Consider the following 144,179-nt stretch of genomic DNA (forward strand, 5'->3'; position numbering starts at 1 on the left):
GCAGCCCCAGCTCGAAGTGTGGACATGCCCTTTGAAGTGTATGTTACATCCTTTTCCCCATCTACTAATTGTAAGGTCTTCGGGGCAGGGTCCAGTCTTTATGCAGGTTTTGTTAAGTGCCTTGCACATTTTATGTGCTGTATAAATAACAACATATCAAAAGCCCTTATGAATTGCTGATTAAGAAGAGTAGGAGTCTGCATTCCAAATGGAAATGTTAAAGCCGGTTTCACAAAAAAAGTTGTCTCTTTTTCAGTCCAAGTTTTCAACATCTCCAACAAGTCTGTTTCAATGAGCTTGACTTGGGCCTCACTTTCAGTGGATTGATGGAATTACTCTTGAGTTACTCCAATGTCCATTAAAGCAGAATCTAGCCTTATGACTCTGCAAAAGAAATAGATAATTAGTCAAAAAAAATTTACTCAATGTATTGAACAATATTGTTCAATATTTGCAGCACTTGGAGCCTGACATCTACATATTGAGAGCCTGATTCTCATCTGGAGTCTAATACTGTAGCTCCTTTCTCTGGCTGCAGAGGAGCTATGCTAATTTATACCAGCTGTGTGATCCGAGATTCCCAGATGTGTTCTCCACTAGATACGCATGGCAATATGTGTCCTAAGTGAACAGGTACTGCTGGCTTGCCCTCTCACCTCTGGTGGTGGCCCTTCCCAATCAGGGTCAAGGCACACACTGGGAGGACTATATGGGGAAACATGCACTGCTGCTGTCATTACTGTATCTGTTGTGTGGATAAAGAGGGAAATCTATTTTCTGTTAACCCAGCACTAAAGTCAGTCAGAAGAAAACAGGACCATTTAACACACTATTCCATTTTGTGTGTAGTGGGACAAAGCAAATAAAGAGTTAAAGTGTGAATGCTTTTAAATAACTCATTTCACTGGCATAACTTTTTTCCTTGCTGCTGGCTAAAGGGAAATGTGACTCCATCCACAGAAAGAGGGACAGGTCTGCCAGTAGAAAGTGTTTACTTTCAACTTCTATTTGTTTTGCTGCCACACAAGAAAGAGATACACTATTTCTGAGAGACACTGTACATTTCTCTTTTCCCATCAACTGAAAGTGCTACACTGACAAAGCAGGAAACTAAAGGGCTCTGTTTATCCATAGGGCAAGGAGAGAATGAGCAGCAGCAGCACAGCAAGCTTCTCTCCACCAACCATCTCTAAGGCTGAGTGGCCGTTTAGGACAATACCATGTACCTAGGCCAAAATTCTCAAGCCCGTGAGTCACCTACATCTATACTTAGGCACTGAAAGGAGTCACCAGACAGTGACGGGAACTGAGCGTCTACAGATACCAACTTTGGAATCATGTCACTTATTTAAATGCCTACCCACAGGATTTAGCCTAGCTAACACTAGGTTCCCACAACTAGTGGCAAACAGCCTTCTCGGAATTTTAAATCCAAATTCCAATTAGCAAAATTCATGCTCCGGCTAACAAACAAGGTGTGCTGATCTGGAAGCAGGTCTCAATACAGGTGGCAGAAGATCAGTGACAGACAATTTGCTCTGTGGCTGGGACACCTGGCTAGAGCCCCTTACCACTTAGCAGAGAGTTGTTGGCTGATTTTTAAGAAGCCCATCTTAAGGCAGTTGGAGGACTCTATAAAAAAAAACAAACAGTCCTTCCTAGATCTGCCTGCTCACACAGCAGTGGGCAGAAAGTGTGTGTGTTCACATGCTCATATTATTCCTCCCTCGCTTTCTCCTGAATTAATGTTGGGTTGAGGTTGAACGTGGAAAGTTTTAAATAGTATTAGAGAATTCAATATTTAAGTGCCATAGAAGCTTTATGGGTAAAAGACACAGTGTAGTGTTATTGTTGTTAACATGCTGTGATATGAGATACTGCAGTACTTTCCTGTATACTCTGACCTCCACTGCCAAGCCGTTCGGGAACATAGATTAATAGATTTTTAAAGCAGAAAGGACCAGAAGTCTGACGTCCTGCATTATACAAATCAAAGAACCTCTTTCAATAATTTCTGCCATTATATAGCATAGCTTTTAATATCCCAAGACTCTAAATTCACTTGGCCCCTTTTCTTAAATCGTCTACAGTTCTGGGATAGAAGGCCCTGTAAAATACAAATGCAGATACAGGCGTTTTACAACATGCTTGCCATGAAAGCAAACGTTTTAAGCCTTTGAGGAAGCACAAATAGGTTAGGATTATAATTCATTGTAATACCATGGCAAGGTGCAATTTCAAAGGGAAAGGGCCTTTATTTTGTAGTCAATAAAAAATTTAAAGGGACAAAAACCCAATTTTAGCACTGCTGCTTTGTAATCAATAAAATGTAGAATTTTTTATCTTATTAGAAGAGCTTGTCAGTTGCATTCAACCATTGTCAACAGCCTATTTGATCCATCAGTGAAACAAGTCATTACAAAGAACACAGCGATGCTGCTGCAGCTATTCGCTGTGTTTTTAATGAGGAATGAAATTACTTCTATTCCATTTCAAGGTTTAACAGAACTTTTGTTGTGCTTACTCACTGGCTCACAATAGAAGGCTGGGATTTAAAATAATTGCATGAGTCTAAATCATTCTATTAATTAATTTCTTTTTTATGAATTATTATTTTATTGTATCTGTTCCTGTTATTTAAATATAGGCACCCTGGTGTGTTAGATGCAAAGGGATGCAGCCAAACATCTGGCTTGTGCAAGCCACAAGGTAATACATGGCTGCTCCATGGTAAGGTAACCAAGGGAACCAATGAGGATTTTGGAAGCTGCTCAGGGAAGGAAGGCAGAGAAGATAGTCCATGAATTTCCTGCCTCCCATAATTTTGTAACTGTTCTCATGATCCTGTTTCCTCTCCACAACCCAGGGTGTGAAGCCTGAAGGAGTACTGCTGCCTAGTTACTAGCTTGCATGAACCTTAAGGCACAGCCCAACTCTGCCACTAACTCCGAATTGGGGTTGGAAGATAAACAGAAGAGCGGGACCTTCTTTGAAGGACTCCCTTCTAAACCAATATCAAAGCTAATGTTCGTTTGGGGGGAAGGAGAAAGAATCCTTGGGCCACATGACTCCTACTGTTGTGACCCTAACTAAACTCCAATAGAGCTGCCAGCCAAAAAGAGCCTGTTTAGCGCTCCAGTCCCATTAAACCCCTTCCCTGACTTGCTCACTCTTCCCCCAACTTTCCACGGTAAAATATCAGGGGGCTCAGCCTGATTGTCAGAAGTAGTGAGTGGGGTGGGCAGGTCTGTCACTCCACTCCTCAGGAGAAGGCAGTGGGAGCCGCCACAGAAAACTGGAACTAGCATTATTTGGTTGTTACCCATGGACACCTCCCCCTAGGAGCTGGATTTGGGAGTATCCTCTATGACCTTTGGAACAGCTTCAGAGGCTATTTTGAGCTGGCCGGGACCCAGAATTGTCAACAATCTGAGTAGCCACTTGCAGTCCTGCTGTGAACTGATTATCACATCTAACAAAATAATTTGCTGGAACAAATAACACTTCAGGCTCTGTTGTTTCAGGTGAAACTTAGTCCTAGTACGTATAAATTTATAATAACAGCAGCAGCATGATGAGTTTCCCAACAGCCAGGTTTAATTCAAATACATATTTCAGACCCTTGAGGGGACACTCTCATCTTTGTGCACTGGGATTTGGGGATTTACACACATAATTCCCATTAACGCTAATAGGACTTACGGTATGCACACAAATCCCCATGCATCAAGAGGACAATATATCCCTGAGGATAATAAATACATTTTTAATTCTGGGTTCTTGCAGATTCGTATTGCTAGTACATAACCCAGACATAAGAATTGTTTCTTTGTAGAAAACATACACATACTCTGACCTTCCCACAGCATAGCCACACACACACTTATGCTATGTAAATGTAAGAAGGATATAATTTCTCTCAACTAGCAGTGCAAGTTCAAGACAGTTGCTGCTTGTAGTTTAAACTTATACAGTGTTCATTTTTTTTCAAGGATGAAATATTCTTTGTTTGCAAATACACCTTCTTTTCCATCTACCAGCCCTCTGACCCTGTAGAGCTTTTATCAAAGGATGACATTTGAGAAGAGAGCTATACAGCTTGTACCCTGACACAGTGTTTTAGTGCCACCTGCTGGAGAGTGCTTAGAAAGCTAACTAATCTGAAGAAATGGCACTAAAATCATCTCTCTGTCAGCCTAGGTGTAACAAAGACCCCAAATGAGTGGCAAAATATAAAGTAGCTGAGGAATTGCTTAGATATCATGGTGATGAGCTCAGTCTAAACGCCTAGGTAGAGAGATAGACGGATAAGATGGGAGCAAGAAATTACATGGGGAATTTTTTTTTTTTTTTGGGTAGCTACAAGATTCAACGTATCAACTGGTACAGTAATGAAGTGATAGATCCACAGAGTAGAGTAAATTTGGGCTTAATATGAGTGGCATTTTTCATAACATAGGTGTTAAACAGGTAAAACTCTGACATCTACCATTAGATTCCCTTCCTCCTCTTCCCCATCCACCACCCCCAACTATTTCTCAGCATTTGCTGAGAGTGACTTCCTGGCATGAATCCCTGAAGCAGCTTTGTGCTGTAAGGTCATTGGGAACATGAGGGTTCGCTGGCAGGGTATTGGGCTCTTAATCTTCGCAGAATTCACTGCTTGAGAGATTGGGGAAGGCACTGCTGAAGATAATGGGGGGTAAGTGTCCTTAGAGAGAGATTGGAGAGAGTTGGGAGCCTCACCCTACCTCACTCTGGCCCCAATTTAATGAAGCACGTGAGCAAGTCTCACTGACCTCAATGGAATTTAAGATAGTACTTTAAATTAAACACGTGTTGCTCAGTCAGGGCCTCTAGAATTCAGTGGAGAAGTTTATTATGTTGCCTTACATTGCATTTATTCCTATTGCGCTTGTGGTCCATCGTGTTGGAGATTGAGCCTTCGGCATAAATCCCCACAAAAATCAGCTTTATAGTAAAGTGGTTTCTGGAGAACCCCGTGAGAACATGTCCAAATGGAATCTTTCCAAGGGCTTGATTCCCCTCTTACCAACAGAATTGTATTCAGGACTGATACTGGTGAAGTCAATGGATTTACACTGGTGTAAAGCTAGCTTGAGGGAAGAGTCAGGCCCAGGCTTTGTTCTTTATGCTTTCAACACTCATCAGTAAGAGTTAGACTGAGTCTTTGCTTGATGCCCTGAATATGAGATGGCATATTAATGCATCACCCTAAGAGGAGCCCCAGGAAGGAACTGTGATTCCAGAAAAGAAGTAATTAGTGTCACCTTTTACCCTGGTGCTCCACTGGCTAGTCCATTGTGGGGGCAAAGTCAAGGTTCTACACCTCTCTGCTTAGTTGGTCACATGACGTGGGGGAATAGAGGCCACACAGATTCCCTCCTCACACACCCCACACATACACTCTGCTTAGAGATGACATCCTGGGAGGCTGTGCAGGGGAAGGAGATCTGACTTACCTTGTTTCCCTGCACTGCTGCATTAACGTCATCCTCAGCCAAGAACTGCAATTCTTACTGTACCTATGAATTACCAAAGTGGACTTGTAATTGGCTGTTTAATGATGGTGTATCTAAGGAGGGCTGACTTGAACTCATCTAGCAAGGCAAGAAAAAATATTATTGGAACAAGCTCTGCTTAACCTAAAAGCCCTCTAGTCATTTAAATCCCACCTGAGGACCCACCTGTCTCATAAAGAACTACAAGAAAGAGTGTTCCGAATAACACCAGAAATGAGCTTGGTCTACTATGTATTGTGGCTGCAGAAAAGAGGATTTTAAACATTGAATTTAATGGAGTTCCAACTATTTACAGAAGCCGAGGATCTGGCCCTTTGTGTATTTCCTCATCTTCAAAGGGAAGAATGTTTGCTAATGAAGAGCTGCTATGTGCTGTGAGACACTAAAGGATCTGCTGGATCCTTCCATTCCTATGAACTTTATAATTGGAGGCTCTCTGCAGACAACACATTCCTTCCCAGGAGAGTGTTATATGTCATGCTGGGGACTGAGACGCTGCTTTGGCTGGAGGGCCAGATCCAAAGTCAAGGGGAATTTTTCGGTTGGCTTTGTATCAGGCTCTTAGAAAGCAAGTTGATTTCTACCTTGTTATTACCCAGGTGATCTGTACATCACTGTGTAAATAAAGTTAGAGGTTCTCTAACTGTAAGGAACTTTCTGTGCCTTGAGCTTCCCTACCTGCTTCTCCAAAGGAATTGCACCAACAAGGGCCTCCTCCATCAGAGCAAGCTGCTCGCAGGCCCCTTTTTAAAAGGAGGCCAGGGAAGGTAACACATCCGCAATCTATAGATAAAGAGAATAATCCAGCCTGAATGTTGTAGACGGCTCATTTCAGTGGGTCAGAATCTATGTATGGAGGCAGCTCTGTGTGTGTCTATCTAACACTCCTGTGTGGGCACTGGGCAGCCTTGTGCTGGGTGAGGTGCTGTGTCAGGAGGTTCACACTGTCATCTCTCCAGCAAGCACCTTTGAAAAATAATAATCCCCCTGTTCTGGTTTCTCTGTTTATTTCTTGCTCCCCTCTTGTGGGTTTTCTGTATTTTTACTTCTGTTTTGTTTTCTCTCCTCTCTATCTGCTGCTGTTTTGTCTCCTCTCCATCCACAGCACTCATTCTCATGCTCTCTCACTCTGTGTCAGTTTCACTGGCTCAGCTGCTCAGTGGCTCTTCCAAGCAACTGTTCTGCCCAGGAAGGGGTACTAGCAGAACAAGATACCATTTTTTGTACAGGGGCTAGGACACAGGGACACTGGCTCATCCCACACAACACTGAGAATATTTTGAATGAAAACTATTGTGTTGACATTCCAATATTCCCCTGCAGTTTCAGTATTGCCAACTCTTATGATATTTTATTTGGTGTTCTGCTTAAAGGTGCTGGAATCAAGTGAATGCAGGAGAACCTCAGTTTTCATTGTAAAAATGTAAACTTCTAGCCCTTGTGGTTTTCAAGTGCCCACTTAAAGGCTCAAAGACCAGAAGACAAAAAGAAGTCAAAGTGTGTTATTTAAAATCTTCTTATTTTTAAGCCAATCCTGTGGTTTTGTGGGGACTGAGACATGATTTTTGAAGGCTTGAGGTTGGCAGACCTGCAGTTTTGAAGTTGTGAGTGCAACAGTGAGAAGCAGAAAGTGAAACCTGACCTGCCTAGTTTCGTTGTCCAAACTGAGGATGCATCAAAGACAGGTAAGGATTTAAATTAATCATGATTTTCATATTGGCAATGATTTTTCAGCATGATTCAGAATCAAACACTTGCTTTTAACACACACAAAAGAAAAGACCATTGAAAAGATATGGACAAACCAACAACTGCCTATGAGAAATCAAACATTCTGTCTGGGGATGAAGTCTGTATCTGTGAATGCTGTCGGGTCATCATGAAATAAAAAAAGCTTTATTGCTGACCTCTGTTGAAAGCAAACTTTCAGCAGACCACTTTGACCTGTCTCCTGTCTACCTGTCAAAATAATTGTTTGCTCTTTCGCTGTGCCTAGAACAATTGCAGGGTAAGGGTTTATTTACTCTTTTGAGTCATATTCAAATCATTTACTTTTATAACTGTGCTTAGCTGTTCCAGGAGAATAAGGGCTGAAGATATAAACAGCGACCACAAACAAAGACAGCTAAAGAGAATGTACATTTTGAAACAACACAGGACTTAACTATTTTAGTGCATCAGGTCACGTAGCAATCTGCCATTAAAACTGAAGCACTCTATAATACCTACTACAGCATAAGGTATATTCTTTTTTGGTACACATAGTGAACTCCCATTAATGTTAATGGGATCCACACAGAAACTGAGGTGAAAATACGTCCTTATCCACTGTTTTTCATACAATCATGTAAGTCAGTGCTAGAAAAGACTTATTATCCCATCGCCCTGCTCCAGTCTATGCAGCTACTTAATGTGATTTTGTTTCTGTGTACAGGCACCTTAAACATTTAGGTCTATGTTGTCTGCTGGAGGCAGCTGCCATTTTGTGTTCAGTTCCAATGTCATCTGTTACAAAGGTGACATATGCACCCACAGTGAGATTTGAAATTGCTGAGAGCCAGGTGGCTAAAAAAAACCATCATCTTTGAAAACCACCGTGCTCTCCTGTGAAGACTTTTCTTGGTTCTATCTTGTTCTGTTGTTTCCCTTCAAACTAAAATAAGCAATTTAAACTGGAAATATATGGTTGCCCTAAAAGTATAAAATAGAATCTAACAGTGTTACCCCCAATATACTTAATAGTGTTTGGGCACACTTTAGTACAGATATGGGCACAGTTAGAGAGTACACTTCCCTAGAGGTGCATTGTAATTTCCATTGGATTTAATCATGTTCACTTGTGATTCAGAAGTCAGATAATCCAAAACAGAATTTAGCCACAGAAATCTCCTTCTTGAAACAAAAATCTTTAGCTTTTCTTTTTCGATTGCCTTTGTGGCATTTCCATGCCAGGAATGTGTAGACAAAGGGAACTTTTTGCAACCCATATACGTGGAATGTGAGGTGGCAAGGGTTCCTTTCCAGCCAAGTACACATGCCCGGTGGCATTTCAGTCCTTCAAAGTAAATCAAACATTTGTGCATATCTTACCATTTGATCTATTCACAGTGCAAGTATATGAAAAAAATGCTACATGTGTATAATCCACTTAAAATACAGTTGAAACAGATTTCACCAAAATCGCATGCTCTCAAATGATTTTGCAATCCATTAGCAACTGCTACAGAACTTTGCTGCAAGGGTGCCTCAGAAAGGAGGAGGTCATGCCACAGTATGAAAGACCAGTGTGCCATTGAGACCACAGAGACCTGATGTTAATCAGTGTGCAGTTGTGAAAACAAAAATAATGGTCCTGTCCTCAGAGGAAATGGTCAGTCCTAGCAACTGACCGGCTAGGGTGTGGAAGTTCACCTCGCTGCTGCCCATATGCAAAACAGTCCATTTTGTGGACTCTAGGACAACAAAGTACTGCGAGCGAAAGGGGTCAGCATGGAAAATGTGTATAATATGTGCTGTAGAATATCTTTCAGAAGAGGCACTGGACTGGGACTTGAGCAATCTGACTTCAGTTCCCAGCTCTACCATGGACTTCCTATGTTAATCTAGGCAAGTCACTTAATTCCTATGCAGCTCTGTTTCCCAGCTCCCTTTCCCCTGATCTGTATCTGTCTTGTCCACTTCAACTGTATGTTCTTGGAGGCAGGGACTATATCTAACTACATGTTTGTACAGTGCCTAAGATAGAGGAGGGGGGAGCTGATCTCCATTGTGGTTTTTGGACACACAAGAATTTAATCAAAATGTGATTGAAATATAAGAGCAGAGTACAGAATGCATCTGAATGTCCTTTAATCATCATGATAGGGAAAAAGGTCCTAAGGACACATACTCTAGACAGTCGTCCTGAGCTGAACTGGTTTTGTTCTTATTGTACAAATTCTCTATTAATTATTGTAATAGAAATCAACAAAAGATAATTTAAGCAGAAAGAGAAAAAAACTAAATGTAAAATCATAATATACATTATGAATAGAGGCTACAAGTGCTATGAATAGAAAAGCAAAAACAGTACCATGCTCTGTAGCATTAGGAGCTAAGATGGTCAAGAAATTTGGATTTAGTTTTTGAGGCTGTCTACCCCTTACCCTGGGTACCCATCCCATTGACTGATATTATTATCATGCTCCCTTCTGGCAATCTCGTACCTCTTTATCCATGCGCCCTGCAGTTCTGCCACTGCTTTTATTTTGTCCTTTGTTTATAACTGCTCTGTCTTCAAGCTCTTCTTCTCTCAAGATCATTTATAAAAGGAGTCATCTCGATTTTATATTTTCAGATATATGGCTTGCTACCTTACAAAACATGTTTTTGATAGATTGTATCTCCTCCCTCCCCAGTGAGATCAAATGCTTAATAGAGGCCACAGCAGCTTTTGTTAAAACTAGCTTCACTTATTTGCCTTTTCATACTTTTTGTCTGGCAGCCAAAGTTACCTTTTGTTTGTCAAGCCCTATTATAGATGCTCCGGTCATCAAAAATGTTATTTGTAATGAAAGGCATACAAAAGATTATTTTTTCTAAATCACAATATTTTCCCCACTGTAGCTAACCATTCAAGCATCCATACCAAAGGCAATCATGAAACTGAGCTGGGAGAAATATCTGTTGAACAGACTTGTTATGTACATAGGAAAGCCTAGAGTCCCTCAATGTGTGTGTGTGCGCTTGTGTATCTATCTATCAATCTATCTATCATGCACCATGCCATGCACTAAATGAGTGTAATTACTCTAGTGTAAAACTTGTGTAAATCAGATGAGAATCATGCCCCAGTTTTTGCAAGTGGTCTCAATCTAGCCTCTTGGGCTGTGATTCTGCAAACATTTAAGTTAACTTGGCTCCCGTGAGCACTTCCATTGAAGTTAAAGGGGACGAAAGTGGATGAAGTCATGTACATACTTCAGATCAAGATCAAGCCCTAAATTTACACCTTCCAATTTGAGTATACAATTTTTGTCTGCATTATAATATTGCATTCGTTTTTGTTTTTCCAATCAGGCATATTTGTACTATTGATGTTTGTTTACCCAGTTTTGTGTGTGTGCAGTTAAATGTCATTTCTTGAGGCAAATGCAGGGTTTTGCTCAAGTACAGAAATGGAGTGTGCAAATTTGCAGGTGCAACTTTATGGTCTGGTTTGAAAATTTAAACCCCTTAACTGCTCTTTAGCTTTCTAATCCAGTGGTTTTCAAATTTTCCTGGCAACAGGGAAAAGGCATAGTTATGGTGATTTGCTGACACCTGGTCATGACCCCCCACTCAGAGCCAGCACTAGGCATAAGCAGACTAAGCAATTGCTTAGGTCCCCAAGCAGCTCAAGGGGGCCCCGTATTCGCTTTTTTAGTATGTGTTGTTTGAGGAGGGGTCCCCCAAAATATTCCTACTTAGAGTCCCCAGTGGACTAACAGCCTCCCTGCCCACACTTTGAAAACCCATATTCCTTTTTCTTTCTAGTTGATTTACAAATCACATAAACAGCAGGATGATGGGAAACTTTGTAATGGTTAATTCATTGTTGCACAACCCCAACTCTCACAAGTAAAGAGAACAAAAGAGAACATAGCGTAAGTCACAGTTCACATGTTTATGCTACAGACCATGAAGACCATTGATTGATGTGGCATGAGTTTACTCTCCAGGACACAGCTGAGGTTATTGGTGGGACAGGGAGAAGAAGATTATGTTGCAGCTATTGGCATCATTCATAAATTGTTAATACAGAAGAATGAAATAATTCACTCCTTAGACAAGGCAATCAGTTCCTCTTTAAAAACAGACAAGCATTCCCGCGAAAGAGTGAAAGAAGGTTTAAACTATGAGAATTGCTTTCAGATTAGACACCAATTAGCCCTGTTTTATATTTCGAAAATATCATTAATCACGCTAGACAGTGTTTGGCAACTGTTAACTAACAAAAAAATTCAGCTTCCACGTATAGATAACTTTTATTAATGAATAAGAAGCTGGAAAAGTTGCTCTTAATAGCTCAGCCCTTTTACTAGATACTTTTGCAAAAATGTATTGTTTAGACTTCTTAAGAACGTTCTGACATGAGTTGAGAGACTTACTAGAAAGCATTATTCTGTCTGTGTGTACATACACAGTCACGTGCAAAATGAATCTTTATGTTCCTCCTCCAGAAAATATAGGTGTAATAGTTTGCTCATTTGAATTTCAAGTCTTTTGTGTAAATTATAGCAGACACCAATCCCCAGTGAAAACTGCTGCAATAGACCTCGGTTAGTCATTTTGGAGTTCCTCAAGGTTAAGACCAACTTTAACCATGCTCCCATATTCCACCAAGCTATCAAGTATACACTAAGGACCACCTTTAGTATTCACTTCCTTACTCCCTTTTCAGTACAGATCATAGGCACTCACTCTTTCAATATACTATCTTATTAGCTGCAAAACAAATCACATGTAACAGCTTCAAAAAAACAAACTCTTCACTAATGACCAGACACTAGTGTACTTCACATCTTCATTTGTAAACAGAGGACAGAAAAAATCTCATCATCCCACTGTAACCTGTCTCCACATCACATAATTCCTCAAGGGCAGTCAAGTGACAGGGAAAGAATATTGAATATAGTCCATAGATTGGAGGCAGTACTCTCCAAAGAGAGGCATAGATTGTCCTGTATCTTCTCCAGCCAACACACTGAATAAAAAAAAAAACCACATGACTCAAAGGGCCAAACTGTTTTTCCATTGAAATCAATGGTAAAACCCACATGGCATTTGATGGACCAGGAGCTGGTCCTTGCAGCCTTCATTGGTAGATCTTTCAACACTTGTGAAAAGCCAAGTTGCAAAGGAATGTGCATTTTTCCCCAGCAAATCACAGAATATCAGGATTGGAAGGGACCTCAGGAGGTCATCTAGTCCAACCCCCCTGCTCAAAGCAGGGCCAATCCCCAGACAGATTTTTGCCTCAGATCCCTCAAGGATTGAACTCACAACCCTGGGTTTAGCAGGCCAATGCTCAAACCACTGAGCTATCCCTCCCTTGCTATATCACAGATATGTATCAAAATTCATGTAGCAAGTGATTAAACTTTCTGCTGCATGATTGGGGGAAGCCAGAGATATTGGAACAGATTTAAGATTGGTGTAGGAACTTCAGCTTTCATTGGAGTTTAATGTTTGGGATTTTTTTATATAGCTACAAATATATATAATTACTGAAACTGTTACCATATAACTGATAGTATTTTATGTGAACTGTATTTTGAACCTTAACTCTTTTGTGCTGTGTCTCCTGAGCTCTCTGTTCTGACTAGAGCTGTAAGAGCACACAATGAAAATAGTTTGGTATAAGTTTTGACTTTTTGACACTGGGCAAAAGTTATGTAGAATGTGGTGTGATGCAGGAACAGGAGCAAAGTGATAGCAACCAAGAGATGTAGGTAATGGAGAGGAGCTTTGTTTTCACTCAATGATACCACCTTCCAGAGGTGCCACTAGGGAAAGAAGTAGGAGATGAGGGACAGTGGGAATGAGCTAGTGAGCAGTGGAGGAGACGGACTGTAAAAGGGAAGGAAATGAGGAAGGAGAGCAGGAATGTAACAAAAGACATGGAGAGTGTGGACAAGGAATAAAGGAGGAGGAAGAGAAGACAATGAGACAAGAAGAAGAATTAAAAAGAAAGGAGACTGGAGAAGGACAACAGAGAAAGAAAGAATGAAAGAGGAGGAACTGATTAATAATTGGAGGAGGTGTAGTGAACAGAGCAATGAAAGTGAGAAAAAAGTATTGGGGGGAAATGGAGAGGGGAAAGGAATGGATGGAGAAAGGGAATGGGAAATGGGAATGGGAAAAAGGCCAGAAGAAAGTGCGAAAGTCTAATAAAAGGGAGAAAGAGAAAAAACTACATGAGAGAAGGAAAGTGGCAGATGGTTGGAGAAAAGGGAATAAAATAGGGGGAAAGGGAAATAAAAAGCAAGGAAAAACAGCTTTAAAAATTGGAAAATATATTGGATATATTCAAGTTCCGTATTGTAAATGCATCATGGGGATACTATCTGACACGACATCTGTGCAGCTTTAGTAAATATATTTGTGTAAATTAGTTGTGGCCCTTGGGCTTATGAGAACTGTGACTCTCAGTGCTGCAAAGGTTGTATACCACTGCACTAGAGAAATCCCTGCTGGAAGAATAAAGTGGAAGTTTGCTCAAAATCTATTTTGTGCCATCTTGACAGAGTTTGTAATGCTGGGTGCACTAGCCAAATCCTTTTGTGTTTGATGACATAAGCCTTTCTGCTTAACTGCAGCTCATCGAAGGAATCTGTTGAAGACACAGCCAGCTCTCAGCAATGCCAATGTAATATTATCATCATTATGAGTACTTTGGTGACCCCAACTGGGATTGGAGCCCTATGGTCTAAATACTGTACGTTCACATAGTGAGAGAAAACCCCTACCCCAAAGATCCTACAAGCTAAATAAGCAAGACCCCTTGTCACAGACAGTGAACTGAGGTACAGACTGATGGAGTGACTTGCCCAGAATCAAACTGGAAGTCCGTGACAGAGTTGGGAATTTCAACTGGTTCTTCTCAGGCCCTGGCGTGTACCTTGACTACAAGACCATCCTTCCCCTTCCTGCAGTAGAGTTGTCAAAAGGAATCCAGAAATATTTCCTCGTATCCCTTTATCTTAGCACACATCCAATGAGTAATATTGAACCCAAACATCTAACTATATTTCCAATTTATATATGGGCTCTGGTTACTAAATTCATGCTTTTATGCCACTAAGCAGCTTACATGTACTGGACAGCAAGGCCCACTTTCCTTGAAACAAAGCCATTGAAATAAGGTCCAGTAGTCAGCATAGATCTCTTTAAATTGTACTGAGAGCACAGCAGTAGCTAACTCCAAAAGCATTTGGCTTCCCTTCTCTTTGCATCTGCATCCATAAAATTAGTGTGCATCATACATTATGATTGCTGACAGTTATTTCCTAGCACCTCAGTGTTTTGTATGAAGCTTTGCTATTGGGGTTTTTTGTAATCACTCAGAAAAGGTGCTACCTGGACTTTCAGTTGCCCTTAATATGAATATTAAAATGATCTTAAATTGTAACTCAGTATGTTAAATTTATGCTCAGAGGCACCATTCTACCTTGTATGCTTCAGTCTGGCCACATGTCAACAGAATGAACAGTACTTTTTCCCCAGCAATGCATCTGTGCAACAGTGCTGTAAAATCTAGTTCTTACACATCTCATTTTCTCCTACAGCTTTCCTGAGTCTTACTGAAGTCATCCATCAACAGTTCAGTTCTTCTCAGATCAAGGGAATATATAACATTTGAAGTTGTCATTTTGATTGGCAGTAGGGATACCGTTAGGTGTTAAATAGTCTGAAATAAAGTAGGTCACATACATTTGCAGAATTTAGTTTGCTGAATACCTATGGAAATTTACATAGTGCATGTTGTGAATTTCTTTTGAGAAGACTGTTCTCACATTTAGCTTTACAATGAAGCGACAGATGGGAATACTCTTCTCTTCTCTTCTGACAAATGCACCATTCTTACTTTCTTTGTTTGTTTCTTTGTTTCTTTCTTTCAGGAGGAATATATGGCTGATGTATCCTACTTTTTCTGTGATGTTTAGGCGCGAAATGGGAAGTGAATATGAATGGAAGCAAGAGAATTGATGGGCCTGGATATAATCAGGGAAACAGAGGTGGACATTGGAGGCTCGCTTTGCCTATAGAAAAACTTATCACAGAGCAAGCGTCTTTAATTTATGTAAATTGTATTCAGATATAGTCCAATACTACCAGCAACAGTATTGCTGCATTCCCATCTACATCTAGCTAGCTAATCTCTCTCTCTACATGGTAATATGACTCTCATCACCATGGTATCTGATTTATGGGGCCAAATTAATTCCTTGCTTAACTCCATCTCTGTAACTCCAATTTGTTGAGTTAGATATGGAGCTAAGTGAATATGTAGCCAAACTGAAAAATCAGACAAAATTTTCATTTTGGGTCCACCCAAAATAGTAATTTTTGTTTGTTTGTTTGTTTCTCATCAAAATAGCACTGAAATTTTATGTCAGGTCAAATGAAATATTTAGTTCAACCAAAAACTATTTTTTCCAGGTTTTTTTGTTTCATTCTTAGGTGTTTTTGAATCTATTTGAAATAAATCTTGATAAATTGCAAAACAAAACATCATTTTGAAAAGAGAAATTGACATACTGAAATGGTTCTTTTGCTATTTCTATATACATAGAGGCCTAAACGGTATTTTCCAGTGAATAAACCTTGTGTCCAAAAATTTTGCCCGGCTCTAGTTAGGTGCAGAAATCAATGGGTAAAAATCTCTGGGCTGTGTTATTCTGGAGGGCCGACTGGATGGTGAAAACAGTTCCTTCTGACCTATGAATCTTTAGGCACTCTGTTGAAATAAAATAGTAGAAAAATATTTAAATATCTTTAATTAATTTCATTTGGTTGTAATGGCAGCTACACAATGACCAGTAACAGCCTAAAGCATTCTCTTCTAAAATACATTTTTGTGTTGCAGACACTGCCTCTTTCACTCATTGTACTGAGGTCCCTTATTGCCCAGTATTGTACTAACTCTGTCTGGTCTACTGTAATGCGTTAACGCCCCCTTGCCCATTGTACTAGGTTAGCACCTCCTTGGCTATAATAAGTATGAAAAAAATTGAAGGTTTAACTCATCAAATGGAACTTTTCAGTGACTTATTAAAAGAACCCCTGCGGGATTACAGAACACAGGTTTGCTGTCATCTAGCTAAAAGACTCCTTCATTTTTATGTGTGTAAAGACAATTTCTCCTCTTGAAACTGTTTGATTCTTCCCTGAATGAAATCAAGTGTTTTGAAACTTTTTCAGGCGCCCCAAAGGCTCGCTTCTGTACTACGGACTGTAAAGGGCTGTGAAGCTCTCACGTAACCATCACATAGATGCTTTTCAATGTGCTCATAGAAATGAGCGTTCATTACTTACCGCAAGCTTTTATAAAAGCTGAATAAAATTGGGGAAAGAGGAAACTGTGAACTGTGTCCTTCTTGATCATGAACAGTTGTGGGAAGAGGTTGTATAGAAAGCTGTCCCCAAGATTGCATGGTCTGTAATGAGGTTAGTATAAACTGTTGCTGAAGACTTCTTGCCTAATGACACAAGAAAGCTAAAGAAACGTGGGATGAAATAGCTCCCCTGTTAACCTGCCGTATACATATATACTTTAGTGCTGTTACCTCTTGTACTTTGAAAGCACATAGCAATTTTAATTTGCAAGATGTGAGCCACTTGCTGTATATAGAGAGCATTCTGTGTTTTTTTTTCCTGTATAGGCTCTTTGGAGACCTATCTTCGCACCACAGGATATAAATTATTCCCAGTGAAGCTACTTGTATCCTGCACCAAGTGAATCAGATCCTTGGACTATTTTCTAATGTACACGTGCTGTTCTCTCACACTGTCTCATGCGCTCAATCTCTCACTGTATAGTGCTGAACTGTAGCTGCTTTCTGATTTTTAGAATCTATTCTGGACCTGAGAGTTTCGGAGGTGAAAAGTGTAGCAAGTTTCCAGTGACCTGCTCATATGTTTTATTCAGATGCCAATAAAATAAGTGGAAATACGTGAAAAACAGTCAAATTCTTGTATTCAAATAATTTTAATTTGTTAAACTTAAATTCCAAGACTGGAACTGTAAACAAATTCACATGGAAGTTTGGAGCAGTCTTTCCCCAGTTGTTGACAGGGCATGTGGAGGAGTCAAGAAGGGGACACCAGCCCAAAGAGGATGGGGAAGGAGTAAAACCCCATTTGCCCTGGTCAGCGGAATGGTCTGAGTACCCCAGGAAGAGACAGTGACACTATCCTAAAGGATAGTACAGACTGTGCTCCTCCTACCCGTCCAGGAGCTCAGGGATGGATTAATCTCGCCGCATATTTATCTGGACCGAGTAGATCCACCCATTCCTTATGTAAGTGCTTATCTGGTACAATCTAGCCAACCATGCAATAATGGAAACTACTAGAAGGATCTGGAAGGTCATGGAACAGCCTATTTAAGAGACAAGGGAAACATTTTTGGGGACATTTTCTTTTGGTGCTTTATTCAGATGCCAATAAAATAAGTGGAAATACGTGAAAAAGAAAAGCAGCATTTGACTTTGTGCTTTCACCTCTTCCAGGTTACTTCACTTTTGACCAAAAGCCCAGTACAGTCACCAAAGCCAAATAAACCGAACTAGAAAAGGAAACAAGTGTGAGGACCAGAGACAACCCCTGACCTGTCACCCCACGAGGCTATAGTGGATGCTCATTTGGATTATCAGGTCCTGCTCACTCCTTCCCTTGATGTGCTTTTCTTTTCCCTCTTGACTGTTCCCTTGTTGCAATCTGTCTAACTAAATCCAAACCTACATAAAACTGGACAGAACCTCCTGAGTGATTGAGTCCAGTCCCCTACTATCATAGTTTACGCTGTCATAGAATCCTATTCATAACTTTAAAGCTCTATTTTAAAACAAGTCAGGTAGTTTTACCTCACTACTCCTATTGGAAAGTTTTTCCAGAACCTCACTTCTCTGGTGGTTAGAAGCCATCTAATTTTCAGTTTAAATTTATTCATAGTCATATTATAACCATTTGTTCTTGTGCTGACATTGTCCTTAAATAGTTCTTCCTCCCTGGTGTTTATGCCCCTGATGTAGTTACAAAGAGCAGTCAGATCCTCTCTCAACCTGTGTTTTGCTAAAGAAGCCAAGCCCTCTGTATTCCCCTGATTATCCTACTAGCCTTCATCTTTCTTGAACATGGCCCATGGTACTGATTCTTCATTAAGGGATTTCCAATAAAACATCATCTGTGGGACAAATACACTGGCCTAGGACCCAAGATTTTGCAGGGCTTTAGAGCAAAATGAATGGCACCAGAGGTAAAATGCTGGGCCCAGCAATGGCATAGTGAGCTCAGAATGGAACTCTGGAATCTTCTCTCTCTGAACCCAAAAAAAACTATACCAAGGGAATTTTCCACACTTTCCTGAATGCCTACTTAGCAGCACACTTCTGTGACCTTTAGAATCGTAGGTGATCTCCAGCTAACCCTCAAAATCGGGGATTGGCAAATCGTCAAAGGTTCAGAGTTTGGGCTGAATAAGAATTAAAAAGTCTGGTTGCTTATCTAAATCTTATCCAAATTATCCAAATATTTGCACCAATCATTCCACACAATTCCTCTGGCTAGTCCTTGCCCCCTGCCCCATACACACACACACATACAATCATCTTCTCTCAATCATCAACCCCTCTCCCTACTATGCCTCAGGTACATCATCCCCTCCTTTTCAGTTCCTGGGGTGATCCTTAGCACCATCTTGTTCCTTCCCAAATTGATCTAGGTGTACACTAGCCTAATTTTCCACCTCTTCAGGAGGTTGTCAGCAAGTCTTTAGTTAGTGGCCAGCAGGCCTGCTCCCTGCTCTCTATAATCTTCTGGGACAAAGTGGGGTAGCAGCACAGGTCCAAGAATAGTACATAATCTTTGTGTTGAGAAGCTTAGAAATGTGTGGAATATTGTTCATTTCAATATACTATACATTTCAGCTATGCTAGTTTCCCTTGATGCTCCAGTAACTATCATCTAGCGGCTTAGGCTGAATCACAGTCAGTGGCAGTATGTACAGTTTTATGTTTTTAGAGTCCATTGACCACTAACTTGCAGGTCTCTAGTTTGTTTTATTTATTCTTCAGACATTGACTAAGTATTGGTGCATGCACTACCACAACTCCCTTTCATCACTTTCTATACATTTCCCAATGCATTGGGTAAGTGGGAATTTATAGGTGGAGTTGCCGATGTGCTTTCACATGAAGCATATTTTTTTTTGAGCTGCATGTCTCATATTTGAATTTCACTTTGTTGTTACCAGCAGAAACTTTTATGCCTGGAAGATGAGATTTATCAGACCCCTCCAATGCTTCTTACAGCTGCATTTCTTTGTGGATTGGCTGGAAGGAGGACACTGAAAGTAAGTTACTGAATGTATCAACTCCGGGCTTCTACGTGACATCTGAACTTCTCCTGATTCCAGGTTTAGTAATAAGCACCACCAAAATACCACATAAAGCTACCAGAACAATGAGCTAGGCACTAGTAGCAGAAAGCTAGCAAAACAACTGTTCTCAATCCCACATGTTGATGGATTTCCAGCAGCGTGTTTAGGTCTCTGGAGTTACAGCCCCATTGACAAAATTCATCTTTTTTCACATGAAAACCAAATTTTAGTAAAACTCTTACTGATCTTAATAGTATCGCCAATTCTACTCCAACAAGAGTCTTGTGAGACAGGGGCCAATAGTCTATGGAACAATAGTATTATCACTAGAGAATCAGGTAATGAGAGAGCTCAGAGGGTCAACAGAACAGTATCCATATCAAGATGTCTTTATAATTTTATTGAAATAGTGCTTGCTAGATATTAAAGAGTACTTTTGATATACTGCATATTTTGTGAGTGGAGATGGAAAATTCAATGTTTTACCTTTTCACAAAGGAAAGCATAAATGTGAGTAGTTTTATTGGGTATGAGGACTTTGTTTTTTCATGCATGCTGCGTCATCATTCATAAGAGATGAAAATCAACCACTGAAAAATCTGGAAGTCTTCAGATCAAATTTATTATAAAACATGAGGAATTCAGGATCTAGCTTAAAACGAGTGAGATGTCAAATCTCTGATTTCTTTTGGTTCTTGCATTCTTTGTTTTTAATGTCACAATGTCCAAAGATTCTGGGAAAGAAATTATGACTCCAACGAGAATGTAATGGAAGATATTTAGGCTTTTTGTATTTCCCATCTTTGTCTTTTGTAACTTGGTATCTAGATTATATGCATGATATTTCTAATTTCCCACTCATGGGGATCTCAGCTGATTGGTATAGATCCTACCAGAAAAAAGTAATTAAAATAAATTACATAAACCAAGATCATCCTGAGTGGGAGATTAGAAATACTGGGCTAGATAGTCAATTGCAGTAAATCTGCATAAGTCCATAGACTTTGATGAGCTCTGCCAAGTTACCTCAGCTGAAACTCCAGCTCATTGACTGATTCATACAATAGACAGTAGATACCTATTGTCAAAGGTGAAGGAAAACGCAAAGTGCATAAAGAGTATAACCCTTATATGGCAGGGTTTCTTTTATTCCACTACAGGCCATATGGAATTGTTCAGTTGGTCATTATGTCACACTTTGATTTCAAGAATGAATATTGTTATTTATTGATCAGTGCAGGAACTGCTACAGAACAATTCAGAAGTTGCTTTCCCAGTATTATTTCTAAAAAGGCCATGAAAAGCGTAATCCTGCTACTGCTTTCCCCAGAGATGAGAAAAATGAAATGAATTTACACATTACAGCAACTATGTACGAAAAACTAAGAAACTGGATGGCTGCTGAAATAAAGGTCAGCATTAAGGGGCCTGTAAAAACGTGTTGAAATGCTTTGTGAGTTAGGGCCAGATGCTGCCAGCCCTACTCAGATTGAGTAGTATTTTATTCCTAGAGCACTCCTATTAAAGTTTTTAACTTCTCAAGGAGTAAGGTACTGCTCAGTATGTGCTTGATCTACTCCCTTTAAAGTGAATGAAACAACTCCATTCACTTCAGTAGGAGTTGGATTGAGCTTTGTGGACAAGGCTGCCAGAATCTTGACCCTTATCTTTTACATATGCATAAACTAGGATGGGAACGTGCAAATACAATTCAAGTGACTAGACCACTCAATGTGCATGCAAAAATACATTTTGCGTGCAACATACTGTATGGGGGGAAAGATACTGTGCTGGCTACGTAAAAGTCCTCCTGTCCTGTAGGAAAGGAAAATCTTTTCTACAAATACGCAGCATTGTTCTGTGGTATTCACTCTAATGAACAAGAAATGCTCTGCAGTATAAGAGGAAAGTAAAAGGGCCAGGACACAAGATATGAAAAATTTCAGCCAGAGGCAACTGTGAAATGCAAATCTGGATTTCAGCCCTGATTCCAAAACAGATAGATTTGGGGAGGTTATTTAGGCCCTTCTCTCACAAACACAGATCAAATTCATCCTTGATGATCTCTGCCCCAGGTGAATCCATGAATTAGAACCAAGGGTAAATTTTTCCCAAATGGTTTACAAGTAGTACTCTTTTTGTGATATCACTGAACATTGCCAGGAAACTCAGAACCCAGAACTAGCCTGTGCATACAGTACATCCATGGTCAATTACAATTCAAGGCTTTAGGGCTATACCTCATGTCCAGGTGGGTTTAAGTTGCTTGGTTAATATATATGAATGTCACTTCTACATTCTAATGTGAAATTATATAAAACAGAAAAAGGAATACTGAGCCATTTAAAATATAGCAGAAATATCCATTTTATAAGTGTAACAAAGTTCTTCCTAATTAATGAAATATAAGGTATTTAATTCATTACTGAATTAGCCATTAGATTAATTTTAAAACGAAACTGTGTTAGTCTGCATTGCTTTTTTGTTTTCATGTGACTAGATCTCTGGGTCTTTCAACGTCAAAGTCGTTGATCAAATACTGATAGGTGATTTTGCATTTTTTGAGGGTAAAGTCAATGTCTATTATTTGTATTGGCAGAAAAGTGTTTCTTTCTTGGGAGTTATAAACTGCTTATCTTATCTGGCCTATGACCTGATGTCACAGTGACCTAGTGGTAAGCCATCATGCTCTTCATACGTTCTGCCCCTAAGTGAGTTTATATTGAATTTATAACCTGTTATCATTAACTTCTTTAGCTGTCAATAATACAGGAATGTTCTTACTATTTTATGGCAACTGGATGAGCCTGATTCACCATTCTGTTACACTGGTTTTATAGCATAACTGAATAGAGAATCAAACCCATGGTCTAGAAAACAAAGACATCTGCAAACACCTTGCCTGAGAAATACTATCATTTTTGTAGGCTCTTCGGAGTAGTGGCAATGGATTCCTCTGCATTTGGAAAGTGCTTAGCACATTTTGTATGGAACCACAACATAAATGTAATTATTAATTAGTATTTATCTGGGTAGTACCATAAATGTACACAATGCTTTTAAAAACACATTAAATCAAATCTTTGCCCAGGAGAGCTTAAAGGCTAGAGCCAGATTATGGGTGGTCTGGCATGGGATATAATGGAGGAGAGAGAGGGTGAATGGAGAATTCCCCTTTTCCTTAAGCACTTCTGCAGAGGTCTCAGTCCTTGTGCTCTCAGAGCACAAGAGAGATTCACATTCTGCAACTTCATGAAGGTGGTAGATTATGGAGGAACATGGGCTGCCTTCTACAATGGCTCTTAGATTATAGTCAATGTGTAGGGCCCAGAGAACCTCTTCTGAATGGTTATAAAAATGGCCATTCTGGCATGTACTCTTCTGATGATCCCAGATACATTCTGTGTGCCTTATTGTTAAGGTAGACAGAATACCTCCACAATCCTATACATACATACCGACTGGGGTGATGGTGCTAGCAGCCATAATTGAGCATCAACACGTTATCTATCCAGTCAAAGTATATCAGAACAAAATATTATACTGGCATTTCTCTCCTTATTGTCCACTGTGACCATAACCAGGAATACAACCACATGCAGTGGCCCTTATACAAGAACAGTGTTTGAAAGCTAGGTACACTAACTGTTTGTATCTCTGAAGTATCCTGTTTGTACAGATATGGTTTCCTCACCAAGGTAAGTTAAGTGAAGACACATTTTCATGCAAAGGCTAAATTTCAGTACTACTTGATGTTGTGTCTGCATACCAATGCCACAGAAATTAAGAGCTACCTGACCAAGAAATCCGAATTAGGGCAAGATGAACTTATAGCAGATATCTGCTAGCACTCAGATGTGACCCGACTAACATCAAGCTGACTGACATTTTCCCTATCCAAGCACTGCGTCAAGTTAAAAAAAAAAGAAAGCAAAAGCCAAGTAATTAGCCTGACAGCTGATGAGTGTGATGAGGATGATGAATCAGTGCTTTCCATTTCTGTAGATATATAATTTCCATAATTATAGCTAATTTAATAATTTGCCTTTTTTCAAAAAACATTTTCCTCTTTTTTAATCTTTAATCCCATTGTAGAAGCTCAAAAATCAAATGAAATATAATTTTGTTCTGAGATGGGCATTCTGTGAGCGGTGGAGTTTTGTTGGCTGTTGTGGGGTTCATATAATTTGTTCTTATGGCTGTTGTCAGGGGAGCTGTGGACTAGAGCTGGCTGGAGGAAAATGCAATTCATTGACAACATTTGAGATTTTGAAATTTATTTATGAAAACAAAGCCTTTCAAACAATTTGATGACAATTGTGTTCAAACATCTGTTTTCGAAAAGGCTGGGGTTTGATTCAGGGCTCGTGCTCTCTCTCTCTCTCTCTCTCTCTCTCTCTCTCTCTCTCTCTCTCTCTCTGTGAAAATGACTGAAGAGTCCACCCTGGACCTCAGAAGCTTTCCTGTTGAAATGATCATTGACACTAGTATATCTCCATGAAAGATTTCAGCTTCAACGAAACAATACAGTTCAATGAAAAACCATTTCATTGAAAATGTTCCAACCAGCTCCACTGTGGGCTTTGGATAGATGCCCCCTTTTAATTTTTGCATAGTCCAAAAGAAAGACAGAAATAATAAATAATTTTGCCATCAATGTCATTGTGAAGGCACTGTGTCTGGTCCCATGGGTATGACTCCACTGAAATCAGTGGTGCTAACCAGTATGAAACTGGAGTAACACGATAGGAAATTGGGCCTGCAGCCTTATCTCTAGTACATTGGACTGAATTGTCAGGGTTTTTGTTGTTTTAGAACAACAAAAGAAACTTTTAAAGCAAGCTGATATAGCACAGTCCCTAGGTGAATGCTGGACAATTAGCATCTGGCAGCCTGGCCCAAACTAGAGAAGATTCATTGTTAGTTATCCACTGCCCCAGAGCCAGTAGAGGAAGTACAAAACATTGTCTTGTAAGCCACACTGAAACACTGGCTATTGAATATTTTTTTAAATTTCTCAGTGACTGAATGTTCGATATGATTTGTTTGGTCATTTTAACCTTTCTCCAACTATAGAAGCTGTGTACAATTGGAAGGCAAAAATCTTAGCCACCCGATTGCATCCATTTTAACCTACAGTGGTTGCTTGGGAGCTGTTTTGCTAATCCCTTCTTTGTTGTTAGGCAATATATTAGCAGGATGAAAATGGCATCACTGCGCCATAATTCAACAACATAAATACAGAACAAGGAAAGTGCATGGCTTTCAGCAGCAGCCCAACAGCAGATAATAAGAGTCTGTTACCTGAATAGAATCTGTTATGACAGACAATGGCAGCGTGGAAGCAATAGTTCTAATTGGGTTAATTAGCCTGTATTCATATTTCATTTATGGTGCACGTACCTGTACATTCAAAGCATCCTCCCTTATCATGCTACAGCCCTTGTAAGTATACGCTGCCATCATGCTCTCTGGAACTCTCCCCACCCCCACATATTGAAATAGTGCACATCATAGTCCTTATTACTTGTGTTGCTGTGGAAATGGCATAGAATAGTAGCATTGTGAACTTCTCTCACTTGCCTTCCCATCATTTTAAAAATCGTGTTTTGCTTATTGTTTATATTCTACCAATACCTTTGTAGTTTGCAAATGAAGTCTGTGACCAGACTGCAAATTCTTCCTCTGTCATGAAAGTATGCACCCACTAGCTGGTTACTGTCGGGGTTTTTTCAGTTGTATTTATTTTAGGTGTATTTCAGTGGCGCTCATTACTTGTATTTTCCTTTTCCTCTGATTTCTTAAAGTGGTAGGTTGTTTATCTCTTCTGACCTTGATGTTTTGGGGAAATGCTAGATTAGGGCCCAGTGCTACTCCCCTCAAAGTCAGTGGCAAAATTCTAGGGCTGTCTTTCAGGGAACCAGTGAATTTGTGTAGGGTGAGGAATGGTCCACCAGGCTCTCCCTTGAAAAGAACGAAAGGTGTAACAAATTTCTGTACCTTTTTCTTCCTGACACCCAGGAAAACAAACTTGGGTAGTGGGGATTCAGCAGCTATGGTGAGGTAGGAAGGAAATTTTGCAGGAACTGGTGATGAATGGAACACAGAGATACTCTGGAGATTCAGTTATCTCAGGATGTCCCTCTTCTGCAATCAGGAGGTGTGATTTCAGCACATGAGACATACCTGAGATGGCTTTGATCTAGCTAAATCAAAGCAAGCTTGAATAACAATAGCAGTGAAACTGCAGCAGCACGTATGGCGGCAGCACGTGTGGCGGCCACTTGAGTATGTACCCAGGCCCTAGAAGGGCAGGACTATATCAGGCATATCTATGTGTGCTGCAATCAGATCTTCTGATTGCAGTGTAGACATACCTTTAAGCATCCAAATTTGGGGTGCTTATACAAGCTGATCACAAACTTTAATCCTTTTAAGGTTCACCCATCACTAAAGTAATGCTAGAACAAGACTATCTGAACTATAAAACCTATTGTTAAAATAGAAACATCTTATAGCACCATATAAAAATGTATGAGTGCCTCTTACATATTGTTCCAATACTATGTTAATAGTTTCACATTAATAGTCTTACTTAGAGTGTTTCAATATTTTGTACTATGCAAGCCTGGCCAGTTCATCATGATGGCACAATATGACTGCAGCGGTCAGCTATATCATTGAGCTATATCACTGATTACAGTAGAATGAAAGAACAATAATGGAAGCAGCAGAATTCTGATGTTACCACTCAGAAAATATTATGTTGCCACTATACATACAGACACTTTTATAATGTGGCTGCAAAAAAAATAAGCATTTCCTTCATTAGTAATAGCCCTGCACTTTATCAAATACTTCCAGCAGTCACCATTGTACACTTAATGCCCTAGTCAACAAAAGGTAAAGGGGTAAGAAAACAATATAGTCAGTGAATGTTTCATGTCTCTCACACTTTTCTCATTAGTAGTAACCAAATCAGATTGAAATTAAATTAGGATTTCCTAAAAGAAAGTTAATGAGAGAATACTCATTTACACATTTGATATTAGAACTTTAGGGCTCAAAGATCTTCCTGGGTTATTCACTGCCATCTCTTTAATATATTTTTGTAGCATTTTACTTAGAGACGTGCAAACTTTCTATTTCTTTCCCCACATTATGCAGATTACATCTTTGATTGGAAAACACCAAGTGGACGGATCATATGAGTTGGGAAAGATGGTGGTACTTTGAAAGACAGAATGGGACATTCTTTTAGGCTGACATTTTCAGAGGAAGTAGGTGTCCATCCCCTATTGAAAGTCAATGACAGTTGGGCATCGAACTCCCCACTGAAAATTTCAGGCTGAGTTGATAGCAGTTAATAAGACCAAATGACAATTCCAATTTCAAAGTTGGAAGCTTCTGATGCACACTATGGGCCGAATTCACCACTGTGTCCCTCCAGTTTTACAGTGGTGTAACTCCATAGAAATCCCTCTCTTATTAAAACCACTTATAGCAATATACGTACTACCTGCAAATGGATGCCACTGAATTCCTATCACCTGAAAACACTGTGATCTCATCAGATAGCCACAAGATGGGAAACATGTTTCTGAAGAGAAAATGTTAAGGAAAATCCAGTTGATCTTGATTATTCAGTAAAGCAGTATTCTACCATCCAAACTGGCACCGAACCAACGACTTAAATATGGATCTGGCATAACAACTCATATATATCTTGCAAATTTTAACATGTTTCAATAGAAGGAGATATTTTCTTTTTTTTTATTTTTTACTAGAGAACAGCAGGATTTCCAGGAATGGGGATATTTGGGTGTATACATTTTTGTTTTATGGAAGGCAGGTGTGAATTTAGGATTTCCAGGGCTTCTAGCAGCATCAATAATAAGGGTCCCCAGATGAGTTTGCCCTCATCCTACTTATTTTTTCTGCCACTGGTTTCCGTTATTGATTATCTGTTCAACTCCAAAAGTGATGTACAGTAGCTGCTCCATCTGTGCGCCTCGGTGCCATCTACAGAGTAACTGGTGTTGCCATGACTAAGCACAATGATTGTCCACTGATGACTGTGCACGGCACATTTATGTCAGGTTATTCTACATAGTTGACTGCTCCATGCACTCCACCGAAAGACTCCTCCTCAGATGCACTGGCACAGCTCTAGTATGTTATTCCCTCATTTGGGTAGCAATACTCAAGTAAATGTACAGTATCATTATGGTAGAGAGGGAACTAGTCAATGGGCCCTCCACAGAATAGATTTTTAGGCCCAGAATCAGTCTTAAAAATCCAGCACCATTTTTTATTCTTCTTATTCTTAATGAAGTAGCAGCCTGTGGAAATCTTTTTCTTCTTTTTAGCTGCTGTATTTTAGCTACTTGCATGTGAATCTATCTTGCAAGCACTTTTTTTTAACTTTCACAGCCTCAAAGAAAAATACTAGATGTACATTTTGAGTTCTCCTCCCCTCTCCGCATAACAACCTTAGCACCCAGCTACTTGAAAATTATGTCTTTTACTTGATATGTAATTTACATAAAACATTTTCCCTTAAGGGAAGGTTGCATTCAAAATGGACGTAAGCTCATTCAAAATGTGCATAACTGAGGTTCTCTTAGTTTTGGGAGAAATAGGATTTGCAGCACATTGTGAACTTTTTCCAAAGGAAGATTAAAATAATTGTCATTATTACAGGAAGCTGGGCATCAAAAAGTTATATAAGAGGAGTGCAAGGTTGTGGGTAACATTTTCAAAAATCACCCAAGTGATTTAGTGGCAATTCCTTTCAAAGTCAATGGGATGTAATGCACCTAACCCACACAGGTGTTTTTGAAAATTTTACCCACTGCCTTTTCTTAAGATATCACAGCAAAATAGGTTCACTTGTCTAGGTAAACACAGTCCTGCCTCAGCAGAGGGATATGGACTTGACGACCTCTCAAGATTCCTCTAAACCCTGTGATTCTGTGCTCCCATGAAAATGGTGAATTTTCCTCTCATTTTTATGGTGTAAATCTAGAGTAATGCCATTGACCTAAATGGCCAGCCCATTTATTTGAGATTGATACACACAATAGATAGCTCTCCCCAGATAGCTTCACACAAGTCTGTAATAAGACCCCATTCCTGCAAAGAGAACTGCAGTGGGAGCCATGCACAGTCATTGAGCCTCATTGACTTCAGTGGGGCTCTGCATTTGCATGGTTTTCTCTGCAGGATTGTGACCTAAAGCAACATGCACAAATCGCAGTCACTGGAAGATTAAATCATGCATGAATCCTTCTTTAAGACTATGTCACTTTGAAAAACTGATGTATGTCTCAAAGAGCTTGTGGTCTAGATATGCAGGAGGTATAAATCATCATGACTTCACTGAATTCAATGGAGCTAGGCTGAGTTACATCAGCTGTGAATCTGGCTCTGCTGTTTTTAAAGTAAGCCCAAATATTTATTGCCAATTGTTGAATTATTGTATAAAGGTGTGTGGAGAAATGGAAAAAAAGGGCAAAAACAAGAAATATCAGAAATAGATTCCATATTTCATAGAAAAAATACATTTGCTCTAAATTATCCAATAGATTTGCATTAACAGCATTCTTACCCCAAGAAATGTTTGTTTTTTGATTGATCAATACTGATTCTGAAATATGCTTATTTATTTTGGAACATCACTTTGATGATCATGTGATACACTATGTCTTTATAAAAGAGAACCTGGCACCTTCACTTTTAGCTGTATCCTTCATAATGAGGGACTTAATTCTAGCTCTGACTTTAACCCTTGTGGGTAAGTAAGTATGTTATCTGTCTGGATAGGTTTATAGCAGAGACTTTTTTGAATAAGGCTTCAGAGACTAATTGTTGTTCATTTATAAATATAAACTTCGAAGTTGCATAAATAGATAAGAAAACCTGATAGCAAATTCTCCATTTTCTAGGGAAGGAAAATTTGGATATATTCTGACTTCAGAATAAAAATCTGTGTTTAAAAATTAACAGAATTAACTAGAAAGTATTATGCAGTATGTGCTTCAGAGGTTGAGATAAAAATGTGGACAGTACTTTTTTATAAAAAAAATTGTAAAATGATTCTTTGCCTTAACTTCTATATTTTTTTCTCTTTCAGGGAGTCAGCATCTTAATTATCGTAAGTATTTTTCCTATCAGATTATATAATTCTAATGAGTGCAACTGAAATATAATCTGAAAGGTGTAGGAACATTTAATTTAGTTCTACAACTGCTAATGTGCTTCAGAAGTAATATCAAAACGAGCAAATTGATCATTTCTATTTGGAGCTAAGTATACTAAAATATATTCTATAGGTTCTCTGTGATGGTTACTGAGCATTGTTTCTTTATAGAACCTGATTTCAAAGAAAACAAGGTTTACACATACGATTCTGAAAGTGTATTTCTCAGTGGACTTCCAGAGAGAGGACTTGCAAGAGCTGGAATAAAAGTAAAATGTAAAGTGGAAATCAGTGGTATTGGGCCAAAACTTTGTCTTATTAGGGTAAGAAAATGTATCCAATGTGAAAGCTGAAATTATCTTCCTACCTGACTTTTTTTTTTTCCAAGCTTTGGGGAAATAATTAAGTTTCATCATATGTTTTGCTTACTCAGGCAGAATGTAACTGACACTGTTATTTTTGTATGCAGTTCCCTATATTCCATTTGCACTTTGCCAGGTAATTCTCAGCTCAAGCCAACCTTGGGCTTGAAGGATTTCTTCTGCTTTGTGGTCAGGGAGACAACAGAATGTAATTTCAAATTCATAATAATTCATTACTGGATCAATTCAATTGTTCCCAAACTGTACAACCTAAGATTATTTAATCAACTGATTTTGCAACTAGCAAACAAACAGAAATAAACATATTATAGCAGCTGGATGTCATTCAATATCTGGCATACGTATTTTTTTCTGGCTGTTTCTTTAGCTTCAGTGGGAAAATGTCATATTGTGCTACACTGAGATTGTATTCCTTTATTGTATGCTGACATTAATACTTTTGAGTAATTACTAAAGATTTCTGATGATATGAAAATGATTTTGACCTTTAATGTAAGCCTGTGTGTGCTTCCAATGAATGTATTGAAACAGACCCCTTTAGTGCTCTGGACTTTAGTCTTGTATGTATGTGGAAGAAAAATCATCTTTTTAAAAGATTTCACTTGGCAAATTTAAATTATATATAGGAAAGACTAGCGGCTGTGTCCCAATAAGTGCCTGAAAAGAGCAGGAACATTCCAACTGAAGTAGCTACCTGCTGTTGTGTATTCTTATAGGATATAATGAAAGACAACAGGAAATGTCTCTTTTTGGTTATGTAACATGGCGTGCCCTTTCAGCTATAAGGGAAGTTTATTTTTATGCTGCTAAATTTAAAGCATGTGGTTCTGGAGAAGTGAACAGCACAGGAGATTAACCTTTCACTTATAGGCCACTGTTCATATCTACATTAAAGTCAAAATTAATTGTCTCGGACCCCTTCCCAGTAGACAAGTATCTTCATCATAAAACCACCAGCATAACTCTCACCCATGTTGGCAGGCTGGGTTGAAAGCCCAAGTCCTGAATGTGCACTGGAGACTGAACATATAGGGCATAAGCACACTGATGGGGCAGTGTGTTGGAGGGTGGGATTTTGCATTGCAGCAGGGCTACAACATGAGGTGGAGAAGAGAGAGCTGCAGCTATCTGAGCTTTCAACCCTGAGGTTCCCCAGTAAAACATATAGGGAGGAACAATTCCTTCCCTCTGCTCTCTAGTCCCTCCCCCCCCCAACCCCGCACATACACTAATTGTGACTCTAAGAATAGCTCAGCAGCCATGTCATTATTAGCTCTACCCTTGGCTGTGCTTTGTGACTTCAGTTAGGGGGATCATAGCAAGTGCCACCAGAGTTAATGCTGCTTCATGCAACGTTGACTTTCCACACAATTTACTACAGGTCTTCCACAGTTCTGGTGGTAGAATAGGGCTTAGTGTGTCTCTTCTCTGGCTCAGTTCTGCACACAGGCCAACTTTTGGTCCAGACAGATTTGCAAATTGAGCCAAAGGATGGTATGTGTGGAAACATCCCACTCAGCCACTTTTCACATCTTCAGGTTCCTGTCATGGCTTTATCTTGAGGTAATGCTTCATAAAATCCTAAGGAAAAAAGTTCATGGAAGAATGTTAATAGGAAGTCTATTTCCCCTTCTCTCCAGATTTATTCACTTGAAGTAGCAGAATACAATGGTATCTGGCCTAGAGATCAATTTGCACGGTCATCTAAATTGACCCAGGCTCTTTCAGCACAACTTAGAAACCCCGTCAAATTTGAATACAGCAATGGCCGTGTTGGAAATCTTATGGCTCCAGATGCTCTCTCCGATGATGGTCTTAATGTCTATCGAGGATTTCTGAATACGCTGGAATTCACCCTGAAGAAGTCACAGAATACATATAACTTGCAGGAGGTGAGCACTTCGCTTTGGTAATTATGTTTGTGGTGTAATTTGAATAAGCATACACTTCTGGTTCTTCTAACTCATTTATCTGAATTCAGTGTTAAGTGTCTATTTACTAATAAGCAACATCTAGACTTAGAGGAAAGTTGTTCATCTATTCTGTACCACCACTGGTAGATCTGTGCCTTAGTGGTCCAGAGAAGTGTATAGATTTTTAATCTAATTGATCAAATGATTTCAGGGGTGCATTAACAACATTAGAAACTAAGAAAACATGGCTTGTTGGGTGGTAAAAGGAAATCACTCTGAAAGCTATAATGTTAGTCTACAAAAAATGTGAATAGTACATTAAAATAAGCTTAAGCCCTCAGCATATTATTAACATTTCATCTAGAAATAATAGCAATTTGATGTCTCTAAGAAATCATGTATACTTTAATCTCCTTTAGCTCCTATTTGGGAAGGAATATAGTACATATGATGTGTTATTATAATAGCATTTACAGCTGTACTTGATATTCTGTTGGAATTTCCACTGTTTTATGGGTTTTAATGCCATTGTAAGTAACCCCACATTGAAATTCAACACACAGATTGAAATTAATTCAGTTTTCCATAACTATATTTACATTGATGAGGTTGGTTTTCATTTCACTGATATTATTGTTCTTTCAAAATATTTATTTTTATTGCAAATGTAGACCAAACCACTTTCATTTACTTGATATGATCAGAATAAGGTTCAGAAATGAGCTTCAGGATCTCACATTTTTCACAATATGTGTTCCACCTGCAGCACCATATTGAGACCTTGTAGCTTTACTTATCCTTATGCAGTATTTTGCAATGCCCAGTTGCACATCTTCATTATTTCTAAATGAATTGGTTACATGTGATTGTCCGGTTGCCAACCTACATATATGGGTTTAGCTACTGAAATCTTCTCTGAGTTTTCATTATTTTACTCAGTCATTTACTGATTAGTAAACCTTGGCATCTTTCGCTGAGGATCTCAAAGAACTTTAGAAAGGAAGATAGGCATCATGATAGGTCCCAAAACACAGAAGGTGAACCTGAGCTGCAGAGCGTGACTCTGTTTCCTATGCCTTCTAAACTCCCAGTGAGGTCAATAAGAGTTGGGATATTTAAGGAATGAAAAATCAGGTGATAAATGACTTACAAGAGATCACTTAATTAATGGGAGTTTTAACTGAGGTCTGCAAAATCAGGTCCTGTACCAGTAAGTCCTTGGAGTAATTGTATACAGGGCCAGTGCAACCATTTAGGCCACCTAGGCGGTCGCCTAGGACACTGGGACTGGGGGCACCATTTTCTTCGTCAGCGACTGCGGCGGCCAGATCTTTGGGTGGAGGGAGCTGGGGCACGGGGGCGCGGGGAGGGCCACCTGCAGCAAGCAAGGAGGGGAGGGCGGCACGCAGGGGAACTCCCTGCCCCAGCTCACCCCTGCCCCACCTCCTCCCCGAGCACGCCATGGCTGCTTCACTTCTCCCGCCTTCCAGGCTTGCAGCGCCTAAGCTGATTGGCGTCGCAAGCCTGGGAGGCGGGAGAAGTGAAGCGGTGATGGCGTGCTCAGGGAGGAGGCGGGTTGGGGTGAGCTGCTTCACTTCTCCCGCCTCCCAGGCTTGCAGCGCCAATCAGCTTAGGTGCCGCAAGCCTGGGAGTCGAGAGAAGTGAAGCAGCGACAGCGTGCTCGGGGTGCTCATGCTCATGTGCAGTGCAGGGGTGAGTTGGGGTGGGAAGGGGTGCCTCAGGGCAGAGGCTGGGGAGTCGAGAGCTGCTGCAAGAGGCACCTCAGGGCAGGGGCATGGGAGGGGCGCAAGGTGGAAGTTTTGCATAGTGCGCAAAACATCCTTGCACCGGCCCTGATTGTACGCTATCATTAACAATGAAAAGTCAGGAGATGAACCATTCCCCGCAAAAATACATCCACTTATCTCCCTTTAACATTAGTAGAAGTCCTGTTCACTGACTGAAGAGAACCAATACACCTTATACATATAAAATTTTAAAGTAACCATCTGTTAAACCTTCTAATGCAAGAAAATCCCTAGTTAAAACTCCACTATTCTTAACTAATGTATAATTATTGCTTCTCACATTGTGTGTCAGATTATCTGCTGTTCTGAAGCCTTTAATAGAGGAATGTATGAGCTGGAGATTAGATATAATGGGATTTTTAAGAGCAAAGTATCAGCCGCAACTCAAAAAGCTCTTGCTTTTGAAGTTTAAGTCTGACTGATCAAATTATTTCAGCACATATTTATTAATTTTTCCAAATTATATCTCCTATTCCATAGTCCCTAACTGGAAATTGATACAAATCTCTCACTGAGGCAAAATTTTATCCAACTGAAGTCCGTGGGAATTTTGTCTGTGCTTTCAATCTGTGCTTTCAATGTTGTCAGTGCTTTGGCCCTTTGACAGTATATGGATGTTTTTTAAATATGGTGAGAGCAAAGTAGAGCTCCATGTTAGGCATCCAGCAATTCTGCATCAAGAGAAGCATTCTCTGAGAGCTGATTGGTTCTAATTTTTGGCAGGCTGGGATCGATGGTGTTTGCAATACAACCTATGTGTTTCAAGAAAATAGGAAAGCAAATCAAATCTATGTGACAAAATCCAAGGACCTAAACAGCTGTGATGAAAGAGCTCAGATGTTTACTGGTGCTGCATATACTTGCCAATGCCCAGCCTGCAGAGAAGTAAGTAAGAGGGATTTATATTTAAACACATTGTGGGGCTGATTCTTCTCTCACATGCATTGGTTTTACACCCATTTAATTACATTGGCTCCTGATTTATACCACTTTAAGTGGAAGGCAAATCAGGCTTGTTATATCTAATTATCTATGTTTTCTTTCTGCATGGTATTCATGTGTATTGACCATTGTAAAGCCTCTATATCACATTATGCCCTCAGAATAGGGGTACATATGTCTCATGCTGTCTCTGTTCAGAACAAAATTCTGCCCTCTCAAAAGAATGATCAGTTGCTTAAATTTAAGGAAAGAAAAGTTTATGCTTTTAAAATTCTTAGCAGTATGAGCAATGGGATTGAACTTCATTATGTATATATGCAAGCAGAGTTCACATGAGACGTTAATGGGAATAGTATAGTGAGTAACCTTGCAAACAAATGGGTCACACTGGATGGTATAAGTGGTATTTTCTGAGCCTACTATCTATGAATTCTATTCACGGAATTTAAATTAAATAACTTTCTATTTGTCACTTTTTCGTTCTGAAGAAAAACAAGTATTCCCGGGCAACCACTACTTACAATTACAAAATCAAATCTTCCCGTGAGGAGGCTTTAATTGTGCAAGTTGATGTCCAAGAAGTCCATCAGTTCACACCATTCCATGAGGTCACTGGAGGGGATATTGTAGTAGAAGCAAGGTACTGTACATCTGCATAGCTGATCCAAAATTACATATCCCTTTAATTCACTAATTCGGCATCTAAGTAATCTAGTCAAATTCCCTAACTGAACTGAGACCTCTATACCTACCACTTGTTGGCTGGCAATATTACATTTTATAAAGCCTCAACCAGATAATAAAAAAACAAACCTTCACTGTTGGTCATAAATCTGAAACATGTGCATCATTATCCATATTTTGCTAGCTAAAGTTGGTAGTATTTGATGAGTTTATTTGCCTGAGATATTTGACTTATGCCTTAAAAGCCAAGATAAATGCAATTTGTTCTGAAAAAATGCAAACGAATTTATTTGTAGTCAAATACTCTGACACACAGTTACTCATTAAAAGGAAGATCCCTGGAAAACCATGTCACTGAAAGAGACCCATGTGGATATTCACAGCAGTTTTAAATTTGCCATGTTGCCAATGCAGTTATGGATATGGCTAGATGAAAATTTTCCATCACAACTGCTTTTGATGGGTAACTGGGGTTTTAACCACTGAAATGCTACACTAAAAGTGTTTGCTGTCTGGAAAATTTTGAATTTATGTCAAAAACTTTGTGGCCAAGACCTCAAAATATTTGGCTGAAAATTTAAACCTTCCACTTTTCAGCTGAAATCCAAAAACATTCATGTTTTCTTTATGAATATTTTTTAAATTTTCCACAGAAACAAATTATTTTGACCAACTCTAGTTATGGGCTTTATATACAGAGGAATCATGTCACAGAGTAGCGAAGAGAGGGAGTTCTTTTTATCACTTAGATATATTTCACCTCAAGCCAGATCCTAGCTTACGTCAACTGGCATTGCTCCATAAAATTCATTGAGGAACTAGTCCCTTCACTGTAGCCTGTGGGTCTAGGCACTGCAATACCAGAAAGATTAGAACAAATTAGGAATTCAGAGAACAGTAACAAAAATAAATAAAGGGGTAGAGACCAATTAATTAGCCAAAAGAAGCATAAGAGGGCATAACTTGGTTAAACAGTGAACAAGCTGGGGTAGGGTAAGGTATTTTAAATAACTTTTACACTCTAAGGATCAGATGTGGATACACATTTGGGTGGTGATGATGGAAGGTGTTTGATGCAGCCCAGGAAAGGGTCAGGCATAATTGCAGACCAGATGCCAGATCCCAGGCTGTTGTAAGTTAGCAGACCCCTCTTGGAGCCAATGGACTGATTTCCACCCCCTTAGGACCTGGCCCTCTATCTTCAGGAGAGCACAGACTGCTTCCCTCTTGTTCCTCAAGGGCTGCTTGATGCTCCCAAAAGAGTGGAAAAGAGACTCAGCAGTAGCTTTGCTCTGCTCCCTGCTCCTGTACTCCATGAACTGTCCAGCAGACTTGGCCAACCACATAAGGGGTAGTAAGAGGAGGGCATGCAGCCTGGGTCTCCAGGAAGCATTTGTCAGATAATTAAAGCTACTTTAAATACATTTTTCATATGTCTTAAGTAAAATATCAAGAAATTTAATACACTTTAGTACAGATTTTCAAAACTGTTCACCGCTGGCCTAACACTGCTCCCATTGATATTAGGGGAGTTTTACAATTATTTTACCTTTTAATCCCACCCTTAGGCCATGGCTACATTACAATGCCTATGCCAGCCTAGTCCCCAGTGTAGATTCACCGTATGCTGACAGATGGAGGTGTTCTCCCAGTATAGTAACACCATCTCCCTGAACAGCACTAGCTAATGCCAATGAAGAGTGTGTCTGCTGGCAAGATGCATCTACATTGGGGGATTTGTTGTAATAGCCGCGTCACTAGATTTATTTTCCCCCTTCACATTCCCAGCTGACATAGCTATGCTGATATAAGTTTTAAGTGTAGACCAAGCCTTGATATTCATTTTCCCATATATGCACATATGCTTCTTCCCAATACTTCAGAGCTGAAGGTATGTAATAGATTTGGCGTGTCCTGGAAGGGGGAGAGAAACCTGTCTGAGTGTACTTGGCATTGTACTACCAGACTACAATGCCTTTCCAGTAATATAGTATACCTTTTCTGGAGAGGAAAAATCTCTATTGATTGTAGAGATCCTTGTATTCAGCTCCTACTGGATTGTCTGTAGAGTATTTCTATATTATTTTTGTAAAGATCTTATGAAATTCCTTTAGAAACTGTGTGTGGAATGTTTCCAAAGATCTCTGTAGAGATTCCAGATTGGTAAATGCCAATATTCTATGAAGGTTTTAGAGACTATTCAGTACAATCGTATCTACTGGAATGTTCTCAGATGTTCAGTACAAATACCTACAAGTATTATACTGTCCTAAATGGTCTATTTAAATGAAATTGGCAGGATAGGACACATCCCTTTAGCCACAGATATGGCAAGGATAAGAAATGTTTACAAACACAGTCTTTCATTAAAAACTTCTTGATGATGAAGGGTGATGGTTTGGCTCAGTTTGAAAAGCTTCCAGAGGTTTGGATGTATTTCCAAAGTATCTGAATCTCTTTGCTTCAGAAATCAGGTTGGGGAACTCTCAAGAGAACATTTTATCTTGTGAAAACCCCAGGACATTCTGCTTACAGTTGGATCAGTAATAATTTAAGAAGAGACTGTAACATTTCTTGCAGTATTTCACTTTTTCCACTTCCATTTGAAACCAGAAAGTGAAGAAGTGTTTAAGAACTCTCAGGGAACCTCTAGACAGGCTCAAAATTCAGTGATGATTTCTGATGAAGGATCAAGTCCATTATTTTTGTCTGAACTTCAGTACACAAATGGAAATATAACACACACATTTTCTTTGATCTTATTTACTAAGTTCCCTCACCCTGCCCACCCCCAACACACATACTCCTCCTGACCCAGTTTCCCTTCCCCTGGAATTTCAGTTCTTTAATCCTAAAGGGGAGTAAAGTCTAGATCTGACCCTGAGACATTCTGAGTATTGGGAGTTGCAGGTTCTCTCAGGATCAGGCCCTCTCTCTGGTTTTCAGTGCATATGTTTATGAATAACTTTGCATCTTGATAACAAAACACTTTTGTAAAAATACATAATTATATTAAGAGCAGAACCTCTCTTAATTTTGCACGCTGGATCTCATGATGTTAGTTCACTGGGTTTCTCCATTGCAGGCAGAAGCTGGTACTGAGTGATGTGGAAAAACACTCCCCAGAAGTCCCATCAACAGAATTCCGGAAACGTGGATCACTTCGGTACTATTTTGGCAGTGAATGGCTTCCGCTTCCTGGCCAGTTATTCAAAATCAAAAACTTGGAGAGTCAGGTAAAATTAACTGCTGAAAGTAAATATTTCGCTGTAAATTGGTGCTGATGCTTGTGGGAAAGGGAACATATTTGATCTTGCTGTATATTTTAATTTTCTTGCAGATAGTGGAAAACCTGCGGTATCTGGTAGAGCACACACATGAGCGGGTTCCTAGTGATGCTCCATCAAAATTCTTGAAACTTGTACAGCTTTTCCGGGCAGCAAATGATGATATCTATGAGTCAGTTTGGAAACAGTTTTCTAGCCGGCCTGTATATAGGTAATAGTAACTTTAATTCTTAAAACTATGATTGAAGATATGAAATTAATGTGTTCAGATGCAGATCTGGAAAATGATCACTGTCTTTCCTATTGCAGGCGCTTGATTCTGGATACAATTTCTGCCATTTCGACTCATAGTGCAATCAAATTCTTAAGGCATAAAATTGAAAGGCAAGAACTCAGTGACTTGGAAGCAGCTCAGGCAGTGCTTGTGGGCCTGCATTTAAGTACACCAACCCGTGATGTGATAGAGGAAGCTGTGGTAGGATGTTTTAACATTCTAATCTTTCTCCACCAATTCTAGCATCCATTGTATTTACTCCTTTGGCAAGATTGCAAAGGCTTTGAAAATACAAAGGTTTTATATCCGGCAGTGAGGTTGAAAAGACTTTATTTCCTGACTGTGTTCAAGGGTGGAAGCAATCAAAGAGACATAGATGAAGCCAGAATGAAACAGCTGAATATTCTTAAGTGATGTAGTTTTAATGTTGCAAAGTGATTTCTGGATGTCTTTTGTCCAAATTAACTTTATAGTTAGATCAAGATTGGCTCTGTAACTCAGGGACCCCACAACGGCTAGACTGGTATAAATCAGAGTAATTCTGCTGACGTCAAGGGAATAATGTCAGTGTGGAATGAACTTGTGTAAGAGAGAGTAGAATCAGCCTCATTATAAAATTTTGTACATATTCTATGGGTCAGATTCTGCCCTCAGAAGCATAAAGCAAACCTTGGCCCTCTATGAATGTCACCACAGACCAGTTATTAGCATGTTCACCTATGGGGCAGAAAGTGATGGGTTCAAGTCCAATATTAGCATATGCTTTCATGCTAAATAGTCCCATCAGTCTGAATTATTGGGATATATTTAGTATCCCTCTTAGTTTTTTGTCCCTACAGTTCAGGCAATTATAAAGCAACAAAGAACACTCATAGTTTTATCAATACTATGCATCCCTCAGTTCTCAGTAAAATTCACCTTCCCTACTTGGGTGATTTTTCACCCTTTGGATTACAACAAGAATTTAATACCCAACTCAAAATCTGGAATATTATTAAAACAACAAATCTGAAGTTTCTCAGAGATACCATGTGGTCACTATTTGAAATACAGTAACAGCCACTGACCAACTAAGAAGCCGGTCTTTCAGGGAATATCAGTTGCTATGCACTGCCTTTTCCTGCATGCAGATTTATATAAAATGTACATAAATGCAAAATAAAAATTAAATTATTTCTTGCTAGTGATGGTAATGTCCAAATATTTTCTCTCTAGCTCATCCTGAAAAAGGCTCATGCACGCTCAGATACTTTACTGCACAGAATTGCCTATCTAGTCTATGGCTCATTGGTTCACAAGTACTGCTCCGTTTCAGACTCTTGCCCTGAGTCAGCTCTCCAGGTACACAGCCTGAACTTCTTTTATTTATTTTTAATGGAAAAATTGTAATTGAGACAATTAAGGTTGGAAGGACAAAGCATATCATTCTGCACACTTTCATGGTACCTTTTATCTGAGGCTCTCAAAATGCTTTATAGTGAAGTTTCATGACGCACTCATAGGCACCGACTCCGTGGGTACTCCAGGGCTGGAGCACTCACGGAAAAAATTGGTGGGTGCTGAGCACCCATCAGCACTCCCTGTGGCCCCGCCCAGCACCCCTTCTCCAGCTCACCTCCGCCTCCTCTGCGAGCGCAGCATCCTACTTCTCACCCCTCCCTCCCAGCGCTTGTGCTGCAAAACAGCTGATTCGTGGGGCAGGGAGGGAGGGAGGAGGAGGGGGAACACAGCACACTGGGGGAAGAGGCAGGGCCAGGGCGGGGATGTGGGGATGGGATCCAACAGGGGCAGGGAAGGGACAGAGTTAGGGCAGGGACTTTGGAGATGGGGTTGGAATGGGGGTGGGGATGGGTGGAGTTGAGGTGGCGCCAAGGGTGCGGAAAGGGGGCCATGGGCACCCACCAGCGCCGGAGAAAATTGGCGCTTATGGACACACTTCTATGGTACTGATAAATAGAACCATTTAACAGATGTGCAAATGAAGGAACACAAAGCTTAATTCCTTGCCTAAAGTCAAGCAATGAGTCAGTTGTAGAGCTAGGAATAGAACCCAGAAATCTTGACACCCAGTCACCTACTTAAACCAGTAGACTACACTGGCAATAATAATATCCAGTTCTTATACAGTGTTTTTCCTCAGTACGTCTTAAAGTGCTTTGCAAAGGTGGTAAGTATCATTTTCCTCATGTTGCAGTTGGGCAAACAGAAGCACAAAGGGCTTAAGTGACTTGCACAAGGTCACTCACCAGCAGGGCCGGCTTTATGATCTGCGGGTCCCGACTGGAATACTCGGCAGCGGTCCTGGGCTTTGGCAGCACTTCGGCGGCGAGGGGGTCCGCTCCGGGTCTTCTGCAGCACTGAAGAACCTCCTGTCACCAAAATGCTACCGAAGACCCCTGGAGTGGACTCTCCACCACCGAAATGCTGTCTAAGACCCCCGGAGCAGGGCCCCATTCCAGGGAATTGGCATAAAGCTGGCCCTGCCCACCAGGCCAGGAATAGAACCCAGGTGTCCTGAACTGCACTGTAGCACTCTTTCTCCACTAGATTACACTGCCTCCCACCTAGTTAAGACAAATGTTATTGGGAGATGGGAAGTGTTTAAAGCAACGCAAGGGGTCAGACAGGAAATGTTTTAAATTTGGATTTGCCTATTACGATTATCCTGTGCAAGTTTTGAGCTGGATTAATAGATCAAAAATATGATGTCTTAAAAAACAAAAGTTGCTCTTTAGGCCTATCTGATGTATTGAAAATATTCTATGATATTTTGGCTCTTTTCATTCAGCCCTTGTTTGTACAGTCAGAAGAGTTATCTACCAGGCAATAGTTAGTTCTAACCACACACTCAAAAGTGACAGCTGTTTAGACCACAAGTACAAATCCTGCCCAGTGACTAAAAAATGTTACGATTTGCTTGCTTTACAAGCAGCAGAATGAAATGGTCTGGTGGTCTCCCTAGAAGTCGATGCTACCAAAACTGCCACTCCAGTTGGCAGAGATTGGAACCTTTATAAACCATCTCTTAAAAGAGACTAAAGACAGAATGGGCCCAAAGACTAGTCTGTCTTCTTGAATCTAGGGGGGTTCTTAAACAGGTATGGAAAGATTTTTCAAAGGCACCAATGCCAGGTTCCTAACTCTCATTGAAAGTCAATGGGAATTGGGTCCTAACTGCCATTTGTGCCTTTATATATCTAACCCATCGTGTTCAAGGTATATCGGTAAGGAACTGTGCATTGCTGCTGTCTATGCTGTACTTGTTCCAAGAACAAATTCACAACTTCAGTCTTCAGCACTAAAATTCCAGCAGTTTCCATGAGTACTAAATGCAACTGAAAATACTTCCATTAAATTATTTGAACAAACTAAAACTACTCAATGACCCCCCCAGGGTATGTCTACAGAACAGAATTGCAATTTAAACCCTCTTTTTTTTTTTCCAGCCACTATATGATTTTGCAGCTGAAGCATCCAGCAGGGCCAAGGAGGAAGAAATGGTCCTGGCCCTGAAGGCCTTGGGGAATGTAGGACATCCAAACATCCTAAAGCGCATCATGAAGTTTATGCCAGGATATGCATCTGATGCTTCTGATCTCCCACTCAGGGTTCAAAGTAATGCAGTGATGGCCCTGAGAAACCTGGCCAAGAGAGATCCACGAAAGGTAAGGAAACAAAGAATCCCTCTTTAGCATGTGCTATAAGCTCACCGTGTTGTTTCTATTTGTTGCAAGACAAGAGTGGCATTTTATACATACTTCTGGTGGTTTTCTTTATATTAATTCCATTATTTATGAGTGGGAACCTCCAGTTCCTTATGACACATTCATCTTCAGTATTTCAGAATGCATGGAATAGCTTAATATAAGGATACGTTCATTATTCTGTTGTTGGGTTGTTGTCCACATTTCATTTTAAAATCTTATTTTCCAAAGATACATGAGAGAGAAGTTACTGATCAAAATGTGTTTAGTGTTATTTCAACACTGGTGTGAGAGAGAACCCACAAAGCAAGGTTTTCCAAAGATTTTTATTAACTATAGATTAAGTGTCTCATCTAGTCATAAATCAGAGACATATCTTAGCTAGATACTGATATCTCATAGATATTGCAGATTTGAATCCTAATTATGAATGTATAGACATTGTGTGTGTTTAAACCATAAATGGAACATTTATTAAATGTTACTTTTGTCTTTGAGTTATATTATGATCAGGCAGCACAAAATAGTCTCTTACTCCACAGATCTGGCTTTACAGCTCCTCTCACCTGAAAACAGTTTTATTCTAAACCAGAAAACTTATGTTTTCAAGTTTGACTTACGTTGAAGATTCTTTTTTAATCACTCAGGGTGTAATATTGTTGTTTTCTTTTCTTTTTCTAAACAAAAACAAAGTATATGGTTTTAATTAATCTTTACATCAGCTGAATTTACAACATCCCACTGAGGCTTTATCAGGATTTCTGTTATACCCAATTTTCGTATATGTTGTCTTGATCCCATATATTGGCTCCAGGGTAAGACGCTCCAGAATGTGTTTTTAGCAGAAAAATAAGGAAACAGCTGCTAGGTTGCATGAGATATCTAAGCAGGGAGATAGGGGTTGAGCATGGTTTCTTTTTTAGAGGAAAAGAAAAAGCTGCTTTGGTGTTTCAAAGTGGTACTGTGGCTATGATTCCCCCCTGAGCCCAGCACTCCTCATGTGGCCCAGGCAGTTATTTCATTACATTACATTACATTATGCACTTTTTGGAAAAACCCTAATCTGAAGTATTTTAATGCCCATGACTGGGTGTCCCACTGTATAAGAAACAATGTGATCCCAGGTTTGTGGTTTACTACACACAAATTTGCACTAATCAGTCCTATCAGGTGGCCTTTCATTTCATTGCTTGATTTGAAATAGTTGTGTACATTTTGGAAACATTTGCATCCTTGTAGTCACCTTTATTTTAACATTTGCTAATCCACATCATTGAATTAATATCAGGTCAGTCAGAGCTTGATCATTAAAGGACTTTGGATCAAGCCCTTACACTGCACAACCTGGATGCTTACACTACTAAATATTGTACAGATCAGACTATATTTGTCACATATAACAATGTGCAGTTAAATTTGTTGTGTAAACTTGAGGTGGCTGAATGAGAATCTACAAGTATGTATGTGGGGAAGAGATTTTTTTGAGTAGAGGGCTGCTCAGTCTAGCAGACAAAAAGCTATAATGAGATCCAATGGCTGGAAGTTGAAGCTAGACAAATTCAGACTAGAAAAAAAGGCATGTTCAGGGTAACTAACCATTGGAACAACTTAGAAGGTAGGTGGCAGGTTCTTCATCACTTGAAGTTTTTAAGCCAAGACTGACTAGCTTTTTAAAAGAATTGCTATAGCTCAAACAGAAATTCTGGGTTTCGTGCAAAATACATTGAATGAGGTCCTTTGGCCCAATGAGGTCAGACTAGATAGATGGTCATAATGGTCCCTTCTGAACTTAAAATTATGAACTTTGTTGCCACATTACTTGCAAAAATTAAATGGAAAAAATAAAGCATGGATTTTGTTTCTAACACAAGTCTTGTACTACAATTGTGGTTAAGCGTGGGAACAAATGAATAGTTAATTGCAAATGTTCAAGCATACAGTAACTTAAAATTCTATTTACTCTTTTCAGGTACAAGATATTACCCTGGAGTTGTTCCTAAACCACAAGATTAATCCTGAAGTCCGAATGATTGCTGCCTTTGTTCTGCTTGAAACCAAACCAGGTCTTCCTGTCTTGATGACTTTAGCTAATGCTATGCTAAAAGAACCTAGCATGCAAGTGGCAACTTTCATCTTTACGTCCCTGAGGGCTCTGGGCAGAAGTACAGCTCCAGATCTCCAAGTCGTGTAAGGGCACTACACATTATTTCTCTAAAAGAGAAACTTGCTTTCCTGAAAACTGCAATGGAGATGTTAATATGGTGCAATTCACTGAATCTTTCAGGGCTTCTGCCTGCAGAATGGCTATCAGAATACTCAGCCCCAAACTTGACAGACCTAGCTATCGATTCAGCAAAGTTTTCCGCTTTAGTATGTTTAGAGGTAAGGCTCAAATTTCTCCATCTATATTAATCACCTATAGGCTTTGAAATAAATTACACATAAGTTAAGGGTGGGAGGGGAATCATACAAGCCAATCATACAAGCCCAGTTCTACCCACAGATTTCTGAACTGCTTGTCAGTTGCACATTGCACCTGAAAATTCTTCTATCATGAAGAATATGTCATATCTAAGGATCTTCCCTTTAAAGACATTTATATCCCTGTGCATTTTACGTTGTACACAGCCAGCCCAATATAGCTTCCATGATGGGCTAGGAACAATGCAGACATAGGCCAAGTTTTCAAACCATAGGTGAGCACTAAAACTGACCAAAACTGAATATAAATGGTCTGATTTCTAAAAGTGCTGAGCCTCCACAACTCCCCCTGAATTCAAATGCAGCTGTGAATGTTCATCACTTCTGAAAATAGGTGACCATCTTTAAACATTCAAGTTTGAAAATATTCAGACCCAAACATTTCCTTTTCCCATGAACAACTAAGATTTACGTCCATAGCTTTTTCTTGCACCATCATACCCTTAATTCTCCTGTACAATACAGTAGATCCATGCATAGGATCCCGTTGATATCCCACTCCTGTCAATGGGAGTTTCTTGCACAGGTCATAGGCAGTGTATGGCCATTAGCTGTATAAAGAGAGAGAGCATGATAAGAAGACACATGCTTGCTCAACCAAATTCTAGCTATTTTCATGCAAGTTATATTTGATAATGGTGATTATTTAAGTGGTTCCCCCATACAAATAATCATGACAGCCCCAACAATTTGGCATATGTAGCTGGCAGACTAGGGCGATTATATCTATAAACACAGTCCCTCTGTATTGGGATGTTTTTATCACTTTTGTAACTCATCAGGATATTTAAAGCTATTTTTGTAAAAAATCAATGAAAAACAAGTCCTTGAAACATTCTAAACCTATAGTGACAAATGTTGATGTATTTTGTTGTTATTAATTATTATTATTTTATTTTATTATTTTATTGCAACGCCTTGGTAGATTGTTATTGCTCTGCCTTTCTTTCGTGGATTTTACATAACCATTTAATCTGCTCTACAATGAAATAAGTATAGTACGTACCACAGTGATCACAGTAATATATGATACACATGCTTGCTACCTTGGAGACGCAGACAGAGAGTGCCTGAAGAAATGAAATCACTAATATGTGCTATGTGAACTTTTGTACCTTTTAAAATGCATTCAGGGAGATACTCTAGAAATTATTACAGAATTAAATAAAACACATTTATTAATATTTTAGGGTTTCATTTTTGAACATTGCTTTTTGTCAGCACTGTTGTTTTTTCCATCAGTCTCTCAGTCTTCCTCGAGATATGCCATCTAGTCAGATGCATTTATATGTATCCACATCTCTCCAGATATAATGGCTACAGTGCATCATATGGCTGTGCCAACATGATTTTGCATTGGTAAATATTGGTAAATATTTTCTCAGAAAACTAAAAATATTTGCTACTCAAGCTGTATGAGTTACTGACACACACTGATGGAAAATGTCCATGCTATCTTCAAGTTAATACGTTTTGTGTAATCATCTAATAATTTACAAGCAGCAATTCTTATTAAGTGTCAGTAGGTGCAATGTTTGGATTAACAACAAGATTTCATGGCCTAGAAAGTAGACAATATGCACTGTAACACACTAAGTGTCATGTCTTACATCAGTGGCTGGTTCATATAAAGGATAATAGAGTACTAATACTACTAGCTAATGGATCTATCTCAATTAGTGGAGACCTGTGATTTCTGGTGTTGAATGCCCCAGATTTACTCCTTAGTGGGTGATCCAGTGTGGGATCGTTACACACTAAAATGACATCTCTTGGCTGTATTGCAGACCATACAAAATTAAAGCTCCTGATGGCTTAGTTTGTTGCCTCCAGTCCTTTCTCCATTAGATTCCTGTGTTATGTAATGGGATTGCAGCAACATGGGGGTCTCAGTAAAGTTTATTCAACTTTGTGCTGCATTATTGGTATAGTCTGGTCCTAAAGCCAGTTTTGGAGTATAATTCCAAAGTAAGGGTGACCCTCCAGTGGCAGAGATCTAACACAGGAGTTCTTCAGCCACTCACACTAGCTGCTGCTGGTGGTGTAACAAGGGAAGAGTGGACATAGCTGGTGGAAAGGAGTTGTAGTAGGGATGCCCCAGTGCTATCCTGGTTCTCATATGGTTTTGCTCTTGTTGTTGAAGCCCAGTTTTTTTTTAAGAAGAGCCTTGAGGCTACTTTCACACAGAACAGGAACTAGACTGGACAGAGATGCACCAAGATCAAGGGAGTGCAAGGGAGAGTTTTAAACCACCTTAGCACAGAGCCATCTGACGTGTTCTGTACAGATTAACCATGCCCTAGGATCTGCCCCATTGTGTATGATAAACCTAGAGAATGGGAAATACATATAAATTACATTGCTTTCTATTTACCTGACAGTTAACAATTACCAAGCAATTAGTGCCACTTCATGTAAGGAGTTGCAACTTTTATTACTAGATGTATTTAACTGCCTTAGAGTAATTTGGGAGACACATCTACACCTCACCATCTGTCCTTATAGGACATCTATATCACTTTCCCTAAACTGTTAGCAAAGGATGGCAAATCTGTTTCAATTCCTGGTCCCCTTTGTCAAGTTACATTGAATGATGTCTTGTAAATGCACCTCATAAGCTGATGTTACAGAATCTGACCGGATGTAAATGATATAGCAGAAGCAATTGAAAAAATAGCATAATTGCTATACAATGAGCAAGGGAATTGTAATTTTGTCCATTAATAGTTCAAATATGCAGAATATTCTGTTTATGACAGTTTTATGCCATCAGTTTTATTACTGGGATTTCTGGCCTCTCTCATGTCATGCTGTATTGCTCATATTATGCAATTAGTAAATTGATATAGTCTGCACTCTGTGGTTTTAAAAACTAACTGAGCTTGCATTTTACTGTATATTTTCCTTTCTCTTTAGAGTCTCTTATGATTGGAATGGCAGTCCATTCATTGACACTGAATAATGTAGGCAGCATATTCCCATCAATAGCATTGTCCAAATTCAGGGCCCATTTCATTGGACACATTGCTGAACCTTTGGAGGTAAATGGGCATTCCCACAATTTTTCTCTGATTAATATCACTGTTTTTTAATTCCTCCCACACTTCTTTTTTTCATTTCTGATTTACTTCTTTATGCAGGTGGGACTGAAAGCAGAAAGACTGCAGGAGATATTAGCGAGAAGACACTTACCTGACAGTGATTCTGACAGTGCATTTGATGTGAGGGAAGTTCTGAAAACGGTGCGTTCACAGAAAAAAAAAATGTAGTAAGGGGTTAATCCTACCAGTGCCAGGAACAGTCTAATAAACTTCTTCTTGTCACACAGCTCTCTGACTGGAAGGCGCAGCCCAGTGACAAACCTCTTGCAGCAGGCTACGTGAAGATGTTTGAACAAGAAATCCTCTTTGGTGCACTTGATAAAGATTCCATCCAAACTCTATTACAGGTAGCTCTTTGATGGAACCATCAGACACATGATCAAAAGGTGTAAAATACTGTTTCTTTTTTTTCTATCTTTCCTTTTTTTTTAACTTTACACTCATGAGATGTTTTGCGGTAAGGATTTGATCATATACAATAAGTTCAAACTTTGATCAACAGTAATTATTATCACTGCTGGCAGATTTTCTCCTGGAGCATAATTTGTGACATGGACTATGATATTCAAGTTCTACTTATTTAAACAGAGCAAATCTATAATTGCAGGCCTTGTATGGACCAGAAGAAAAAATTCCCTCAATAAAGAAATTCATAAATCATCTTCAAAGTGGTGTAGGGACCCAGTGGTCGAAAGCTTTGTTGTCTGCCGAAGTCCGTCGCATTGTGCCTATGTGTATTGGATTCCCAATGGAAACAAGCTTGTATCATGCTTCTTTCACAAACGTTGCAGGAAGTGGTAAGGCAAATTGAAAATCAAGTGGTATGCAGGACTGCAAGGTACTTTTTACACAGTTTCATATTCTTTTCTTTCTTTACAATAGTTCAAGCACAGATTTCACCAACTCCAAGTTCTGATTTCAGACTGGCTGACTTACTTAATGCCAATATTAAAGTGCGATCCAAGCTGACCCTAAGGTAAACATTTAGTACAAAATAAGATGATCATATTTCCAAATGCACAGGGCAATTGTAAGTATCTGTCAGCTGTTTACTGTATGCGTGCAACTTCACCATGTTGTTCTAATTTTTCAGCATGGTCAAGGACATGATCTTTGTAATGGGAACTAATACACACCTGTTCCAAGCTGGACTGGAGGCATATGCTAAAGTGAATGTAAATATCCCTATGAATGTTGCAGCTACTGTGAATATTAAGGATAAGAATTTCAAATTGGAAATCCCACCATGCAGCCAGGAAACTGATGTTATTACTCTAAGGTAAGATGCATCCATTTTATGACTGGGATTTCTGAACTTTCTCATATCAGGTTGTATCAGTCATATTATGATGCTTTTGGTGATATTATATTATCTTCCCATGTAGTAATGCAGAAAGGAATCTTCTGAAAATAAAATGCATGTCCTTTTTAGGAATCACCCCATGCAAATAATTTGGCTGACTGGCACTGTCTGGCATAACTTACTTATTATAGAGTAAATGCCTTGAATCAAAATTATGCTTATATAAATGCCACTTCTCTCCAGTGGTCTTCACTTGCTTTTCTCTTTTAAACCACTTTTAGGCCCAAATTGTTTATAACATTCATTTCATCATTTTTTCTCTCAAATAACTACACAATATATATGTATTAAAAAGTTTGCATTTGAAAGCATAAGGTTAGGTTTAAGCAGAATAAACTCCATTGATTATAATTGGAATATATTGCTAATCTCACACACAAACACACACACACACACACACACACACACACACACACACATATATTCAGTGTTTTAACATTGTACAGAATTCAGCATTTCTTGTGTTTTTATCTGGTTTTCCTGTGGTGGACATTTAATCTTCTTGCCTGATTGGTCAACTTGATTTACTACCATTCATGCAACTGCAAAACACTCTGGAAGATGCCAAAGATGCCAAAGAACCAAAAACAGATAGAAATACAAGCACAAAGAGAGACAAGGAGGGAAAAAAAGAGAGTGTCCAAGGAATCAAAGCAGCAGACCAAAGCTTGGGAAAATGTTCACATACAAAAGATACAGAAAGCCAGGCTGAAAATTAATCACAAAGGAGAAGTGCCAGCAACAACAGAAATCTACAGTGCCCAGAAATGTTAACAAGTTTTTGTTCCAGTAATATGGCAGCCATGAAAGACTTCAGTGTTTGACCCACCTGAAGTTAGCTTTCATGGCTGCTGGCTCCTGGAAGCTCTGCAGGTCTCTTCAGTTTAGCAGTCATGGAGGCAGATCATTATTTGCCCGTAGAAGTCTCCTTTCCCTATTATGGTCACAAACTGTCTTATTAGACATTCTGTATCACACCCTCCTCCAAGTGTGAATCCTTCACTCCATCAAGAGTGATCATAACCAGGTTCTCCACAATGACTTTGGGGGTTCCAGTGAACATGCTCAGGAAGCATTCCAGATGCCTAAACAGAGGGTGAGTTCTTCCACAATTGACAGAGCATCAGTTATCTGTGCAAGAGCTTCAAAGGGGTCATGGCCCAAAGTTGTTTGTTCAGTCTCTTGCATGGACCACACGTCCATCCCTGAGATCAGCTAGAAAGGTATATTTATGCCAAACACTATGAGTGGGTTCCCGTGTGGGACAGGCTAAAGGGAATATTAAGGAAATAAATAATAATAATAATAATAATAATTAATAATAATATTAATTGTAATGCTGAGCATTTACCTGGAGCTTCAATTTTAACTAATGTACAACAGTCCTGCAAAACTAGTAAGTTATTTTCCCTGTCTGTCAGAAAAGGAAACTGAGACACAGAAATGTTAAATGACTTGTTCCAGGTCAGAGAGTGAGCCCGCATTAGAACTGTGGGATTAGAACTCAGGAGCCATGCCTTCCTATTCAAACCACTTCCCTTTGCTCACCTCTGAGTATCAAAGCACAGTAAGTTATATGTCACCTGAAATCATCTTGGATAGAAATAATTAGATAATGCCTAAACAAACACATACATTAATGGTATAGACTCTAGCAAAGATGAGCAAAGTTTTATCACCATCAATTTTTCTTATGCTTAAAAAAGAATTTCAAAACTATTTTCAAAACAAGTGAGTAATGGCATATGCACTCAGAATGAAACAATATGCACATAAGGGGAATGATCAGAGAATAAAATATTGACCCATGTCACCAAGATACTTCTGGGACAAGTAATAACTTAATTGTAAAAGGAAAAATATTAAGTCAATATATGGAGAATTAGCAGGAAACCTTAATTTAATGTGGATTTGCTTTGCATAATATTTTGAATAGTTCAGTTCTTCCTGTCAAGTTATAAGAAATCTGTTGGAGTCAACATTTTGGAAATTTTCTGACACTATTTACCTAGTTAGCTTTGTATCCTCTGTTAAAGAAACCACAGGGAATGGTTCTTAAGGGCAAGCTGAGAAGTTGGAGGCATTTGCTATTTAGAGCCCTTTGTGAGCATTTCATAATGAAACTATATGGACTTCACACTCAGTGAGCTACCTAGGCATTATAGAAACACAGTGTTCAAAGAGACCTTAAAAAGTCACCTAGTCCAACCAACCTGCACTGAGAGCTTCCAGTGACATTACAGATAGTGAGAAGATAGTTGGCTGCATGGGGAAGCTAGCATGACTGTCTCCTGGCATTCATGCTTTGAGAGTGACCAGACTTCCATGGGCATGTAACTGAGTAAAATTTGGTTCAATATTATCTAGGCTAGTGCACCATATCTGTGAGAATGGTGAGACTCCAGCAGCAAATAAAAACCCAGATGAGAAATCACTGTCTTTTGAAGAATTGATTTAAAGTGTTGATGATAAAGACACTGAAGCCCCAAGACAGGACAGCAAATTTAGGACTCAGACTCCCTTTTCAACACACATCACAACTACCCATTAATAATACTACATGAAAAATACAAAGCATTTGTTTCAATCCAATCCAAACAAAGTTAAACTGAATTTAAGAGACAATACAAACCCAAGGTATTTTTAAACCCTTTTCCACACACTTCTTGGGTTTTGCATATTTATTGATGTTATATTCAGCTTGCTAGCAGATGGCCACTTAAAAACATATTTTTTCCTATAACATTTACAGGAAGAAATGTAAATAAGCTTTGGGGAAAATCAGAGCCTTGTGCTTAAAGTATATGTATAGAGAGATGCCAGAGAATCCATGCTCTGAAAATGTATCTCATATTCATAAAGACAAGCTACTGAAATATATACATTCACTTGCATAGTGCTGTGTCCCAGTTTTTAAAAAACTGTAGGTTGGCCTAGCAGAAATTGCTTCACAGGAGCCTCTTATAAATAAGATTAATGACAGAACTGCACAATTTTATGTGACATGAGATAATTTTACTCTCCTAGAAAGGAGTACACAAGTGGGCCAGTGTGTGGTACAGGACATTACTAAGGAGATGTGGTGTGCATGTGTGGGAGGGAAGTTCAATACCAGTTCAAAACTTTATTTTTTTAACATTCTTGTGCCAGATTCTGAATTAATTTTCCTGGTATTAATCAGGAGTAATTCTGTGGATTTCAGCGAAGGTACTTTGGCTTTTCACTGGTGCAAATGAGATCAGAATTTGGCCAGAGGGTTGTTACTTGTGTATCATTTATTTAGTTCTTATAGGTAGTGTTTTCAAATGAATAAAGTCTTTTTTTAAATAATGAAACATATTCATATATAGATCTTATTTTCTTTTTTCTATGCTAGTACTTAGGACAACACTCGCTGCTGACATAAATGGGCCTAGTTCAACAGAATCTCTCTCCCCTCCCTCTTCGCGCGCGCGCGCACACACACATACACACAGATACACATTGAATTTTGCTGATATTATATCACAGATAAATGAACAGCTTCCTCTGTTATCCAAGAAATACACTATTACATATATTGGAAAAACTCCCTTTTATTTTCTCCCTTGTGTAGGGATCACAGAGAACAGATTCTTTCATACCATAGCTGTTGGCTCTCTTTGTAACTGTTTTTTTCTTGTTAAAGAGCCAGAGCTGGCTCTTGCAGCCTATTTTTACTGTGCTGTGTGATTCTGCAGACACTGACATGTGTCACCTCTGATGCAGCTGCATTGTCAGCTCTCTGAGCACAACAGGGAGGAATTGATCCTCCGCTTTTATTAGGTGGCAGAAGTAGACTATTGGCATAAAAAAATACAAAAAAAAATAAAAGGAATAGGAGAGCTTTGTGCCTGGAGACCCAGCCTGCTGTTTGGTGGTCATTTAAATTATTGAATGGGACTGAAATAAAAGTCATTTGCTTTTTTCTTTGTCTCCCTTATCCAGATGAGCCATCTGAAATGCATGTTGATTTGTATTTTCTTTTATCCACTCAGCTTGTTAGGAAGAATATTTCACTTCAGATTCCATTCTTCAAGGTTCTACTCACGCTCAGCATGGAGCGTTGCTGTCATGTCCTTATCTAAAATGGGAGAGCAGAAAAAGCAAACAAAGCCCCCCTGGGTGACACGTGTTTTATTGAGGTGTTCCACATGAAGTGCAATTGTATGCTTTACAGTGCACGCAGCATGGCAAGAGTCTTCAAGAGGAAGAGAGCAACATCAAATGAATACAAATTCACCTTTCAAATAGGGAAGATTGAGAGCTCTCAGACTTTCACACAGTGTGGACCTTATTATAATAGAGATCATCTCATAGGCCATCTCCCCATTCGCGGTCAGGCAGGCCACCTCCTCTCATTCACAATCCCATAACAACCCTGTGGTAGCTACAGCAATTGCTAACATGAAAAAGGAACATTAGGAGAGTACATAAGGTATTTTTAGTTGTATTGTAATGCTATTAAACACCTAGAAATAAAGAGCAAGCACCAGAGGTAAGATCCTCATCTCTGTGTGGGCCCCCTTACAACAGGTAAAAGTAAAAGCCCCACATCTGGCTGGAGGAGGATTCTCCAGGCCATGGGGCAGCCCAGGATTGGGAAGGCACAATGGTGGCTAAAAGTCACCTCAGCCCCCTTCTCATTCTGAGCTTTAAGGGGTGCAGTACAGAATCTCACCTGATCCCAGTGCTCTTGCACCACCAGCAGTCCACAGACAACAGCTTAGGAACCTCGGTACTGAATATTATTATGTAAATGAAGTTCTGACCATTCCTGGTCTGGGAAAAGCAATGATTCTAGCAATAATGCAGTTGCAGAAAGTTGCGGATGTCTTATTCAGGTGACTCTCGGCACCTCTCTTCAATCGCATTTTTAATAAATGTCACACAAGAATTTACATTTCATGGTGTACTTTCCCTGGTGTTTATTATTTTTAATTATAAAAAAGAGAGGATGAAGTAACAGTTTAGAAACAAGCATCCCAAGTGCTAGTCTTTTCTAGGCTATGTACAATTTTGAAAATTAGAAAGAAGGCCATAATTTCCAAATATGGGAGCCAAAAGCTAAGCAATTAAATCCACAGCTAGACACCAGGCCCTGTTTTCCAATGTGCTTACATGCACAGAGCCCACTGCTTTCAAAGATTGTTGCAGGCAGGTGTACAGCACCTCTGAAAATCTAAGTATGAACAGAGGGGCCTACATTTTTGCACCCAGCTTTGAAAATGTTGGTCTACATTTCTCTGCAGCCTTTACAGGGCTTGACAATCTCACTAGCAGGATGACTTCTGTAAATATCTGTGAAGTAATTTGCAAGGTAGGATGTTTGTTGCTAAGTACATGCCACAAGATATAATTCAGATCTTTTCCTCAGAAGTGCTTATCGATACAACATTCCCCTTCATGTTTATTCTGCAGGTCTAAGACATATGCTGTTACACGAAATCTTGAAGACTTAGCTGGCACTAAGATGACGCCGGTTCTTCTACCTGAGACAGTGCCTGACATAATGAAGCTGTCCTTCGATTCAGGTTCCGCATCAAGCGAGAGTGATAAAATAAGGGTAACATATTGGATTTTGAACACTCCTTTTGTTTTTTTGATCAGTGTAAGATTATCTCCTTTATCCAGAAGTGAATTTGTATTAATGATTTCTGACCCATTATTTTTTTCAAAATGAGTCAAGTACAACCTTCGGACAAAAATAACCCAATAGTAATGATATAACAAAAATCTGGAATTTAACCACAGTGTCAGGCTAACATAATTGTTTTTAGAAACCATAACATTGTCTTGAATAATTAATTTTTGCAGTTTCCTATGGGAAAGGCCCACAACCCTTTAAATGCATTGTAACTCTCATGTAGCCTTCCTGTAAATTAACAGAGGGTTACAAAATGTTCCATGCGTCGATGGGTGGATTATTCAACAAGTAGAACTGAAATCTGATGTTGAGGAATGGGACATTTCTGGTTCAGGGATGAATGTCTGTTTTTGTGACAAGTCAAGTGATTGAATATAATTCCATTTGTGGGACACAGTTTTCAGTAAGGGCTTCCTAGTCCAGCATCTTTGTGATGCTCTAGTAATGTATAGGAGACACAGTGGCCCTGTGGAGAATTCCTCCAATGCAAGAGCAACAAGGGATGGCACACACAACACTGTACTGTCCTTCTCACAGCCTCTGCCAGAGGGGTATGTTGGCAATTGGTTCATGGGTGGGATGGGGGTCCAAAGGAGAGTGGCCATAGTGCTTTGTGTGGCAAAGCCTATAGGCAATCATGGGGAGGCTGCTATAAGTACTCCTGGGGGCATTCCGCGTCAAAAAATGAAAAATTCTGCACATAATATTTTCAAATTCTGCAAAATTCTGCATATTTTATTTGTCAAAATAACCCAACATAATCACACCAGTTTCAAATATTTTTGGTCATTTATTTCAAAATACCTGTCAGCAAGTTTGTGTGTAACAGACAAAAAAAAAATTCAGAAAATGTTTTTTGACAAATAGATTACTTACTATGCATATTAATACAGAACTTTGAGTAATAATTTGTTTAAACTACAATACAGAACCATATTTCCCACACACCCGCAGAAGCAGTGCAAAGGCTGGGGGGAGTCAGAGGTAACAGAGGATCTGAGTGAGAGGGAAATAATTGCTGAGAAGGAGCTTGGATGTGAACTTGGAGGGTTGCTGGGTATGGGTAGGAAAAGTATTGAAGGGGGGGGCGGGGAGAGGGACTGTTAGGGAGCTTCCCCCATACAGATCCTGGCTGGCCTCCTCCATTCAGTCAGGCACATGTGTCCCTGCACCACCATTTAAGACACCCACTCCCCACATCCCCGTGTGTCCTTGCACCCTCTGTCCACATGTGTCTCCCCAACTGCACTCAGACATCTACTCTCCCCACCTCCATGTGGCCCTGCACCCCCGCCTCATCCCCATGAGTCTCTATGCCCCCACTCAGACACCCTATGTCCCTATGTAGCTCTGCACCCCGTCCCCCATCACCATGTGGCGCTGCACCTCCCTTCCCCATGGCCGTATGCCTCCACTCCCATTCAGCCCCTGCCCCAGTCTATCCTCCCCCACTAGCCCTTATGAGCCCTTGTCTGACCCCGCTAGCATTCACGCTGTCTGTCTCCTCATAGCTCCTGTCTCCTGACCTGGTCTGCTGTGAAGAAGGCTCTTTTCTTCCCTAGCTGGCTGGGAGCTGCTGCTGTGTTCTAGTGCCACAGCGCGCTCTGGTGGGCAAAAGGTGGAACTGCAGAAGTTATTTTCTGCTGGGAGCTGCTGCCTTCTGTTGCCACAGCGTCCTCTGGTGGACAAAAGGGAGAACTGCAGCAAGTTTTCAGCAGAAGCTTTTTTCTCAGCAAGAAATTAAACCTATGCATGGCTTATTAATTATGCATGCATGCAGTGGTGCAGAATTCCCCCAGGAGTATATAAGGTAGAGCAGCCCCTGTGGCACTGAAACAAGCTGAATCCTCCTAGTCTATGTCTCTCTGCTGCATCTGCGGAGAACTGCAGCACACAGTCTGGCCCTGACTGTTGAACTGATGCTAAATGAACAGTAACTAAATGATAAGCCTAACTTGGATGATTCCCAGCATAGTTGAAATTTACCTACAAAAGAAAGAGCTACCATTAAAAGCTCTATTTTTAGAGTATGCCTCTGACAACTCAGGAATTTTGTCAGGTAGTCCACAAAATGTGAAGTATTTACTCATTTCTGAAAAAGTAAAATTGATTGTAAACCTTTTACTACATTTAAAGAGGCACTATGCACCTGGCTGGTGGAAAGTCATGGTTCTGTCCCTGTAGCTGTTAGCTTCATTGCTCAGGGAAACCATAAATTGCATTGCACAGATTTAGATCCAACCTCTTAACTGTAATTCAGTGGGTCCTTTGGAACCATAGTTTGCCCTATATGGAATGCTTAGGGGAAGCACTTTCTAATGTCATCCACTTTGGCCATTTAGGAGATCTTTGTGGCTTTCTTAGCTGATGAATCCTGTAGTCCTTACTAGAACCCTATCAAGGCAAATGCTCCATTGACTTGAGTAAGGGCTCCACAATTTGGCTCAATATTTATTGTAGGACAGAATTCCATACTATAAATTTCTTTTTGTCTAGAACTTCTACAGTCATTATAGGGTTACTGAGATACTGGGATTCAGTGAACATAGCTTGAATCACTGAACAAACAAAGCAAAATAAACTAATTAGCACGATTAGGTGGAACTCCATTTTCCAGCATTAAATCCTGATGCTCCTTCCCCTTCTATTCTAAATAGATACCATAAATGTGAGATGACATGGCCTACTTGACCATGAGATGACATGGCCAATTTGACCAGCTGACAAAAGGGTCATTCCATGTCAGACAACCAGAATCTCAAGCAAATCAATTAATCACCTCTATAAAAATAGAGGAATCTATTCTTAAAACAGGAGACTTAACAATTTGATGATATTTTTTATTAATGGCATCACAGAATCTAACATTGACATGTGTTTATTACACAATAGGGTAGACTGTCTTCAGAAATCATTTCAACAGGAAACATCTATTCAGCTGGACAATCATCCCAACAGAAAGTACCATCTGTTCGTTCCATGTGCTTCAATGCAAGTACATTTGGAGTTGAAATTTGCGCAGAAAGAAAAAGTGTGAATGCTGCATTTATCAGAAAGGCTCCTCTCTATTATCTGGTTGGGGAGAATGCTTTTAAACTTACCTGCAAACCGGGTAAATACTATTGTCTTGAGAGAAACTAATAAATATTTGTCTATCTTAGGCATTTTCATGGCCCGTATTATCTTAGTATCTCAGCACCTTACAATATTTAATATATTTATTGTCACGACACCCCAGAGAGACTAAATGACTAGTCCATGGTCATACATGAAATCTGTAACAGAGAAAGATATTGAGCAAAGGTTTCCCAAGTCCCAGGCTAGTGGCCTGAACTCTGAACCATTCTTTAAATATCCAGAGGCAAGCACAATATCTAATTAATTAATATATAAACACAAAAATTAATGTTAATTTGTCAAGACCGATATGGCAACAAATGTGTAATACTCTTATCAGAGCTGTTGCCAAGAAAGGCACCGCCAATAAACTCTGGTCAAAAAAGCAATTTATTCCAGTGACCTGGATGTGCTTTCTGAATTATCTGCAATTTTTTATTCACTTGAAATGAATCTAGCGTCATGCTCAACACTGAAAAATGTATGTAAGTTCAATTTGCATGACACACTATTAAAGTCACTAAATACCAGAAATATCCATTTTCACCAAATGCAAATATAACTGCAAAACAAAATTTTGCTCTATCTCCCACATACAATATAAAAGCAGAAATTGGCACAATCTGGGCTATTGTAGTCCTCTACTGCTATTAATAACAAAAAACAGGAACAATACTGTTATACAATACTACGGCTAGTGTAGTCCTCTGCTACTATTAATAACAATAACCAGCAACAGTGACATTAATTGCCATGTAATGTCAGTCCGTACAGGGTCATCAATTGAGAAAATACAAGTAACAATCCAAGCAGGTGCTCAGGCTGCTGCAAAAATGGTGCGTTTAGTAAAATTTGAAGACGCGGAAACTGAACTGGCTTCCGGCAAAGAGGCAATTAAAAAACTGAAGAAAATCCTTGATGATCCCACAGTCCAAACCCAGGTACTTATCTAATATATACACTTCTAGACTTGCAGAGGCCAATATACACACACCTGGTACACTCTTAATAGTAAATAAAGTGATAATAACAAGGCAAACTTAGCACTTTAGATAGTGTAGGAAATAAAACATCATACAGTATTAACTTCAGTCATGCATAATTCTGTGCACGGTAACTTCTACACATAATCATCTAAATGTATTGGTTCAGAGCACCATCCCATGTGGACATCACTAAAACATGTTCTAAACAGAGATGACGTTTCTATTTCGGGACTAGACCTTGCTTTCTGAAGGACTGCAGAAAGACTTCTTTCCCTCAGAAGAGAATTTTACGTAAACTTCCACAAGTGAACAGAATAATAATTGTCTTTCTCTGCTCATGTCTTCGACTAGGGAAAATCACTCATTATCCGAAAAGGCAAAAAATCATCATCCAGCTCTAGCAGCAGCAGCAGCAGCAGCAACAGCAGCTCCAGCTCATCCAGCAGCCAGTCCAGCAGTGATTCTCAGCGTAAGGCAGGTGACCGGATAAATCTGAAGAAAGATGTATCTTCCTTTGACGATTCACTGGGCCCACCAAGCAGGAAACAGCAGAAGGGGCAAGAGGAACATGAGCAGAAATGGCCCCGCAGCAAAGGGCATTCTAAAACCAAAGTAAAGAAGTTATCTCCATTTGGGAAAAGCAGCAGCAGCAGCAGCAGTAGCAGCAGCAGCAGCAGCAGCGAAGCTGTTGGAGGAAGATATACAGCTAAGACACATTCTAAGAAGCCACCTACTGTACACGCTACTAGTGCTGATGAAGAGAGAGGTTCTCCTGAGAAGAAATATTCCAAGGCTGCACGCAAACAGCAGAGCAGCTCTAGCAGCAGCAGCAGTAGCAGCAGCAGTGAAACCACCACCGGCAGACCCAGCAGCAGCAGCAGCAGCAGCAGCAGTGAAAATGCTGATAAAGCTCGCTATGATGCCAAAAAGCGTTCCAAGGAGTGGTATCCTTTCAGCAAAACTGATAGAAAAGATGAGAGGAAATATGCTAAGTCTCAATGGACCAGTCGCAGCAGTTATGAGTCATCTGAGGACTGGGTAACCATTTTTAATGTATCATAGTTGAATGTGATATGATTCTTGTTGAATCATTGCAGGCAATAATTTGTTTTGGAATTTTGCAGGAACAGCATGTTCCAGAAATGTACCGACTCCGCTTCAAGTCCCATTTGGTAAGTCCAATATTTAAGTGTTTACTTTAATGATCATTAAACTAAGAAGTGAAGCAGATATTAGAGCAAACCCATATGGCTTCGTGCCAGAAAGATTGACAATAGATGCTGATTTTGAGCTGAGGCAGCTAGTGAGAAAAATTCAGAGAGAAGAGGGGAAATATTCACATAGTGTTCATTGATCTTTGTCCAAGTTTCCAGGAAAGTTGTCCGAAGGTGTGCAAAAGAGAAAATGATACCGAATTTTGTGTGCAGCTTGTTCAAGCCATACATGTAGGTGCAATGTCAACAGTCAGAACTTCCTAGCAGTGAAAGAGAACAATCGGTAAAGGTGGGAGTGAATCAGGGATCAGCACTGAGCCCTTTCTTGTTTATCCTCATCGTGAATACCCTTACAAGGAACATACAAAAGAAGGAAGCACTTTGATGCACGTTTTGTGCAGATTATATCATTCTACTCAGTGAGGAGAAAGATAGTTTAGAAGAGGATCTTTATAAATAGAGAGATGTGTAGGAGAGATGGACTCAAAATAAGCAGAGGAAAAACAATATATGGTATATAATTTTAATAATGTGACCACTGAAGAATTATTCCTACAACTAGATGGACAGGCAACACCAAAACCACAAAATGTCAAGTATCTGGGTTCCAGAAAATGAGGAAGTAGATGGTGAAATTAGAGATAGGGTAATAATTGCCTGGTTCAAATGGAGATAGATAAGTGGTGTAATATGTGGCAGGAAAATTCAAGTAAGATTAAAAGGGAGTCTATAAAACTAGTCCATCCAGTTTTAAGGTCTGACACTGTGGGTTAGGCTTCAAAGAAGAAATATGAGAAAGTGACCTGTTCCACAGAAAACCGTGAATGTTGAGATGGATGAGTGGCATAAGTAAGAAAGACCACATGAGGAATGTGTATGTTTGAGACATTTGTAGGAGAGTCCAACAGATGAAGAAGGAAGAAAATAGACAGAGAGGCTAACTAAAGGAAAAGTTGTGGGATGTCTTAAGGGAAGACATGTTAGCATGTGATGAGATAGACGATATGGCATTAAACAGAGCACTTTGAAGGGAGAGGACTTGTAGAGCAGCCATTGGGAAGATAGGAGGAGAAAAATGACTTTTATGTTCATTTCACATGGACATTCTGAAGAGCGAGTGACCCCAAATAATTTAATATCCAATGTCAGAATGTGACAAATACTATGATGTCATCTAGAGCAGCCACAATGGACTGATAATCATTTTTATTATTGATAATATTATTATAATACCTGCATATTGCTGTAGCCCTAGAAGCCTCAACAAGATCAAGGCTATTCTGAGTTAGGTGGTGTAGAACCATATAGTAAATAACAAGCAGGTGTGGCATGGTGGGGGGAGGGAAGGAGAAAGGGATAACAAAATGATAAGATGTTTTAGCACAGACTAGCTATGTGCAGAATTCTTAGACAATCAGTAGCAGTAATAAGAGCTTGCCACCTACCTAGACATTATCAGAAGGCAGATTCTGTGTGCATCACAGCAGAGGTGTACTTAAATGAGGTACTTAAATGAGGAGGATAATGTGGCTTTATGGATTTTTCCTGTAAAGTTCTTGTTATTAGGGCTGGTCACAAAATAGGAAAACGGTTTTGTGAAATTTATAATGAAAAAAATCCTGCCCTTTTTCATACAAATAAAATATTTTTAACCAGCTCTAGTTTCATAATGAGATGTTACACTGCTTAGGTACCTCCGTGTGACCTAGTGTCTGATTACTGACACAAGAGTTTCCAGTTAGGAGAGGGAGTTTTCATGGTAAGAGCTGGATTTGTCCATATACACCTCTACCTCGATATAACGCTGTTCTTGGGAGCCAAAAAATCTTACCATATTATAAGTGAAACCGTGTTATATCAAACTTGCTTTGATCCACCGGAGTGCGCAGCCCCCCGCCCCCCACGGAACGATGCTTTACCATATTATATCCTAATGCATGTTATACCGGGTCATGTTATATCGAGGTAGAGGTGTACCTATCCTACAGTCTTTCACCTGTTTCTCTTCTACAGAATCCAGGTCAGGCGGCGTCAAGCAGCTCATCATCATCATCTTCCCCTCAGTCAGGCAGCAGCAGCAGCAGCAGCAGCTCCAGTGACCGGAGCAGCAGCAGCACCAGAGAGAGTAGCAGCAGCAGTAGCAGCAGGAACAGCAGCAGCAGCAGTAGCAGCAGCAGCAGTAGCAGCAGCAGCGATTCTAGCTTTGCACATGAGGTGAAATTTTGTCTTTGCCTGGGAATTAGACTGTGTGAGGGGCACTGTTGACCTTGCCTGTGCCTCTAGCCATTAACCCCAATGAGTCATTGCTCCCCAGAAAATGCCCTACAGGGAGATCTTTTTATTTACAAGCTGAAAACCAGAAATGATTTCTTTCCTGTAAAAAAATTGTGACAAAGATTTTTAAAGTTCCTTTCTTGACTAAATTTTTCAATATTTTTTTTGGAGTTTTCAGCAGTCAAAAACTTTCAAAGAAAAGTTTCCTTTTGGGTGCCTAGAAATGAAAAGATTTTCAATTTTTTAATGAAAACTCCAAAATTAAAATTTTTGGTGAAAATGTCCATGTCATTGATAAGGTATTTTCCATCAAAAACTGTTTTGACAGAAAATTTTCAACCAGCTCTACTGAAAAACACAACTTAGGCATGCGTCCTATATGATTTATATAGTCATCAAGAGCTATGAAAAATACCCACCTATTCATTTAAATATTAAATCCTGGTCTTGCAATGCTTACTCTCCAGAATAGAGCCACGGAAGTCATCAGTGTAAGTCCAGTGTAAGAAAGACAAAATCTGGCCATGTGCTCAGTAAAACTGATCCATTACTTTTAGGGAGAAACAAACATTTCCATAAGCACCAGTTAGCTCACTAACTGTTCACAATCCTTAGTGTGGTATTCTGAATCCATTCCAAGTAAATGTATCTTAATAATAATATACCAGCCTGGCCAACTACATAGTGAAATATCCAAAGGATTCATAATATTGTATGAATACTGCAATTAATCAGAAACTCACAACTGTCATTATGGCTCAAAGGAGTTGCTTCTGAATGAATATATTGCTATGGTAATATCCAATGTTCTAGAAATCTATTAAATATTAAAAATAATACACAAAATCTTAATAAGTCCATTGACATGTCTTAAGTAAGTTGTGGATCTTGTGTCAAGACACAGGGGCGGCTCTAGACATTTCGCCACCCCAAGCACGGCGGCATGCCGCGGGGGGCGCTCTGCCGGTCGCCAGTACCACGGCTCTGGTGGACCTCCCACAGGACCAGCGGACCCCCGACCGGCAGAGCGCCCCCTGTGGCATGCCCCCGCCCCTGACAAGACAGCTGCATCTTTTTAAAATTCTTTATTCTACTGAAATAAAAAGAGAGATTAACCCACCAAAACTTACTCTGAAATAACAATCAGAGTCTGGAACTATGTTCATTCTCAACCAGCCCAGGCTCTGTACTGCTGTACGGCTATCGGTGCAGTATAAAATGAATCCAACGGTCACCACTGAATATACATGTGTATTTAAGCATTGTCATTTTTGTTTTGTTTTTCAGCCCAATTTCCTGGGAGACGTACTTCCACCTGGGCTCACCATTGTGGCTCGGGCAGTTAGGAGTGACAACAAAAATCAAGGTTACCAAGCCACAGCGTATGTTAACTCTGCTGCTGCCAAAGTCGATATGCAGCTGGTTGTGGTTCAGCTGGCTGAAACTAACTGGAAGGCGTGTGCTGATTCTGTAGTATTGCCTCTCAAAGCACAGGTAAAGATACAACTAGCTCATCGAGTTAGAGCGTTAAAAGGCGCCCAGGTATCAAATAACCAGATGGCTGTGCTGATTAGAGACAGTCAAACAAGGAAGTCAAATTTTCCGCAAATATTTTTCATGAAAATTTTGAATTTTTGCAAAAATTCAACCCCCTTTATAAGCCTTCTGAAAAACAGGAAAATAAATTTGTGAAAATTTTCAAAATTTGTTTGCAAAACATTTGTAGCGAAAGTATGAAAATATGAAAATGTTTGACCAGCTCAAATACCAATTTTCAACAGCTGAGGATCTGGCCCATTCCTTTCTTTATACATGCATTTCAAATGACAGCCTCTTCAAATGTTGTATGCAACATAGTTGTTATGTCGGTCCAAGGATATTAGAGAGACAAAGTGTTCCATCTTGCATTTGGCTATGCTCCTCAGAGTACCTTGCCCAGAGTTGAAGAAGAGCTCTGTGTTGCTCAAAGTTTGTCTTTCACACCAGCAGAAATTGGTCCAATACAAATTTTTACCTCACCCACCTTGCCACTTCAAGGACATTTTGTTTCCTTCTTTCCACATAAGAGATGTGCTGAAGTCTTTCTGGGTGTTCAGTTGATGCCTGAAAGCATTGGAATTAGGGCACTGTGTTTGCAGTTTCTATTTTCAAGCCTCTCTGTACAGCAATGCCCACATGCCCCAGTTGTGTATGCCTTCATTTGCAGAGCTATGTACATGTATAGTGATCTTCAGACTTCTGAATTTTGTGGCTGCAGTTTCAAGATTTCATCAGAATTGTCAGTAGTGAAAATTGTTTATCTTTACAAAACCAGCCATTTTTGTAAAAGTGAAATTTCTGAAGGAGCATGCCATTTCTTTTTAAAATATACAGATTGATGATGAATTTGCAAAATGTAATGAATCTCAGCAAAATGTCACACTGCAGAATTCTAGGTCATGTTTCAGTGCAAGATTTTGAATGTTCAAAATGGGAACATTCAGCCTGGCCTACCACCCTTCCCATTCATTCCCATATTCCTCCAAATGCAGCCAAAGCTCCTCCACAAGTATATTTAGTGAATGAGTTAGGAGCTTTGAAGACTTCACTGAAGTTTCATAAAGCGATCATGTATTTTGATATGACAACAGATTTTTTTAATATGATTTCATTTCCAAAATTCTAATGACTTTTTCTCTTCCTCATGAAGGCCAGGTTCAGGTGGGGCAAGGAATGCCGAGAGTATAGAATTGAAGCAAGAGCTTCCACAGGCCAAATTTCAAGGAATCCAGCCGTACAGGTGAAGGTGTCTTGGACAAAACTTCCATCCTGGATAAGGAGGACATCTATAACGTATGCAGTCTGCTACCTTGTCATTTATTGTGTTGTTCTTGTTACATTGGTTGGTGTTGTGAATGTTCTGAGTATGTCACATCTTGTTTATCTCTAGAGCTATGGAATTTGTTCCTGGAATAGCATTCCTGATGGGCTTCTCAGAAGTGTATCAGAAAAATCCTTCTCAGGAGCTTGTAGTAAGAGCAGTTGCAACTTCACCACGGACAATTAATACAGTCGTAAAGGCACCTGGGGTATGTGGGACTTTTTTTTTTTCTTTCCATATATACTTTTTAGTTGTATAGTTTGACTTTGGGTAATACATCTAGGCTAATTCTGAGAAAGGAGAAATGCAGAACCTGACCTCTTACATAAGCCACCGTAGATCTTGAAAACACAGGGCTTGATCCTGTAGTGTGCCATAAAGCACAAGATAAAAGCATGATCGGAATTACTTGAAGTTCTTGGGAGCTCGATCCTTTCATAATGAAAGAACCACCAACTCCACAGAACCAACTCACTCTGCCGGCAGAGTAATGCCCAAAGGGAAGCTTTTAGCCAAAGGCTTTATTTGTATGCGGAGGGTAACACCGAAGCTGATATCACCTCAGATATGCCCATCCTGCCCACACATTGCTTGTTTTTATCCTGGACTCTCAGGAGTATGGGGAATGGGACTTACAAAGGATGCACTGAGAAAGACTATGGCTAGTGCTTAATCTTACTTACATCTATATGCTGTCTGGTGCTGGAGTCCTACAGCCCAGTGCTTCTTGCAGTCCATGACTCACTGTTCAAACCTTGCAACTCCCAAATGAAGCACTCCTCTGAACAAACAAGAAGGGCTACGTTTTGCCAGCATCCTGCACAGATGTAGTCTGCAGACTCCAACTGATTAATTGGTCTTTGTCCACTAAATCCCTGTGCATCTTTATGAAAAATGTCCCCTGGTGGGGCTGGTGTAATTTAACAATAGCTTAGTTTCCCATAAAGGAAGTAAGTGTGTCCTTAACCTACCCTTGTACTTCAATTTTCCAGGGGGTTTTCATATGTGATAATGAGGGAGTGGTATATGACCTGTTTATCTAGATATATTTAATGTGTCTTTCACTATGGTATGCAAACTTAACCAAAATCACATCAAGCCAACTTTCATTCTGTAAGACTGCCAGCTAACACATACTATTTAGTCTGCTGTACCTAGTTGTAGTAGGACAGGATAAGGCACAGATAACTTATTATTCAGCCACCCTGTGGTGTGGTGGTTTGTTTGGTTTGGTTTTTCGTTTTAAGGAAGTCGTTTGACAATACTGTAAACATCATCTGTTCATCTTAAGTCCCTATCACTTTAAATGATCGTTTAAAGACAATCTCAAGTGATAATAAAATAAAAGGTTTCAGAGTAGCAGCCATGTTAGTCTTTATCCGCAAGTATTCCTATTCTTTTTAATAAAATAAAAGATAATGAGCTCATAAAAATATATATGTTAGGTTCGGGTGCCCACAATGTCCTGGGAAGACTGTAATGACTCCAGTTATACAAATACATATTTAGGGAATTTTTAACAAGGGGGGGTCTTTTTGCCTGTATGATTGACCAAATTGTATGACTAAACATATCCTAACGCATTTTCATTGCTTCTTTTTCAGCTAACCCTTTACTATGAGGCTTTCCCACTTCCATTTGCTTTGCCTGTGAGCCCACCTCCAGCTTCTCAGGCTCAAGAAGTGACTGCTTGGAATTTCCTTTCAGAAATATCTTCACTGATAGCTAAAGAAGATCAATGTAAATGTTACTTCCGTACTGGTCTAGTCCCTGATAAATGAGCAATGGTTATTTATAGTAGTTAAAATTTGGCACCTCCAGTGACTCTGTCTCCTGTCAGCTTTGGGCTTGGTCTTTTCAAGCAGTGTTCTTCTGCGGAAACTTGGCAACCCTTATCTTTACCCTTACCCCAATCACAGGAGATGCCTTCTCAGCAGTTGTTGGAAGGGGGCGCAGGGAGTTCAGGTCTGTTTGCATGGTTTGGAATTCATGGGTTTCACACAGAGATCCCAAGTGGCTACAAGCACTGTAAACTCTGTCCTTTGTCGCTTCCAAGAGGCTGTCATCCCCACCACGAGAGGGATGACCTGGTGGTTAGGGCAGGGACATGAGTTTTCCAATCCTATTTATTTTCCTTAGAAGGGAGACTTCATGATTTTTAGTAGGACTGGGTCTGTCTAATTCTAATAATACTTATTACAAACAGTGGCAAAATTTGGAGAAATGCTACTAGTTTTTGTCATGGATTCAGCTTTTAGCTTCTCAGGAATGTAACAGTAACAGAGTCTTTAAAATGAGACTATCACTAGATGGTTTGTTTTCAGCTGCTTATCAAAAAAGGTGATGGGTATACAACAGTATAATTCCACACTGGTTGATCATTTTATGTTGCTGCCCTGCCTTTCTTAAGTATGTGTACTTAGGCTGAGATTTTAAAAGCTGCCAGGAAGATTTGGCTGTCCAATTCCCATTGATTTTAATGGGAACTGGCCATTCAGACCTCGTGGGCAGCTTTCAAAATCTCCATGACAATCTCCAAAGCACAGTTGCATCTGCCATTTATTTTTATTGTTGTTTTTCAGCCACATGTGAAGTGAGGGAAGAAAACTTCAAAACATTTGACAAAGTGAAGTACAAATGTTCATTCAATAAAGACTGCGACCTTGTAGTAGCTCAAGACTGCACTGCTCACCCCAAATTCATCATCACGACAAGAAAAGTCAATTCACGCTCTTCCTCCAGGGAGGTGTACATCAATATTAGTTCATCGTAAGTGTAATCATTCTTGAGATGGATACTTCTTAAATCATAATACCAGCAATCCTCTTCTGCCCTCTAGTCTCTTTCTTCAATTTCTCAGGTAATGCTTATCAACAGCCCCCACGCAGCTACCTCCTTGGGCTTCTCATTTCCAGGAAAGTGTTGAACCAGAGTCCTAAACCCAACCAGTGTTGAACTTTGGGGGCATATTCAAAATTTGGATGCTGAAGCTGGAGCTGTGTCTGTGTTGGTAATTTACATCAATGTTCCCACAGTTAAATGCATTTGTTTTCTTCTTTCAAGAAGCGTCAGACTCTCTCTTTCTCCGTCTTCCTCTATCCTCGTGTCATACAATGATGGGCCAGTGTTAACGCGCAGCAATATGTATCAAAATAAAAGAGGTACAGTGTGTTACTCACCTTTCCAGAAACTATTTAGAAATTAAATATTTACAGGAACATAGAATCATAGAATTGTAGGATTGGAAGGGTCCTCAAGCAGTCATCTGGTCTAGCCCCTGCACTTATGGCAGGACTAAATATTATCTAGGCCAAAATATTTTACAAGCTTAATGAGGACTTCGAGGTGTAAAAAATAATTGTGTATCAATACTAAGAAAAACTATGTGCCTGATACTCCTGTGACTTACTTTGGTTTTACATACATGACTTCAACTGCCATACTCTTAATTTTCACTAATAAGTGAATCAGGCCCATTATTATATTGATTTGTATTGTGTGCTTGCCACAGTAAAGCATAAGAATTAATCCTCTCCTGAAATGTGAAGCATTTTGCATTCAAAGCTGCTTGAATATGTTGGTACTTTTTGATATGTAGGTGCAATGCCATGATAATGAACATCATAGAGGAAGCTAGATATTTAGGACCAGATCTTCAGCTGGCGTAAATCAGGCTAGCTCTGTTGACTAGACAGAAAAGTCAACGACAGCTATGTAGATCAAGAGAAGCAGCACTTTGCAAATAAAAAGGAAAAAACTCTTATTTCTGACCTCACCTCTTCACAAAAAATGTGTTCAGATGAAAATAGTAAATAGTCATTGTAAATGAAAATTAATGATTATATACATTATCCCTGAGATTAGATAATTTCTTTACTATTTCAAAAGTAGAGGAACCACCAGTAAATTGTTGTATCCTTTTACAGAAAACATTAAAATTTATAGAAATGAAACAACAGTTGTAGTAGAAGCTCCAGACCAAGGGCTGGCGAATGTGACTTTTGATGGCTCGACACTTAAGGTACTTCTGAATCTGTTATATTACTAGCCGCCTTCTCTTTTATACCTTGGCATTGTAATGGGCCAACACAGTAGCATTGACAGAAAAGATGTGTTATCTTTATAGGTTACTGTCGTTTCATGGATGAGAGGAAGGACCTGTGGTATTTGTGGAAATAATGATGGACAAAAGCAAAATGAACTCCTCATGCCCAATCGTAGGCTGGCACACAGCTGCTCAGCTTTTGTCCATTCATGGGTACTGGTAGAAGAAACCTGTGCCAAAGGTCAGTAGATTTGAAAACAATTTCTGCTTAAAATGTCATTTTCCCCTAAAAATACAGAAAGTAAAAAGAAACATATACCTGAAAATAAGAAGGACCGCTGTTGTCATTCATTTTCTGTTTATATAACTAATCGTTAGTTAAAACTCTCCAATGAATCTGAAGTGTTGAATACTCTGTATTCAAGTGAAGACCTCTTTCTCACATTCAGTTTACTACCAGAGGCTTGATTCTGCCATATTTACTCAGACTTAAGTAGTTCCTTAATCCATGATTGGTAAAATCAGACCCAGTCTTGCTCCCACTGAAGTCAGTGGAAGTTTCACCACTGATTTGCTTCAGAACAGGAGCATGCACTAAATCAGCTCGCTCTCTGTAGACTTAATTTAATCAAACAAACTACATATGTTATAAACAGCATACAGAGAATTTTAGTACATTGGGCCAGATCCTCAGCTGGGGTAAACTGGCATAGCACCATTGACTTCAGTTCCATTTTACCCCATCAGAGGATCTGGATAGAAAGGGTGGGGGAGGGGGCATGTTGGGAAATACTCTTACTTTATAAGTGTGTCTTCTTGCATATATTTATAAAAATACTACCCTCCCTCCAACAGTGTGGTGTTTTCATTTACTTTGGGCCTGTAAAGAGTCTCAATAGAGTCAAATGGACTCTTTCCATTGATTTTAGTGGCAGCATGATCATACTCATAAGCATGTCAGAAAACAAGATGGCACGTGGGATCTTGTGAATGTTAATGATCCTTTTAGTGCTGATAATTGTACCATTATAAAAATCATCCAATATAACAGTTGGTCTTGATATCATTATGTAAATGCTGCCATTACTTATGCACTCACAAAAAACTGACATGTTTCCTAATGTAATTCAGCAGTCCCTGTTCTTACACAGCACCTATTCTTAATAGCTTTCAGACCTAAGAGGTGCTATTTCTAAAAGAGTGGACTATAGGATTTCATTTGGGCCATACTGTGCCATTAGTTTTTAAACACAACTCCCCCTTCAAAAAATCAGTTTTCCCCACTAACTATGGTCGTGATCTTGCCACCTTTACTGTTGTGAAAATGGATCACTGGGGAGTTGTACTTAAAAACGGGGGAGAAAATATGGATTTTTCTTATTGTAAAGAAAGATTAGAGCCTTTATATTCCTCAGGGTTTAACTACTTTTTCGTTTTCCTCTTAGGGTGTAAACTGCAACGCCGCTATGTGAAACTGAAGGGACATCCTGTTGTTGATGGAAAGGAATCTACATGTTACTCTGTTGACAAAATACTGCAGTGTATGAGAGGATGTACTCCAACTGAGAAAACCTCAGTTAAAGTTGGCTTCTCCTGTTTCCCGAAAGGTAGGATTTTTTTGTTTTACTTTCTTTGTCACATACCAGAGAAGCTCTGTCAGATCAGTTAGTCAAGATATAGCACAGCACCACACAGACCCCCTACTCGCCCACTTGGCTTTCAGAGCTATTTCCTAACCCCATTAATATGTTACATAAACAATTACAATCATGGGTAGCTAGAAGCCAATGTGGATTATTTGGCAGATGGTATTGTCTGAAAAAAATCTTAGGGATGGCAAAAGGGGCAGCAGTGACCAATAAAAATGCGTCATGCCTTCCAGATGTTCAGGGGCGGCTCCAGGCCTCAGCATGCCAAGCGCGTGCTTGGGGCGGCAAGTTGCTGGCGGGGTGGGGGGCGCTATGCCGGCGCTGCAAGGGCGGCAGGCAGGCTGTCTCCAATGGTTTGCCTGCGGAGGGTCCGCTGGTCCCATGGCATCGGAGGCACTGAAGGAGGTCCTCCAAAGCTGCAGGACCAGTGGACCCTCCGCAGGCAAACCGCCGGAGGCAGCCTGCCTGTCGTGCTTGGGGCGGCAAAATCCCTAGAGCCGCCCCTGCAGATGTTTCACTGAGTTGTGATAAGCCACAAAAAGTCCTTTTAGTCACATTGCAATCTGCTATTTCATGTAGACCAAGATGAGAAACGCAACTGAAGGTCAGTCATGTAATGTGACATGACTGCAGTGTGATTAGGCTGCCATGCTCTGCCCATGTGCAATGCATCAGCAAAAAACATATTGCTAAGGTGTTCTCCAGACTATTTCAGAAAACAGCTTGGTTTTGAAGGTATTTAACTCTCAGACACATCAGATTTTTAAAAAGCATGGATCTGATTCTGTTTTCACTTATATCAGCTTGACACTAGTGCAACTCCATTGTCTGAATTCACACAAGTTTGAAAGGAGAATCAGGCCTCATGTCTACAGAGTTTCTTCTTTTCTGGTGCATTACTTCCAAATCCTTAAATATACAGGAATTGATCACACAACTCACATGTACCATAGCAGTAAATAGTTCTGCCACCTACCAGTACAGCTCTGTTCAGCATGTTAACCTTCTGGGCCAGCGCCTCAGCTGGTGTAAACTGACCTAGCTCCGTAGAACTCAGTTTACACCAGAAGAAGAACCTAGTATTCTCTGACTGATTTTAAAAAGTGTTCCTAAAGATCTTCATGCTTTGCTGATATTATTAGAATTCCCAATATGCCAAAGCAGTTCACGAAAACATTGGGTATATATCTCTTCAGTAGGCAGCCCATCTCACACAACCAATAAGAAAAGTAACATAGTGAGATTACTAATAGCATACTGACAGCACCATGTGATGTGACTAGATGAATCCTTTTAAGAAAAGAAAAGACACCCTCAACGCCAAGCTAACTCTAAAATCTTGTCATATCCATGTTTCACAGATTTTCTTTTGTGTCCATGTTCCATATCTGTGAAGTGTCATCACACTAGGCCACTCACTGCTTCCGATTACTAGACTATTATAAACTTGTCTCATTCTCACACCAAATGAAAAGAAGAAAATCAGCCAAATCAGTCGTCATAGTCACTGATGCTTGCACAGCAGCTGCAGATTTCTCTGGCTCATTTACTGAATCTCAGACACAGGAGCCCACTACCATCTCTGCTTCTTGCTCTTTTATCAAGGTTTTTTTATTATTATTATTATTATTATTATTTTATTATTTTCCTGAGGAGGAAGAAGGTAGAGGATGCCATTGGTGTTCTTCAGTAACATGATTGCTTTTCCTCAGGTTGGGAATCAACAGCATTACAATGGAACTCTTTAAGAGATGTCCTGTTTTTGTTTTTGTTTGATGGGCCAGATAAGTAGCAGCAGAAGCAGAAGCAGAGATGGTAACACAATTATCTCTCCCAGGTTCATAAAATGAACTCCTATATATGTGGGCAAAATTCTTCTCTCAGCTCCACACAGGGAGAACTCAGCCCTGATACTCTGCTCCTTACAATGTGGGAGCCCACATCACTGACAGCAATGGGAGGCCAACACATGTAGGGTGAGCATAATATCAGGGAAGTTACTGCTGTGCAGAACTGAGAGGAAAATTTCCCCCTATTGCCCTAGAAATCTGTGGCCAAATCCTGCAGTTTATACTTCAGGCAAGTTTGCCTGATGGACCAGATCCTACAAATTCTTATTCGCTTGCATTGTAGTTACTCAGGTACGCAGTTCCATTGATGCCACTGAGACTGTTTGCAGCAGTAAGGACTACTTATGTGGCTAAAGGCTGCAAAAATTTAGAAGACCAAGGAATGAGGAAAAGCTAAGCAAAAGCAAATCAAAACCAAACTCTTTAGGGTTTCTCATTTTCTAACTTTAAAATATTAAATATTTAATAATAAACAGCTCAAGCATCATGCTAGGATAACATGTTTTGTAGTTCTTTATACAAAACCTGTGTGTCAGGTTGGTCAGAGAGGTGTAATTCCACCAAATTGTGCATTAACATTTCATTCATTGAGTGAGTATGGATGACTGATACAGCCAAAACCCATACAAACAGATCTGGATTTTCTCTTGGTATAATATAGTATGTTGTAAATATATTGCCCATATGTCTGACAAAACAACTAGAGATAAAATTATGGAAGCTTGGCACATTCTACTTAGGCAAACAACCTAAATGCGGGTTCTAATATTCTTCCATATGCAACGTTAAACCTCCAACCAGCTCAGAATGTTTATTGGGAGGATGAATATTATTATTCCATTTAGATTATTTCAGCAGTAGGGGGTTATGATATAATAAAGCTGCTGTTGATAAAGCAACCTGGTAAGGTTAATACTGAAATTGACATTGCTCTGCCAGTTTGGAGAATATATGGAAAACTTTAATTAGAAGTTTATGAACCTCTGAAAATTCTCCAAAGGGCTTATCCTTCAGAACGAACTTAAACAGAGAGCGGAAATACCATCCCACCCACTCCGCCCTCATAGGCAGCGATAACATGAAAAGAGATGGCTGATGTGCTTTTCTACAGAGTGCTCCTATTTAAAGGGCAGTCACATCCAGCACTTCTACAAGCTCCTGCTTTCTACGTTTGTGCATCATGAAATTCAATTCATTTTGTTTTCGGGAGGTATTATAGTAATTACACCACGGATGAAAATCCTGCTCCGAGTAAATAGGTCAGTCAGAGGTCAATGGCTGAGGCAGGATTGGACCCATATTCTTTGTCTGGTGAAAGAGTTGGCAGCCATCAAAATAATATTGCCTTGGAATATTTTCAAGTGTTAATTTGCTTGATGTTGGTTAATGTGGCTTTGCTTCTCTGACAGATTCTGCTGTGAGCCTGTCTGACTGGCATAGGAGCAGTGACAGGAAACATGCTGCCGAGGACATCGTGGAGTCTGTGGATGCTGACATTGACTGTTCCTGCACTGACGATTGTAGTTCATCTTAATGCTTTAGCAATTTGCTATAGATGTACTCACCCAAATGATTGAATAGCTGGACAGCTGCAAGGGGAATGCAATAGCTGCAGTAAAATATTAAAAAAAAAATGCTTTAAAAATAGGTAAGCCTAATGCATTACGTACGAAGTCAAATGCATTATGTACAATACGTGCTGCTTAATAAATATGTTGCTCATTAAATAAGTATCCAGATCTCTTTTTCCCCCCTCCTTCTTATCAACAAAGCAATCAAGCCAAGTATAATATAATATAAATATAATTACACTGGTCCTCTCTTTAAAATTATGTTCACTGGGTGATGAGAGGAAAACAGGATTATGGCTATTTCTAACATTCTATTATATAAAGGATTTCATAATTTAGCATACTAAAGATACAGTACACAATTGTTTTCATTTATGTTTTCTAGAAAAAAGGAAAATCCTGTGCTTCAAAACTGTTCTGTAAAAAAATATTTCACTCCCAGCAAGAGCATGAGCTTTAGTATACAGTCCAAAAGAATGACGTGAACTGCTAGGCTCCCACAGTAGCTTTCCAGAGAGCCAATGTTTGTGACACAGTCCCCATTTTGATTTAAAGGGTCTGATGTTAGTTCATAGGCTACCAGAATAAAAAGGAACTTTTTCCGTTGGTCATTTTCTGTGGTACACCCATGAAATTCGTGCTTATAAACACTTTTTAGGAAACGATTAGTAAAACACCGAGTAAAATTACAAAAAGAATTACAGAAAAATATGATACAAATGACAACACCACCCATATATCACATTTCTAAAATAAAGGCCAATCATAAGGGCCAGATTCTGTCTGGCATGTGGGTAGTCGTAATCAAAGAATTTGTTCAGACAACTATTTAATGTTGATCCTCAATTTTCCCATCCACTCCATTCAGTCTAGGAACAATAACATCAGTTCTCCTGCTACATTTTAATTTGTAATACAGTGTTCAGAAGATGTTCCCTATCCTTCCTTGAAGAACCTCTGCCTCAATCCAAATCCATGTTATTTGCTAGTTCCTCAGTAGAGTTCCACTGCCAAAGGGTAGATGAAGCATCTTACACTCCTCCTCCCATTAAAATGACAAAGTACAGGCTGAGCTACTGTCAGCTCCTCCATTTGTGGCAGCTTTGCCCTCACTTTAATGCGGTCACTACTGGCCCACCATCTCTAATTCCAAATCTTCTTGCCTTGTAAGCCACCTGTTTATGAAAGGGCAACTTTCTTCCAGTAAACCAGTCCAAATAAAACAAAGATACTGAAGAGAAATGTTAACAGGAGCTTTAATGCTCAAAAGGCATTTGATAAAAACCAAATACTCTTTACCATTATGAATTAATTCCATTTTTAATAGACCATGCCCTCTACATACAGATACCACAGTAATCAGCACTGATCAAACTGGTATCTGCAGTATAAAAAAAATATAAGCCCCTGTTACGTCAGCTAAAAGAAAACTCCTTCCCCTGGAAGTAAGACACAGGGTGTTTATAATCAGTGGAACCAACCTCAAGGGAGGAAACTCAATCACATATACTAAGCCAGTGTATTACATAATGGCAACACAGTAATGCCATAAATCATAGCAAATGCAGAGAGTGTTATGTTCCTGTCTCGGGGTAGCAGCCTCAGATCTACAAGCTCAACAAAGAGAAGACAGTAAAAATGCATTTCCCTGTGTATAGCGCCCGCTTAAATAAAATTTACCAAATTAGGCAGACTATACTGTACTGCCTGAAACGATAAATGCTCATCCTCAGTGATGGAGGGCGGAGCCTTGAGTATTCAATGTTCAACCCTAGTAAAAACTGCAGGCCAGTCACCTGACTTAAGGTCAGGCTGCTAGTGACGAGTAGAACGGAGCCTGAAGCGCAGGAACAGGAAGACCATGCTGCTACTTTAAACTTTTTTTTTGTTAACCTTCTTCTGTACCCAGGTGCACTAAAATGAGTCCCACCGCCGTCAGTGGGAGTTGGCCCCAAGCATCCGAGGACAGAAGTTAGCTCAGCAGCTTGTGACAGGCAACACATATCATTGTTTCATGTTCCTGTGGCTCAGTGCTGCAGCTGCCATGCTGTAGCTGGTTTATTTCCAGGCCATTGAAATCAGTGGACAGTATTCTACGTGTAGGTCCATTCAGAAGCAGTACTGGCACATTCTAAACGGCTGTAAGCTAGAACGCTCCGCAGCACTCAAGCGGCTGATGAAAGGAAAGGTGATATCTGGAAGGTGTATGTGCTGGGAGCACAAGATGATGCTGGAGCAGATGTTCATTTCTGCTAAGGAAGTGCACAGAGGGGCAACCATTCACACTTTCTCAAGTAAGGCTTTGCTCAGACTGCAGCTTCGCCCAGATAGGGAAGCTGTAGCTAGTGAAACGAGTGCATGCCTGCTTCTCTCTGTTCCATTCAGGACAGAGGTTAGCCATAGCTCATATTATTTCCATTTTTAAGGCACAGCTTTTATTTCTTCTGTTGCTCTGGAGGTGATGATGCTCATTCATTACTGCCCCCATACGGAGGCAGCTGAATATCTTTAAAAGACAGAACAAAGCCACTGATGCTGCAGCTGTGAAATCCAAATATAATGAAAGCTTGTAAAGCTCCGGGTTGGAATTGGAGGGGGGGAGGGAGGAGGCTGGGAGAACAAACTCATCTTACCAAAGGAATTAAGAGCAATATTAGATTTGTAAGTGTCAAAAGGCCAATGAGCCATGTGCTAATATACCGCAGCGATATTTCAGACCGATTTCAGAAGCTGGCTGAAGTTTGGATTTAAAGCTCATTTGGAATTCAGTACTGCCCTATGCTATAAAGCAACTCTAACAGTACAATTATCTACTGAGTATTAAAATGTATATTTAACAGGCAAGGCTTTTATGTACGCTACCTTTCTTCACTATTGCTTCTCAACTGCTATGAATTGGTTAAGTTTTGTTCTGTATTGTAGCAAGCTAGGCAAATGGCCTTTCACTTACGCCCCTTATCATGTTTTGGAGCACATCCAGACCAGTAAGGGATGAGGTTGCCAAGCCTCCAGGATTGTCCTGGAGTCTCCAGGAAGTTAGGGTTAGCCTTTAATTAAAGATAATGTCCTGTGAAAAATCCTCCAGGAATATGTTCAGCCAAAATTCGCAGCCCTACTAAGGGAATCTGTTACCAGCTGCCCTGGAGCCTGGGGGTACCGGTGCAACTGCAGCTCAGATCCCTAACACCCCCAGTAACTGTTCACAAGCGCAAAGTCACTCTAGTCAGGGGCGGTTCTAGCTTTTTTTGCCGCCCCAAGCATGACAGTCAGGCAGCTTTTGGTGGCGCGCCTGCAGGAGGTCCCCGGTCCTGCGGATTTGGCGGCATGCCTGCGGGAGGTCTGCCGGTCCTGTGGCTTCGACGTACCCACTGCTGAATCTGTGGGACCGGTGGCCCTCCCACAGATATGCCACCGAAGGCTGTCTGACTGTCACCCTCGCAGGGATGGGCAGGGCACCCCCCACGGCTTGCCACCCCAGGCATGCGCTTGGAGCACTGGTGCCTGGAGCCGTCACTGCTCTGGTGTCCAGCAGCCTAGTTACTTCTTGCAGGGTAAGTCAACAGCCCTGCCAAAGTCCCCCCAAATCCATTTTTCTTGAGTTCGTAAGTACCAGAAACTCTAACTTCCCCGCTTTGGTTCAGCACTCTCAAAGGTGTGAATCCAGCCGCTCACCCCACATCCCCTACGTTGTCAGGTCTCTTTGGTGCACACACTCCACACAGTTTGCACCACAGAGACCTGCTTAGGGTAAAAATAAACAAAAGGTTTATTTAATAGTAAAACCACAGATTCAAAGATGAAATAGTAAGAGATAGCAAACATATGAGTTACCCAGTAAATAAACACAAACATAACCTCAGGCTTTAACTTCCACATTAAATAAGATCCCTTTTCTAATACAAGTTGCCTTTGAACTATTTCCCAGCATACTGTTTCCCTACAGCCTGTCCCTCAGTTTCTCTTAAACCCCTTCCATTTTAAAAGTGTTTGGGGCGGGTGGGTGTGTGTATGGATGTTCTTCAGTCACTATAGGTATTCAGAGAAGAGAAAATGCTCGCCTGTCTTCGTTTTTGAAGACTGAGGTCGTCATTTCAGTTTCAAGCAGGTCACATGGTGGTTCCTCATTGATTTTTCCTGGGCTGGACAATGGGTTGGTGCTTTAAGGCAGTCTTGTCTGGTTCAGAGGTAGCCCCCATTCCCACCTGATTGTGTCACCATGCTGTTGTGAGGTGGTGCTGAGGTCAGTTCCAATTTTCTATACATACATCCAGTCATAATCTCATAAGCCATAAACCTATCTCAAAATGACTGTTCAGTTCAGTGCATTACAAGCTTTCATAAAAGATCTCACTTGGTATTCTCTTACAATAAAATAACAGTATATGCAATCAATTGGTTGAACTTCTCATTGTGGCAGAAGTTAACCCTTCTCTTCTCTCCTTGAGGTGTCTGTGTAACCCACACACCTCCTGGGTGTGGTGTTCTGTAGTGGCACTCTAAGTGAGACCACTTAGAGAGAGAGATTAATGAGTCTGCTCTACAGCCTTAGCTAAGAGCCAGCTGGCTTTTAGCTCCTGCAGTAGAGGCTCACGCACTAAGCTCCAGAGATCCCAGGTTTGCTCCTGCCTGCCAGTGACCAGGGGCTGTCAGCATTACATCTACACCCTGATTATCACAGTCTCCCCCCTGAGTTTGATACTGGTGGTTTGTCCATTGGCCATGACGTAAGAGTTATTTCTGCCTAGGAGCTCCAGCAGCTCCCTAAAAGTGGTGGGCTGCCGACACCCAAAACCAAGGTCCTGCCCCACCACTCTGTCCCTTCCCCTGAGGCCCCACCTCCACTGCACCTCCCCTCCCCTAGTCCCTGCCCTTCTGCTGCCTCTTCCCCCCAAGGCCCCATGTCATAACATATTCCCAGATTTGGACCTTAGCGTCCAAAATATGGGGGTTAGCATGAAAACCTCCAAGCTTAGTTACCAGCTTGGACCTGGTAAAGCTGCCACCACCCAAAAAATTAGAGTGTTTTGGGGCACTCTAGTCCCCCCAACAACCTTCCCTGGGGACCCCAAGACCCAAATTCCTTGAGTCTTACAACAAAGGGGAATAAACCCTTTCCCCCCCCTTCTCCCTTCCAGGTGTTCCCTCCCTGGGTTCCTGGAGAGATACACAGAAGCAAGCTCCGTGAATTTAAACAGAGGGACTCCACCCGCCCTATTTCCAGTCCTGGAAACACAAGTACTTCCCTCTTCACCCAGAGGGTATGCAAAGTCAGGCTAGTAAATTTAACACACAGATTTCCCCCTGACTTCTTCCTCCCACCAATTCCCTGGTGAGCTACAGACTCAATTCCCTGGAGTTCCCACTAAAGAAAAACTCCAACAGGTCTTAAAAAGAAAGCTTTATGTAAAAAGAAAGAAAAATACATAAAAATGGTCTCTCTGTATTAAGGTGACAAATACAGGGTCAATTGCTTAAAAGAAATATGAATAAACAGCCTTATTCAAAAGAACACAATTCAAAACACTCCAGCAACTACACATATGTAAATACAAAAGAAAAAAAACCAATAACCCCTATTGTTTTATGATCTTTGTACTCACAACTTGGAAACAGAATATTAGAAAGCAGGAGACAGAAAAATCCTTCCCATAGCCGAGAGGGGACAGACCCAAGACAAGAACAAAGAACTCTCACCCAAAACTTCCCTCCACCCAGATTTGAAAAAGTCTTGTTTCCTGATTGGTCTTCTGGTCAGGTGTTTCAGGTTACTCCTTTCCAGGTGAAAGAGACATTAACCCTTAGCTATCTGTTTATGACACCCCACTCCAATGGTGGATTATCCACTGGGCCCACAGTGTCCATGCCCAGGGATGCCGGCCAGTTGGTGGGAACTGGAAAAATGGGCTCTCCCACCCCCAGTGTAAATCCACTGTGGGGCGGCAGGGAAATCCCCAGTGGCAGCTCCCTCTCCCTGGTCCCCAGAAGTGCCAGACTGCTAGGGCAGCCCCCAGCACACACACACACCCACACACCGCGCCTGACCTCAGCATGGGGCATTAGGGGAAGCTCCAGCAGCAGCACCTGCCCCCAGTTCCCAGAAGCGCCAGACAGGCGGGACAACCCTGGTGCGGGGTAGCAGGGGAAACCCCAGCACCCCTACCAGCAGCAGAAGCTGTGGGATGGGGAAAGACCCAGCCCACTCCCTCCTCCCCAGCAGATTCGGTAGGGTGGCAGGGGACGCCCCATGGCAGAAGTGCCGGGAGCAGACGGGCCGGTGGCGCAGGCAAAGCCCCGACGCTCCAACCCTGGTTACCTGCAGAAGCGCAAGGGGTGGCAGGGAAGACCCAGCACCCAAACTCCCCTGCTGCAGGTCTGGGACAGGAGGAGCTCTCACTCCCTGCTGCAGGCCTGGGACCATGGAACTGGGACAAAGCTTCTCCAGTCTGGGAGCCACAGTGGTGGGAGGGGGAGAAAGGTGCAAACAGGATGGGGGTTTTAGTGGGTGGTGGAATGGGGGGGCCCTGGATGGAAAAGGGGTGGGCCTGGGGAAGGGGCAGAAAGGGGTGGGGCTGCAAGCGAGCCGCAGGTGGAGGGGACAGAACGAGGGGGGGATCGCAAGTGGAATAGGTGGGGTGGGAGCACCTTAATCCACTCTCCCAGCCCCTTTTTTTCCCCAGTCCTATCCCCTATTTCTCCACTGTCTCTTCCCCAGCCCCACCCTGCCTCCCTTTGCTCTGTCTGCTGTGTGCATTCATACAAGAAACAGGTAGAACTAGGACCCAAGAGGTGGCGGCCAACTGCTGAGGTGGTAACCTGGAGCAGCTGCTCTGTCCTGTTCCCCATCCCGCTGGGCTGCCTGGCTGCACTGCTTGACCTGCCAGCAGAGGGGAGAGGCACAGTGTGGGACGGATAGAACCCCCCCTCCCCGCTCTTCCCTCCCCTCCCACACACAGTTGCCAACTATCATGTGGTAAATAAGCACCCTTTCCCAATAAACCGAAAATCAAACTAATCCCATTTCAAAACAAGGCCAATATAAGACAATCCCTAAGAACTCCAATGAGTGACTAGATTCCCCCTGGCCTGCAGTCTGGGACTGTGGTGGGCCTGCTGGGCACCCCGGACTCTCGCTCTCGTCTTGCCCTTGCTTGCCCCTTGCCTCTGCTTGCCCCACCTCCCCCTTGCCCCTGCTTGCCCGGAGCTGATCAAAAAAAATAAGCAACAAACTACAACATGCTACAAGCCAAAACCAGCCAACAAGCAACTCACAAGCCGAAAAACAAGCCTGATTGCTGCATTTTTTTCCACGGGTTTGGCATGTCTGCTCCCTCCCCTCCCCCTCCCCCCCCCCCCAGATTGAGCAAAACAAGCCCTGCAGGGCAGTTCAGCACTGACAGAAAGCTGAGGGGAGGGGAGTGGACCCCGCATGCCTCCCCCAGGCCTCACCTCTCTTTAGGGGAGCAAGACCCTCCCTGTACCTCCTCAAACTACACCCATGTCTTCAAATGCACCCACGCAAGTGTTTAGGAAGCTGAAATTCAGAGACGCGCACGTACAGAGGTGGGGGAAATGGTGATAGTGTAAATGCAAGTTAAATAAGTTTCACTTTCTACTGTAAACTGCATTAATATATTGAACTGCCCCTTGCTGATTTAAATTGGTTGTGACATTTTAATTAATCTCTGTCTGCAATATCATGGTTTTTAAGTTGTTAAGTAAAGGTGTGTTAATTCTAAACTAAGCTTATATTAGACACATATTGTTTATAATTGGTACTTTTGACGTAGACACATTGCATAGATTAGCTCAGGTTAATTCCTTGAGGCTCCCAAGGCATGCATGGTACAAGGTCCAACCAGATGCAGGTACCTCCAAGATTAATTTCCATTACTAGTACTGTAAAGGGATTGCAGCAGAGGGGTGGCTAGAGGATTCCCATTTAGCCAATATCACCACTGGGATACTCAGGATCTCCTTTACTGTCAACATCAGGCACCCAGGTGAGTGTTGCCTGCTGTTCAGTAATCCAGGGAGGAAAGGGGAGGTTACACAAGATAGCATGAATCTGTCAGCACTTTTATCACACAGCGCCACCCACATTGCTTTACTGCTGTGCCTAGTTTCTGGGTTGCCAGCGGACCCTGTCCCACAGCATTTCCTAGCCATAGCAGTGTCTCACTGCTCCTACCAGGGGGCAATGGCTCAGCATTCATGTTACATTCCCCATCAGTGCCTGGCTCGGGCCAAGGAAGTTAATGATCCAATAAGTGGACCAAATTTGGTGATGAATCCTAAGGCACGTTGCACATACGCTAAGAGACTGCTCCTAGCAGATTCTGGACCACAGCACCTTTTCGCTGTGCCACAGCCACATTTACCTCCAACTCAGTTTCCCAGGCAAGGGTAGACAGCAATTTCCCCCCCCCCCACCCACTGAATCTGGCCCTCATAGGCTTCTACCTGAGACCTGAGAGTTTAACCCATTTACTTCATTACAGAAAATAACACAAGAAAAACGTCCCACACTCCAACAACCAGAAAACCCTTCAGTGGCCATAATGCTGAAGACTACAGGCAGAGCAATGGCATCCATCATACCCATATTGCCCCTGATCAGGCACACCCTTATGTCCTTCCTCCTGGGTCCCATGGGCATGACTTGACTGTTTAAGCTGCTTGTTTGTTCCGGGCAGCAAGCTTCTATTGCTCCAGCTCTGCCTCCACTTTCCTGATCCCTGGCCTCCAGTTTCTTCCACCTTTCCTTCACAAGCAGCCTTTCCACTCCAGCCTCCACAGGTCTAAACATCTCAACATCACTGCTACCTCTGCTGGATCATCTGGGGAACCATCTGCTTGGTCTCTATGCCCTGTAGGAGAAAAAGGGACTTCTCTGGACCCGTTTGGGGTAGGAACCCCATTGCTCTTCATGGCATGTAAGTGCAGCAAGGTCACCAGCTCTGATGTCTTCAGATAGACTGACAGCCCTCGCTATTCACACAGTTCTTCTGCTTCTTCGTGAGTTTCTTTGTTCATCTGCCTTTTCTGCTGCTTTATTCATCATATACTGACTTGTGTTCTAGCCCCTTTACCCATAATAAACAAACAGAAAATATAAAAGCTGTAACCTTGTACTTTGCTCCCTCACTTTTGAATCTGTTATAGTGTGTTTAGCAAATGTTTGGACCCTGAATCTCGGTTCGCTGATTTTTTGGGGTACAGCAGCTGTAACAAGTATGCTGCTGACATTTTAGAGCCCACCAAGACCACTGAGGGGTTCTCACCCCTCTATTCTTTACTTTCATTGCACTTGTGTAACGAAACGAGGGCTGGAAGGAGGTCCTGACGTCTAACCCTGGCTCTAACACTGACTTGCAGTGTGGCCTTTGGCAAGTCTGGTGGTCTTTCGGCCCCATTTTCTCCATCTGCAGACAACAATGCCTACCTACTCCATGGAGTTCATAATACTTAGATACTAATATTTATTCTTGTACACGTTACACAATTTAGTCCATGATGATAGAAATTAAGGTATTTTTCCAATAGGTCTCATTACCAAATGTGGTATATTTTAATGATAAGAAAAGGGTTTGTATTTTCAGGATTCAACACATTTTAAAACAACTAGACATTTGGAGAAATCAAAACAGCATGTTTGATTTGCTTGTGTTCAGTTTTGATTAAAACTCACCTATTTGTAATGAGTCTAAAATATTTAGATCATTAAATTAAAGTGAAAGAGGGAAAAGGTTGATCTGAACAGATTCTTTTCATTCCTGAACAAAGGTGATAAAACAGTTTGGTCCAATCAGATGCTTCTATTAGGTTCCTGTTGATTCATTAGTTTGAAAGAACAACGGGTGGCATTTTGAGAAAGTATGATATTGTACTGCAGCCAGCGACAAGGGATCCAGGATGACAGGAGAGGAAGAAATACACCTCTACCCCGATATAACGCTGTCCTCAGGAGCCAAAAAATCTTACTGCGTTATAGGTGAAACTGCGTTATAATGAACTTTCTTTGATCTGCCAGAGTGCACAGCCCCACCTTGCCGGAGCACTGCTTTACCGAGTTATATCCAAATTCGTGTTATATCGGGTCGCGTTACATTGGGGTAAAAGGTGTACTTAAGATCAGGTTGCTGCTGGAAATTAAATGCCTACACTTCATAATAACACCTTTAAAAAATGAGTGAAATCGCAGCCCCATTGCAGTCAATGACAAAACTCCCATTTACCTTAATGGGGTCAGGATTTCATCAATGTTTGAATAAGTGGTTAGTAAGTAAACTAAAAAACAAATGTGCTGTGTGTAACTAAAGTGCAACTTATGAATAAGAGACCAGGGGAATTCACACAGTGGAGGTCTTGGTGCTAAAACAGGATACATGGCACAATGTTGAAGAAGAGAACACTTTTCCACATTGAATTTTCAAGTCTCTTATGCCATCTACTGTCTCTTTTGATTATTAACAATGGTTTAAAGCCTTCTCCTCCTGGTTTATTTACATATTTGTAAACATTCTAGAAAGTTTTACGTGAATTGCTGCCCAGTTTGCTTCAACCCCCAAAATACTCTTTCTTTGTATAAGTGCATTATAGTACTGAGCCTTTGTAAACCCCCATTTTCTATTGTCTCTGGAGGTTAAAGATACTGCCTAAGCCACTCTCACTTGCTAGATAAATGCTAATTACGTTACTAGCAGGGCTGGGAGAACAGTTTACTGAGAAAATCCAAAGCTGTTCAAAAACAGCAAATATGTCTTTCCTAGGCTCAACATAGGAAGGTTATTTTGTGGGTACCTACAAACATCTAAATGCACCTAAAATAACTTTTGTCTGCTTCTTCCAACAGTTCACTTAACTGTAATTTACAGTGGTTATTTATTTGTCCCAATATCCTTCATTACTTTTAGATGGAGGGTTAGAAGCAGAAATTGTATTCACAGATAGACGGGATTACAACATTTATCATTATCAGCCTAAACCTATTTTTTTACCTATTTTAATTTCACTACTTCACCAATGCACATTCTCCTCATTGACTCACCAAGACACAGTGAATGTCAATTTTTAATGCTGTTTCAACCAGACAGCAACCAAGCACAAATGGCCCCTCCTATACACAGAGTATGCAAAAAGCCATTCAAACCTTACAGCAGTTCCTAATAGAAACCATTCATTAAACTTTAAGAGTTAAATTTGATCTTGTGTTAAAATGTTTGTCTGACAAAGCCTTTGGAATTTTTTAGCCTTATTCTGCCTCCCCTGACTATGCTATCTTGTAATAATATTTCCTTTAGTTTATGATTGTAAACAGTTCCTTACCTAGGCTGGGGGCCAGAATCTTTGCTGATGATTTCAGTGGAATTACATCAATTCACATCAGCTGAGTAGATGATCCTGTATTTTTTAAAAATACACACCCTCTTTCTCTTTCCTCTCCACCTGGGATTATATTAAAATTGTTTTCATTGTGGTTTAATGTCTAACTTCATGGGAGCTACACATTTTTTTTGCAGAATTCATTTTCCACCCTGCCACAATTGGGCCAAAACTCCTTGGATCATTGCCCAAGCATTGAGTGGATTGGGACAAGGGATGCTTTTGAGTTTCTGGGCCTGTCTCTTCCACTTTGAAGACACATTTACAGGAGCACCACCAGCTTTTTTGGCGCCCTAGGCGGCGGAAAGTCCTGCCTCCAAAATACCACCGACAACCGGGACGGCCGAAGATTCAGCCCCCTGCACATTTATGATCTTTGGACTCTTCTTCTGAATCAAACATATTTCAAAACATATTGATAGCAAATGCATGAGATACTGACTAGTCCCTCTGCAATCCCTCTCCCCCACTTTTGTACTTTTTTCCTCATGCATCTCCTCACATTTGCAAATACACCTCTACCCCGATATAACGCTGTCCTTAGGAGCCAAAAAATCTTACCATGTTACAGGTGAAACCACATTGTATTGAACTTGATTTGATCCCCCCTGAATTCGTGTTATATCGGGTCGCGTTATATCGGGGTAGAGGTGTATGTACACCTCACCTATAATTATGGCCATAACATGAAATAATAATATGCAATATTTCATTGTGGTTGCACCCTCTTCCCTTTCACGGTGAGGAACAAATTCTACAATTGTAGCTGCTATTGCTTTCATGTTTTCTTTGTCCTCCTAGCCTCAACAATTTCCTGTGACGATGAGCTCCACTGTCCAGCTATGTGTTGTGTGCAGAATTTTTTCCTTTTATCAGTTTTGTATTTGATTCCATTTCAGATAATTAAATATCCCCCTCTTTTTGTGTTATGAGACCATGAGAACAGAAGTTCCCAATCTAACTTCTCCATACTATTCATTATGTTCCCTCTTATTTGTCTCCTTTCTGAGGTAAACAATCCCACTCTTTTCAATCTCTTTTCCTAGGAGAGTTTTTCTTTTCATGTCTGAATCTTCTCTAATTCAGCAATGTCTATTCTGAGATGAGGTGACAAGATTCCAGATGAGATCACAGCACTGCTTGATATAATGGCATTATAATATTCCCTGTATTATTCATCGTCTCTTCCTTTCAAATCTTAACATTGTGTTTGATTTTTGACTGCAGCTGCACATTGAGCAGAAGTCTTCATTGCACTGTCTACATTAGCAGTTATATAACCCAGAGTTTCGTGTGTGTTACACATCCCCCTCTGTGCTACGAAGGATGTGAGTTTGTCATAGCTTCCAGATATAAATTTAATCCTGTAGTTCATGCTATAGAGGCTGACATTTTTAGCTTTGGAAGTCCCTCATCACAACCAACATGGCTGTCATCGCACTGTAATCTAGAACAGGTACAACACTATAGGCAATTCACTCTAAGACCCTGAAGATAGTGAAAAAAAAGGCTCGATAAAAAATTCTTTTACCTAACTGCCATGAATCAAGTGGTGTTTTGCATGCAGCAGATCAGCTGGGATTCACTCACAATCAGCCCTTGAGAAGAGTTACAAAATGATAATTTCCAGGCTAAATCTTACCAAAGCACTCTAGGAATTGCTCCAGCTTCTTCCCTTCTCTCTCAGTGTTTGTGTAGAGTTAACACTGCTGAAATTATTAAACAACAGCTTCTCTCCTCAACATCAGCACAAGCTAGAAAATGACAAAAGAGCCCCAACTGCAGAAATATTAGATGATCCTTTTAAATGATGCATGAAAAACAGAATACACACATACTGATGCTGATACACTAGTCTGATTCTACAGGGCTGGAAATTGCAATAAAAATTGTTTTATATGGTACACTGAGGAAAGGTGAGAGAAAAGCCCTGAAAATGCTTCATTGCAACTCAACAGCTATTTGGTTTCATTTTTTCCCCCCAAGATGTTCTGATTTACCTCAAAAGACCTTTGAAGGTCAGTTATATCTTGTTTTTCCATTTTGTTAAGCATCTCAGTATGATACTTATGGGATATAATACACTTTTAGTGTGTTTTTACTATTGTCATCCTGAAGACAAGGTTGGACCGTGGTAGCTATATGTGTTTATAAAATATGCTTTAACAGGATGAATACATTCCAACAGCAAAATATCAGGCGACGTAAAGAGACCCTCCCATACTCCCATCCCATCACCTGCTGTTGTCTTATGATGGAGAGAGCTGGTGGCTTGCTACATGCCTCTGCTTTCTAGGCAGAGGGGCAGCTGGATAGTAGGCTTGTTCACATTGGACTTGGATCAATGGGTAATAAAACTCCTCCCCAAATAGTTGTGTGCTCACAGAAAAGAAAATAGAGAATTAAATCATAGGTCAGGCAAGAGGGTTAAATAAAATCCTGCATCCTAGTCTTTTCTAAAGCATCTTTATGTAGCACTATTTTCTAGAAATCCATATTTTGTAAATGTCAGCCACTAGAGGGCAAACTGGAACAAGTCAAGGAAGGTGGTGGAATCTCCATTCTTAGAATTTTTTAAGATTCAGATTGACAAAGCCCTGGCTGGGCTAATTTAGTTGGGGTTGGTTCTGTTTTGAGCAGGGGGTTGGACTAGATGACCGCCTGAGGTCTCTTTCAACTCTAATTTTCTATGATTTAACAAAAAGAAAATAAATCCTTGTCCAATAACATGCATTGCTCGATTTTAATTATGGTTTATTGTATAGGAAGTAGCCCTTCCTCACAACTATACCTGCAAGGAACTATGTACCAGCCATGCCAACGCTTTCTGGAACAGTCAGAACCTTGACTAATTTTTGTATTGCTGCCATTGCATTTGATATTACTTCTCATCAAGAATCTAATCCAAACTCTGTTCTCAAGTACTCAAGTGCAAATCTGAAGTACTTGCTAATGTCAGTAGAGATGCAGCAGTGTTTAACCAGTGTAAGCGAGAAGAAAAGTAGGTCCCTTGTGTTTCTGCCTCACCTCTTCTCATGGACTTTAAGGCCAAAAGAGACTATCATGATCATCTAGGCTGACCTCCTGCATATCACAAGCCACAGAACCTCACCCATCCACTCCTGCAATAGGCCCACAACCTCTTGCTGAGTTACTGAAGTCCCAAACCTGGATGAAGAAAGTGATTGAAAAAGTGATTACAGTAATTTATTTTTCCAATTAATCTAACAAAAGTTTTACAACCTACTGTTACAATTTCTTTTTAAATGGAGAAGAGTAAGAATGTGGAATGTTTAATAAAGGGATCCCACCCTGAAAGCTGGAGAATCTATTCTTCCCTTGATACATGCAAAAATACCATTAATCTTACGCAGGCAGTAACAAGATATAGAACCGTTGAGCCAAATTCACCGTGGGCATAAGCAAGTGCAACTCCACTGAAATCAATGGAGTTGCATCTGCTTACAGTAGCAATAAATTTGACCTATGGAGACAGCATATAAAATATCCATCACAGTAAACATCATGTTAGGGCTCTTTTTTTGGCTTCTCAAAAGGGAAATTGTCAAGGTAGCTTTCTGCTAAACGTATAAGCTGCCTCACGGCGGAAAGTAACAGGATGTCAACATCGCACGAAAGATCCAACTCGGAGCAGTAGTTTTTAACAGGTACAATCTGAGCAAGAGGGATTCCAAGTTTCTCTGCAGTTATCCGCATCTGTAGAAAAGGTACAAAATGGATTATCCTAAAGAGCTCCCTGACTATTTTTCAATCTTTCTGTTCCTTGAGAAAGCTAAGCAAAACCTTTGAGTATTTTCACAGATATTGTTTGGTGAGATTAAAAGTGGAAGATATTTTAGTTCTTCAAACTTCTTTATACTGAAGACGTAACTACTTTCACATATATTTTGAAATAATACCCATCCTGCAACTGAAATGGCAACTACATTTTGATGCAGTGATAGTTCAGGGCCATGTTCACTATATTTTATTCTTCTTTAGCAAATTCACTGCTAGAAACTGACTGCATAAACTACCCTGGAGGCCAAAACCTTCTATTTAATCTCAGAGGTGATACCCAGGACACAGGACTATTTTTCCTCCATTATGATCTAGCGAGAACACTACTAGGGATTCATCTCTGGTACAATTCCACTTAAGTTCATATTTGGCTTTTCTAGATACATTCTCTGGGCCAATCCAGCTCCTTTGTACTGGATTTTGGTCATAACTAGATAGTTAAGATTCTGATGAGAATAGCTCTTCGCTGGTATAAAACTGATTCAAGTTAGCCTCTTTAGAACCACGCTTCTGCACACATCCTGACCCAGTGTCGTGTGAGATGTAGAAGTATGGGGAGTATGTCAGAGGCAGGAAGGGACCAAGGCAGAGTTCTGCTTTGCTATGCTAAGCCTCTAAACCATGGTTCAGATACAAGACAGAATGTAGCCCGGGGTCTGGACTCTACCCTAGGAACTGATCCAGTCCCTTTGTATCATTTCTGCTGAACAAAGCAGTCAGAACGCAGTCATATCTCCTAAGCTAAATATTCCTCAGGTGAGGGAGACTTCAAATGGCATAGAGTCGGCTATTCCTCTTGGCTAGGAGACGGCCACTTGGGCCACATGTCTCAAAGGTATTTAGGCACCTAACTCCCATTGAAATCAATGGAAGTTAGGTGCCTAAATTGCTCTGAGAATTGCTGATGGCTAAATCAGCCCCAGGCCAGCCTCAGTATTTGGGAACCACAAACCACCACCACCAGCCTCTGATTCTCCACAACTTTCCACCTTGTCTTAGCATTTATGGCTGTGCAAAGTGAGTGCAGAGTAGGTGTAAAAATCGACCAAAGCAAAATGGCAGCATTTTACAAGCACTCTGCACGGGGTAAAAATCTATATGAGATGGAAGCTAAGAGGGAATCAAACCTTTATGGATTCTCTCCTGAGTCAGACTCTGTCAGCATGGGACAGGGGCAAGGAGTCCAAGAAGAGACTTCTATATGCTGGTGCGTGAGCCGTGTCATGACTTAGAACAGCCTAGTGGCTGTACAAAATTAATCCAGCAGGGTTTGCTCCCCGAAAAACAATCTGCTTAAAAAAATCAGCAGAACAGAGTTCCCTCCCACTTCCTTCCTCCCCTGAAGTGCTCTTTTTTTTTCAATTTTACATCTATTCACATAAGGGGAAATTTGCACCTGGCCAGTTTTGCCCAGACTCCAGTTCCTTTATATGGAGTGGGGTTTGGCAAAAGAATCTGGCCCTTAATTTTTAATGAGGTTTCTGGCATCTCCACCTTTTTCTGTTATGCAGTTTCATTCTTCAGAGGTGCAGTTTGCAATTTTAACAAGTCCTAAATCTTTTAGGTAAACCAAAACCTGAGGTATTAAATTTAGTTATATTTTCAGCTTGTGACTACAAGCCCAGAATGAGAATGTGTGTAGGAATCTGAGGGGATGCAAGTATTGCAAACATACTGTTGAGTATCACAATACCTTGATTTGTTCAAATCAACTGAGTTAATAGATAACACCACAGTCAACAATGTCATACTTCACCTGTTTCTCAACAGCTTTGCTTTTGTACACACACTGGATGTCTTCTTCAAGACTAGGGCAAATTTCATCCACTTTAGTTAGCAAAACATGTTGTGGGATCCCTGTACCAAAAAAAAAAGAATAGGATTTTAAACCTAATTTCCCATCAGTTCTTCATTGCAACTGCTTCTGCTTATATAAGGTGAAAGCGTTTCTGTTTTGCACAACAGCATTAGAAAGAGATTAATTATTAAACTAATATTAATTGAACAGTAATTGGGCAGCACCCTAATTCTCTTGGTGAGAAGATGCTTTGTAAACAAAATTATTATTATTCCACTAGTATTGTAGACACTTCACTTAATGACTCACTCTTCTCATTGGGAAGATTGCCAGGGCTAAGATTCCGTGCAATGAATTCAATGACTCACAAGGAACTCCAAAACATGCCACACCTAGCTGAGTTCAATAGCGCAATGGGAGCCTACTTTCTCCCCCATAGGTTATGTCTCTGTCTATTGGCTCTATGGAAATTACTCATATCACATGGAGAGAAAATCGATATTGTGTCCAAACATAACCACAGGAGCTAATGATGTAAACTGGCACTCACAAATATAAGACTCCTATTCTTGAGTTCTTTTTTCACTTTTTGTTGCTTCCTGTCTTCACTGCAGCTGCAAATGAATCAATCTTACCTTTACTCCCTTTTTAAAAAGTTTTAATACCTTGGATTATATGTATTTTAAAGTAATTAATGAAATCAAAGTGATTTTTTCCTAGAGAGATGTATTCCTAGAAGCCTAGTGCACAACTCTGTTTCCCCAGGGACCTGTGTCAACAGGAGGGCTCTGCTATACTGAGGAGCAGAAACTCAATAGGGCACACTGTAAAACCAAAGAGTAGAAAACAAAGGAGGTGATCAGGAATTCCTCTATTCTCCCACCAACACCAGAGCCCATTGCAGTGTCCATACTTCCATCAATCTGGGGCCCTGTCCCTCCAGAGTGCATTAATCCAGCTCAGAGAGCCAGCCAGCAGGTAAACCTCAAAAGCAGTAAGTGGCAATTTCTCCTCCCAGACCAAGAATAAGCCTGGCTCTTAGCAGTACTTCAAGCCCCTAATGACTCAAGCTGCTCAGGCTTGAAAGTCAGATCACCTCCTGGGCATGCCCACTTCATTCAGTTCTACGATATTAGGAGACATAAAACATACCAAACTGGTTCACTTTTCTTCGAAGCTGTTTCAGCTTGTCTTCCAGTTTCTCAGGGAGAATCTCAATTTTGCACCCATCAATAATAAATGCGACACAATGAATCTGATCCTTCAAAGAAGGGGTCTTGACATAGCCTGGAGAATCTGGACGAAGGGTGGCAGCTGGATTAAACTGCAAAGAAATTTTTTCATAATAATCAGTAGCATTTCCAAAGAACTGGAGATTCAAAGGGCTGTACAAACACAAACTCAAAATACCCCTCTGGAGCAGGAAGACAAGTATTCTTATCTCATTTTACAGAGAGGAATACTGATATGCAGAGAGGTGAAATGATTTACCCACACTCATAAAGGGAGTGGTCAAGTTAGGATTGAAATTCCAGATTTCCTCATTCCCAGTCTCATACCCATTCTTCCAGATGGAGTGCAAGATTCTGATCTCTGTTACTGAAAACGTGTGGAAATCCAGAGTCGCTCCTTTGAAGTCAGAGTTCCTCTAAATTTATATCCCTTGTGGAAAAGCAACAATGAAACCAAAAGGCCTCTCTAGAAAATAAAGAGGATTCACGAGATATTCCGTGTGTGTGTGTGTACACCCATGCATACACACATGCACACACACACACCATTGACAATCCCTACTATAGAGTTTTTGAACACACTTTTTATTAAGGTTCCATCTATAAAGCATTAAAAAATTATTAACAGATGTTTTAATAAATGGTTAATTGATTGTTGTCAAGTCCATCAAAAATTTACCCATAACTATAGCTTATAACATCTACTGATGTGCTTATAACCATCTATACACATGCTGCTCAGTACTGTAATGTGCTTTTAACATTCTTCCTTTATTAATTCTTTGTAAACCATTTATAGATGGAATTTTAATATAAAGTAGGACCAAATAAATCATGGAAAGATTAGTCTTGTGGTTAAGGCATAAAACTGCGACTCAGGAGATCTCACTTCCAATATAACTTTGACCAAGATAATTAATCACTGTTTCTCAGTTTCATATCTTTAATATTAGGTTAATAACACTTTATACCTCGCTGAGTTGTTCTGAGGATTAAGTTAAGGTTTGTGAGGAGCCAAGATACTACAGAGATGAGAGTCATACAACAACCTGAGCCCTCCATCTTTGCTTCTGTAACAAAACTCACCTCAGGTGAATGGCCAATCAAATTCTACACCTCTTGCATATTACAACAGTTAAAATTAGAAATGGTCTATAGGCAGCAGCTCTCTGTTAGGCAAGACAAAAGGCCACGTAAGTAGGCACTGTACTAAGCTTGAATATGGTGGAAGCTGCTCTTTACAATGTTTTAAAACAATGTTTTCTAAAAATTCAAAATGTCAACCGTGTTTGTTTTACCAAACTAACCCGTTCTTCATTTTTCATTTTTCACAAAAGAAATAAAAAATTGCTCATTTCCTGAAAACCAGTTTAAAAAAATAAAGAATTATTTCAATAATATAAATGACTACATTTTTGCTAAAAATCTTTCAAAAAATTTCATGAAACACTACAAGAATTTCAAGAGATAACAGAAATTTGGGCTGGGGGCGTTCAAGTCCATTTTTCTATTTAAAACTTCTTTGTTCAAAATATTTCAACCACCTCCAATCTTTATATACCTTGAGCCTGATTCTCCCTTGGCCTGTACCTGAACAAAGTAGGTGCTAAACGCTACCTGGGCAGAAGGGTGGATAGCGATTTACATCAACTTCACATGACTGTAAAAGGCTACACAAAGTGCAGGACAGTGGAGAATCGGGCCCAAATACAAATTTCTCATAGTTTATTCCTTTTCAAATACACCTTACTTATGATCACCATTCATAAGGTTTTACTGTACAGTATCACATTTCCAAGAATGTACTGAGCACTGTAGATATTTTGTTCCACAGTAATTAAATTTAGGATATAATATTTGTACATGTACAAAAACATTAAAGGATATCAGTTGAACTGCATAGAATTGTAGAAATCCTACCTGGTACCTATCAGGAATGTGGCCTTTTATTATGTTGGACACTTCTTCAATTTCCAGACCTGTTCCTGATTTTTCTTCTATTCCCATTGTGTCACAGAAGATAATAGGCAGAGGCTTGCCATCTCTTCCATCTTTGACTGAGTAAGCCCTGTACTATTGGGGCAAAAAATAATAACATATAGAAATACATATTTAAAAAATCCATATTTGGCACCAGATTATCTCTCATCCATTTGAGTAATACCTTTCTTCTCACAAGTACATGCATGGAATTCAGTGGGGGGTAATCATGGACTATCTTTGGGTTTTCCATTTAGTGGGGAAACAATGTTGATTTTTAAATAAGAGACTGTGCTTTAGCTTGGATGTTTATTAATTAGAGGCAAATATTTACCTGTGTTGTCACGCTAGTATTATCAGATCCTGCTATGGCTTGGCTTGTCACATAACCTCGGAAAACAGAATTCACAGAGTTGAAAAAACTGGACTTCCCAGCTCCAACTGGACCAAGAACCAAAATCCGAATCTGTGGCACTGAATTTAAATAAGGTTTGTAAGATCTGATTTCCTCCATTATTTTAGCTCTTTCCCTGTTAAGACAAAAAGATTTGCATAATTTCAAATACCCATGAAATCACAGCACATGTTTTGCACTGCATTTAGGCACAGTGAATTCAGGAAACTGAAATATTCCTGTCGGAGAAAAACTCAGTTCTCACTCTTTGGTTGGGTGCAGCAAAGTCAGATACTTTATTTATTCTCAAGCAATTGCATAGAGAGAGGGAGTGCGCTAGGTCACAGGGTTTCCCCCTCCTAGGCAGGTCTCTCCACAGATAAACAATTACAGCAAGCATTTATACTTTTTGTTACATATAATAATAAGCAACAGCTGCATTTTGTTTATACATAGGCCATCTTGATATCTTATTTTTCTCACTTCTATTTAGATGCTAGTCTGCATTCCACCTTATCGACACAAGGTCGCAACAACTTCTCACACAGTTCTTTCCCATTCGCCTCACACAATCTTCGCTTCTACAAATCTCGCGATATTACGGTTACAGCTAGCCTGACTCTTGCTAACAGAGACTGTCATGCATTAAGATCCCCTACAAATCTCTGTCAGTTCTTTCTCTACTTCCACATTCCCCATCCCCCCATATACTCCATCTTTAACTATCATCAAACACACAGTCTCCTCAGAGCCAGCCAGAGTGATCACAGTTGACCACGTCATACAAGGTATCGTGTTGTTAAGTTCCTAGATCTGGCTCAATCCTGCGAATCCACAAATCTCAGGCGTGGCCCCACTGCCGCACCAGGTACAGTCAAAACATGAACCCCCCAGGTGTCAATAGAGAGTTTGAGAGCATCCTGGTAACATGGCCAAAGAGCACCCAGTGGTGCTTTTGAATATAAAGAGCAACTGAAGAACAGTCAGATCGCTCTGACAGAATGACCTTCACACAACGTCAAACAACTTTGACATGGTTTGAACACGGAATGGATCTTTAACTATGATAATCTCTAATTTTGGGTGTCCAATTTTAAACATCCTATGGCCTGATTTTCAGAAAGTGCTGAGTACCCAGAGTTCCTATTGAAGCCAATGGGAGATTCACGTGCTCAGCACCTATGCAAATCTGGCCTACAATGCCTCCACCTGGGTACCCCATATCAGTGGTCAACTTTGAAAATTTTGAAAATATATTGAACCAATGCTGCTTAAAACAGTTGCTTTAACATGTCACCGGAGAACTAAATCTCTGTTGCAATGCGCTGACTGTCACTAGTAATGCAGCAAAGTTACATCCATTCATTCAAACAGGCTTAGAAGTAGATTAAAAACTATTAAGAGGGTAGGACAAATCTGTTTTCACAACATATGTATACAGAGCATACAAGTTGTCATGCTTTACACATGTATTCAGGTAACCAAGTTCAGGTACCGTAAACCACCAAATGCAGCTTAGATCTTGTAAGCTGTGCACTGTGAAAACATAGCAAATAAGCAAAATCAGGCAGAACTGACACATCTGAACCAACGTCTAGTACAGAAGTGGGCAAACTATGGCCCACGGGCCACATCCGGCCTGCGGGACCATGGGGAGCTGGAGGGGTAGGAGTCCTGGGATGGGGTGGGGGGAAGATAGGCGGTGGGGGCTGGGCCACAAACCCCTCCCCTAACCGGCCCTCCATACAATTTACGAAACCCAATGCGGCCTTCAGGTCAAAAGGTTTGCTCGTCCCTGGTCTAGTACGTGTTCACTGGAGCGTGACTGTTGTCCAGGTGTGCATCTGTCAACATAGCAAAGGAGTTTCTGAATAGGATTAGGTGAAAAGAAATTCTCTACACTCATGGTGATAACATCAGGCACAGTAACTTCATGTTCCTGATTTTTGAAGTGAGGACAGTGGCATGCTTTATAGAAATGTCTTTTTACACTGTTGACATATGACATCTTTGACAAAAGATCCTCTACAGCTAACTTTGTAGAAGCATACATGCTTAGCGGAAGCACATTTTTTCATGGAAGATGCTTTAACTACCCAGATATCTGTTGGAAAAGTAGGACAGCAAAGCACAAAATGTCTAACAAGTTCTCTAAATGTGTTGGAGACCATGTGTTGTTTCAGACGGTGAAGGAAGTAAGCAGGAAGCAACCATTTTAGATTTGATTCAGAATAATAGGAAGGAACTGGTTGCAAATCTGAGGTAGAAGGCAATTTGGATGAAAGTGATCATGAAATGATAATTTCATGACTCTAAGGAAAGGAAGAAGTGAGAACAGTAGACTAAGGACAATGGACCTCAAACTCAGAGAACTGGTAAGTAAGGTCCCATGAGAAGAAAATGTAAGGAAAAAGGATGCTCAGTAGAGGTGGCAGTTTCTCAGAGAGACAATATTAAATGCACAGCACCAAACTATCCAGATGTGAAGGAAAGATAGCAAGAATAGTAAGAGGCCAATATGACCTGAAAAATCAAAAAAGAATCATATAATAAGTGGAAATGTGAACAAATTGCTAAGGATGAGAACAGAAGAGTAGTATAAGCAGGTAGGACAAAATCAGAAAGGCCAAGGCACCAAATGAGTTACATCTAACATGGAACATAAAAGCAGGATGGATTTTAAAATAAAGATTTTAAAATATTATTTAAATTATAATAGATTTTTTTTTTATAAACAAACCTGTTAAAAATAAAATCTGAATTTAATACAAAATATGTTAAGGCCAAAATTTATTATAATCTCTTGAAATATTTAAATGAAAGAATTAGTATGCTGAATCCATGAGCTATCAAAAACTTTGAGTTAAAAGCTGCTTTTCTATATAAAGAAAGTATCAGGGGAAAAACATTTAACTTTTGAGGTTAAACTTTATAAATATGGCACAAAAGTAGCAATTAAGCAATATTTCACTCACTATTTTCTAACATACTAAAAATGCACCATTAATGAGAATCCGAAAATATAAAGTTATATAGTTGTCTAAATAAATGCATATAATTATAGTGTACCTTCCTAGGCAGCAAACAAAAAAAAAGAATCAAATCTAGTGTGATGGTTCTATTTCTTGGAAAACAACATGTTTTAATGGTTATATCAGCCAAAGAGAATGCACCTTTCTTTAGAAATACAAATGAATACACACTCTTCTGGACTAAGACTCTAGAAGCGTCAGAGAGAACTTGGCGCACAGGACTGACCAAGATGGAATACTTTGTAACTCTCTATGTTAACCAAGGACTGTCTATGCTGTGTTTCAAACATCTAATAAACCTTTCTGATTTTTACAGCGCTGTCTGAGATTCACTCCAGATTAAAACGACGAGGAGTCCTTGCGGCACCTTTGAGACCAAGAAATTTATTTGGGCATAAGCTTTTGTGGGCTAGAATCCACTTCATCAGACACATGGGGTGGAAAATACAATAACAGGTACATTTATACATAGTACTTGAAAAGATGGGAGGTGCCTTACTAGGTGGAGTGGTCAGTCTAATGAGACTAAATATACCTGCTACTGTATTTTCCAATCCATGTATCTGAAGAAGTGGGTTCTAGTCCATGAAAGCTTATGCTCAAATAAATTTGTTAGTCTCTAAGGTGCCACAAGGACTCCTCATTGCTTTTGCTGATACAGACTAACACAGCTACCACTCTGAAACCTGACTCCAGATCAGGGGTAGGCAACCTATGGCATGCATGCAGAAGGCGGCACACGAGCTGATTTTCAGTGGCACTCACACTGCTCGAGTCCTGGCCATTGGTCCGGGGGGCTTTGCATTTTAATTTAATTTTAAATTAAGCTTCTTAAATATTTCAAAAACCTTATTTACTTTATGTACAACCATAGTTTAGTTATATATTATAGACTTAGAGAAAGAGACCTTCTAAAAACGTTAAAATGTATTACTGGCATGCAAAACCTTAAATTAGAGTGAATAAACGAAGACTCGGCACAGCACTTCTGAAAGGCTGCCGACCCCTGCTCCAAGTTAAGGAAATTAGGGGTGCATTGCTCCCTTTGGGTTTGCAAGCCTTCCCCAGGTGTCCAATTCAAATGGACTCACTAAGGGGAGCTCACAGAGTTAAGCAGGGAAGCTGAAGGTTCACAGGTTCGGTCCCAGGAGTCAGAGAATCGATGGGGCTTACCCCAGTGAGAGAATGTAACCCAAAGGGGGATAACACACTGAAGGGGTCTTCTCAGAGACTCTTCCAGAGCTGTGCGAGAGCATAAGACCTGTGGATTCTGTGACAAAGATTATTCTTAAAGAGCAGTTATTAAGGGTTTGCCATCATATTGAGTGGATATATCCAGTGGAGTTCCACAAGGATTGGTCCTGGGTATGGAAGTATTCCATATTTTCAGTTATGACTTGAATAATGAAGTGGAGAATATGTTTATAAAATAAGTAAATGACACTAAGCCTAAGGGATTATAAACACTTGGGATGACAAGGCTGGAATTCAAAATGAGGTTAACAAATTGGAGAATTGGTCTGAAATCAACAAAATGCAATTCAATAAAGACAAGGTGTAGCGAGACGGTCTGGCTCCCCGCCGCCCCGGAGAGGGACAAGCCTGGACACCAAAGTGGGCAGAGCCAGCAAACCCTGAGCCCACCCCTCAGCGGTCAAGGCGCAGGACAGGAAGTATAAAAGCCCAGAACTCACTTGAAGCTCAGCCACCAGAGAGACCAGACACCTGTGATGTAGCTCCCAGTGGGGAGACCACGGCGATCAGTGGCCGAACTGCGGACTGGACAGATCAGCCAACACCTGATGCTAGCCTGAGCCCAGAGACGCTACCAAGCCTACCACTCGCCCATTACCCTGAGGAACTGCCAGGCCTACCATTTGCCAGTTACCCTGAAGAGCTGCCAAACCAACCACTAGCCAGCTACCCTGAGGAACCCATGCTGTGTGACCCCATGGAGGATGTTGTCCGGACCCAGGAACCTCTAGAGGGGGAGGAAGGAAGTAGCCCGGGGACAGCCAACCCGAGTCTGGCTGCAACACTGCCAGAGCCAATGTCAGTGTGTTGCGGTAAGGATCCCCACTGACGCAGCAGCGGGTCTTCTGCCACTGCTAGGGCCTCGGGCTGGGACGCAGAGGAGTGGATGGGCCTGCATCCCCCCTGCCACCCACCTCGCGGGTGTCAGTGTCCCTCTCTCCTAGGCCGCTCTGAGCCAGGATCCTGAAGTTTGCTGTTCAACCTGTTTGTTCAGCCCCTGTCTGAGGGCCTGAGCTACTGACTGTTTGTTGGTCCGCCCTGACCCAGGGTCTGGGCCTGCTAATATCAAACTGTTTGTTCAGCCCCTGCCTGAGGACCTGAGCTGCTGACGCTTTGCCGCACAGCCAAGCTAATTCCCCAACACACCTGACCAAAGCAGGGCAGCGTTCTGGCTCCCCGCTACTCCGGAGTGGGACGAGCCCCGGCCAAACTGCCCTACTGAAAGTCATAGTACTAAAATTAGGAAGGAAAAATCAAATGTGCAGCTGGAATAGGCTTCTCAGGGAGGTTATAGAATCCTCATCACTGGAGGTTTCTAAGCACAGGTTAGATAAACACCTGTCGGGGATGATCTCGGTATATTTAGTCTTGCCTCAGTGCAGGGAACTAGATTAGGTGACTTCTTGAGATCCCCTCCAGCCCAATATTTCTATAATTCTATGCTGAGATGCACAGGGTTTTCTAAATGTATCAAATACTTTTATGTTTGCCACACTGTACCTATGCCACTCTGGGAACTGCCCAGATAAGTGACTAGCTGCTTAATCATGGTCTGTAATCCTCTGGAATGTCACTAAATTTTTGCCATGGCAGACTCAGTGTGGCTAAGAATAAGCATAGCTCTTCATGAAGCTTACTTTGGTTCAGACATTAAATAACTCATTTATGTTTGATCTGTTCTGAAATCATCATTTTGTACTTATCCCCAGACTGTGAGGTGCCCAGACACAATGGTCATAGGTGCCGTATTAGTACCTAAGATACATAGATAAGCATCAAACACCACATGCCTGTCTATTCTAGCACCATCTACCTAAAGTAGCTTGCATCATCAGAGTATTTGGTGGCCACAGATCATTACAGTGATATATTACAACAGGTAACTTACTCAGTTGTCCATGTAATCTTCCTCCATGGAAATTCCAGGAAACTGCTAATATCTAGAGGAAAGGAACATATAACATTAAGAGTAGGAAGCTATAATTTCCTCAATAAATATTTTCTCTTTTGAAATCAACTTACCTTCAACTCGATACACCTCACATTCTGTAAGGCCTAGATCATTTCCATGCAGGTCAGCAACATTGTATGTGTAGTTGTTGTTAGAACTTGTTGCTGCTGCTGCAGCATTTTGGTTCAACAACTGCAGTGCTCCACCACCAAAATTAGGGCCAACGGAACTATAGTCATATATAGCACCTGATGCAGTTTTAACAGGAATTTTTAGTGGGCTGAGCACACCCTCTTTGCCTTTTAATCTAAAGAGAAAAGCCTTCTCGTCACTTATGTACCCTCCAGATGAAACATAACTCTGACGCGTAAAACCTCCAAAAATATAACCACTTCCATTATATGCTACTGCTACAGTTGGCCCTTGTGCATCACACTTGGCATGAAATACAGAAGCATTGTAACCATGGACGCTTGCTTTATAGAGAAGAGAGAATTGTCTGCTCCCCAACAGATGTTGCAGTTGCTTTACTTCATCTTGTGTTAATCTAGATTTGACACCAGCCATTCTTCTTAATCTAAAAAGACAGAAAAGATGTTACAAATGCAAGTATAACAGTAAGAAAAATGTATTATTATTTTTAACTCATCTCACCAAAGACGGAAGACAATAATGAGGGCCCTGTGTTTCCCATGGAATAAAGTGGCATGTTAGCAAATCATTATCATCATCATCATTATTCTAGTTTTATTCCATGAGTATCTAGACATTCCAACTGAGGACATGTGTGTTGTGCCTAACATTGCATTAGGCACTATCTAAACACATAGTTAGAGACAGCCCCTAACCCCAAAAGCCTACTGTCAAAATAAACAAGACAGACAAATAGTGAGAGAAAGATGTTTTTATCCCCATTAACAGATGTGGGAAATGATGCAGGGAGGGCCAACTAGTATAACTCAGCATAGCTTCATGGACTTTTGCTGCCTGAACGGAGACAAAATATTCTTAAAATGTGATAGGGAAACCCCCCATGACCCCACCTTACCCAAGGCCTCAGGCTTTTTTTCTGAGAATAAAGTAAGAGTAGGCCCTTAGCTAGAAGCAAGAGTTTTAACTCCTGCTAAACTTGTTTTTCTGTACAAAGGGCACGCTGAGGCAAAAAAATGTGGCCAGGGCCCCAAAAAGAGGAACTAGAATTGGATAAAGGGGAACCAGAAAATCTGTTAAGTTATAACAGCTTTTAGTTTATTATGGTTTATTAAGTTGCTTGTGTGGGCGTAAAATTAACTCATGATCATTTGACCAAAGGTACACCAATAGGTATTTTTGGACCCAAGTTCCTCAAAAAGGCCTGAGCTACGTGCAATAGCGTAACCACAAGTAGGTGGAAAACCAGGTGTCAATGTCCTGACGATCGCGAAACCTGTAAAATGGGGAAGTAACAAAGGAGCAGGCTTGCAAATTAGCTCATAACCGGTATATTAATAGCAATTGTTTTTAGCAGATGGTTAGAAGATGTTATTGTATTAACCAAATAAGGTATCATCGGATGTATGAGTTCATATGATAATTTGCGGTTTTCGGCTTTATAAACCCAGGTATCACTGCTGTAAGGTAGAGCGACTTACCCCTTGCTAGGGGATTTGTCGTCTCTCCGTGTGTGCACATGTATCTCTGATTGATCAATAAAGGAGCCTCAGGCTGTCTGATCAACTCAACACGGTGGTGGTCACTTTCCACGACAAATGTATGGCCCAATTTTGTTGCCTTTACTCAGGCAAAACTGCTATTGACTTCAATGCAAATCAGGACCATTTTATCTAAATGGTGAAACCTTTCATACTGTGACCTGATTGTAATCTTACTTAGACTGGATAACTACACAGACTTCAATGATTTATAGTGGTGTAAATGAGAGAAAATACATATTCACTGTCTCAAAAATATAGTTCCCAGTTTACAGAGTGAATCTTTTTCTATTTCCAGTAACAAAAGAATGGCATACTGGCGCAGACTAATAGCCCATCTAGCCCAGTATCCTGTCTTCTGACAGTAACCAATGCCAGAAGCTTCAGACAAAATGAATAGAACAGGGCAATTTTGAGTGATCCACTCCCTATTGTTCAGTCCCAGCTTCTGACACTTGGAGCTTTAGGGACACCCAGAGCATAAGTTTGCATCCCTGACCATCTTCGATAATAATCACTGATGGATCTATCCTCCATGAATTTATTTAATTCTTTTTTGAATCCAGTTATATTTGTGGCCTTCACAACAAGTTCCACAGGTTGACACCGCATTGTGTGAAGAAGTACTTCTTTTTGTTTGTTTTAAACCTGCTGCTTATTAATTTCATTAGGTGACCCCCTAGTTCTTGTGTTATATGAAGGGGTAAATAACACTTTCCTAGTCACTTTTTCCATACCATTCATGATTTTATAGAACTCCCCATTAGTCATCTCTTTTCTAAATAAAACAATATGAAAGTTTTTCCACACCCCTAATCATTTCTGTTGTCCTTCTCTGCATCTTTTCCAGTACCATTATATCTTTTTATAGATGGGATGACCAGAATTGCACACAGTATTCAAAATGATTAAAGGTCTAGGAAACGTGACCTATGAGGGGAGATTGAAAAAATTGGATTTCTTTAGTTTGGAGAAGAGAAAACTGAGAAGGGATATGATAACAGTTTTCAAGTACATAAAAGGTTGTTACAAGGAGGAGGGAGAAAAATTGTTCTTCTTAACCTCTGAGGATAGGACAAGAAGCAATGGGCTTAAATTGAAGCAAGGGTGGTTTAGGTTGGACAGGAGGAAAAATATCCTGTCAGAGTGGTTAAGCACCATAATAAATTGCCTAGGGAGGTTTTAGAATCTCCATCATTGGGGATTTTTAAGATCCGGTTGGACAAACACCTGTCAGGGATGGTCTAGATAACTTAGTCCTGCCTTGAGTGCACAGGTCTGGACTAGATGACCTCACGAGGTCCCTTCCAATTCTATGTGGGTGTATCATGTGTTTTTATAATGGCACTATAATATTTTCTGTTTTATTATCTATCCCTTTCCTAATGGTTCCTAACATTGTTAGCTTTTTTGACTGCTGCTGCACATTGAGTAGATGTTTTCAGAGAACTATCCACAAGAACTCCAATTTTTCTTTCTTCAGTGGTACAAGCTAATTTAGACCATCATTTTGTATGCATAGTTGGGATTATTTTTTCCCCAATATGCATTACTCTGTACTTATCAACATAGAATTTCATCTGCTATTTTGTTGCCCAGTCACCCAGTTTTCCCTTTGTAACATTTTGCAGTCAGCTTTGGACTTAACCGTCTTGAGTAAATTTGTATCATCTGCAAATTTTGCCACCTCAGTGTTTACCCATTTTTCCAGATCATTTATGAATAAGTTGAATAGTACTAATCCCAGTACAGACCCCGGGGACGATGCCACTATTTACCTCTCTCCATTCTGAAAACTGACTATTTATTCCTACTCTTTGTTTCCTATTTTTTAATCAGTTATCAATCCGTGAGAGGACCTTCGCTCTTATCCCAGGACTGCTTAGTTTACTTAAGAGCCTTTGTCCAAATGCTTGTTAACACCCTTAAATAATTCTAATATAATGGTCTTTACAAAAGCCACGTTGACTCTTCACCAATATATAATGTTTATCTATGTGTCCGATAATTCTGTTGTTTAGTATAGTTTCAACCAATTTGCCTGTTAATGAAACTGTTTGAAATGGGCCACTCTCATTACCACTACAAAAGTGATTTTTCCTCCCTTCGTATCCTACTGTTAGTTGAATTGTCTAGTTAGACTGACCTCCCTCTTGGTAAGGCAACTCCCATCTTTTCATGTGCTGTGTATTTATACTCGCTACTGTATTTTTCACTCCATGCATCTGATGAAGTGGGTTTTAGCCCATGAAAGTTTATGCCCAAATAAATTTGTTAGTCTCTAAGCTTCAACAAGGACTCCTCGTTGTTCTTCTTTGTAATGAAGTTAGGCTTCCCAGCCTGTAATTGCCAGGGTTGCCTCTGGAGCCCTTTTTTAAAAATAAACATTAGATTAGCTACCCTCCAGTCACCTGGTACAGCAGCTGATCTAAGAGACAGGTTATATGCCACAGTTAGTAGTTCTGCAATTTTATATATGAAACTCTTGGGTCAATATCATCTGGTTGTGGTGACTTATTAACTGTTCAATTTATCAATTTGTTCCAAAGCCTCATCGGCGGCCATACCACCTCCTGAGATAGTCCCTCAGATTTGTCACCCGACAAGAATTGCTCAGGTGTGGAGATTTCCCCAACATACTCTATAAAGAATTAATTTAGCTTCTCTGCAATGGCCTTGTCTTCCTTGAGTGCTCCTTTAGCATCTTGATTGTCCAATGGCACTGTTTAGCAGGTTTCTGATGTATTAAAAAAATGCTGTTGGTTTTTATGTCTTCACTAGTTGTTCTTCAATTTCTTTCTTGGCCTGTCTTATTGTATTTCTACATTTGACTTGCCAAAGTTTATCCTCCTTTCTATTTTCCTCACTAGAATTTGACTTCCAATTTCTAAAGGATGCCTTTTTTCCTCTAACTACCTCTTTTACTCTGCTGTCTAGTCACAGTGGAACTTTGCTGCTTTTCTTTTTTAAAAAAAAATTGGAGTGTACATTCCGTTTGAGCCTCTATTATGCTGTTTTTAAACAGTATCCATGCAATTTGCAGGCAATTCACCCTTGTGACTGTTCCTTTTAATTTCCATTTAATTAGCTTCCTCATTTTTGTGGTTGCACTTTTTGAAGTTAAAGGTTACTGTGGTGGGATTCTTTGGCATTTTCCCCCTGCAATGATGTTAAATTTAGCATTATGGTCACCACGACTGGTTTAGCTACATTTACCTCTTTGACCAGATCCCGTGTTCCACTTAGGACTAAATCCAGAACTGCCTCTCCCCTTGTGGGTTCCCGGACACATTTATGGTGCCTAGAAATTTTACTTCTGCACCCCTTTCTGAGGTGACATACACCCAGTCAATAGGAGAATAGTGGAAAAAAAACATTAATGTGTTTTCTGCCTTTGTTGCCTTTCTCTCATTATTTCACAATCATTGTTACTATCTCAGTCAGATGGCTGGTAGTATATTCATACTGCTACACTCTTCCATCCATCTTCAAGGATGGAATTATTGTGTATAGAGATTCTGTGATACAGTTTGATTCATTTCAGATTTTTACTTTGATGCTATGCTTTCTTTTACACATAGTGGCACTACTCCACCAATGAGCTACTCTTTCATTCCTATGTATTTTGCACCCTGGCCAGTTAATGACCAGTTGAAAGCACAGAGCCAGTCCTGCAAATCCTAACCTGAAAGATACTTGTATGAGCAAAGTCCATGGGGTTTACTGTCTGCATAACCACACAAGATTAGTTTAATAATTCTAGGTTTCAGTGTAGCAGCCGAGTTAGTTTGTATCCGCAATGAAGTGGGCTGTAGCCCAAGAAAGCTTATGCTCAAATAAACGTGTTAGTCTCTAAGGTGCCTCAAGTACTCCTGTTCTTTTTAACAATTCTGAAGCTTATATGGCAAGTAGAAAGAATTAACAAACACATCAATGTTATTTGTGCTTTCACCTTGCCACGTTTCATTTCTTCTGTCACTGCACTGTTTGTATGGACGGACAGAGACTAACACACCTCCAACAACTGTTCTTTTTTAAGTTCTCTTAATATTTTCGGGGGGGAAGGGTTGTTTTTTTTTCCATACTGACTGCTCTGCCAGAAGAAATCTTTGTGTGCAGCCAGACTGGGGGTGGGTGGGAGACAGAGAGTTTGTGTCCTTTTTTGATATATACTCTATTTTATTATTCTTCATTATAGAGATAAAAAAAGAAATATAAAGCTGTCCTTTACTCTTTGGGTCCTTTATCTGTAAATATGCAGAACTTTCAAGACCACTTACTGCTTAACTTCATATTAACACATTTCTGCATGACACAGTGCACATACTTTGCTCAGAAATGTACAATACATGGTGTCCTGAATAAATGTTCTTCTCTCGTCTCCAACTTGGAGAATTTAAAAGGAACATTCTTCACAAGATTTCCAAAGTATTCCTCTGTCCAAATATATTAGAATGATGTGACAGAAAAGATGAAACTCTACATTCTACTATTGGTAGCGGAGAGCTTCCTAAACACACTATGCTCCTTGCTTATCAAGAAGAACTAGACCTAACATTTCTTGTTTTGGGTACATCAAGAATGACTTCTCTTGCAATGCTAAACCAATTTCTCAGCTCGCTATTTAAATATATTGCCCTGAAGAGGATGATCCAGGATTCAATTATTACCACTAAAATCTTAGGAATATTTAGTTTAGAAAAGACTATTAGAGTTAGAATTACTTGAAAGTTCTCTACCTAGCCTGTAGATGGAGCTAGAGCAGGGGTTCTCAAACTGGGGGGTCGCGAGATTATTACATGGGGGGATTACGAGCTGCCTCCTCTCCAAACCCTGCTTTGCCTCCAGCATTTATAATGGTGTTAAATATATTTTTAAAAGTGTTTTTAATGTATAAGGGGGGGGGGGTCGCACTCAGAGGCTTGCTGTGTGAAAGGGGTCACCAGTACAGAAGTCTGAGAACCCCTGAGCTAGATTGTTATGGTTAACCCGTTACCCTGAATAAATCAAGAGTTACATTACTGTACCATGCATATAGGTATAACTTGAACCCGATCTTATATATGACCATATTCACCCCTCTGCATCCACATTCACGAGCAGATTTTTGCCCTTCTGTGGGTATTAGTTAAAGGGATGGTAGGAGAAGTATTTTAGTACCCATCTTGTGATTATATTACAAGTTCTGGCAATTAGCAGCCACCGCTACTGTCCATCACTGCTGAATGACAGTTTCCCCAAGTCTCTGTAGCAGAGGCTTTGCTAAGTGTTCAGTGTGAAACCAGGAGATTTCTTTTAAACAGTGCTTTTAGCTAAGAGGTGATGTTATGGAACAAGGGAATCCAGAACATGATGATGATGCTATTTCCACCTCACTGGTAGCTGGCACAACTCTCTCATTCTGGCTCTTCAATCACGACACTTCCTCCGTGCTCAGCACAGCTAACATACAAATGGCTTTCTGAAGCATGGCCTGGGACATGCAGGACTCCACTGGCTAAGGTGATCAATATCCGGTTTAACTATCCTCTGGTCTGATCTGAAACACATAACTTAGCATTTTGATAGCAAGATTTGCTCCGAGCTTTAGCTTCAGGGAAGCTTTAGCGAAGGGAAATGAGATCGTCTTCCAGCTCCTCACACAAGCTACAAGTTAGAGCCTAGCATCATAGAAAGATGCTAAGTTTCTCTTCAAAGCATATAAATCTTTCGCGCATTTAAAAACCAAGCCTTCTCTCAACGCGTCTTAACACTTTAAGCGCTCACAATGTCTACAGACAAAGCTATAGGCTCTTACCGTGCAAGCTCTTCTGTTGGGAAGTCTCAGGGCGGAGAAGAAACGAAACTGAAAGTCAAAGCTTTGTTCTTTACAGCCCTGCCGCCAATACCGAAGCAGCCAATGGCGTTGAATTTCTGCAGTCTCCCGGGAGCGGGCTGCCAGCCCCTTTCAAGTTACCAGCTCAGAGACAATTCAGCTGAAACGTGAAAGAGAGGTGATGGGATCTGGAGCTTCCAGTGAGAACCAGTGCTACTCGCGGTGTAATACCAAGGAAAGGACAGAGTTAGTTTTCGAAATAAAGAGCTATTGCAAAGTATTATTTTAAGTGAAGGTTTTGTGGGTGAAATCCTGGTTCCTTAGGAAGCTTTGCTATCACTGCCAGGATTTCACCCTGCAAGTACTAAGTTGGGTACAACGAATCGGAATGGCAGCACTGCTCACTATAGGTGCTGGAAGTAGAGGTGCTGGGGGTGCTGCAGAACCAGGGGCGGCTCCAGGCACCAGCACACCAAGTGCTGCTTGGGGCGGCAAGCCACAGGGGGCGCTCTGCCAGTTGCCGTGAGGGTGGCAGGCAGGTTGCCTTCGGCAGCATGTCTGCGGAAGGTCCGCTAGTCCCGCGGCTTCGGTGGACCTCCCACAGGCGTGCTGCCGAATCCGCGGGACCGGGGACCTCCCGCAGGCAAGCCACCAAAGGCCTGCCTGCCATGCTTGGGGTGGCAAAATACCTAGATCCGCCCCTGTACTGAACCCCCTGGCTTGAAGTAGTTTCCATTATCTTACAGTTTGGTTCAGTGGCTCTCAGCACTCCCACTAAAAAAATCATTATTTGTAGTACCAGCGCTGCTCACTTGCCACTAGGCTGACCAGACAGCAAGTGTGAAAATCTGGCCGGGGGTGGGCAGTAATAGGAGCCTATATAAGAAAAAGCTCCAAATATCGGGACTGTCCCTATAAAATCAGGCTCTCTGGTCACCCTACTTGCCACTCTCTTGGTGTCAATGGGCTGGGCAGTAGAAAGTCAGACCCTAGGTCTCTGTAAATGCAATGGAAGGTTTTGGGATTCTTTCCTCAGGTAGATTTTCAATTAAAAACCACGGTTTGGCTCTTTGTAATAAGAGGCAGGATTTTGTCTGAAAGCTTCATTGTCCAGTGGTGCTGTTTTCATGGTACGCATTTGATCTTTGCAGTTGAAAACTAGATGCTTCTCTAACATTGGGGCAGTAAGAGGCAGCATAATTCTGTCCAGGGAAGCCTGGGAGAGTGCCCATTCCATTAAAACCTCACACCCACGCTGAACACCTACTGTTCAGCATCATCTTTTTAAATACTATTTTCTCGAAGGGAAAGATCAGGAAGGCTTGGTTGGGGTCAGGGTTCTCCAGAAGCCAAGCACAGCCATACCCTGCTGACAGGAACTGTGTGAGACAGGGACCTGCAGGCAGGGGAGACTCTGGCACCCATTTCCCCTGTCAATTTCTCACAATACCAATGCACATCAGGGGAGGGTTTCCCTGACTCTCCCTGTCCCACTCTCCCTTTTCTCCTCCCACTCGCGCTCTCTCTTGTACACAGAAAGAGGAGAAGAGGGTGGGAAAGGAGCAGAATGAGAGAGGAAGGACTGGAGAAGAGCAGATCCGGAGGGTGGGGTATGAAATTCAAGGAGGCAAGAGAGGCAGCGAAGGAGAAAATAGGAGAGTGGAGGCTGTTCAGCTGAGCCAGCTAGCCTTTCTGGACACAGGAAAAAGAGAGAGAAGACTGGTTGTGAGAGAGGAGGGGGAGAATAGGTTCAGGCAATTTTTACTTACCCAAGGTTCCTTCCCCTGTGTCAGTCTTGCCCAGGCTGACTGTTGGGACTGACTGGACTACAGTGGAGTCTTGAAGAGGTCCTGCCTCATGGCATAGCTGGACTTCTCACATGTCCCCCATCCTCCACCTTCACCTCCTCCGTGTCCTCACTGTTTATGCCAGGGGCCTATGACTCAGGCTCCTTGGAGGTATCCACGGTGATGTGCAGGGTGGCAGGGGGTTCTCCCACAAATATAGCATGCAGCTCTTTGTAAAAGCAGCATTCTACGGCTCAGCACCACACTGATTGCGGCCTCCTTGGCCTTCTGCTATTCCTGCCGTAGTTCCTTCACCAACATGCCGCACTGCTGCTGATCTCTGTTATACCCCTTCCCCTGCATCCCCTGTGCAATAGATGTCCATGTTTCTACAGCTGGTCCGTAGCTGTGCTTGCACAGCGCTCCCCACAGGCGGAGGAGATCTAATATCTCCTGTCTACTACACGCCAGAGTGTGTCTGGAGCATGTAACTGGCATGGTCTGCTGGCAGTTGCACACAATAATGGAGGGCTGCTAGGTGTGCTCATCCAGATAGGCAATCAGGAAAAGTCATTTCAAAACTTCACACGGTTTTAAATGGAGAAGATGGGGAGCTTCTGGTCATGACCCCTGGATAGTGGAGTTAACAGTTGTGACCAGATCACCGGTGTCAGGCATTTTTACCATATTTGCTATATATGGTCTTCTCTGCACTTGGATTCAGGAACTTTAAGGCTAAGATCAGTGACAGCAAGAGCACAAGACAATTTAAGAAATAAACATCCTCTGCGTTCCTTATATAACATCAACAACAGGATCAGTTGGTTAAGTAAGAAGCTGTTGGTGGTTGTAGTGAGCCTGAGTGGCCTCCCTCTGAACAGGACAGCGAGGGAGCATTACACGCCCCTTGGAGGGCAAAGCCTAGACCGCCCTCCCTTCCCCCCCTTCCCTTCCCCCTCGCTTGCACGAAGTACCAGGGTGTGGCCGGAAGTATAAAAGGCTGGCCCTACAGCACAGTTGAAAGACAGCCTGCAGAGACGGACGCTATGCCTGCTCTCCTGCGTCCCCGAGAGAAACCTGCGTCTGGCTGTTCCCAGTGCCCAGACACTGACGAGGACTGCCCTGGAGTACCTGCTGCCATATATCCCGAGGAGCTGGAAGAAGCCTGCAGGCCGCAGGTACCAAACCCTGGGGTGGCAGGATGTGACCCTGGGGCAGCCCCAAAGCTGCTTGCTGCAGAGCCAGAGGTGGCCTATTCAGCGAGTTGTGGCTGGATCCCTGCTGACGCAGGGATAGCCGATTCTGCCCCTGCCAGGGCCCGGGCTGGGACGCAGCCAAGTAGGGTGGGCCTGAGTCCCCCTGAAACCTCACCCAAGTGTGACTGACCTCCTACACTGTGAAAGAAGGTTCTAGCTCTGAAGAGGAGCTTCCCGTACCACTCACGTGTAGACTGTTTTTGTTTGCTGGCTCCCTCGGCTCCGCCCAGGCCCCAGTCAGCCCTGGTAGTCTGTGTTTAAGGGCTGACTACTTGAGCTACCCTAGCCCAGGCTAAAACCTGGTAGTGACTATTAATCACACGGCTCAAGGGGGGGCTGTTGCCTGTCTGACACTCTCTGGCCCTGACCCAACAGGCCTAGTGAGTGGCCTCCCTCCGACCAAGAGAGCGAGGGAGCATTACAGTAGTACATGACTGGTTTATAGTTGCAGTAGTAAAATATTCTCTTACTTTAATACCAGCCTGTAGCCACAGATCTTTATAGTCATGCAAACAAGTTACAGTTAAACTACTGTCAAACCTTAAGAATGCAGTAATAACAGTGAACCTTTATTAATGTTTTAGAGTTTATTGTTTCTATCAAAACCAATAGTAAAAATCAAAAATCTAATGATAATGTGGAAATTGGTTTTAAACCAAAATGCTTGCTTGACTTTTGTTTATCTTTACGTAGCCATGAATTTTCCATAATGCATCACAATGGTTCTTACTTAGTGTTCAAGACAAAGTCATGATTGTCCCCTTTGGTCTGGTAAGAAAATTTTAAATATAAGTAAGAAAAGTATAAGTTGAGGTTGATGAAGTCAAGAAAGACAATGAAGATGGTTAAAGCAGCAGTGGGAATTTCAGTGGCTCCAACTCTTCAAATTGATCCCCATGCACAGACCCTTACTTCTAAATAGAACCTCATTGAAATCATATGAGATTCCCATAAAGAACAGAGATGCTGTGGTAGGACTAGGGACAATGAGAGATGCAGAAACAAAGATATATGACCTGGAAAAGAATGGAACTAGCAAGAACTTGAACAAGGTATCCAGAATGGAACGATGCCATGAAAACTGACCAGAGTCTCTGCACAAATTAAAAGAACAGGGTGGCACTAACACTAATAAAGTCAGAAGACATGAAACGAAATACTACTTCACAAAACACACAGTGTCTTTATAGAATTCACATCAGCAACTTAAGTACTGTGATAGATTCAGTGAATTTATAATATTTGTATATATGCTGCCTAAAGACAATCAGATTTCATGCTTCATGGTCTAAAATAGCCTCAGGAATTAGGAAGGAAGTTTGCCCTAGTTAAGTGATATCTAATTGGCTAGTTGCATAAATTATGATGGGTAGCCACTGTCCTCTGAAGTACCAGGCACTGGCAATTTCCAGTTAAATTACCATATTTCACAGAATAGTGGTTTCATCTGGCTGGACATTTTGTTCCAAGATTCTTCCAAGATACTCCCTGGAACATATTTTATATACCCTAGAGCAGTGGTTATCAAACAAGGACCGCCGCTTGTTCAGGGAAAGCCCCTGGCGGGCCGGGCAAGTTTGTTTACCTGCCACGTCCACAGGTTCGGCCGATCGCAGCTCCCACTCTCCGTGGTTCACCGCTCCAGGGCAATGGGGGCTACAGGAAGCAGCGCAGGCCGAGGGACGTGCTGGCCACCCTTGTTGCAGCCCCCATTGGCCTGGGACTGAACAAGCAGCAGCCCTAGTTTGAGAACCACTGCTCTAGAGAGCTATTCCTGAGACCCGTATTGTATTTCATTCTGACCATTCAGTAATTTTACTAACACTCTGGGAATGGTATATTGTACAGTAACTCCTCACTTAACATTGTAGTTATGCGATTTTAAACGAAACGATGTTAAAGCAAATCCAATTTCCCCATAAGAATTAATGTAAATGAGGGCGTAAGTTCCAGGGAAAATTTTTCACCAGAAAAAAGACTATATTATACACCGTATAAGTTTTAAACAAACAAATTAATACTGGTACACAGTAATGATGATTGTGAAGCTTGGTTGATGTGGAGGAGTCAGAGGATGGGATATTTCCCAGGGAATTCCTTACTGCTAAATGATGAGCTAGCAATTGGCTGAGCCCTCAGGGGTTAACTCTCACACTCTACAAGGCAGCAGGAATGGAGGGAGGGGAGACAGCATACCAGACAGAGACAGAGACAGAGACACATACCGTGTGTATGAGAGAAATTTGCATTTCCCCTTTAAGTACGCTGACCCTGCCAGCAAGTTCCCTCCGTCCTGAGCCCTGTTGTGTGTCCCCCCTGCTCTATGGAAGCGGGGTACAGGAGCAGAGGGGAGGGGGACACCCTGACATTAGCCCCCCCCCTCTTTCTCCTCTCCCCCCTGCACAGCAAGCAGGAGTCTTGGGGAGCAGCTCCAAAGCAGAGGGCAGGAGCAGCACATGGCAGTGGGGGAAGGGACAGCTGAACTGCTAACAATTGATAGCCTGCTGGTCAGCTGTTTCACAGGGAACTTAAGGGAGCAGGGAGCTGATAGGGGGAGCTGATAGGGGGCTGCCAGTCCACCCTGGTTACAAGCCCCCACCAGCTAGTTGCAACAGGCTGCTCTTCCTGCAAGCAGTGGACAAAGCAGGCGGCTGCCAAACAACGTTAGAAGGAAGCATTGTACAACTTTAAACTTTAAACAAACATGTTCCCTAATTGATCAGCAACGTAACAACGTGAACCGGGACGACTTTAAGTGAGGAGTTACTGTATATTCCAAAAGTCTTTTTATACCAAGTAGATAAAAGTAACATTGCTAATAGTATATTACTGTCCTTTCCTGCAACTTTCAGGCTGAGAATGAGAAATTGATAAAAAGTGCCCAAATGTGCAGTCAATTCAGCTCACATGTACCATTAATAATTCTGTAGTATATCAATCTCATATACCCTTGCTGGGAAGTAAATTAACAAAATAACTTAGAATTTCACCATTCTATTCAAAGCACTTCCTTTAAATTAGTGGCTGTAAGAATGAAGTTCAGATTCAAAACACCAATAGTGTTTAAATTATAGATCTTTATTCAATTTAATGCTCAATTAGAAGGTTACAAAAATGTTTGCAAAGGCAAGTTGCAGTCCTATTCTAGAGTACTGTACCTGTCATTTGTGATAGGTTCCCCTCACCTCTTAAACACATTTTCTCAGGTACAGAACATGTTGCATTTTCCAAATCCTTTCCCTCCACTTCAAGTTTCATTTAATCCATCACTGATAGCTTTGGGTCATGGTAGGCAAGCAGCCATTTTGGCTTCTCTTTGCCCTCTGGCTGTTCTCAGGCTGATTCATTATTTTGCAGATATAAAAGAAACATCAAAGGTGAGTCAAGATTCTATTGAAAAGATCCTTCTATCAAAAAAAAAAAGTCAGGGATAGAGTATCCTTGTTCTTTCCTTGATACTAGAACATTCAGGATTGACAACCACATACTGCGTTTCTCTGGTAATCATACATACTCTACTGAGATTTATTACCTTTATTAAAAAGTTACAGTGTAGGTGGAACTAAAATACCTATCCTTTGCAATAAATGAACATATATTCATGTGTAAAGTAGAAAATCCATTATCAGGTATGCTTTAAGTATTGTGAAGTTGTTAGTCATTTTTCTATTCTATGACAGGTATAAAAAAATTTAACTTGAATTTTCCAAAGTAGAGAAATTTAAGACACATCAGTTATTACTTTTGATTTTTTCAGATAACCTCCTCTTCTCAAGAAAGTGTTATTCTGCAAATCACACATTTCTCTGTGCATATTGGACCTAATCCAAAGCCCACAAAGGTCTCTTATTAACTTCAGTGGACAGTGGATCATGCCCTTGAACACAACTTCGCCACTATTAAGAACTTTGCTGCAGCAACTGGCTGCCAAGGCTGCTGGAAAGTTTTCATGTCTAAGATTCTGCTACATCAACTTTTGGAATAAAGCTTTACAGTTTCTCTGCCCATAACAATGGCTATTCCAGCTAGTAGCCCCTACTTTTTGTACTGTTTGACTGAGATGAATGTTTTATACAGGTCATCTGCTCTTTTATATTAAGTATTCATATTTTTTTAAGACAGTGATAAAGAAAACTAACCCCAGGCCCAAAAGCCGGGTCTTTCAAGCTAATAATTACATCAAGGCCTTAGGCCTCAATCATACTAACATATAGTAAAGTAAGAAAAGTTGATTTTCCACTAACCCTCCTGAGGCTCACTCTCTGATTTTACTATACACTACTATCATATTACCAAAATGCTGCTATATCATTACAATACTGCTAAATAAGTATATGCTGCTATGGGGTCATACTGACCTAAAAGTCCCTGAAATAACCCATCCATCACTGCCAAAAGACTAACAGCTGTCAGGTCATTATAGTTTATCAAGTAGCTCATGCAAGCATAAAAGATAACTCCTAATAACTTGGCCAAAAGAACAAACATGTATTTTTGGACCCAAGTTCCTCAAAATTTGCTTGAGAAAACAGCTGCTCAAACCGCAAGAGAAGGATAACCGGGGTGCCAAGGTCTTGGCAATAGATGGAGCTTCCTAAAAGGAAGTACAAAGGAACAGCTTGGCCATTTTTAGCTCTTTTTGCAATAATTGTTTTGAGAACATGTCATGTATCACCCAAATAAGGTAATGACAGATGTACAAGCTCATGTGATAATTTGCGGTTTTAAGCTTTATAAACACAGGTATCTCTGCTGTAAGGTAGAGCGACTTCCCCTTGCTAGGGGACTTTGTCGTCTCTCCCTGCATATATGCTTGTATTCTCTGATTAATCAATAAAGGAGCCTCAGGCTGTCTGATCAACTCAACTCGTTGGTGGTCTTTTCCACGACAACAGCAAGGATTGTGGACAACATTTTGACACTGAGCATGAAAATGCAAGGGAAGAGAAACGTGACATCACCTTTAACTCCCTTTGATTGTTCAGCCCAAATAATATCTTCTATGCATCATAATCTTGGCAGTGAAACTTGTAAAAACATTGAGATAATGACAGCAGGGTTATTCTCATTGTGTGTAAAGTAATTAAAGCAAAATAAAAATACTGAACACTAAATATAGTTGGACTCATTTAAGATTGTACAAACATCATTCTGTTCATAATGTCAAAAACATACCTGATTGGAGCCTGTGGATGTTTCTGTAATAGTTTTGGGGAAGGCAATATGCTAAATCAGGTATAGTATTTTTTCCCTCTGCCTGTATTGTAGCTTATCTCTCTGCTGCAGTAGAGACCATAGTGTAGTCTTTGCAGCACTTTGATATATGTGTATACCCACAAATATCATACAGAGTTAAATCTCTGATAGAAGGTCAGTGACACAAAATCTTGGAAGGCAAACATTTACTAAATAAATACATATATGACTACAACACAGTTACTTGCAGTCCTTGAAACAAGTGTGAATATTGGCAATAAGCAATCTTTTAAAGACTCCCCTTAGGTCTTTGCAATGATAGTCTGCCATTTGCACAGCCTGTAGCATTTCTAGCAGTGCAGTTGGATGAGGGAGCCTTGCAGTCTAATCCAACAGACTGACTAAGCCACTTGAATACAATCCTTACAGCAGAATTTTTTGGTCCTTGCACTGCTCCAGCACTGCATCCTCCCACTCCTCCTATTTATAAATTATGACTCCTTTCCCGTGAGTTGCTATTGGGCTGCCATTGGTTACACTCTCAGGGTCTCTGGGTGTGTCCTGCCAGGCTGCTAATAAGCAAGACTAGTGCGCACCACCCAATTTTTGGATGATGCTGGCCCATCCAGCAGAGTCACTCTGCCAAGCTCCAGCTGCAGCACATTGAGGCCCCAAAACAAAAAAAAAGAACTATGTATCCTTGCCCTGGTTTCTTCCCTTATCTGCACCACTCTTCATACAATGAAGAAAAGGATCACAGGCCTTTCAGGCCCACATCCTCAATGATAACTAGGGGTTATAGTGGATCACAAGCTAAATATGAGTCAACAGTGTAATGCTGTTGCAAAAAGACAAAACATGATTCTTGGATGCATTAACAGGTGTGTTGTGAGCAAGACACGAGAAGTCATTCTTCCTCTCTACTCTGCGCTGGTTAGGCCTCAACTGGAGTATTGTGTCCTGTTCTAGGCACCGCATTTCAAGAAAGATGTGGAGAAATTGGAGAGGATACAGAGAAGAGCAACAAGAATGATTAAAGGTCTAGAGAACATGATCGATGAAGGAAGGCTGAAAGAACTGGGTTTGTTTAATTTGGAAAGGAGAAGACTGAGAGGGGACATGATAGCAGTTTTCAGGTATCTAAAAGGGTGACATAAAGAGGAGGGAGAAAACTTGTTTACCTTAGCCTCTAAGGATAGAACAAGAAGCAATTGGCTTAAATTGCAGCAAGGGAGGTTTAGGTTGGACATTAGGAAAAAGTTCCTGTCAGGGTGGTTAAACACTGGAATAAACTGCCTAGGGAGGTTGTGGAATCTCCATCTCTGGAGATATTTAAGAGTAGGTTAGATAAATGTCTATCAGGGATGGTCCAGACAGTATTTGGCCCTGCCATGAGGGCAGGGGACTGGACTTGATGACTTCTCGAGGTCCCTTCCAGCCCTAGAATCTATGAATCTATATTTAGGCACCTATCTTCCCCTCTAGGTTCCTAAGTCCACCATTTAAGGTGAGAGTCACAAAGGAGCTTAGGTGGCTATAGGAGTTAGGCATCTACATAGCTTTGTGAATCCCATCCTTAGGCTCCACTGCTATTTTCAAAACCAGCACTCAGATTTCACCTAACCCCATAGAGACTAAGTCCCCTAGGCACCTAAGTGTCTACCAGTTGGTATTCACAAACCTCCCATAGCCCTGACTGTCCCATAGCTGACAAGCTGCTTTGAGACTTAGCTGAAGCTGAAAACCTTGAAGCTCCCAAAGTGGGATTCTGAAACCAGGCAAGGCATATCAATAGGGTACAATCCTTTAGGTGTACTCTGAGCACGCCTAAGACCCAACAGCAGAAGGGTCAGATGCAGGCTCCCAACAGGCGGATGGGCAACACAGCACCTACACAAGACAGCAGGGACACAGGGAAATGTAGGGTGAGTATGAGAGCAGTATTGAGCAGGAGACAGCGAAAGTTAGAGACAGCAAAAGTCAGCTGTGAGAGCATGGGCTCCCTAGGCACTAGCTAGGTCAGCCGCTTAACTCCAGGAGAGGGTTCACGACTGAGAATCCCAAATGGAGAGAGGACCTATCTATAGACCATCAACCAGGCAGCCCACTCAGTTCGCTAGTTTCTGAGGATGCCTTTCTGGAGCACCTACCACTCCCTATATGCCTAGCTGGAGGCTGAGGAGTCCACTAGGCAGCTGTTTACCCAGGGGTTAGGCACTGCAGCACTGACTGGAGCCACAGCTATATACGTTTGAAGATCTGGGTCTCAGTCTCTTCCACTTAGAAGACACATTTATGACCTTCGGAATCTTCTGTATCAAACATATCTCAAAATATATTGATGATGGCAAATACTTGAGATATTGAGCAGTCCCTCTCCAATCCCTCTCCCCCACTTTTACACTTTAACTTCCTTTTTTCCCCTATATGTCTCCTCATACTTGCAAATATGTACATCTCACCCTTTATTATGGCCATAACATGAAATAATATTATGTAATAATATACATAAGAATATTGCATATTATGTTTAGTATTCTTATGTATATTATGTAATATTATTATGTAATATTCATCAGGTTAGAGCTAACTCTACAATTGTAGCTCCCATTGCATTGATGTTTTCTTTGTCCTCCGGCAGGGCCTCAACAATTTCCTGTGGCAATGAGTTCCACTATCTAGTTATGTATTGTGGGCAGAAGTACAACACTATAGACAGTTCATTCTAAGACACGGCAAGCAGATAGTGAAAATTTTCAGGCTTGATGAAGAATTCTTTTACTTAATTGCCATGGAAGTCAATTGCTGTTTTGCATACAGCAGCTCAGCTGGGATTCACCTACTATCAGCCTTTGAGAAGAGTTTCAAAATGATAATCTCCAGGCTAAATCTTACCAAAGCACTCTAGGAATTGCTCCAGCTTTTTCCCTTCTCTTTCAGTGTTTGTGTAGAGTTAACACTGCTGAAATTATTAAACAACAGCTTCTCTCCTCAACATCAGCATGAGTTAGGAAATGACAAAAGAGCCCCAACTGCAGAAATATTAGATGATCCTTTTAAATGATGCATGAAAAACAGAATACACGCATACTGATGCTGATACACTAGTCTGATTCTACAGGGCTGGAAATTGCAATAAAAATAGTTTTATATGGTACACTGAGGAAAGGTGAGAGAAAAGCCCTGAATATGCTTCATTGCAACTCAACAGCTATTTGGTTTCATTTTTTCCCCCCAAGAGGTTCTGATTTACCTCAAAGGACCTTTGAAGGTCGGTTATATCTTGTTTTTCCATTTTTTTAAGCATCTCAATATGCTACTTCTGGGATGTAATACACTTTAAGTGTATTTTTACCATTGTCATTCTTAAAACAAGGTTGGACTGCGGTAGCTATATATATTTATAAAATATGCTTTAACAGGATGAATACATTCCAACAGCAAAATATCAGGTGACATAAAGAGGCCCTCCCATACTCCTATCTTATCACCTGCTGTTGTCTTCTGGTGGAGAGAACTGGTGGCTTGCTACATGCCTCTGCTTTCTCTTGGCAGATGGGCAGCTGGATAGTAGACTTCTTCACATTGGACTTGCATCAATGGGTAATAAAAACTCCTCCCCAAATAGTTGAGTGCTCACAGAAAAGAAAATAATAAAGAATTGAATCATGGGTCAGGCAAGAGGGCTAAATAAAATCCTGCCCCACAGTCTCTTCTAAAGCATCTTTATGTAGCACTATTTTCTAGAAATGCATATTTTGTAAGTATTGGCCACTAGAGGGCAAACTGGACCTAATCATTTAACAAAAAGAAAATAAATGCTTGCCCAATAACATGCATCTCTCAATTTTAATTATGGTTTATTGTATAGAAAGTAGCCCTTCCCCTCGACTGTACCTGCAGGGAACCGTATACCAGCCATGCCAACTCTTTCTGGAACAGTCAGAACCTTGACTACTCTTTGTATTGCTACCATTGCGTCTGATATTACTTCTCATCAAGAATCTAATCCAAACTCTGTTCTCAAGTACTCAAGTGCAAATCTGAAGTAATTGCTGATGTAAATAGAGAAACAGTAGTGTTTAACCAGTGTAAGCAAGAAGAAAAGTAGGTCCCTTGTGTCTCTGCCTCACCTCTTCTCATGGACTTTAAGGCCAAAGGGACTATCACGATCATCTAAGCTGACCTCCTGCACATCACAAGCCACAGAACCTCACCCATCCACTCCTGCAATAGGCCCACAACCTCTTGCTGAGTTACTGAAGACCCAAACCTGGATGAAGAAAGTGATTGAAAGTGATTACAGAAATGTATTTTTCCCATTAATAAAAGTTTTACAATCTTTATTTTTTTGAAATGTTAACAGCATTTTGAAATACAGATACCATAAAACAACTACAGTAATTTTTACTTCCTCATAGGTGTCACTAGTGAATCCAATTTAACTCTGGTTATAAATCAATCCTCTATTCTTTATAATGGCTGCACTGAGAAATATGAACATATAGGTGAATATTAATTTTCATATGTGTGCTTGTTGCTATAAAATTTTGGTATAGGGGTGCGGGCAGTGCTGCAGCACCCCCAGGCTCCACATTGCTGGCCCCATGAACTCAGAGTCCCAGCTCCTGGCCCCGCGCGCCTGGGGTCCCGGCTGCCTCAGCTCTGAGGGGGTAGGAGTGGATAAAAGTAAGGGGATGGCTTTCAGTATCCCCACTATTAAAAAGGTTCCAGTGTCACTGCTATATAGTATAACATATAGCATAACAAACTTAAAAGAATAAAAGTAAAGAACATATGGAATGCACAGCAACTAGCACCAGCAGCAAGCAACTCGCACGAACTACTAGGAGGAAGGTATCAGAGGAGTAGCCATGTTAGTCTGGATCGGCAAAAGCAGCAAACAGTCCTGTGGCACCTTATAGACTAACAGGTGTATTGGAGCATGAGCTTTTGTGGGTGCATACCCACTTTGTCGGATTCATGTGGAGGAAGGAATATCTTTAGGCAACTTCTTAAAAGGTTTATGCAAATAATTATTTTAGTGGAAAGGGCTGTCTCTGATTGGAAGGTTAGGAGAAGAGAAAGAATGTGGAATGTTTAATAAAGAGATATCACCTTGAAAGCTGGAGAATCTATTCTTCCCTTGGTGCATGCAAAAATACCATTAATCTTATGTAGGCAATAACAAGATATAGAACTGTTGGGCCAAATTCACCACTGTCATAAGCAAGTGCAACTCCACTCAAGTCAATGGAATTGCATCTGCTCAGGGCAGCAACAGATTTGACTTCTGATGTCAGGATTTTTAAAAGGTTAGCACATAAAATATCCAATGTTACAGGTAAACATAAGGTTAGAGCTCTTCCTTTGGCTTCTCAAAAGGGAAATTGTCAAGGTAGCTTTCTGCTAAATACATAAGCTGCCTCACAGTGGACAGTAATAGGATGTCAACATCGCACGAAAGATCCAACTCGGAGCAGTAGTTTTTAACAGGTACAATTTGAGCAAGAGGGATTCCAATTTTCTCTGCAGTTATCCACATCTGTAGAAAGGGCACAACATGGATTATGCTAAAGAGCTCCCCGACAATTTTTCAATCTTTCTATTCCTTGAGGAACCTAAGCAAAAGCTTCAAGGATTTTCACAGATACTGTTTGGTGAGATTAAAAGTGGAAGATATTTTAGTTCTTTAAACTTTCTTATATTGAAGGTATAACTACTTTCACATCATACCCATCCCGCAACTGAAGTAGCAACTACATTTTGGCCTGGTCTACACTACGCGTTTCTACCAATTTTAGCAGAGTTAAACCGATTTAACGCTGCACCCGTCCACACAACAAGGCCCTTTATATCAATATAAAGGGCTCTTTAAACCGGTTTCTGTACTCCTTCTCGACGAGAGGAGTAGCGCTGAAATCAGTATTACCATATCGGATTAGGGTTAGTGTGGCTGCAAATAGATGATATTGGCCTCCGGGTGGTATCCCACAGTGCAGCACTGTGACCACTCTGGACAGCAATCTGAACTCGGATGCAGTGGCCAGGTAAACAGGAAAAGCCCCGCAAACTTTTGAATTTCATTTCCTGTTTGGCCAGTGTGGAGAGCTCACCAGCACAGGTGACCGCGCAGAGCTCATCAGCACAGGTAACAATGCAGTCTCCTGAGAACTGAAAAAGAGCCCAGCGTGGACCGCACGGAGGTACTGGATCTGATCGCTATATGGGGAGAGGATTCTGTGCTAACAGACCTCCGTTCCAAAAGACAAAATGAAAAAATATTTGAAAAAATTTCCAGGGCTATGATGGAGAAAGGCCACACCAGGGACTCAGTGCAGTGCAGAGTGAAAGTTAAGGAGCTCAGACAAGCCTACCAGAAAACCAAAGAAGCAAACGGAAGGTCCGGGGCAGGGCCGAAAACATGCCGCTCCTACGCTGAGCAGTATGCAATTCTAGGGGAGTCCGCCACCACTACCTGACCCCTGTCCGTGGATTCCGAGGTGGGGGAGGTAATCTCAGCCATGGCTGAGGATTCTGCAGACGGGGAAGATGAGGACGAGCTTGCAGAGAGCACACAGCACTCCGTTCTCCCCAACAGCCAGGAGCTTTTTCTCACCCAGACGGAATTACCCTCCCAGCCCTCCCAAGCCAGTAGCCCAGACAATGAAGCCATGGAAGCGACCTCTGGTGAGTGTACCTTTGTAAATATAAAACATGGTTTAAAAGCAAGCTTTTTTTAATGATTGATTTGCCCTGAGGACTTGGGATGCATTCACGGCCAGTACAGTTATTGGATGGTGCGGAAATCCTCCAGGGACAGCTCCATGAAGCTCTCCTGGAGGTACTCCAAAAGCCTTTGCAGAAGGTTTCTGGGCAAGGCAGCCTTATTCCATCCACCATGGTAGGACACTTGACCACGCCATGCATGTAGATAGTAATCTGGTATCATTACATGACAAAGCCTAGCTGCGTATTGTGCCGGTGATTGCTGGCATTCAAGCAACATCCGTTCTTTATCTCACTGTGTTATCCTCAGGAGAGTGATATCGTTCATGGTAATCTGGTTGAAATTCAGAAATTTAATTAAGGGGACAAAGATGGCCATTCCTACTGGGCTGTTTTCCTGTTGCTTAAAAGAAATCCTTCCTTGCAGGTAGCCAAGCCGGGGGATTGGAGGGGGGCAATGGAGCTGAGCTTTTTCGCGTTTGGCTAGCAGGGATCTTCCCTGCTACCAGCCACACGGTGCGGGGGAAAGGGGGGTGATAAGCAGTGATCTTCCATGATACCAGCCATGTGGTGGGGGGAGGGGTAAAGCGATCATCCCAGATAATTGGATGTGGGGGTGGTTTCTGCTGCTGCATGTTAATAGGAAAGAAGCAGCACTGAACGGGCTTTGCTTGGTATTTGGGAAAGGAGGGCACTGTGTATATGAAGGCTGCAGAAGCCGAAAGACAATGGCTTACCATGGCCGCATGCAAGCTGAATTTTGGTGCCCAGACCTGCGTCTGTGAGATCTCTAACACCAGAGCCGCAGGCACTCAATATTAAGATGCAAAATGCGACCTTGTAGTGAAATCATATATGCTATGTAAGGTGAATAGTGTTGTTCACTGTGAAAGAGTATAACCATTGTTCTGTAAAATGTATCTTTTTAAATATTTCTCTCCCTTTTTTACCTCCTTCATGCAGCTGCAAATTTTTCAAGCCTCCCTACTCCATCCCGAAGGCTATCTCAGATAAGGTGGAGGAAAAAAAAGACGTGAGATGAAATGTTCTCGAAAATCATGGAAGTAACCCGCAATGAAAGAGCTCATTTGAATGAGTGGAAGGACAGGGTATCAAATTACAAGAAAGGTGCCAGTGAACGTGAGGACAGGAGGGACCAACGTGAGGAGAGGAGAGACGCTCGAGATGAGAGGTGGCGGCAGGAAGATCAGAGATGTAGGCAGGAAGATCAGCAGTGGCGAGATGCAACGCTGGGGCTGCTGCGTGATCAAACTGATAGCCTCCGACGTCTGGTGGAACTTCAGGAAAAGCAGTAGGGTCACAGAGTGCCACTGCAGACCCTGTGTAACCACCCACACCACTCATCATGTTCCATATCTTCCTCACCCAGACGTGTAAGAACGCATAGGGGAAGGCTTTGTGCACCTGCCCACTCCACCCCCGTGGACAGCCCAACCAAAAGGCTGTAATTACTTTGAAATATTTTTAGTGGCCTTTTCCTTCCCTCCTATCCTCCTCCCAAACCACACCCGGGATACCTTGTAGGTTCTCTCCCTCTTTTTATAATTACTTTTTAATAAAGAATACATGATTTTTAAACGATAGTGACTTTATTTCCTTAAGCAAGCTGTAATCAAAGGGGGAGGGTGGGTTGCTTACAGGGAATGAGTCAATCAAGGGGGGGTTCATCAAGGGGAAACAAACACAACAGTCACACCGTACCCTGGCCCGTGATGAAACTCGTTTTGAAAGCTTCTGTGATGTGCACCACTTCATGGTGTGCTCTTCTAATCGCCCTGGTGTCTGGCTGTGCGTAATCAGTGGCCAGGTGATTTGCCTCAGCCTCCCACCCCACCATAAAGGTCTCCCCCTTGCTCTCACAGAGATTGTGGAGCACACAGCAAGCAGCAATAACAATGGCGACATTGGTTTGGCTGAGGTCTGAGCGAGTCAGTAATGTGCGCCAGCGCGCCTTTCAACGGCCAAATGCACATTCTACCACCATTCTGCACTTGCTCAGCCTGTAGTTGAACAGCTCCTGACCACTGTCCAGGCTGCCTGTGTATGGCTTCATGAGCCATGGCATCAAGGGGTAGGCTGGGTCACCCAGGATAACTACAGGCATTTCAACATCCCCAACTGTTATTTTCTGGTCTGGAAAGTAATTCCCTTGCTGCAGCCATTTAAACAGAGTAGTGTTCCTGAAGACGCGAGCGTCATGAACCCTTCCCGGCCATCCAACTTGGATGTTGGTGAAATGTCCCTTGTGATCCACCAGTGCTTGCAGCATCCTTGAAAAGTACCTCTTGTGGTTTACGTACTGGGTGCCCTGGTGCTCTGGTGCCAAGATAGGGATATGGGTTCCATCTATCGGCCCCCCCACAGTTAGGGAATCCCATTGCAGCAAAGCCATCCACTATGACCTGCACGTTTCCCAGAGTCAGAACCTTTCATAGCAGCAGCTTAATGATTGCTTTGGCTACTTGCATCACAGCAGCCCCCACAGTAGATTTTCCCACTCGAAATTGATTCCCGACTGACCAGTAGCTGTCTGGCATTGCAAGCTTCCAGAGGGCTATTGCCACTCGCTTCTCAGCTGTGAGGGCTGCTCTCATCTTGGTATTATGGTGTTTCAGGGCAGGGGAAAGCAAGTCACAAAGTTCCATGAAAGTGCGCTTACACATGCGAAAGTTTCGCAGCCACTGTGAATCGTCCCAAACCTGCAAAACTATGCGGTCCCACCAGTCTGTGCTTGTTTCCCGGGCCCAAAATCGGCATTCAATGGCTAGAATCTGTCCCATTACCAGCAGGATCTCCAAAGCGCAGGGGCCCGCGGTTTGAGAGAATTCTGTGTCCATGTCCTCATCACTCTCGTCGCCGCTCTGCTGTAGCCGCCTCCTCCTCGCCTGGCTTTGCAGGTCCTGTTTCAGCATAGAGTGCACAAGAATGCGCGAGGTGTTTACAACATCCACGATTGCGGTCTTGATCTGAGCAGGGTCCCTGCTTGCTGTGCTATGGCGTTTGCACAGTTCAATCAGGAAAAAAGGCACGAAACGGCTGTCTGCTGCTTTCATGGAGGGAGGGGTGAGGCTGTACCCAGAGCCACCGTCGACAATGTTTTTTGCCCCATCAGGCACTGGGATCTCAACCCAGAATTCCAAGGGGCACCGGAGACTGCGGGAACTATGGGATAGCTATGGGATAGCTACCCACAGTGCAACACTCCAGATATCGATGCTAGCCTCGGTACATGGACGCACACTGCTGAATTAATATGCTTAGTGTGGCCGTGTGCACTCGACTTTATACAATCTGTTTTACAAAACCGGTTTATGTGTAACCCTTCTGCCCCTCTGAGTTGGCAGCAACAAGGGCCGGGTTCAGTATCCAGGGGTTCCGTTTCAGTAACACAATGCATAACTGGCTCGAGCCCCCACCCAGTGACCTGGGACACTCACTACCACACCCCCCTGGGCGCCTCTAGGAGGCAATACTTCCCCTCTCGCAAGCACGGAGTCTGAGTGTAGCAAAATCTTTTTAATAAAGGAAGGAATCAATGCGGCATCCCATTGGAGAAACACCACAAACAGGGTTATAACACAAACCATAAACAAAAACCCACCTCCAAGAACGTTTGGCACTGTCCTTTTTCCCCTTAGGGTTTTAAGTCCAATCACCCCAAAGTCCAACAACCCAAAAGTCTCTGGTCAATGCCACCCCAGAGTTCAAGAGTTTATCTGTAGAGGTCCCTCCCCCCAGCCTGGGTAGAAAGGGGCACCTTACGTGGTCCAGGGCCAACTGCCCTGCCTCTCCGTGGGTTCTGCTTCTGCCTTCTCCACGAACTGCTCCGCTTTACCAGCCGCTCCACCGTGCTCCTCCAGCCGTCCTCAGAAACTGCTCCTCTCCACCAGCTGCTCTGCTCCATGAGCTGCTCCAGTTCTCTCTGCAAACTGCTCGGCTCCGCTCGCTCTGTGGGCTGCTCCACCTGTCCCACAGCCACTCCACTCTGCCAGCCGCTCCACTGCCACCAGCTGTCCCGTGATCCCCTCCAGCTGTCCCCACAACTGCTCCACTCCGCCAGCTGCTCTGTTCCACAGTATAGCTTCAGGCTCCTCCACTAGTTAGCACAGTACTCAGTGCTCTCAGCTCAGTAATTTCAGCTCTTTAGTGATTTCAACTCTTAGTGATCTCAGCTCTTAGTGGTGGAGCCCCAGTGCTAGTGCACCATTAGCCCAAAGTGAGTTCAGCTCAGTAACCTGTATTTAGATTCTTGAGGGAATAAAAAAAAAATCAACTCTGACATTCCACAGTGGAGAGAGGAGGGGGTGGAACTGGTGCTTCTGGCTCCACAAGGAGACTACACCACCAGGCACAGATACCTGTCCCTAGCCTCTCTCAAGTCACTGGGTTTTGGAACACACGTCCCTTGTCTAGCAAGTAACACCCAAATGAGGGTGAGTCATTTGTCACCAAGCAGTCCCACAGCTCGACAGTCTGGGATAGGGTAGGCGTGCCTATGCAAATACACTCTCTGAAATTCTTTCCACCAGATGTCAGGGTAGATCTTATCCTGACTCTGATTACATATGTAAAATCGGAATAATCCCATTGTGTAGACATACCCTGTAATGCAGCTACAGTTAAAGGCCATATTCACTTTATTTTATTCATCTTTAGCAAATTCACCAATAGAAACTGACTGCATAAACTGAGGCCAAAATCCTCTATTTAATCTCAGAGGTGATATCTAGAACACAGGGCTATTTTTCCTTCATAATGATCTAGAGCAGAGGTTCTCAAACTGTGGTCCATGGACCACAAGTGGTCTGTAAGCTCCATTCAGGTGGTCCGCAGATAGTTCCCTCTAAGGTGCGTGCCTTGGCGGCCGCACACAACAAAATGAAGGGCCACACACCTAATTACTGAAGCCGCACAGGAGGGAATAGGGGGCTTCACTTGGGGGAAATAGAGGGTAGGTGGGAGGGGGCAACGTGGTAAGAAGAGGGGGTGGATGGAATTTGGGCTGTGCAAGGCTGTGGTGGTCAGAGAAAGGGGCGACTTTCCCAGCTCCAGGGCTGCACTGCCAGGAAGACATGGCTCTCCTTCCCAGTGCCAGCTCTGGGGCTGCTGTGGTGAGGGAGACACCCCCCCCATCCTTCTCAGCCCTAGCTTGGAGGCTGCTGCAGTGGAGGAGAGAGGTAGAGACCCTCCTCCTTCCCAGACCCAGCTCGGGGCTGCCGCGGCAGGGGAAATTCCTCTCCTTCCCAGCACCAGCTAGGGGACTGTGACAGCGGGGGAGAGAGGGCACATCCATTATATTAGAAGGGTCAGATTACTGACATTAAAATATGCATTGTGTGCTTTTATTTGTAGAACAAAAAAACGTAAATTAAGGAGCTTTTTTTATATAGCGCTTTTTTCCAAAGCACTTTACAATAGTTAGCTAACAGTACAAAAGACATCTGGAAAGATCATTAAGTGGTCCGCTGAGATCCTCAGCGATTTTCAAGTGGTCCACAAAAAAAAAAAAGTTTGAGAGCCACTGATCTAGAGAGAACACCCCTAAGGAGTCATCTCTGGTATAATTCCACTAAAATCGATATTTGGCCTCTATAGATACAGGGAGATTCATTCTCTATACCAATCCAGCTCCTTTGTACTGGATTTTGGTCAGAACTAGGCAGTTCAGATTCTGATGAGAATAGCTCTTCGCTGATATAAAACTGACACAAGCCAGCTACTCCGGAACCATGCTCCCGCACACATCCTGACCCAGTGTCGTGTGAGATGCAGGAGTATGGGGAGTATCTCAGAGGCAGGGAGGGACCAAGGCAGAGCTCTGCTTTGCTGTGCTGAACCCCTAGACCATGGTTCACACTAAGGCCAGCCCACAGAGTCAAGGAGGTGCACTCAGCTCTCTGACAGCCCTTCCCCCATAGAAAGCAATCATATCTCCCTAAGCCAAGAGTTCTCAAACTTCACTGCATCACAACCCCCTTCTGACAACAAAAATTACTACACACCCCAGGAGTGGTGACCGAAGCCTGAGCCTGCCCAAGCCCCACTGCCCTCAGTGGGAAGGCAAAGCTGAATCCCCAGGGCTTCAGACCCAGGCGCAGAGCCTGCAGCCTGAGCCCCACTGTCCATGACTAACGCCCTTGGGCTTGAACCCTGGAACCCAGCAAGTCTAGCGCTGCCCTGATAACTCCATTAAAATGGAGTTGTGACTCACTTTGGGGTCAGGACCCAGAGTTTGAGAACTTCTGTCCTAAGCTAAGGATTCCCCAGGTGGTGAAGTCTTAAAATGGCATAGAGTTGGCTATTCCTCTTGGCAATGCCTGACTGGGAGATGGCCACTTGGGCCACATTCCTCAAAGGTATTTAGGCACCTAACTCCCATTGAAATCAGTGAAGTTATGTGCCTAAATACCTATGAGAATTGCTGATGGCTGAATCAGCCCCAGGCCAGCCTCAGTATTGGGGAACTGCAAACCACCACCAGCCTCTGATTTTCCACAACTTTCCACCTTGTGTTAGCATTTATGGCTGTGTAAAGAGAGTGCAGAGTAGGTGTAAAATTTTACCAAAGCAGAATGACAGCATTTTACAAGCACTCTGCGCAGGAGTGAATATCTATACAAGATAGAAGGCAACAGAACAGGGCCCCCTTCCACTTAATTCCTCCCCTGAAGTGTCTCCAATGCCAGGATGGAGAGGCTAATTGGTGCAGAAACTCTGTCTTTTTTTTTTCCCCCATTTTACAACTATTCACAACAGGGGAAATTTGCAGCTGGCTAGTTATGGCCAGACTCCAGCTCCTTTATATGAAGTGGGGTTCAGCAAAAGAATCTGGCCCTTAATTTTTCATGAGGTTTCTGGTATCTCTGGCTTTGTCTACACTACTGTGGTAAGTCGACCTACACTACACAACTCCAGCTACATAAATAATATAGCTGGAGTCGACGTAACTTAGGTCGAGTTACAGTGGGGTCTACACCACAAAGAGTCAACGGGAGAAAATCTCCCATCGACTTATCTTACTCTTCAACTGGAGAGCGATCTGCTGTCGATTTGGCAGGTCTTTACTACATGCGCTAAATGGACCACTGGTGGATTGATCTCAGAGCATCAATCCCAGTTGTAGTGTAGACCTGCCCTCCATCTTTTGCTGTTATACAGTTTTATTCTTCAGAGGTAACCAAAACCTGAAGTATTAAATTTAGTTATATTTTGAGCTTGTGCCTACAAGACAAGAATGAGAATGTGTGTAGGAATGCGCGGGGATGCAAGTTTTGCAGAAGCAGAGTATCACAATACCTTGATTTGTTCAAGGCAACTGAGTTAATATGTAGCACCACAGTCAACAATACCATACTTCACCTGTTTCTCAACAGCTTTGCTATTGTACACACACTTGACATCTTCAAGAGTAGAGCAAATTTCATCCACTTTAGTTAGCAAAACCAGTTGTCGGATCCCTGTACCAAAAAAATGAGTAAGATTTTACACCTAATTTCCCATCAGTTCTTCATTGCAGCTGCTTCTGCTTACATAAGGTGAAAGTGTTTTGGTTTTGCACAACAACATTAAAAATAAAGATTATTAAATTAATATTAATTGAACAGTTATTGGGCAGCACCCCAATTGTCTCGATGAGAAGATGCTTTTTAAGCAAAATGATTATTATTCCCCCAGTACAGTTGACAACACACCTAATGACTCACTCACCTTATTGGGAAGATTGCCGGGGCTGAGATTCAGTGCAATGAATTCAGTTACTCCAAACAAGGGACACAGAAAACATGACATACCTAGCTGAGTTCAATAGCACAACTGGGGCCCACTTTCACCCCCATAGGTTATGTCTCTGTCTATTCCCTCCTATGGAAGTGACTCATATCATGTAGGCAGAAAATCAGGCCCTAGGTGTTGTGTCCAAACACAATCACAAGAGCTAATGGTGTAAACTGGCATTTGCAAGCATAAGACTCCCATTCTTCAGTTCTCTTCACTTTTTGTTGCATCCCATCTACATGGCAGCTGCTAAATGAAACAATGTTACATCTATTCCTTTTTTGAAAGGTTTTATTGCCTTGGATTATATGTATTTTTAAAGTAATTAATGAAATCAAAGTGAATATTTCCTGGTAAGATATATTCCTAGAAGCCTTTACTCCTGGGGGAATTCACTGCCACTTCATGCACGCATATTCATGTTCTGGCACATATTTTTTAAAAAAAAATGTTTTTCCAGAAAATAGTTTCTACTGAAAAGTTACTGCAGTTCCACCTTTTGCACAACAGAAGGTGCTGTGGAGCTAGAACACAGCAGCCACTCCTGGCCAGCACTAGCTCTGACAGAGAAGAGAAGGAGTCTGCCTTCTTCACAGTGCCTGTTGGGTGACATCAGGAGACAGGGGCTATGGGGAGACAGACTGGGGTTCATAAGGGCTATTGAGGGAGGACACACTGGGGCAGGGGAAGTGGTGAAGAGCCACATGGGGATGGGGGCATGGGTTTCTGAATGAGGATGGAGGGACACATAGAGACAGGGAAAGATATGCCTGACTGAATGGGGGAGGTGAGGAGTCAGCCAGGGTCTGCTCCCTAACAATCCCTTCCTGTCCTCCTCCCTCCCCAAAAAAACCTTTTCCATACTTTTCCCACCCATACCCAACAACCCTCCAAGTTCATACCTAGGGTCCTTCCCATCAATCACTTCCCTCTCTGTCAGCTCCTCTGTTACCCCTGACTTCCCAAAGCCTTTGCACTGCTTCTGAGGGGTGTGGGAAATACGGCTCTGTACTATAGTTTAAATGAATTATTACTCAGAGTTCTGTATTAATATGCCTAGTAAGGAATCTATTTGTCAAAAAACATTTCCTGAATCTTTTTTATTGTCTATATTATTACAGACACACTTACTGACAGGTATTTTGAAATAAAGTACTAAAATAATTAAAACTGTTTGATTATATTGTGTTTATTTGTGTTTTGACAAATAAAAATGAAGAATTTTGCAGAATTTTAAAATATTGTGTGCAGAGTTTTTAATTTTTTGGTGCAGAATTCCCCCAAGAGTAATAGAAGCCTAGTGCACAGCTCTGTTTCTCTAGTGGTCTGTGTCAACAGGAGGGCTTTGCTGTACTGAGAAGCAGAAACTCAATAGGGCACACTGTAAAACCAAAAAGCGGAGAACAATGGAGGTGATCAGGAATTCCTCTGTTCTCCTACCACACAAAAGCCCATTGCAGTGCCCATACTTCCATCAGACTGGGGGTCTGTCCCATCAGAGTGCATTAATCCCACTCAATCTTGGGTGACCCTCAAGTACAATATGTGGTTATTTCTCTTCCCAGACCAAGGATAAGCCTGGCTCCTAGCAGTGTTTCAGGCCCCTAATGACTCAAGCTGCTCAGGCTTGAAAGTCAGATCACCTCTTGGGCATGCCCACTTCATTCAGTTCCATGATATTAGGAGACATAAAACATACCAAACTGGTTCACTTTTCTTCGAAGCTGTTTCAGCTTGTCTTCCAGTTTCTCAGGAAGAATCTCAATTTTGCACCCATCAATAACAAATGCAAAACAATGAATCTGATCCTTCAGAGAAGGGGTCTTGATATAGCCTGGAGAATCTGGACGAAGGGTGGCAGCTGGATTAAACTGCAAAAAAAATGTTTATAATAATAAGTAGCACTTCTAAAGAATTGGAGATTCAAAGAGCTGTACAAACACTGATTCTTACAATACCCATTTGGAGCAGGGAGACAAGTATTATTATCTCATTTTACAGAAAGGAATACTGATATTCAGAGGAGGAAAATGATTTACACATACTCATAGATGGAATGATCAAATCAGGATTTAAATTCAGGATTTCCCAATTCTTAGTCTAATACTAATTCTTCCAGACAGAGAGCCTGTCATAAACAGATAGCTAAGGGTTAATGTCTCTTTCACCTGAAGCACCTGACCAGAGGACCAATCAGGAAACCGGATTTTTTCAACTCTGGGTGGAGGAAAGTTTGTGTCTGAGTCTTTGTCTGCCTGCCTGCTTTCTCTGAGCTTTGAGAAGTGATTTCTGTTTTCTAATCTTCTGTTTCCAGTTGTAAGTACGAAAAGATCAGATAGAATTTATAGGTTTCTTTTGTATTTACATGAATATAGTTGCTGGAGTGCTTTGGATTGTATTCTTTTTGAATAAGGCTGTTTATTCAATATTCTTTTAAGCAATTGACCCTGTATTTGTCACCTTAATACAGAGAGACCATTTGTACGTATTTTTCTTTCTTTCTTATATAAAGCTTTCTTTTAAGACCTGTTGGAGTTTTTTCTTTAGTGGGGAACTTCAGGGAAATTGAGTCTGTACTCACCAGGGAATTGGTGGGAGGAAGAAGTCAGAGGGAGATCTGTGTGTGTTGGATTTTTTCGCCTGACTTTGCATACCCTCTGGGTGAGGGGGGAAAGAGAGATTAACTCTCGGTAATTCTGTTCTCCAGGACTGGGAACGGGGAGGGGGGAGTCCCTCTGTTTAGATTCACAGAGCTTGTGTCTGTGTATCTCTCCAGGAGCACCTGGAGGGGGGAAGGGAAAAAGGTTTATTTCCCTTTGTTGTGAGACTCAAGGGATTTGGGTCTTGGGGTCCCCAGGGAAGGTTTTTGGGGGGACCAGAGTGCCCCAAAACACTCTAATTTTTTGGGTGGTGGCAGCCGTACCAGGTCCAAGCTGGTAACTGAGCTTGGAGGTTTTCATGCTAACCCCCATATTTTGGACGCTGAGGTCCAAATCTGGGACTAAGTTATGACAGAGCCAGATTCTGATCTCTGTTATTGTAAACATGTATAAATCCAGAGTCACTCCTTTGAAGTCAACAGAGATCCTCTGAATTTATATCCCTTGTGGAAAAGTAAAAATGAAACCAAAGACAGCTCTAGAAATTAAAAAGAATTCTTGACATATTACTTGTGTATGTGTGTGTGTTTTTAATCACACTTTTTATTAAGGTTCCATCTATCAAGCATTAATAAATTATGAACAGATGTTTTAATAAATGGTTAATTGATTGTTGTAGAGTCCATCAAAAATTTACTCATAACCATGGCTTATAAACATCTGTAACATCTACTCATGTGCTTATAACCATCTTTACACATGCTGCTCAGTACTGTAACATGCTTTTAACATTCTTCATTTATTACTTCTTTGTAAACCATTTATAGATGGAATTTTAATATAAAGTGGGACCAAATAAATCACAGGAAAATTGGTCTTGTGGTTAAAGCATAAAACCAGGACTCGGGATTATCTGGCTTCCAATATATCATTGACCAAGATAATTAATCACTGTTCCTCAGTTTCATATTTTAAAAATGGGATTAATAACACTTTATATCTCACTGGGTTGCACAGGCATGTGCATGGGGTGTGCCAGGTGTGCCCAGGCCTAATGCTCGTGGGCCGGATCCAGCCCCTCAGGGCTTTGGATCCAGCCTGCAGGATTTGCCCCCTGTGGTGCCGCAGGCCCCGCACTGCTCTCAGAACATCCCTGAGGCCTCCGGGTGGGGGGCAGAGGGCTCCATGCCTTGCTCCAGGCACCGCCCCCCGCAGCTCCCATTAGCTGGGAATGGGGAACCGCAGCCAATGGGAGCTTCAGGGGAGGTACGGTCCTGGAGGCATGGTAAGGGCAGCATGCAGAGCCCTGTGCTCCCCCTTCAGGGACCGCACAGGGATGTGGTGAGCAGCACAGCATGGGGCCAAGGCAGGCAGCCAGGGAGTGCCCCACTGCAGGTAAGCAGCTCTGGGCTGGAGCCTGAACCCCTCCTGCACCCCGCCCCCCAACTCCCTGCCCTGAGCACCCTCATACACCCCGCATCCCTCCTCTGCCCCAGTCTCTTGCCCTGAGCCCCTTCCTACACACCACATCCCCCCCACACCCCGCACTCCCTCCCGCACCCCAACCTTTATGATGTTCGCCTTAAAAAAAAAAATTCCCTGGGTGCACATCCTAATGAAATGTGCTGTGCACACCTATGCTGGGTTGTTAAGGTTTGTGAGGGGCCGAGATACTACAATGATGAGAATCATACAACAACCTTAACCCTCCATCTTTGCTCCTGTAACAAGCTCAGTTCATACGGAATGGAGACTCTAAGTCTACATCTTTTGCATATTACAACAGTTAATATTTGGAATGGTTTGTAGGCAGCAACTATCTAGTAATCGAGACAAATGACCAGATGAGAAGGCTCTGTACTAAGCTTGAATATGGTGGAAGTTGCTCTTTTCTAGAGCTGGTGAAAAATGTTTTAAAATAATGTTTTCAAAAAATTCAAAATGTCAACGTTGTTTCTGTTTCACCAAACTAATCCATTCTTCATTTTTCATCATAAAAAATATATTTAAAAATGCTTATTTCCTGAAAACCAGATTTCCAGTAAAAAATAAATTAGAGAACCATTCAATAATGGAATTGATGACATTTTTGCTAAAAAAATCTTGGAAATAATTTAATGAAAAACAAAAAAATTCAAAACACAACAGAAATTTGAGGGAGATGTGGTGTTAAGGTCCATTTTTCTATTTAAAACCTTTTTCTTCAAAATATTTCAACCAGATCAACTTGGCTTGTACCTGTACAAAATAGGTACCAAACGCTACCCAAGCAGAGAGGTAGATAGCAATTTAAATCAACTTTGCATAAATGACTACACAAGGTGCAGGAGAGCGGAGAACCAGGCCTAAACACCTTTCCATAGTTGATTCATTTTCAAATACACCTTACCTGTGATCATCATTCATAAGCTTTCACTGTACAAATGAGGACAGTGGGTATTTTGTTCCACAATAATTAAATGTAAGATATAATATTTGTACATATAAAGAAACATTTAAAGATATCACTGGGTCTAATAAGGAACTGCACAGAATTTGTTGAAATCCTGCCTGGTACCTATCAGGAACATGGCCTTTTATTATGTTGGACACTTCATCAATTTCCAGACCTGTTCCTGATTTTTCTTCTATTCCCATTGTGTCACAGAGGATAATAGGCAGAGGCTTGCCATTGCTTCCATCTTTAACTGGGTAAGTCCTGTACTATTAAGGTGGAAAAAAAAGTAAAATAGTATAGAAAGACATCGCTGAAAAATGAATATTTAAAGCCAGATTACTATTTCTTAACCATATTGAGTAATGCCTTTCTCATCACAAGCAGATGCATGGAATTCAGTGGAGGCAATCATAGACCATCTTTGGATTTTCCATTTAGTGAGGTGGGGGAATGTGGATTTTTAACTAAGAGACTGTGATTTAGCTTGGATGTTGTTTAATTAGAAGTAAATATTTACCTGTGTTGTCACGCTAGCATTATCAGATCCCGCTATGGCTTGTCTTGTCACATAACCTCGGAAAACAGAATTCACAGAGTTGAAAAAACTGGACTTCCCAGCTTCAACTGGACCAAGACTCAAAATCCAAATCTGTGGCACTGAATTTAAATAAGGTTTGTAAGATCTGATTTCCTCCATTATTTTCCCTCTTTCTCTGTTAAGACAAAAAGATATGCATAGTGTTAAACACCCATGAGATCACAGCACGTTTTGCACTACATATAGGCATAGTGAAATTAGGAAACTGCAAATATTCCCCATCTTTCCCTATACTCCATTTTTAACTATCATCAAACACACACTGCTAAACAATCAGTGGGGCCACTGGTCAATCAAGGTGCTAAAGGAGCACTTAAGGAAGAGAAGCTAAATGCTAAATTGCACAGAAGCTAAATGAATTCTTTGCATCAGCCTTCACTGCAGAAGATGTGAGGGAGATTCCCACACCTAAACTATTCTTTTTAGGTGATATATCTGAGGAACTATCCCAGACTGAGGTGTCATTAGAGGAGTTTTGGAACAAACTGATAAATTAAACAGTAATAAGTTACCAGGATCAGATGGTATTCATCCAAGAGTTCTGAAGGAACTCATATATGAAATTGCAGAACTACTAACTGTGGTATGTAACCTATTATTTAAATCAGCTTCTGTACCAGATGACTGGAAGATAGATAATGTAACACCATTTTTTAAAAAGGCTCCAGAGGCAATCCTGGCAATTATAGGCCGGTAAGCCTAAATTCAGTACCAGGCAGATTGGCTGAAACTATAATAAAAAACAGGATTATCAGAAACACAGATGGACATGATATGGTGGAGAAGAGTTAACATGGCTTTTGTAAAGGGAAATCATGCCTCTCCAATCTATTAGAATTCTTTGAGGGAATCAACAAACATGTGGACAAGGGTGATCCAGTGGATATAGTATACTTAGACTTTCAGAAAGCCCTTGACAAGGTCCCTCCCAAAGACTCTTAAGCAAAGTAAGCAGTCCTGGGATAATAAGGAAAGTCCTGTTATGAATTAGTGACTGGTTAAAAGATAGGAAACAAAGGACAGGAGTAAATGGTCAGTTTTCAGAATGGAGAGAGGTAAACAGGGGTTCCCCCAAGGATCTATACTTGAATCAGAGCTGCTCAACACTTTCATAAATGATCTGGGAAAGGGGATAAACAGTGGGGAGTCAAAGTTTGCTGATGAAACAGAATTACTCAGATAATTAAGTCCAAAGCAGACTGCAAAGAGTTACAAAGGAATCTCACAAAACTGGGTGACTAGGCAAGAAAATAGGAGATGAAATTCAACGTTGAATACAATCCCAACTATACATACAAAATGATGGGGTCTAAATTAGCTGTAACCACTCAAGAAGGAGATCCTGGAGTCATTGTGCTCCGAAAAATCCACTCAATGTGCAGCAGCAGTCAAAAAAGCTAACAGGATGTTAGAAACCATTAGGAAATGGATAGAGAACAAGACAGAAAAATAATAATACATCTATATAAATCCATGGTATGCCCACAACTTGAATACTCTGTGCAGATCTGGTTGCCCCATCTCTAAAAATATATATTGGAATTGGAAGAAGTACAGAGAAGGGCAACTAAAATGATTAGGGGTATGGAACAACTTCCGTATGAGGAGAGATTAAAAAAGATTGATACTTTACAGCTTGGAAAAGAGACGACTAAGGAGGGATATGATAGAGGTCTATAAAATCTTCACTGGTGTATAGAAAGTGAATGAGAATGTGTTATTTACTCCTTCTCATAACACAAGAACTGGGGGTCACTCAATGAAATTAATAGGCAACAGGTTTAAAACAAACAAAAGGAAGTACTTTTTCACACATCGCACAGTCAACCTGTGGAACTGTTTGCCAGGAGATGTTGTGAAGGCCAAAACTATAATAGGATTCAAAAAAGAAGTGAATGGTGGCTAGGTCCATCAATGAATATTAGCCAGGATGGAGAGGGATGCAACACCATGCTCTGAGTGAACCTAGCCTCTGGGTGCCAGAAGCTGGGAGTCGATGACAGTGGATGGATCATTTGACGTTTCTGTGTTCTGTTCATTCCCTCTGAAGCACCTGGCATTGGCCACTATCAGAAGACAGGATGTTGGGCTAGATGGACCATTGGTCTGACCCAGTATGGCCGTTCTTATGTTCTTATGTACATAGTCTACTGAGGACCATTGCAGCAGCCAGAGTGACCATGGTTGATGGTGTCACACCAGGCATCATGTTGTGAAGTTCCTAGCTATGGTTCATTCCTGCAAATCCATAAATCTCCAGGGTAGTCTCATAGACACATCAGGTAGAATCAAGACATGCACCCCTTCACATGTCAATGGAGAGTTTGAGAGCATCCTGGTAACATGGGCAAAGAGCATGCAATGGTGCTTTTGAATATAGTGAGAAACTGAAGAACAGACAGATCTCTTTGAGAGTATGATCTTGACACAAAGTCAAACCACTTTATGCTCAGGATTTAGTGCTGACATCACATATGGAATGCATATTTAACTATGGAGTCCTCTATTTTGGGTGCCAAATTTAAAGCACCTAGGGCCTGGTTTTCAGAAAGTGCTGAGTACCCACAGTTCCTATTGAAGCCAATGGGAGATTCAGGTTCACAGCACATATACAAATCTACCCTAAGGTGAGTCAATCTGTGTACCCTAAATCAGTGGTCATCTTTAAAAATTTTGAAAAAATTTTAAACCAATGCTGCCTACAATAGTTGCTTTGAATGTCACAGGGGAATTAAATCTCTGTTGCAATGTTCTGGCTCTGTCACAGGAATGGCAGCAAAGTTAAATTCATTCAAATAGGTTTCGAAGTAAACTAAAAGCTATTAGGAGGGTAGGGTTAATCCGTTTTCACAACATATGTATACAGAGCATACAAGTTGTCATGCATTACACATGTATTCTGGTAACCAGCCTCAGGTACCGTAAACCACAAAATGCAGCTTAGGTCTTGTAAGCTGTGCACTGTGAAAACATAGCAAATAAGCAGAATCAGACAGAACTGACACATCTGGACCAACATCTAGCATGCAGTCATTGGAGTGTGAGTGTTTTCTAGGTGTGCAACTGTCAACATAGCAAAGGAGTTTCTGAATAGGATGTGAACAGCAATTCTCTATGCTCATGGTTATAACATCGGGCACTGTGACTTCATGTTCCTGATTTCTGAAGTGAGGACTGTGGCATGTTTTATAGAAATGTCTTTTTACACTGTTGACACATGGCATCTTTGACAGAACATCCTGTACAGATAACTACGTACAGCATATATGCTTAGTGGAAGCACAACATTCTTTCGTGGAGGGTGTTTTAACTAACCTGACATCCGTTGGAAAAGTAAGACAGCAAAGCACAAAATGTCCAGCAAGTTCTCTGAATGTGCTGGGGACCATATTTGTTTCAGACAATGAAGGAAGCAACCTGTCATAAACAGATAGCTAAGGGTTAATGTCTCTTTCACCTGAAGCACCTGACCAGAGGACCAATCAGGAAACCGGATTTTTTCAACTCTGGGTGGAGGGAAGTTTGTGTCTGAGTCTTTGTTTTCTGTCTGCCTGCTTTCTCTGAGCTTTGGAGAAGTATTTCTGCTTTCTAATCTTCTGTTTCCAAGTTGTGAGTACCAAAGAGTTTGTTTCTTTTGTATTTACATGAATATAGTGCTGGAGTGCTTTAATTTGTATTCTTTTTGAATAAGGCTGTTTATTCAATATTCTTTTAAGCAATTGACCCTGTATTTTGTCACCTTAATGCAGAGAGACTATTTGTATGTATTTTTCTTTCTTTCTTATATAAAGCTTTCTTTTAAGACCTGTTGAAGTTTTCTTTACTGGGAAACTTCAGGGAAGTTGAGTCTGTACTCACCAGGGAATTGGTGGGAGGAAGGAGTCAGAGGGAGATCTGTGTGTGTTGGATTTGTTCGCCTGACTTTGCATACCCTCTGGGTTGGGGGGGGGAAGGGAGATTGACTCGGTGATTCTGGTTTCCAGGACTGGGAACGGAGAGGGGGAGTCACTCTGTTTGGATTCGCAGAGCTTGTGTCTGTGTATCTCTCCAGGAGCACCTGGAGGGGGGAAGGGGAAAAGGATTATTTCCCTTTGTTGTGAGACTCAAGGGATTTGGGTCTTGGGGTCCCCAGGGAAGGTTTTTCAGGGGGACCAGAGTGCCCCAAAACACTCTAATTTTTTGGGTGGTGGCAGCAGTACCAACTCCAAGCTGGTAACTAAGCTTGGAGGTTTTCATGCTAACCCCCATATTTTGGACGCTAAGGTCCAAATCTGGGACTAAAGTTATGACACAACCAAGTGGCAACTATTTTAGATTTAATTCTGAATAACAAGGAGCAATGGGCTGCAAATCTGAAGGTAGAAGACAATTTGGAAGTGATCATGAAATGATAGATTTCATGTTTATAAGGACAAGGAGTGAAAGCAGCAGCATGAAGACAATGGACTTCAAAAAAGCAGACTTTAACAAACTCAGAGAAGTGGTAGGTAAGGTCTCATGGGAAGAAAATGTAAGGGGAAAGAAGTTAAGTAGAAATGGCAGTTTCTCAAAGAGACAATATTAAATGCACAGCACCAAACTACCCAGATGTGAAGGAAAGATAGGAAGAATAGTAAGGGGCCAATATGCCTCCATCAGGAGCTTTTTCATGACCTGAAAATCAAAAAAGAATCCTACAAAAAGTGGAAACATGGACAAATTGCTACAGATGAGTACAGAAGAGTAGCACAAGGGACAAAATCAGAAAGCCTAAGGCATAACATGAGTTACACCTAAAAATGGACATTAAAGCAGGGTGGATTATTTAAATTTTGATATTTAAATTATAAGTTTTTCTTTTTAAAGATAAACCTGTTTAAAATGAAATCTGAAATTAATACAAAATATACTAAAGCCTAAATGTATAATCTCTTAAAATATTTAATTAAAAAAATTAGCATGCTGAATCCATGAATCTCCGTCAAAAACTTTGAGTTAAAGGCTGCTTTTCTATATAAAGAAAATATCAGATAGAAAACATTTAATTTTTGAGGTCAAACTTTATAAATATGGTACAAGAGTAGTAAATAAGCAATATATCATTCACTATTTTCTAACATACTAAAAATGTACAATTAATAAAAATCTGAAAATATTAAGTTTCAGGGTAGCAGCCGTGTTAGTCTGTATCCGCAAAAAGAACAGGAGTACTTGTGGCACCTTAGAGACTAACAAATTTATTTGAGTATAAGCTTTCGTGAGCTACAGCCCACTTCATCAGATGCATAGAATGGGACATATAGTAAGAAATATATATATACATACAGAGAACATGAAAAGGTAGAAGTTGCCATACCAACACTAAGAGGCTAATTAATTAAGATGAAGTATTATCAGCAGGAGAAAAAAACCCCTTTGCAGTGATAATCAAGATGGCATTTTAGACAGTTGACCAGAAGGTGTGAGGATACTTAACATGAGGAAATAGATTAATTAGCCTCTGACAGTTGGTATGGCAACTTCCACCTTTTCATGTTCTCTGTATGTATATATATTTCTTACTATGTGTTCCATTCTATGCATCTGATGAAGTGGGCTTTGGCCCCAAAACTTATGCTCAAATAAATTTGTTAGTTTCTAAGGTACCACAAGTACTTCTGGTGTTTTTTTGAAAATGTTAAGCTATATAGTGCATAAATAAATGCATATAATTATAGTGTACCTGCCCAGGTAGCAAAAAGATGAACCAAATCTAGTATAAAGCCTCTATTTAGTTTTAAATAAATGTTTTAATGGTTATATCAACCAATGAGAATGCACCTTTCTTTAGAAAATAACTGAAATTGATTCAAATGGATTATTTAAATCACGACTTTCCACTTGGTGATTTAGATCAATCTACCCGCATAAAAGGCAATAAAAAGAAGTTCTATAAATACATTAGGAGCAATAGAAAGACAAGGGAAAATATAGATCCACTAGTTTGTGGGAAGGAGAGCTAATAACAGATGACATCCAGAGATGTTTAATGCCTATTTTGCTTGTCTTTACTAAAAAGATAAATTTGTAACCAGATACTTAACACAATTAATATTAACAACAAAGGGAAAGGAACATTACCAAAATGGAAAGAACAGGTTAAAGAATAAGTTAGATGTATTTAAGTTTGCAAAACCTGATGAAATTCACCCTAGGAAATAGCTGAAGCAATTTCAGAACCATTAGCAATTATCTTTGAGAACTCAGGGAGGATGGATGAAGGAATGGAGAAGAGCAAACATAGTATTTATCCATAAAAGGAGGAACAAAGAGGACTTGAGGAGTTACAGACCTGTCAGTCTAATTTTGATACATGAAAAGATACTGGAACAAATTATTAAACAATCAATTTGTAAGCATCTAGAGGATAACAGAAAGGTAAAAAATAGCCGACATG

At 41.1% G+C, this 144,179-nt stretch overlaps 3 protein-coding genes and 1 long non-coding RNA gene across 4 annotated transcripts in view; 1 reads left to right on the forward strand and 3 right to left on the reverse strand.

The window, feature by feature from the left end:
- The first annotated feature begins 13,371 nt into the window (after positions 1-13,371).
- LOC127056014 (vitellogenin-1-like) lies at positions 13,372-75,159 on the forward strand. Its single transcript, XM_050963657.1, has 36 exons — positions 13,372-13,504; positions 19,576-19,638; positions 29,801-29,821; positions 30,038-30,189; positions 31,890-32,141; positions 34,694-34,855; positions 35,401-35,552; positions 38,682-38,832; positions 38,937-39,094; positions 39,193-39,358; positions 40,373-40,498; positions 42,604-42,822; positions 44,831-45,048; positions 45,146-45,243; positions 48,259-48,383; positions 48,483-48,584; positions 48,671-48,790; positions 49,051-49,240; positions 49,326-49,419; positions 49,537-49,722; positions 55,246-55,390; positions 58,364-58,583; positions 59,354-59,529; positions 59,926-60,612; positions 60,699-60,746; positions 62,802-63,002; positions 64,350-64,556; positions 65,752-65,894; positions 65,992-66,130; positions 67,527-67,662; positions 68,505-68,691; positions 68,986-69,083; positions 69,849-69,943; positions 70,049-70,208; positions 71,413-71,574; positions 74,876-75,159. Exons 1-36 carry the CDS (start codon positions 13,372-13,374, stop codon positions 74,998-75,000), a joined length of 5,817 nt encoding a protein of 1,938 aa, XP_050819614.1. The 3' UTR covers positions 75,001-75,159.
- Positions 75,160-80,420: 5,261 nt separating this feature from the next.
- On the reverse strand, positions 80,421-121,647 carry LOC127055193 (uncharacterized). The gene is made up of 2 exons (XR_007775431.1): positions 121,556-121,647; positions 80,421-89,262 (listed from the first exon to the last, which is right to left on the reverse strand). It is a non-coding gene; the product is annotated as an uncharacterized LOC127055193 (long non-coding RNA).
- Positions 89,611-109,438, reverse strand: LOC127055184 (interferon-induced protein 44-like). The gene is made up of 8 exons (XM_050961885.1): positions 109,350-109,438; positions 101,933-102,438; positions 101,799-101,850; positions 95,565-95,760; positions 95,171-95,323; positions 93,171-93,342; positions 91,977-92,077; positions 89,611-90,136 (listed from the first exon to the last, which is right to left on the reverse strand). Exons 2-8 carry the CDS (start codon positions 102,426-102,428, stop codon positions 89,948-89,950), a joined length of 1,359 nt encoding a protein of 452 aa, XP_050817842.1. The 5' UTR covers positions 102,429-102,438; positions 109,350-109,438; the 3' UTR covers positions 89,611-89,947.
- A 1,315-nt stretch (positions 121,648-122,962) lies between the features above and the next one.
- The window catches only part of LOC127056015 (interferon-induced protein 44-like), a 23,206-nt gene continuing 1,989 nt past the window's right edge, over positions 122,963-144,179 (reverse strand). The window contains exons 3-7 of the mRNA XM_050963658.1: positions 137,684-137,879; positions 137,280-137,432; positions 133,829-134,000; positions 131,716-131,813; positions 122,963-123,151 (exon numbers count right to left, since the gene is read on the reverse strand). Coding sequence (XP_050819615.1) covers positions 122,963-123,151; positions 131,716-131,813; positions 133,829-134,000; positions 137,280-137,432; positions 137,684-137,879 — 808 coding nt within the window. The remainder of the gene's footprint in view (positions 123,152-131,715; positions 131,814-133,828; positions 134,001-137,279; positions 137,433-137,683; positions 137,880-144,179) is intronic.

The sequence above is a fragment of the Gopherus flavomarginatus genome, chromosome 7, assembly GCF_025201925.1.
Source record: "Gopherus flavomarginatus isolate rGopFla2 chromosome 7, rGopFla2.mat.asm, whole genome shotgun sequence".
In the NCBI taxonomy this organism is placed as follows: domain Eukaryota; kingdom Metazoa; phylum Chordata; order Testudines; family Testudinidae; genus Gopherus; species Gopherus flavomarginatus.

Bases quoted from the DNA above. Each gene is read 5' to 3' on its own strand.
- LOC127056014 (XM_050963657.1), top strand. From the start codon at position 13,372: ATGGAGAGGGGAAAGGAATGGATGGAGAAAGGGAATGGGAAATGGGAA. The intron at 45,244-48,258 runs GTAAGGCTCAAA...CTTTCTCTTTAG, and splicing joins CCGCTTTAGTATGTTTAGAG to AGTCTCTTATGATTGGAATG. The intron at 69,944-70,048 runs GTACTTCTGAAT...TTATCTTTATAG, and splicing joins TTGATGGCTCGACACTTAAG to GTTACTGTCGTTTCATGGAT.
- LOC127055184 (XM_050961885.1), bottom strand. From the start codon at position 102,428: ATGGCTGGTGTCAAATCTAGATTAACACAAGATGAAGTAAAGCAACTG. The intron at 95,761-101,798 runs GTAAGTTACCTG...TTGTCTTAACAG, and splicing joins AAGATTACATGGACAACTGA to GGAAAGAGCTAAAATAATGG. The intron at 93,343-95,170 runs GTAGGATTTCTA...ATTTCTTTGCAG, and splicing joins ACATTCCTGATAGGTACCAG to TTTAATCCAGCTGCCACCCT.